The sequence below is a fragment of the Primulina eburnea genome, chromosome 2 (genome assembly GCF_022965805.1).
Source record: "Primulina eburnea isolate SZY01 chromosome 2, ASM2296580v1, whole genome shotgun sequence".
In the NCBI taxonomy this organism is placed as follows: Eukaryota; Viridiplantae; Streptophyta; class Magnoliopsida; order Lamiales; family Gesneriaceae; genus Primulina; species Primulina eburnea.
In genome coordinates this window covers 45,598,637-45,701,136 of record NC_133102.1, presented here as the reverse complement: position 1 = coordinate 45,701,136, position 102,500 = coordinate 45,598,637, and the positions used below count along the sequence as shown (strand labels likewise).

Here is a 102,500-nt window from a genome sequence, read left to right as displayed (position 1 = left end):
ACGAGTAAACTCAAATGCGTATCACATCTAACCTTTAAGCTGCAGCTTCTCAGCCTCAAGTCTTCTTAATGCTGTAGAACTCAATTTGTCTCCACCACATTCTCCGGGGACTAAATCTACTACTTCAATCTGCAGGAGACGTATAACATTTTAGTTTTAACAAGTACATAATAACAAAACATAACTTCTGCGGTTTTGATAAGTTGAACCTTTAGCTGGGAAAGGCCCCTCTCTGCCCTCTTCTTATTAACAGATAGTCCACCAGGAAATGTTTCCTTGCTGTTACCAAGCAGCTTTAATAAGCCGTTGCATGACACATAAAAACAAATTTAACCATGCATGTATATGCCTAATCCGTATCTAAATTAGCATCTAGCTCGAGCAAGATTTATAAGGATCGTATGCCTTCAAGACAAGTCCAAGCTCATTAAGTGGTACGGCATACCCTTAATATTTGGATCATCACAAAGTAAAGCTAAAGAAACAAAATAGAAATGATAGAATTGTCATATTTTTATTCCCGTGAGTAATAAACAGAAAGAACTGTGTGTATATCAAATTGTTGTGAGAAAAAATTAGGACCTGACAATTATAGCCTCCAAATTCTCATCATCGATTGAAGGGCCATAGGGATCAACAATGGGTTCTGCTTGCACAATTATCCCTGGTTTAACTGACTGAAGGGAAAAATTAAGGAAAGAAAATATGCATTATGTTTATCAAAAGTTGACATCTCTGCAGTCTGAATATACAGAAAAATGATACAATAGTGTATTTCATGATTTTTGTGTAAACAACCAAAGTCTGTGCATTCCACATTTATAAAAAGAGAGCCTTCATAAAGTAGAATGCAGCATGCTTTCTAATTAGATTAGATGGTGCATGTTAGTATCTCGACAAACAAAAAGTATATCAAATAGAATGCAAACAACTCAACTCCAGCATCCACTATTATATGCCATCAATCATGCAGCCATGATCATAATGCAGCGAAGGAAATATATTCTTTGCTGGCCTGAGAATAAATAACTCATGTCATGCTGACTATAACCATCTTCTTCACATGTAATGCGTACCTTTATGTAATCCTCAACGTGTTTCATTCTTTGTTCAATTGGCTCTATTAGATTAGCATACTGCAGTCAGTGCTTAAAAACATCACCAGTTTGTCAACTGCTATTGAATAGAAGAACATACATGTGTAGATCAAGAGGAAAATAAAGATCATGATTACCCCATGTGACCGTTTTACATGGCATAGTTAGCTTTCTAAGATGATACATGAACACAAATAAAAACTAGCTTACCGAACCACTATAAATGAGATAAACAAAAAGTGCGCTTCAGTGAAATCAGACTTTTGTTACAACACTTGACTATTTCCCAAAATTCTTCAGCAATGAAATTCATTATCTTTTATCCGCAACACATGCTAAGGTGTCACAACTGTGACTGCACCTCCCAGCAGCATTTAGCTACTGTTAACACACTTACAGCAACAAAGATTTTCTCACCACTTATTGATTACTTTTTTAAAACAAACATAGCGTAGGTTATACTCCAATATTCCACTCATTTGCTTCATTACATTCACATTTAACAGTAAATCATAGCTGGATTCCAAACTTTTTTAACCAACCGATATTTTCTTTTTCTTTATAAAGTTCACGTTCTGGCTCCACACTTTCTAGCCATAAGGACAATTTTCTTTCTAAAATTATAAATCATGTGGCACATTATTAACAATCATTATACATGTCTTGAAAGTTCATTTTCGACTATTTAATTTGCATACCTTACCTTCTTTTTAGCTAGCATAGGACCATCGCAAACACCAACCACGACCCGATCCCTCGCCACCACCGCCGCAGCCTGCAAAACCAAAATTCCGATCATCTTCCGATGATTGAGATATTATTCAACCAACGGGTATGGGATCACGCACCTTCAGGAATTGGCGATGACCGTCGTGTAAGCGGTCGAAGGTTCCGCCTAGAACCACCGATCCATATGAATTTGGAAGTGAAAAGGGTGAATTAGGGCCCAAATTATCGTCTGATATTGCCATTATTTTCCCCTGTAAAGGTGGAGTCTTGGCGCTATTAATTTCAGCTGAAAAGTGGCAATATTGAGAACTAATGAAAGAGGCCGATAATCGGGCCACGTGCATACTTTACTTTTTAAAATAGTTTATATATCTATAACTATTATTAAATTAAACATATAATAAAATAAAAAAATCTTATATAAATTATGATTATAATTTTACACACAAAATATGTATACATAATTTACTAATATATATAATCGATGGATGTAACTGAAATTAACAAATTGAAAATTCAAATTTTTCTCTATTAATCGAGCAGTCTAATTTTATCCATTAAAATCGATTAAACTAAACCGATAACAAATCAGAAATAACCGATTTTATTCTTTTTTTTTTAAAAAATGTATTTTAAATTATTTTTTTGGAAACTCTTCTTCTAATTTTATTGAATTTCCAACCATCGGTCTCTAACATCTAATAAAACAGTCAAAACATCACCAAAAAAAAAACACACACCATATCAGTTTAAAAAAAATAAGAAAAACACACACCATATCAGTTTATCGAATAAGCAGAAATTGAAACAAAAATTTTACATCTCCCTCAATTTCTGAAAAGATACATATAACACTCACAAATAAAACGTAACAAAATCTCGAATCCAACTAAATCGAGAACCGAATCAATTAAAGCGATTTAATTGATATTCTCAGGAAAAAATAATATATCGGACGATTTATCCTCACCGAATTTTCAATTTATTTTGGTTGGGTCGGTTGTTTCGGTTAAATAGATGTTTTGCTCACCCTTAATTATAAGTACTAACATTTAAAATATATATATGAATTCATCCTTTTGCTGAAATAAAATTTTAAAACATCTAAATTCGATGGGATTTCATTAAATTTCATAAATTCCATCTAAAATAATTCGGACTAAAAGGTAATTAAAAATATATTTGGAATTCTTATTTGGTTTGATTTATTTATTTAATTAATTTTTTTGAAGAAGTGGTTTAATTTAATGGGAAACTTTAAATAAATCTCTAAAGGTTGTTTCGAATTAAAGATCCAGTCCGTGTGTCAGACTTTCTTATTTTGGGTTCCTCCCTGTCTGAATTTATTCAAGTATCCGTCCCAATCACCCAAAAAAGTCCAAAATACCTCACAAATATATATTCACCATTTTCCTGCACAAACTTTTCTCTTAGATTTTCTCTTGGCCCAAACCTTTATCGATCAATTACTAATTATGATTATCGAAGAATTATCAACTACTATGTTTGATTCAATGTGATTTATATGTGTATAATGCAATCCAGTAGGGAGCATTAGTAGTTTTTCAATCACATATTTCTTTCCTGATTTATATGTGATAAGACACATATATTTCTCATTCCTTTCATTCATTGTTTGAGTATCAAACCCATGGGAATATATATCATTAAAACTCAACAAATTTCTTTTCGATTGTGGTGAATATAAAGCATCATTGATCAAAAATTTTGTACCATTAGGTAACAAAAATTGTGCTTTACCACATCCTTTAATCAAGTCTACAAGACCTGATATTGTATTCACCGTTGTTTTTGTTGGTTTTAGTTCCAAGAAATATCTTTTATCTCGGAGGATAGTGTGCGTTGTACCACTATCGGGTATGCAAACTTCAGCTTTGCTCATAGCATTTTTCATATTTGAACTTCAAAAAAATATGCAATGAAATAAAATTACTGACAATACATATATAAATATAACACATATCATAATTGTACAATAAAACATTATTATATGAATACATGAAAAACAAATTATTGTACATTTATATTCTACCATTATATTGTTCATTTTCAGAAAAATCATTGAGAAAATCTGCAGCATCAAAATTGTTCATTTCTATCCCACCAACATGTTGATCATTTCCAGAGAAATCATTCATAAAATCACCAGCATCAAAATGAGTTGAATCACTCAAACGGTCACTGCGTTCAGTGAAGTTGGTCTCCTTTTCTTTCCCCTTTAATGATTCTTTATAAAGTTTGCAAAGATGCTCAGGGGCTCGACAAATACGGGACCAATGTCCTGGAGTACTACATCTGAAACAAGAACTTTCATAACTTTTTGAGTGATTCTCATTAACACTTGTATTCTCATTATGCCTTTTCGGTGGATGGTTTGGGACGCTCTTTTGAGATGAGTTATAATTATCTCTATTGTTTTCAAAACCACGGCCTCGACCACGACCACGTCCACGTCCACGTCCACGACCTCGACCTCGACCAAAATCTTGTCTTTGAATTTGATTTTGGTTTCGAGGTTTAAATTCATTTTTACTTACAGCATTTACTTCTGGAAATGCTGTTGATCCAGTGGGTCGGGACTGATGATTTCTCATTAATAGCTCGTTGTTTTTTTCCGCCACAAGAAGACAGGCGATGAGCTCAGAATATCTCGCAAATCCACGTACTCTATATTGTTGCTGTAGAGTAATATTTGATGCATGAAACGTGGAAAATGTTTTTTCAAGCATCTCAGATTCTGTGACCTCATGTCCACAAAATTTTAGCTGCGAGATTATTCGATACATCGCTGAATTATAATCAGTGACTTTTTTAAAATCTTGGAATCTTAACATATTTCATTCATCACGGGCGGTCGGAAGTATAACTTCCCTTATATGTTCAAATCTTTCTTTCAATCCTTTCCACAAAGCCATGTGATTTTTTTCAGTCAGATATTCACATTTTAATCCATTGTCGAGATGTTGACGCAAAAATATCATGGCTCTTGCCTTTTCTTGTGATGTACATATGCCATTTTCTTTAATAGTCTCGCTTAGACCCAATGACTCAAGATGCATTTCTACATCTAGAGTCCATGGCATATAATTCTTTCTCGTGATGTCGAGCGCAACAAATTCGAGCTTTGTTAAATTTGACATGGTGGTACTAAAAAAATTACGATGCATTTTATTAGTTAATAAATATTGCAATACAAAGTAACGGATAAACAACAAGTACAAGTATTTGTAAAAATAAAGAAAACACACAATGAGGATATTCTTCGATAAGTACAAGACTCGTGAGTATGATAACCAAAATAATTAAAAATAACCTTGAGAAAGTCATCTTCTTTTTTTCTTCGAAAAATTTGATGAAGAATAATTTTTAGAGAAGAAGATTAAGTTGGAGTGATTGAATGTGTTTGTGAGATGATATTTATAGGCATAAAAACTAGCCGTTTGTTGCCGTTTATGACCGTTGGTGTACAAAAAAAATAAATGTATGTATTTGTATAATTTTATGGTAATAATATGATGTATATAATATTAGACATGTTTAAATAATTATGTATATCATATCATAATATTATAATGAGTGTCATAATTTATTTTGTTTAAAAATCTTATAGTCTTTTATACTTGTAGTATCCCTTGCCGGGAGTGTGGGATGTCGTCTTAACATCCTCCCAGGATTTATAACAAGTTTATGAAAAATTTATTTTTATTATTTCTAATAATAACATTATATTGTATATTAAATAAATATATAATAAATAAATAACAGTAAAATAAATATTATTACTTTTGTTACATTTTTCTTCTGTTTGGAGCTTGGAAAAGTATCTAGAACTTTTAGAGCTTCGTGCTGATAACGTGTTGTGAAAAAGTAAAAATTTATGGTAAAAAGTAAAAATCCCAAACTCTCAAAATTTACCAAACTACACACTTTATAATATTTTTCTCTGTACTCAATTGTGATTTTCTTCACAAATGAGAGATCTATTTATAGAGTTTCTTTACACATAATCCAAAAATAAAATTCATCATCACCTACATCATCACACACTAATTTTCAATATTTACAACTCTTATTTTCAACATTCAAATATTCAATACACACATTTTAAATTATTTTTCAACAATATTCACCATTTTCTTGCACAAACTTTTCTCTTAGATTTTCTCTTGGCCCAAACCTTTATCGATCAATTTCCTCGAAATTAACTTTGCACATCATTCTAATATATCATACCAACACCCAATCGGAGTCGATTGACGTGAGAATGAGATAAATTCTTATTGTGTTATTGATCTATATTTATCGTACCCCATCTAACAACTGATGATCAACGTTAATGATATTGTGCATCAATGAAAATGATTATATCTCAAGATATACAAATTAAGATTCAATCATGTGTTATTTAACTAGACTGATGTAGAAATGATGTTGGAATTCAATATCAGAATATCAAATTTTAATTGGTTTGTGAGTATCCAACCTCTATTCGATACTTATTGTTAGTTTAAAGTTGTTAGCAAGCTATAAAAGTTGATGGCAAGTAACAAATACTCCCACGCTCATGAATAAACATCTGGAGCGTGAAGTATTTGACTCTGATACCATGTTAAATTGAGACTTGGACATAATTAAACCTCAAAAACTAGTTCAAGAGTGAGGTTTGTCCAAGTCCATATATGCAAACTCTTAGGGGTTTTATCCGATCGATGTAAGACGACTAACAAACTTCTGTCGACCTGATATCACAACATATTCACATTTGTTAGAATTAGCAAATTGTATTATGTATCAGGTGAAGATTGGCAATTCCATCGCCATTTCAGTTTCGTCGAAACATATATTTTTATATCTCCCTCAATTACTCAAACATATCACAGATATTCATATAAATCAGTGTAAAACACCAATATTTTTTTAATTTAATTCGGTTTGGTTTGTTATTGAGATTAAACCGAGATTTTGCCTACCCCTATTATATCATATAATTAGAAACATATTTTTCAATAACTATCTAAAGGACAATACCGTCTTATTGATGCCCATTTTAACATATTTTGCCCTTGTTCATACGATCATTATCATATAGTATTGTTCGAAGATAAAAAAAAATTTATAGTCATTTTTTCTTTCTATTTTAAACTCGTCTATATGCACAAAGCATGCTAAACAATGTTACAAAATCATACATGAGAAGTTTTAAAAATCAAAAAAATAGTATTCCCTTTATGTATTGATATAGGATATTTATTGACTTTTAATGACTTTTGTAGATTTTAAAAATCTAGAGGTATTCAATCAAGACTTTTGCATACTCTATAGAAGTCTTGTGGTATTCAAAATAGGCTTTCATGGAGTTTTAAAAAGTCAAGTGGTATTCAACATTGACTTTTATAAACTCTATAAAAGTCTACAGGTATTCAAATTTTCCATGGACTTTTAATAACTCCATGGAATTCATTGACTTACAAACATTAAAGCATAAGGTACGACTACAAATTGTAAAAAATTGTATTTGGTTCACCCCAAAGATTTGAATGGATTTTTAAAACTTCTAACTCTCTCTCTGTGCTTCACATCACATATCTTCATATCTTCTCTCCTCTCATCTATTTCTATTACTCTCTCAAATTTTCGAAGTGTATCTCTATATATATTTTCATCTTTCTTTTTCAAATTTTCATTTTTTGGCTGATTGTTCATGTAATAATTTTTTATTTTAATAACACGGGAAAATTTTGAATTATAGAATTGATTTGTGATTTTTAATTTATGATTTATACAAATTAATGTAATATTCAATAATAATAAAGATGATCAAAAAAATGTTGTTTAATTCTTAATAATTGAATAGTTTCGTCACAACAATGATTTTTTAAATTCATTTTCGTATTTTTAATTATTATGTAAGCTATGATATTTTTATACAAAATTATATTCACACAATAATAAATAATATTATTTTTACATTTATATTATCAATTTAAAAATAAGATTACATGTTAATCAATTGATGTATTTTAAAAAATTTACAAACATGCATATAAACCCACATATATATATATGTAAGGATTAAACGATTTAACTTTTAAATAAGTAAATTTATTTTTTTAATATAAATATTAAAAATAATTTCAAATTGAATATGTTATATATGTCAATTAATTATTGGTTCAAAGAAATAAATAAAAAATCACATGTTATAGTTAAGTACAAAATTTATAAAATTCTATAAAAAAAAAATCTACAAAAGTTTATAAAAATCTTGCAAAAAAGTCTACATAAATCCACATAAATCTGTTTATAAATATGTGAGATTCCATAAAAGTCAATAAAAATTTATCAAATCCATAAAAGTCTATCATTTAAAAAAGTCATTAAAAATCATCAAAACTCTGAATTGAATACACCCCACTAAGTGTTTGAGTCAGAAAGTCATGAGTTCGATTGTTGGAGGAAGTAAAAGGACTCATTTTTCAGATATAAAGATATTTTATAAATAACAGTGCATTAAAAACTCACGATAAACAAAATCGCAGAGAGAGCCCATTTATCGGAAAAAAAAACCCAAGATCGGGATACTTAGGTCGTTACAATAAAATGAGCAATACATGTGAAGGTCTAAAGTGCAATTATCTAAAACTCATTAATGTGGTCTTCAAGAATCTCCCCCAACCACTTGCTCATATATTCTCTAGTATCAGTACCGGTTGGCAACACAGAGCAGACAAAGGAGAAAGAGAGCAAGAAAACAAAAACTCGAATTAAATTAATGATAATGCCATCAAATTTGTGGAAGGCACCATCAACATCATCATTATAACCCTTGAACAAATCGGATTTGTATCATTTTCCAACTCTCGGAATATTTTTCAATGCATTCATTTCCATTACCAAGCAGTCTATCTCCTTTTCTCCGCCTATCTGTCTCTCCTGCCCATTCCTAACTTTCTTGTGCGTCGTGGTTTGGTCCACACTGTATCTTTGAGGATTTTCTTGCCCATGTAATGTGAAGGATTTCTTGGTTTGATTTGTATTAAAAAAGGAAATATTGTGTTGCGTATCTCCGAGCACGTTCAAGATGAGGCCAGGTGATGAATCATCCGTTGCATTAGCTAACTAAACATATACGTACACAGAACTCATTCATTTTCTTGTTATATATTTTTAACGCTGTTCACTTTTCTTAATAGGTTTTTATTTTTCGCTTTGATAATCTAAAAGGTTCTTCTTTTTTAAGTTTCCTGCACATGAAGAGCTGCTATTTAGTGATGGTGCTCTAAAGAATTGTATTATACAATGGTCTGCAGGCATGAATAAAGAGTAACAGTTTGGATACACGTTCAGTTAATTTTTTGTTGTTGGTAGAAATAGCTGAATTCTAGGCTGGTGATTTGGTTCTTTACGTATTGCATCCAGTGAGCTCGTGGCTATGAGAATCATCTTTTGTTGACGGCATTGAAATTCGGGACTAATCTGAGTAGTTTAAGAGAAGATGCATCTTGGTTTAAGCTAGAAATGTTGTGTGATGGATGTTAATTGCTAAACCATCGTAATTTTTAGGGATGAACTCCTCATCTACTTATAAAATTGTCCTTTTCATGGTTTTTGCAACCTGTAATGGTCTCTGTTCAAACGAGCAGGTCTTCAGAAAAATGAGTCTGATTCATCATCCTCAGGCCCAAGTTTCGATGGAAGTTTCAGGATGCCTGGTAGGAACTCTGCTGTTTACTTTGATCGACTTTTGTGGTTTGTGTGCATTAGGTTGCTCAATCTGCCGTTTTAAACTTAACTGCGAGGAAAGCGAGAAAAGATAACACATCTGCCATTGTTTTATGAATTATGATGGATTTTGCCTATTCATTTTAACACTTCATTGAAAGTCATGTTGTTTATATTTTCGTGTAGATATCTCATTAACTAGAGAACCTGCATTTCTGAACTTCACTCGGTCTTTTGGTTGTTTGCCTTCTTAATTATCGCATATAACAACTATGTGAAAATAATGTGGCTGCAGCGTCTTCTATCCAAACTACATCCAGCCCATCGAGCAAGTTCATCCCCACTTCAAAAAGGGTATACAAAGTACTCAAGGAATACACAACAAAACTTGTAGACCTTAATATCTTCACAAAGTATCTGGAGGATTGGGTGACAGATAATTTACACGGTAAAACAAATCCCAGCAAAAAAAGGTTTAGCACCCTCTTCCCGTTGGATGAGATACGTACGCTTGATTTTGCTTTGGAAGGAGTTTTATTTCAGCAACTAATGCGCATGCCTTGCCCACCTTACTCCTCCAACAACCTCAAAGAAGATGAGTATTCAGCACTTGAAGATTTTCTTCTTACTGCTGCTAAAGGACTTTGGCATGCATTTTGGCATAAGACTAAACCGTTTCCATATTTCGTGTCGTGTCCTTATGATCATGGATCCAAGTTTTACACCGTTGAGAAAGCAATATCGAGGGAAAGACTTAATCGGGTCTGTGGTGCTGCTCTGATGATAAATAATAAGGGAAGTTTTTCTGCTCATTGGGATAATGTAGTAAAGTTCGTGTTGTTCAGACAAGACATTACAAATGGAAAGGAATTTGGATTTTTCCTATTCTGCTTTTTGCGAGGCTCTTTTCTATGCCGTTCATATACTGCTTTCTCGGAGTTTGAGCAAGTCCAATACTGTTAAAAGTAATCATGTTTTTGTATCTGTTTTGGACTCGAAATATGGAGGGATTGTCAAACTCGGCGGTGACCTTCGCAAACTTGAGATAGACTTAAATAACCCTTATCAATCTATAGCAGATTGGATAGTATACCATGCAGAAGTAAGTGTTTCCCCAGTGGACCGAATATGGAACAAGCTTGGGAATGTAAATTGGGCTGATTTGGGAACAATGCAACTACTTTTGGCAATTTTCAACTCCATTATTCAGTGGAATGGGCCTCCAAGAAAGTCGATGGTCTCACTTGCCGGCAACCACAGTCTCCGTTTAGAAAAACGCAGAATGGAGGATTGCACTAACAAAAATGAAAACCCTCCAGCCCCTTATCATATTTATCACAACCATCATAGAGAAATTATCGAATTAGAGCATGAAAGTAATCAGAATTTTGCATCCAGAGGATCACGCTTGAGGCTTAGCCGGAGTGAAATAGTATTACTTGAAGATCACAACCAAGGACTTCAAAGTTTCCAAGTTCAAGAAATTATAGAAGACGGGAATGGATTGTTCTATATCGTTGTTTCTGACGACTGTCCTTCACAGTTGTTGAATTTGTTCATTGGTGTTCATAGCTCTCGTTTGGAGCCATCTTGGGAAGACATGAAACTGTGGTATCAAGTCCAAAGGCAAACTAAAGTGTTGAACATTTTTAAAGAACAGGGTATTTCAAGCAAACATCTACCTGAAATAATAGCAACAGGCAGAATAGTGCATTCTGGCCCATGTGAAAAGCAAAGCCCAAAGGGGCGTTGCGACAATACATGGTGTGGAACACCGATGCTTGTCATGTGTCCGGTTGGGGAGCCGGTTTCTTCTATCATAGCCCATAATGGCCCAATTTCGGCAGAAGAAACTGTACGTTGTTGTCGAGATTGTCTTGCAGCTTTAAGAAGTGCAAGGACCGCAAACATCATGCACGGTGATATTTGTCCGGAGAATATATTGCGTATTCTTGATTACCAAGACTCAAGAAAACAAAGCTTGTTTGTTACAGTTTCATGGGGACATGCCGTGTTGGAGGATAAAGACAGCCCTTCATTAAACTTACAGTTCTCTTCTAGTCATGCACTCCAGCATGGTAAACTTTGCCCCTCATCTGATTTGGAGAGCCTCGTTTACCTTACTTACTTTGTTTCCGGTGGAGCCATGCCACAGCAAGATTCTATAGAATCAGCTCTGAAATGGCGGCAGAAATGCTGGTCAAAACGTATATTTCAGCAGAAGCTAGGCGAGGTTTCACCTCTGTTAAAGGCATTCACAGATTACGTGGATAATCTGTGTGGGACACCATATAAAATCGACTACGATGTTTGGTTGAAGAAACTGAATAGAGTTGTGGATAGCTCGGTTGAGAAGGGGAAAATGGTTGAAAAAGTGCTGAGACTGAAGGATGTTGCAGAGTCTTCAGGAACTTCTGGCGGTGGGAATTCTTTATGATCTGAAATTATTATTAATTTTTCCTCTGTTGATATTTGGTGTTTAGTTTGATCTTGGGATTTGATTGATTCATTTGTTTTGGATATTAGCGTTTGTAGTTTTTAGTTTTGTTGGCTTTATAGAGAATTTGGTCTAGGATATTGAAGACGAATAAATTATTTCACCACTCCGAAGTATGATGTAGAACAAGAAAACATACAAAAGACGTATCAACCTTGGAAACAATGTACAAAAAAAATCCTTCTATTGACAGTATAGCTTCTTTACAAGATTCAATGCTGTACAAACCACAACATTGCCTATTCTCGCTGCAAAGTCATTACATGAAACCAAATCGTACCACTCGATCAAGTACCAGTTGTTCGAAAGATAGACGCACTTGTCCATCATTTATGACCAAGAACCACCGTTATCAACATCTGCTAGCTATAACTCGATCTCAACTCTATCAATCACATCCAACTGTATATCATCACCAAGTCCAATGTCATTTTTGTCAAGTATCACCTCTTGATCCTCCTTCCACAAAGATGGTGATGAAACTGAATCGTTTTTCATGTGAATTGTCTGTTCTTCTGATTCATCACGAAGGGTTATCTTTGCGATGCCAATGGCCTCGGGCCTAGATTTGGATCGGCTAACCAAATAATTTAGCCACAACAAGAGATCAAGAATGTAAGTTTCTGTTTTCTGCCAATCTGCGTGCTGTAGCGTCTCGATTTTCATAACATCGATTGGAGCAGCTGTCCTGCGATTCTGTTCCGAGCTGCATTCAGAATAACCATAAGTTTTTTCCAGTTCAATGGCAAAGGCGCTAGGAATGAACAAAAAAGGGTGAGGGTGCATTCGATGGACACTACTTGACGTCAGATTCAAGACAATCAAAATACTCACCCTGTGTTGGCCCACTCTCCAACCCAACCAAAGCCATGATGAGCTCTATGATACAAAATCAATGAGACATTGTTAAAAACTGTGGTCAAATGGGAAAAACGAGGAAGAACTGTTTTTACAAGGTCTAGAACTTTACTTGGCTGTGTTTGTAGCAGTAGGAACAAGCCAGCTCAACATCTTTTCCATCTCATCTTTGATTTCTGTCACAGTGAGCTGCGGAGAAGATACTAAAGAGTTTAAATACGTATAGAACTTCATTCCAGTCATTATTTTAAGAACTTACCTCCTCCTCGATTTTGAAACACTGTAATTTGGATCGCAAAGAAGCTTTGACATTTGGTGGCAAGCTCTGATACAAAGTGTCCCTGGAGTTTGGAGACATCGAACTCGAACGAGCTACCTGATCATGCAAGACACGAACTAAGAAATGCTGATACAAGAAAAAAGTTGAAAGGAAAAATAACAATTAGTAGCATACAATCGAATCAATTTGGAGAATTATATTAGCATAATGTAACGCAAGTCCAGCATCCCCCAATGTCTGCTGGCTACCACGCGACACATTTTCTGGTCCTCCGCCTTCTACCACTGCTGATCAAAAGAAGACAAGTTCACAAATCACAAGAATAAATGAGAGTCGGAAAAACCATTTAACTTATCTCAAAGTTTCTTCCTTGGGACGCTCGGAAGGGCTAACTTTTATATAAATGTTATGTTGTCCTTGATATAAGGGATTTCAAATTGTTTAACTACTTTTACATAAATCTTAGGTTGTCCCTTGATTTATGGATTTGAAATAAGGGATTTCAAATTCTTTAAATTCAAGTGAATTTCAAATCCACTCCATATCAATATAAACAATTTCAATAGTAATTATAGAGGATTTATGGTTGTCATTTGAAATCAATTCCTCACATCTTTTCCCAAGATCAAATCCTTCGATCTAAGCGCAACCTAGATACTTGTCTCATGCTTCAAGATTGGACTTGTACCTGGATTGCCCAGCGTATTGTTTATCTCATGGTTCAAGAATAGCACAGTATCTACAAGCTGCCCCATAACCTGCCATCAAATAAGAATAACTTGTGGGAAATTTTTAAATTTCTACGCTTAATCTTGGCTCCCTTAAACTGACATTTTTTTCTGAGCTAAGGATCAGGATTAATTACCTCTTCCATTCTTCTGGACCAAAGTGACTTCTTTTTTAAATTTTTCACTAGCTTCTTTTGGCTTTTCAATTCTGCTGCCATAATGGTTAGGTTGTAGTCCCTATCCCCTGTAATGTACATGATAACAGCATAAGTTCAAACTTTTCAAAGTTCTAACCCAACTGTGATTAACGAATGAAAATTATTATAAAAAGTAAAGCTAAAATAAAAGAACATGTACAAGGATTATGCACTGAGGATCAAGGAACCACCTTTTTGTGAAGCATTGTGTTTAAGCTCTTCCAGACGCCTGTGAAGATAATCTTGTTCAAATCTTTCTAATTCATGCTGTTCCTGGTATAGCTCCTGCTGACAAAAGGCAGTGCTTTGTTCAATATTTCCGGTGGCAACTCAAACGAATGACGTATATTCTTATATTGATCGGCAATCAATAATTATCATTACTGGTGACCATAACACCAACAGAGGCAGACTAAATAGGGGAAGAATACAGGCAATTGCTCCTCTCAAATAACAAAAATTTCGAAGTTTATGGTATTTTTTAACAAAACTGACGTCTCACAGACCCAAAAAAAATACATTGAAGCTCACCCCACCTGGACAAAAATCTCAAGTTTGTTCATGGACACCAATTTAGTCTATTGCATGTTATCCGGTCGTGTATCACAAAACACATGAGTGCAAGGGAATAGTCTATGTGAGTAGAATAATTTTTATCCAGTAATCAATTAATGTCAACTTCATAAAGTCTTTCTTTTCAAGATAAAGCAACATAAAAAATCTTCTAAGAACTGTCAGACCCTAACACAAGTTTTGACTTGATTGTTAATTTCTCAAATATCCGTTCATGACCAAGACATGACTGCCAAAGCATTATACTGGGAATATATCAAAGAACGAACACATTCATAAATTGGAATTTTATTCAAATATCATGATTGAATATTAAGAAACTGGGAAGTATGGCAAGTTACAGATCGTAAAAACGAGGATTTTCATACATGGGTGTCCATGAATCCTTGATAATTCTCATGTTGAAGCAATTATGTCCCAAGTGGCTACCTGTGGGATGCTACTTCGGACTTAAAGGTCAAAGAAAAATCACAAGAAACTTAATCGCAACAAAGGGTTGAAATCCAGTGATGCTACTTAGGACTCAAAGGTCAAAGAAAAATCACAAGAAACTTAATCGCAACAAAGGGTTGAAATCCAGTGAACTGGAAGTTGTCATTCCAGATATGATGCAAAAAAAGATAATACTAACGGCTGTAAGTTGAACTGAAGTCATCAGTTGCTGCATCACAGATTCTGCTACTTCTCTCGAGAGCTTCTGGGGATTACGATCGCTACGTCTGAAGAAGTAATTAGCATCCACCCATTAAAAAATTCAAAACTAACGTCTAACATAAAACTGATATGTAGATAAATACAAGATAGGTTACTTCTCAAAGAAGCGGTCCAAATTATGCCACTGTGGATCTTTACATCGATTTCCAAAGCGAACTACTTCTTCCAAGAAAACTTTCAGCTCCTCCCTGTGTAAAAGTAAACTTCAACACGCTCTCTTTTATCAAAGAAGACAAAATTAACAAATAGCACTCATGTTTCTTTATAGCCAACCTCTTGTCTGCGGCAACAATCTTCAAAAGTTTATCCTCGTCTGTTGATATTAATTGTTGAACACTCTCTGCAGGAAGCACCAAGTCTTTTAGTTTTCGTATGCTTCGCTTTGAAAGTGAATGCATAAGGTTTGATCCCTTAACGATCGTATTGGCAACCTCGAATGCCAGGATTGAGAGTTCATTGTTTTTGGTTGATGCTCCAGAAACAAAACCGTGGCTTGAGTTAAAATTGGTCATACTACTTCCTAGTGTGTCTAAAACTTCAACAGCCCTTCCAAGGCCAACACTGCCTGCTCTGCCCAAAAGAGAACTCACTTCTGAAACCTGCGTTTGGTATTGATACCCTTAAAAGAGAGAGAAATATTACAAGATAGGACCATTCTTAAACTAATTTATCCTCTCGTTTCGGAAAATTGCAATTTTTTGCTCGTTTCAGAAAAATTAAAATTGCACTAAAAATCTTGAAGCACGGGAATGGTAAATTTGAATCCTCCTCTTTTAAACACAGTAGTACGATGAACAAACATCATCTTCGCCTGCTTTCTTATGGATAAGCTTAGTAAAAGTAGAATCTTTTGAACAATTCTTTCACTACGTTGGACAAACTAAATGATTAAGATTTATACAAATCATCACACCGGCATACCCATATGGAAGTAGCCAACAAGAAATTTCGACAGGCAGCTTATTTACAGAATTCTAATGTTATACATCAAAACATGCTTGGACCAATCAATTCACGGCAAGCATAGCTCTCATGTACGAAAGCTTTATCGCATAGCGTGGCAATTCAACACTCACGCTCATCACTATAATGGGAAACAAGGTAAGAAAAGCTTAATTTATCAACTCTGATCCAACGCATAGTAACAGAAACCAAAAATAATTATTTACCCTTAATGATCTTGATTGCTGGGATAAACTACTCCTCTTATACTGGGGGATCCCATCATAAAATTCTTCATTACTGACATTTCCATATGTAGCTGACGATTTCTGGGATTCTTTCACTAATATTTGACCCTCCTCCATTGTATTTCGCCGTTTCTGCCTCGGAGAATACAGCTTTTCTTGACCTGTGTTACTGCCTGCGTAAGGATTTTTTGTTGAAGACTGTTTTGAACTCCGCCCTCCCATCTTTACTTCTGTTATTGAAGCAAAACCCAATACAATACTTCATACATTATCACAAAAACCACAGCAAAATATTTCACGAAAACTACAGAAAAACTCAACAGGGGAAAAAATACCTCCCAAAATGATTTTGTTGATCCGCAATGAGAAACGGCAATATTGGGAAGATGGGATTATGAATTTCGCATTTGAAATTTGAGAAAATACCCGGAAACAGACAGCGCCACAAGTCCACACCAAGCCAAGAACTGATTTTTATCTACCAAAAAAAAATTTTCAGCAAATATATATTACAAACACATATTCAAGAATCTTGTGCTGAGGAGGTAAATGAAGAATGGGAAGCCGGAAAGAGGTGGTTGCGTCATCCATGCTACCTACTTGCTTTGACTTGGAACCTTCGAGTCATTATCGTAAGTAATAAAAAAACGTTTGACATGGACAACATTAAACTATTCTCTCTTTTTCACCCTTTCTAACATATTGTATATTAATTTTTCCTTGAAGATATATTGTATGCTAAATTATGTATTTCTAATGATACTTTATCAAAAGTTATAGTTAGTTGTAATGGTGCAATTCAATCTTTTAAATTTATACTCCTTGCAATCAATGAGAATCGAACCCGTGACTTTGGTTTTGATAACAATTGTAGGATCGAGTGTTTATCGTTTTACCAAAAGTTATAGCTGGTGGTAATAATGTAACTCAAATCTTTTAAACCGCACATCAATTCAAGCAACACGGTTTGATCGCTCTACCAAGTAGAGACAATTATCGCACCCCAGTTTTCTTAAAATAAATATGATACATTTATCTTATAACAATATCGAACGAACTATACGAGATTTATGATTTATTTTTCTTAGATTGATGTTTTGTCTCTATACACATCACACATACATGTTTTCAAAATGCTGGGTTTTAAGTAATCCAGTTAAATCATGCAAAAAGATTAAAGAAATTAGAAAATTTATTTAATTTGACATGATTTCGATAGAACATTTATTCCATATGGTCACGATCAACTATAGACCAATCTATTCTAAAAAACAACATCACACATATTAATGGACTTTGTCCAATTTGTGTTACAACCATCAACCGTCTTAAAATCTATCTATCAACTCATAGATTCTTATAGTGTGTTGTAAATTTTTATTATTATACCTAAATTGCCCTTATTATTTTAAACTTTTATCTCCTTTTATAAAGAAGTAACAAATCAATGATTATTTGAGATAAAAACTTCTTTGAGACGGTTTTATGGGTCGTATTTTATGAGACATGTCTCTTATTTGAGTCATCTGTGAAAAATTATTACTTTTTATTGTAAATATCGATAGAGTTTACTCGTCTCACAGATAAAGATTCGTGAGACCGTCTCACAAGAGACCTACTCATTATTTAAAATAATTTGTATCATTTATTACTTTATTTTATTTATTTCTTCTATATAATATTTATTAATAAAATATTATTTTCTAAAATATGTAAAAATGAAAAGATTATGTATCAAAATTGCAAATTTTAGTACAATTGCCCACTAGACTAACCAACCCTTCGGTCTCTCTACACGCTTTTATGCAAACATGAAACAATTTATGTGTGTGTGTGTAATCTTTGAAATGCGACTTCTCTTAGGGAAGAAAATGGATAGAAGAGAGACAAACGAGCGTGGATAACGAAAGATAAAGAGATGGGAGTTTAGGTGATATTTCGGGAAATTTCCGACTTCACTTGGAAAACTGAACCAAATTTCATGAGGTTCGATTCCTTCTCTAGTTTTTCTATGTTCGTTGCTGTTGAATGCTTCTCTGATTATGTTTGAGCGATAAGTTTTTTTGCTTTATTTTATAATTTTTTTCTGTACTTGTATTGAGTTTGTCACAGATAATTTGATTATCTACAGTAGAATGCTGGTCTGATGAATTTTAAAGTTTTGGAGTGTTGTTCTTCGTGTTTTCAAGGATTTAAGCAGAAAGTTTTAGAATTGAAATAAGAATAACCTCCTTAGGAGGCTGCCGTTGCTTTAATTTTTTTGGCGTCATAGGAGTAAGACTCTAGAAGAGAAATAAACCAAATTTGGTAATTTTGACGATGAACTGTATTTGTCATGAGTTTCAACTAATATGCTTGAGATATTTTGTCAAATGAATTATTTTTTATTATATAGTGTGAGTACTCTGGATTTAGCCATCTTGCCCGACGATTTTATCTTAATTTTTTCAAGTTTCACTCTGATTTTTTCTAAATTCTGTCAGGAGACATGGAAACAAGTTGCCACAGTAATTCCATCATGTGGTTTTTCAAAGACAGAGACTTTGATGACAAAAGTATTCGTGAAATGTTCCAGAAGTGCAAGCGCCTTGAGGGTGTTGAAAGGGAAAAAGCCTCAGAAAACTGGGATTACTTGAAAAGTATAGGTATTCAAGAGAGGAAACTTCCTGCCCTTGTTGGAAAGTGCCCCAAAATTCTTACTCTTGACCTGCACGACAGACTCATTCCAGTGATTCAGTGCCTTGTAACATTGGAGACAAAACCAAATGAGGTAGCTTCTGCCATAACAAAATTTCCGCACATACTCTTGCACAGCGTGGAGGAGAAGCTCTGTCCGCTCCTTGCTTTTTTTGAAGCTCTTGGTGCACCTGAGAAGCTACTTGGAAAAATGATATTGTTAAACCCTAGAATAATCAGTTATAGCATCGAATTCAAGTTATCACAGATAGTGGATTTTCTAGCCAGCCTCGGTCTATCCAAAGATGGGATTATTGGTAAAGTTTTGGTCAAACACTCATTTATCATGGGTTACAGTGTTGATAAACGTCTCCGTCCAACTTCGGAATTCTTGAAATCATTAGGCCTTACAGAAACTCACCTCCAAAGGATTGCAATTAATTTCCCGGAGGTTCTGTGTCGGGACGCCAATAAGACTCTTAGACCTAATGTCACATACCTCAAATCATGTGGTTTTAATTCGAGCCAGATAGCAGCATTGGTGGCCGGTTATCCTCCAGTTCTGGTGAAGAGCGCCAGTAATTCTTTAGGACCAAGGATCAATTTCTTGGCGCAGGTGATGGGGAGGCAAATTAGTGAAATTGCTGATTATCCCGAGTTCTTTAGGCACGGTTTGAAGAAGAAATTAGAGTCGAGGCAAAAACTTTTGAAGCAAAAGCACATACATTGTACGTTGAGTGAAATGCTGGACTGTAACCAGAAGAAATTTCTATTGAAATTCGGTTTGGTTGAGCAACTTGGTTAAAGTTGAATTAGCTTTCTTTCTTGTCTGCCAAGGGTTTTTGTTTTTGTATCGTATTATTTGAATTTGAACTTAAATTGAATTTGAATGAAATAGCATCATCGATTCATCGGTACAGAGAGAATGTATTCACTGTCCTAACAGCTAGACATGCATTATCATGTCTGCCTTGTTATTTTGCTGACCAGAGGTGCCGCTGTCTGACTACTTGGAGTAAACAGTTATCCAGTTGTATTCATGGATCCCAGTTTTTGAAAGAGCACATAAGCTTGCTACAAACCAAACATAAGAAAGAGGGGTCGAGGTTCACTGTCATTACTTGAATTAAGGGTCTCTGCTCATAAGGTGAACATTGGCACTCAAGTTATCATGCAAATAATTTGATTACAGCATTGCGACTTCCTTTTGTGTAGATACCCGAAATTCCCAATTTTTTGATTGTAGAGTTTATGGTCGAATTATATAGATATTATTTGGAAGTAATTGACTTCACCAGAAGCATGAAAACAAACTGTAGGGACAAAGTTCATAGTGAGGGCGAGTCAAAACGGGTGGGAAGAGTTGTTAATGAAAACTACATTAAGCAGAAGGATTAAAAATCAACCTGCAAACATGAAGAAAGCAGAAGGAAGGGAAGCATAACTAGTAGATGCAGAATGTCCAGTAGAGATGATGCCACATTTGAGTGATAATTACGTTGCTATTAAGAAAAGGCTTGCAAGAAAGAACACTACCTGAGGCTGAAGAAACAAACGAAGCTTCAAAATGACTCCTCGAGTATCCTGTAATGCCCACAGAAATACTGGAATGGAAACAGGAAGATTGGTCCAAAACAACCCATGCCTGAGCCACCATATAGCAACCATTTGACATCTACAGCATATTACATACCCAAAAGTATTGGGCCTCAGTCAAAACAGCGAAGTGGCTGAATTCAAGAAAGAGATAAGCTAGGAAACCGCAGCCCAGTTCGATCTCCATTTTGGGATTTGAGCAGATCATCATAGAGGCTGAAGCTTAAGAGTCTTTGCTCAGATATTCAGTATCCAACAACCCTTTATTTTCTAAGAGTTGCTTTACTTTATTTTATTTTGTTAATCATTTTTAGCAATCTCATACTTTCTTTTCCAAGTTTGGTGACTTGCTTCTGAATGTTAGCTTATTGTTACTAGCCAGCTTTTCTTTGATGATGTCCGAAACCTTCTCGACTCCACATCTGATTCCTCTACTCTGTCCTGATCATCGTGCATGAAACAAACCAGTGCCTCTGCTTCATCCTCACAAGCAGACTCATGCCACCTCAGTGGCCTTTTAAAGTTCGTTGAATCCAAAATTTTGATACAAATCTCAAGAAATCGATAGATTTGTGTCTGATAATTTCGAGATGTTAGACGTTCGAGGGTGGGGTGATACGGTAACATGCTTTTTTTTAAGAAAATATTTAAAAAAAAAATCCGATATTTATCTTTTTTACTAGCAAGAACTACATGTCTGGCAACATGTGAATATATTATATATAACATATAATAAAAAAAGACAACTTTAAATTTCCATACATTTATAATAGGAATAAAATAAGTAATAATCGAAATTTCAAATAATCTCTGTGTTTTATTTTTTAGATGTATTACATTTCTGATAGTAACTAAATGTCTTATTTTGGATCTTAAGTTTCTTTCGATATAGGTGGATTACTTTTTAAGCTTTACTCTTCAATAATTATCTTTTACTTATTTATATAGATGGATTTAATTTTTAATATTTATTTTAAATGTATAACATTTCTTTCAATATATTTTTTTACATCTAAGAACATCTCCAAGACTGCTGCGCTTTCACCAAAATAGCGCAGCCCCCCTCCTCTGCGCCAAATTTGGCGCATGGGTCTTATTTTTTTTTATTTAATTTTTTGAATTTTTTTATTTGTATTTATTATAAATATTTGTATTAAAAATTATAAATATTATTTAAATTATAATATAATATTTATTTTATTTTTTTAATATTTAAATATTTAATCATAAAAAATAATTGTTGATTTTTAATTTTTTTTATTTATGTTAATTATTAATATTTAAAAACTAATTTGATTTAATGATTTTTAAATAATATAATTTAATAAAAATACAAAAAATTAATATAACAATACAATTAATTAAATTATAAACTTAAATATTATTATTTAAATTTATTAATAATAAAACATTAGTAATAATTTAAAAATATTAAATAAAATATAAAAATTAATATATGTAAAATAAAAAGAATATTTCGAGAATATTTTTTTTTTATGTAAGATTTGAAGTAAATGGATTGAAGATGGATATTGTATTTGGTGCAGAAAACGCACTATTTTAGTGCAAAATTTGCACCAAAATATATTTTGTGGTTGGAGATGGCCTAACGACATGTTAATTTACGCGACTACAAAATCTTGCTTCGATTTTTCCTAATAATTTATTTTAAAATGTTAAGTAAAAATATAAATAAATTGACATAATTTTTAAATGTAGTTAATTTTGTCATCAATGTAATACATTAATTACCAATGTCAATACATTCGAGTGCATCGATCCGATTTTTGTTTCCATATCACTTGCATGTAGTATATGTAGATAGATTAGGAGGACAAATCAAAGAATATTGTCTTCAATAATTGTTCTCTCTTTTTTCAGTTTATTGTATTTTAAACAATTGTTTTATATTAATTAATAGTTAAAACCATCATTCAGAGTCGTCTTAAATAAACGTTTTCTTAATCGTAAACATTACAACTGATGGTAACGGTGCAACTCAGATATTTTGAATTGTACAATAGTATAAGTGTCACGTTTAGATTATTTTACCGAACAAGGATAATTATTACACCACAACAATCTCTCTCCTAATATTTGCATTCATTGCAATAAATAATAATCAAATATACGACTTTGACTATCATGATATCAATTGTTGGATCGAGCGATTGACTTTACCAAAAGTTATATCTGATTATAATGATGCAACTCGAATATTTTAGATCGTACAACTAGGGATGTAAACAATCCAAACCAAACCGAACAGTATCAGGCTTGAGCTTGGCTCGTTTAAGATTAATTCAAGCTCAAGCTTGATTCAAGCTTTTATCATCTGGCTTGAGTTTGGCTCGTTTAAAATTGATAGAGCTCGAGCTCAAACTCGAGCTTTATTCGAGCTTTTATCATCAGGCTAGAATTCGACTTGTCTTGAAATTACTAAACTTGTGAAAAGCTCGAGTTCGACTCGTTAAAAGCTCGTTTATCATTGAGTTATTTTTGTGATGAGATATTTTATTTCATTTTCTTTCTAATATAATTGGTTATGTTATTAATAGAAAAAAAAAATTACTCAACAATTTGAATAGTATTTTTAGCTCTAAATCTCTAATATTATTTATTTTTTTAGTGATCATTTTGTACATATTTGATCTTATTACTCAATTATAATATATATTGAATATTGCACAATGTTTAATTTTTATATCGTCTTTAATATAGTAACCTACTTTTTTTATTTTAAGCAAAAAATAAAATATACATGTTATAACCGGTATTATCAATATATTATTCTCAACTTTGCTCTCGATTTTTATATTCCAACATATTTTAATTTTGATTTCTTGAAATTTAATTAAAAAATGAACAAATTTTGTAATTAATTACACGGGCAACAAGCATTTAATATTTCACATGCAAATTCAACCAACACCATAAAATTAAAGGAAAATACAAAAATGGTGGAGGTGTAGCCTTGCAGTAAAATCAAAAAGCTAACGGGTATTAGAAATTTTGGGCAAAACCTGCCGGGCACTGACCAGTTTTTTTGTCCCGTATAACCCAACCCGTTCGTCCTTCTACACGAATCACTCTGTCTTAATATTATAATCGACCAAAATCACAAAAAATAAACAGATAAGATGGAAAAAAAGAAAAAAAAAACCAAGAAAATTTCCCTAATGTCATGAGATACCATAATCAAGGCCCTCAGGAATTGTTTTCAAGCGGTTCGATTTCGATTTTACCGTCAACCGGAGTCCATTCGCCGGTATAAAAATTGTGGCATGACTTGTTTTCCGAGGGTCGGAAAATTATTCCAACTTTATTTTTCTTACATAAAATCATTTTGTTATATACAATTGTTTCGTTTTTTTATATATAAATTTTTTTTTATCAAAATATCATAATTATGTTGTGTAATATATGCGTTGATACAAAAATCTCGATGAGACAATATTACAAAGTCAATTATGTAAGATATATATTCAATACACTAACTTACAAAAATATTGGTGGTGGCTGGGTTAGCTATTTACTACCATTTAGCAGTATCCCACGTGACTCCTCTTCCATTCATCGAATCATATTGTACCCGCAGTTCCCAAAATTTATTTGTTTATGTCCCCAACAATTACTGTATCTTTGTTGTAAATGATTTTTTTTTTAAAGGAAAACATAAATTATATTAACTTAGCAACAATCAAGTCGTCCTTTAAGGAAAAGGACGTTCTCTGACATAAATGTATTGAAATATCATGATGATATACTTAAATTAACAGTGTATATTGTAAGAAGATTTTATTGATCTTTATACGTGAGTGAGTTCGATAGATTAAATTCATATATAGAATAACAATAATAATATGTCTTTTTATTAATGATGGAGACGAACAAGAGATTTGTTGCACGAAATTGATTTGTATAACGACCTCATATGAGTTTGTATGTTTAGGTAAGAGATATATTTCACAAATTTTGAGATTGTATCATAAAAACGTTTTGATAAAAACTTATGTGAGACGGTCTCATGGTCATATTTTGTGAGACGAATATGTTATTTGGGTCATCCATGAAAAAGTATCACATTTTATGTTAAGAATATTATTTTTTATTGTAAATATCGGTAGGGCTGACTCATCTCACGCAAGGACGGAGCCACCCCAAAGGCTGCGGTGGGCTCTAGCCCAGGGATTTTTGGGCACACTAAAAAATATGGATGGATTAGCGACGGTTTACTACATCCGTAGCTACAATTTTTGAATTTATTAAAAATTTTAGCCCATAGCCCATACTACCAAAAAAAAAAAAACGGATGGATTAGCAACAGTTTTACTAAATCCGTCGCTAAAATTACGACGGTTTTCTTTTAACCGTCGCTATATAGCGACGGTTGTGTAATAACCGTCGCTGATCAGCGACGGTTTAATCAAAACCGTCGCCGATCTAATCGGCGACGGTATTTAGAAAAGCCGTCCTAGTAGGAACGCTTAGTCTCCGTCGCAACTAACATTCAGCCCAGCCTCAAGTTATTTTCTGGCTACGTCCCTGATCTCACAGATAAAGATTCATGAGATCGTCTCACGAGAAAGCTGCTCAAAAACTTTTGTGTTTAAATTTTTACTATTAAAACTACGATCAAAACTTAAAATTGATGCTTTCCTGAAAAAAAAAACCAGTATCAAAGCTCAACAAGAAGTAATAGTTTTTCAATATTTTTAAAGATTTTTTCATATAATTAAATTTTCAAGAAATTTTAAGAAGCTAACCAAACCAAGTACGATAAATTTATGGATCAAGGCAGGATACCAACCCAGCCTTACTGCCGCATATGCAGGCAGCAGGCCATTAATTGTTTACAGTTTCTGAACACATTGTTTTACGGTCAAAGAAACGTATAAAATATGAATCATTAGCATGAGTATTAATAAATCATGTTGATTAATAAAAATTTGTTATATTTTTAAATTATTATTTAGATAAAAATATAATTATATAAAATAAATAATTTGAGAGATAATTTCTAAATTTTTAAAGAGAATTAAATATTATATTTATGACTAAATTATATTAAAAACATTACATGTCTAAATATATATTTTATTTTCGTAAAAATTAATTGGTATCAGAAATTCGGACGACTGAGGACCTAATCTTTTATATAATATATATATTTATATTCAACAAAGATACAATTTCATAAAAGACAAATTATTGGTTTTTTTTTCTTCTGACAAGAGAGATATATATTTTTTAACTATACATATTTAATATTGGGGTATTTTGAAAAATGTGTTTTTTCCTTCCGGATTGTTTCACCCTGTCCGTGTAGACAGTAACTGCACGGGCAATAAATGGCCCAGATCACTCCACATGAGTGATCCGAGCCCACCTCCATGTTAAAAAAAAAAAAAAAATTGAATCGAAAAAATCTGAGCCGTTGGATCGACCTTTGCGGGTACTGCCAGCAGAGGTATGATTGAGTAAACCCTGTTTCACGTAGACAAAGAAAGGACAATATATGAATTGACAGCAATAATATAGATTAAATGGTAATTTTAATAAACCAATTTAACCCATAAAATAGTAAAATACGAACTATTTCATTCATATGTTAGAAAATCATTGCAAATTTCTGTGAGCCAATTAAAATAATACAGATCCTTAATTTTGCTATTTGATATTTTGTTCTCCTGACTGAAATAATTGTTTTTCCAAACAATATTTTTTATAGATTTTTTCTTGTCAAAAGATTTGAGAATTAAACTCCAAAACCTGTAAATGTAATATTGATGTGATCCGGGTAAAATAGATGAGTCGGATCGCGTGCTCCATCGGATCAAATCAATAATGTTGTTCAGGAAAATAAGTAAAATAGATGAATCTGTGAGCTATAGCTTCCACTGTAACCTGCAGACAAGGAGATGAACTCGTGAATGGACGCCGAAGGGATGTCCGGCGTGGCCACTTCGATGCTTATTAAGTCAGCAGGTTGAAGATGAACACAAGCAATATATATGAGAATATATGTGAGTGCTTGAAAGTTCACGAATTCAGGGGTCTTTTAAATGATATGCATACCTGCTATTTACAGGAAAGAAAATCAAGGATTACTTCGATTTGCGTGTACACCTACCACTCATAGCATTTGATGTTGACTTCCTGTCAAGCCACCCTATTTTACCATCGTATCACATCAATAGGATTCTGTTGGGTGCGTTTCTCGAGACAATATCTTATCTTCTGAACCACTTGAGTGTGGCACTATTATCGAGGTGCCCGGGTAGAATGCATCCCGGGAGATTTTCTTTATTGGTTTGTAAACCTTGTAACCAAATATATTTCTTAATCTCAATAATATTGCAAGGTTTGTGATCAAAACAATTAAAAAAAATATTTTAACACCAATTTATTTTAAAAATTATATAAATAATTTTGATATGTTTATATTTATCTTGATAATATCCGTATTCATTAGGGATGTAATCGAGTCGAGCCGAGTCGAACTCTTGAATGTTTGAGCTTGGTTCGTTTATAATCGAGCCGAGCTCGAGCTTTATTTAACGAATATATGCATGGCTCACGAGCTTATTCAAACCTTTATCGAGCCTAAACAAACTTAATAAATATGAATTATACATTTAAATTTTCATTAAATTAATTAAAAAGTAAATTATATATTTAAAGAAAAATATAATATTCTTATTAAAATTTGTAAAAATTTATTATAATAAATAAATTTAATATTATTTCATGAGTAATGTACAAAATCAATAAATCAAATATCAAAACTATTATTTTTTTATATAAAAGATTACTTATGAACTTACCAACGAACATGTTCACGAGCTAATGAGCCGAATACTGTGAAGCTTGAGTTTGATTTATTTATCTTAACGAGCCTCATTAAACGAGCTCAAACAAATTTTTATCAAAACGAGCTTCGAATAGCTAATGAACAGTTTGGTTCGTTCAGTATTATGCATAAAATATCACTAATTGTTAAAATCATATTCAAATTTTTTATTCAAGTCGATTCAAATGTTCATGGATCCGAGAGGTTGGCTGGTATTTTGAGGCTGGGGCACATGCATTCATTCAATCACCATCAGTCACACTATAAATACTCTATACCACACTCTTCCTCAGTTATCTCTTTCGTTTTCAAATTCACTGTCAGATGCTGACTTCATCACTCCGAAGCACACCCCTAAACTTTCCTTCTTCCCACTTTCTTTGACTTTCTTGCGTGGAAGTTGGAGAAAATTCAGATCCCAGGAAAGCGTTTCAACAGACAGAAAAAGACCCACGCGTAAAATTCTTTTTGGAGAAATGGAAGAAGACGGGCAAATACAGAGTGGCGGTAGTTCTGGGAATGAGGAGATTTCTGCGATTCTTGGGGTTCTTCTCATCTCTGCTGGCGCAAGTCACTCTGTTGCTGTACTCGGTATGTGTATGTTCATATTTCATACGTAAAACCAGGCTACTGAGCTGTTTGGTGTATTTTGGGTTGAAGTTTATGTTTTTAGGTGGAAAAATTGTTTTTTTTTGGGGCGACACGTTTTATGAATGGTTACTATTTCAAGTTCAAGTATCTTGGATGATTCTGCAGATGATTCATCTCAACGAGGAATAAAGCCATGTTTTTTTTTAGTATAACTATTACAATTAATTGGAGGTGGGATGGGGTGGGGACTATTTTTTATTAACGTGGCCTCTCCCTCGGGGAGATGTTTATGCCAATCCATCTAAGAGATGGTTGGCACTAAATCCATGTTTTGAATCAGTGAAAAAAGTAACATTATTGGGTTCATGTTCGAAATGTATTTGGAATATTTGTATGTAGAATTTGTTAGTATTTTTACACAGTTAAGAGGACAACCAGTCGACAAATGTGCCGGTTCGGTCCCCACTTGGCTTTACTTGATAAATCGATGTACATAGGTTTGTGTCTGCAATTAATCTTCGGTTGAAATTGGCATTTCATTTATTTATTCTTTAATTAATACAAGATAAGACTTTGATTTGATGTAAGTGCTTATTTAATTCATAGATATTTTTCTTCATGGACTTGGGTACTCCACTTAATGCTGTTTACACTTGCTTAATTTTATGTGGGGTCGATGATGCATTCTTGCTTAGATATTTCCTTGACTAGGTGGTGTCTCTGTTTTGACAAATATCGGGATACAAATAGTATTTAACGCTGCGTGTTGTTTCTTGGACCAGGGGTGAATTTTGAGGAGATTGTTTCTCAATTTTTATTTAAAAACTTTGCAACTTGTTGGATTTGTATGATATACAATATAATTTGAAAATGGTATAATCTTTCTGGATTGTAGTGACAAATATTTATAATAGTTTATGATTCCAATTTTTTGGTGGATTTTTATAATTTTTTCTCAGATTGACTGAATTATAAGTACAACTTCTTTCTTGATTTATAATTACATTTACTGATTTATATGTATGCCTTTGACAATTTATTCACAGACTCGGTTACCTGTAATAGCAATAGTATTCCAAAAATTCAAATCAAGTTATTTGTACGGCAACTTTCAAGTATGCCAGAATTCCTTTCGATGCGTGCTTGAGAAGTTCAGAATGAACATTTCGAACATTTTGAATTTCTTGATATTAGGAACAACAGACGTGGATTAGAAATGTTCAAATATGATGCTGATAAATGGATTAGGGGGTGTAGGAGTTGGTTTCTTTGGCTAATCCTGGATTTGATCTGTTTATTTACCCCTTGTGAATATAACTTTGAGGGATCACGTATGAACTTCGTTGCTAGTAGTTGGTGAGCATTTTTATTGTTATTCTTATCTGTTGAATTTGGTTAATGGAACTGGGAAGTGATGAGAAACTTAGTTATATTGCATTAAAGTAACAGTCTGATGGTAGGGGCTGAATGCAGTGAAATAATTAATTTATTCATATGTTGCAGCTGGTAATGCTGTTTGTTCTTGGGGAAGAGGTGAAGATGGACAGTTAGGGCATGGAGATGCAGATGATCGGTTTTCTCCCACTTACTTGAGTGGATTGGATGGTAAGGAAATTGTGTCTGTGTCTTGTGGAGCTGACCATACAACTGCTTACTCGGAGTCACAAACACAAGTATATAGCTGGGGATGGTATGTCTTCTGTTGAGCAAAATATTCGTGTTTAAAAGATTTTTTTGACTTGAGCAAGAATGCTGTCTTTTAGTTTTTACTTGCAATGGATCTTAGTAGTCAACTATTAATGTTGTTAGCAAGTTTACTTTCACTCGCTGCCCAATCTTTGGTTTCGTGGGAGTTTTGAGACCAAGAATGCTTCTAAATTGTCTTAAATGATTGCATTGGTACTGATTCACTATACAAAATGTAGGGGTGATTTTGGAAGGTTAGGCCATGGAAACTCGAGCGACTTGTTTTCTCCTCAACCAATCAAAGCCTTACAAGGCTTACAGATCAAGCAAATTGCTTGTGGGGACAGCCATTGTTTGGCGGTGACAATGGAAGGCGAGGTTCAGAGGTTGGTTTCCAAGGCCGTGGACTCTGTGCATTTTCACATTCGTATATATTCAATAGCCAGATATATTTTATTTGCTCGAAATTCTTTTGACTTCGATAAGAATCTAAAATTACAGAAAGCTTTATTCATATATGTTTATGAGTTACAATTAACTTCAGAATATTTATTTTTAGTGTCACTTACCTCTATGATATCAAGATGCTCAATTTCCTGTACAGGAGTCGCTTTCGTCCTGGATGAGATGACAAAGTTAGAATTTCTATTACTGATGATAATCTTTTGTATACTCCTTTTGAACAAAATATTTCTTTTACTTTCTAGAAGTTTAGAAGCAAATGCTTGTTCCCACTTTACTCTTCTAAAACTATCAATCTACCAAGTGGGGAATAATCTTTTGGGCAATGGGTTAAAGGTTTGAGTGAGATACAGTCCAAGGCATGGTAAGTCATGTATTAAATTATTCCATGAAACATATGAAAATATTATAAATTATTTAAGGATTGTGATACGATTTGCAAAATTTTTGCCATATGCAATTTGAAGTACTTATCCTACAAAGATTTATTTATTTCTTAGTTTTGGACTTGGATCTTACTTCCGCTCAACTGCAGTTGGGGAAGGAATCAAAATGGTCAACTGGGGCTCGGGAACACAAAGGATTCACTTGTACCCAGGAAGATTGAAGCTTTCCAGGTATTTTCAGTTAAATATTATTATGTATTAACTACAAAATGGAATTGTTTGTTCCTCCTTTGTTGGTCTTCTTAACGAAAAAGGCACCATGATCTTAGGACTCGATGCATATATGTATCTTTTTCGCTTCCTAATATTCCTTTCAAACTATATCTTGGGAAAAACCAAATTAATATATTTAACGTTGCAAACATTTTGATTATTTTATTTAGAGATAAAAGATAACTTTTACGCATTTTGTAGGGAATATCTATTAAAATGGTTGCTGCTGGTGCTGAACATACAGCTGCAGCAACAGAAGATGGTGAGCTTTATGGTTGGGGTTGGGGTCGATACGGTAATTTGGGATTAGGTGATAGAGATGACCGTTTAGTACCAGGGATAGTTTCATCTGTGGAGGTATGTTACTGCTCTTGACTGATGTTGTCATAATTTTTTCATTCTAATATCATAATATCTATGTATGCACATGTTCTCCCAGTTGAAGGCGTAAAGAGTATGAGAATGTGTAAGTTGAGAAAACCGGTTCTTACTAACCTTGACTCTTAATTAGATGTTGCCTTAATGTCTTAGTCCTATTCATGCAAAATGTTAGGAGGACAGAAAAGGGCATACTTTTATCTCCCAGTTTCTGAGTTTTTGCTTCACAAAGAAGGCTATCACTGAAAGGAAGTGAACTAGCAGAGTAAAACTTTTATGATGTACCCAATGTAACTCAACATAGATTTTCAGCTTTGGGAAAGTGAGTGAGCAACTTGTCCATGGAAATAAGGTCTGACATGTAGTTATTTAAGAGTCACTTGCTAATACCTGTATGTATGTTGCAAGGAAGCTTGGAATTATGGCACCGTATATAAAGTTCCTGAAAGTCTTGGAGGCTTGATAATTTGTCCTTCCTAGTAACTTCTTGTAAGAATAAATACTTGACAAACCCATCAGAGTCGTGTGAGGTTCATATGTTGTGCTGATAAAGAAAAGTGCCTGAGACATAATTGCATGCACAAAGAAGTCTCTTTTGCTCATCATTTAAAGGGGGTCTACTGTATTGTTGCTAATCGTGGGTCAAATATCATTTTTAATTCTAAGTTTAATTGACTGTTTTTTCTCTTCCTCTCCCTCACCATTATAGTAGTACCATGTTGCAGGGTGAAAAGATGGTTTTGGTAGCATGTGGATGGCGACATACTATATCAGTCTCCTCTTCTGGTAGTTTGTATACTTATGGATGGAGCAAATATGGACAACTCGGACACGGGGATTTTGAGGATCATTTAATCCCTCATAAGCTGGAATCCTTGGGTGGAAATTGTATTTCTCAAGTAAGTTTTCTCTCTGCCATAATTCAGGAAGCAGAAAACCTTTTTGTTGATTTTTTTTTTTGTTTCGTTCAATCCAATGTAAAATGGAAACAGCCGATGTGGATCCTTGTAGGTTCCTCGCATTTCTTGATCGTCCTGTTAACTTGAAACAAACTGTTTCTTATAGTCTTTTAAAATGGACTCATTCCGACAAAGCTCAAGGAATGTGTAACTACAACTGGTGGATATTTTTTTTATACTCTTGTTTATATGTTTCTCTGGTGGCTGTTATTTTTTCAGATATCGGGAGGTTGGAGACATACGATGGCACTGGCAACAGATGGAAAACTCTATGGTTGGGGTTGGAATAAGGTCGGATATCTAGTTCTTTTTTATGTTGCCAGAACATTATCATGTCATGCCAACTAGCTTCAAAGAACTCTTTGCATTTTTTATTGACTTCTTCGTCTTTTATAATCTATATACCTATAAAAGTGTGGATAAAAGACATTGTTTTCCAATTGTGCAATGACAAAACTAACCTTCTAAGTGCATTTCTTTACATATGTTGATTTATTTATTATTTGAAAACTTATTTAACAAGAAATTAATAATCATTAATGTTGAAAGATCGATATATAGAATTTATGATCCATGCTATAAAATTGTAAAAATAAAGAGTAAAAAAATTCTTTAGGAGATTAAATTAAATATTATGAGTTATATTTTACTATCAATATTAATATTTCATTTGTTTTAATATTATTTTTATGAGTTATTTACAGTGATTTTAAATTGATAATTATTTGTCTTTAGTATGATTCTCTTTTGTAGATTATGATTTATACATTGATAAAATCCATAATTTAGTTGATTTTTAGGTTATTATGCTTTATACGTGGTGTTTGAATATATAATTTTTTAAAAAATTTCTTTCAGTTCATTTTGTTCTACATATTATGTTCATTATAATTTATTATATAACATAAAATCAATTGCTTGAATTTTAATTTGAGAAACAATTTTGAAAGTAAGTTATATAAGTTCTTATAAACCGTCTAATATGATAATAAATTAAGCCCAGATATATAACAAAATGATTCAAATTGATTTTTAGAAATAATTTTTTTTTTAATTTTTATAATATAATTAATATTACGTGCAACGCACGTGCATCATGCTAGTATACCTTAAGTATACATTGACACTCAAATCCATATTGGTTATGTGACTTCACTTTTATAGTATTTGGCTCTAGTTCTCATCTTAATAATAATTAGTAAATCAGAACTTTCATGGTCTTTGGAACTATTTTAAATGTATGGCTATACTTCTCTGCCTCGCAGTTTGGACAACTTGGCGTTGGCGACAATATAGACCATTGCTCACCCATACAAGTCACATTTCCACTTGATCAGGCATATATTAATTTCTTGTTCCTCAATTCCTTCAATATTCACTGGTTCAACTTTTCACCTTGCGATTTTCCTGAACTCTTTCCATAGTGAAGCTTTACTTCAAATTCTCTTTTTATTAACTTTTCCTATTCTACATGATCATTGCAGAAAGTTGAGAAAATCTCATGCGGTTGGAGGCATACCCTCGCTGTCACTGAAAGGCAAAATGTCTTCTCGTGGGGAAGGGGTACTAATGGTCAACTCGGCCATGGCGACTCTATTGACTTGTAATATCATATCATCCACCCTTCTATTAACTTATGTTCCGTTGCTGACATTTTCACAACTTACAAAATGAAATGAATCTTGAAATTCATAGCTACCATATGAAATTTGTAGAAATGTTCCAAAAATTTTAGTGGCCTTAAGTAGAGATGGATCAAGTGGACAACACTTAGAAATCTCAAAAGTCGACGCATCATCAGGTGCCGTATGCGCTTCCTGTTTTGTACCTCATTGTACATTATCTTTTCATCCATTGCATAATCTTGTACTAAACAAAGTTTTTTCGTCAGAAAAATCTTGGGTTTCCCCAACAGAGAGATATGCAGTTGTTCCTGATGAAAATGTAAGTCACATGAATATCTTTCTGGTGTTAAATTACCTGGAACTGCATTGGTCATAAAAGTGTAGAAATCCTATTTCACACTATAACACATGGAAGAAAAATGCACCAACTGGATACGCAATCGAAAATCTTAGAGTTTCTTGGACGATGAAAATAATTTCTGAGGGAGTATTATTCTTGTGCAGGTTCAAGAACAGCAAGCTGGGCTATTTGGGCACAACATAAGTGACGTAAATGTCCCTGCCCACGACGTGAAGAGGATGAAGATATCAGATAACCAAAACTTGTGAATCAAACTCCATCCTTCTTAGTAGATGTAGCAAATGCTGGCTGTTTGTAATAATTAGAGATGGAAGTTATCTGCTAAAAGCTTTATTTTCAGCATGTAATGAATAATCAAGGAAATGTGTTGTCAAGTTGGAATAGATTATGGTGTGAAGTGAAGAGAAATCAATGATGAGCTGTAGTTTTATGCATTGTAAAAATAATCAAATTAGATATGGGTTGGTGTTATTGTAAAATAGTTTTGTATTGAAGACACGAAAACTGCTGAACTACCAACAATCGAAGCAAAGTTGTAAAATGTAAAATTTGACAAATACATGGAGATACGAATGCTCATTGCCGTATTTTTTTGCTATGATCAAGAATTTTTGAATCTACTGGCCAGATTCAGGCTCTCAATTATTGCAAACAGCAGTATCAACTGAACATATTCATTTCCAAGATAATTTAACAGAAGTTGTCTATTCGGAAACTATGCACTGCCAACGGTGCCTAAAAGCAAATTTAACATGCTAGTCCGATGGAGTACCTGATCAAGCTTTGGATAAGAAGAAAGTAAGCATGCCACACTGATCCCATATTTAAAGGGTTCAGATGAAGGGACAGGGAGGTAATAACATTCGGACATTTACATTAGCATTACTGAGCTTCTATCACGCGTTCTCCCACATACATAGCATAAACCAAAGTACCATTTTTGGGAGTAAAAGTAATGATATTGCCTTTTCTTTTTTCTATTTTTGATTCGATTATTCCTTTGTTTTCATTGTTTGGCCAGAGGATAACTGCAGAATACTGAATATATCTCAAATGTAATGCATTTTAATGACTCCTCAAAGAGTAACTCTATTCAAGGGAATCCTAGGTACATGAACTTACAAAACGAAAGAAAACCACCACTGTCAATGCACAGATGCCTCCGAGAAGAATATGAACTGAAGGCCATTTTTTGGCAGATTTCTGCAAAATAACAGACAGAAAGGAGAAAGAAGGTGGTCAGCTTGAATTGTCATTGGCAGAGATTAACAAAATCCAATAGAGAGCTACCATGACAAGCAGAATTAGCACCATTCATAAATCACAAATATTGTTTTGCTCCAGCTGACTCGTTTTGAATTTTGATACATGAAGTAGTTTTCGACAAAATGTAGGAAAACTAAGCATCAGGCGTCTTAGAGTTGATGGAAAAATCTTAATTGCCAAAAGAAAATTTGAATAGCACTTTGGCTTGATGAAGTTCACACCATACCATGAAACGCCAAATGAAACCAGCCCAGATACACAAAAAATAGTGGGAAAATGAAAAGCGAGAGAATGAAGGAACTTTCGCAAATTCAGTAAAGCGGATAGTAGTTGCGTGGGAGTGAGCAGATGAGTGGCCAAGCAAGCGTCCAGCTTCATTCTTCCTCCATTCCTGCGAATTAATTTTGCTAAAATATTGTTTTTTATTTTAAAAAATATTATTTATTATTATAAATATCAACAAAATTGATATCTACCGATAATTTTTGTATTTTTTATTATGTAAAAGATTTTCAAGATGTGATTTCTTATTTTATTTGTGCAAATGTATCCGATTAATTATAAATAAATATTTATTTTTTTAATAATGAAATTTATATTTTACATTTATACCAAAAAAATAATATTTCGGGGTGTCTTTTTTAATATTAAATATCAAAATATTTTAAAAACATAAATATATTATATTTAGATCATGTAAACTATTTTTTTATTATGACGTAATATGTGTTTCCCGTTGACGGATAATTATAAAACAAGAGACCTTCGATGAGTCTATTTGGTAAATGGTTAGCATGATTCTAAGGAAATAGAAAAAAGTAGAAAGTCAATTTTCTATTTCTTTGGTTCGAAGACAGGCAAATGAGTTAACTCATCTGCTAGCTAGAAAATGTTGTTTACATTTAAATACATCTATTTGGTATGAGCCACCATCATTTGTAAATGATCGGTTACTGAACGATGTAATTATGTTACATTGAGTAATGAAAAGCTTGTTCTTGCTCAAAAAAAAAAAAGAAAAAAGTGGAAAAATATTTTTTTAGATGGCTATAAAAATATTGTGCAATAAATTATCTACTTAAAGCAAAATTAATGAAACTAATTTTGGAAAGTAATAGGAATAATTGACTTGGAAAAAAAATTTAATGTCTTCAATGTGACCATCTTATTAAATTTCAATGATTTGAAACAGTCATCTATACTATATTATTAATTGTGAAACCCTTATAATAATTACTTTTGAAGACACCAAAATATTTAATTTTCATAATTACATGTCTTATCCTACTAAAAAACTCATAAAGTCACTCCATATTTTACAGAAAAAAATCTAAACATAACTTCCATTTTAAATCGAAAAATTCTTTTAAATTGAGAATAATTTCGTGTTAACTATTTAGTACTATTTGATCAAATAAAAAATAATAATAACACATACAACACTTATACATATACTACTAGTATATATAAAATGCGAGACATTGATGGGGCAAATCACACCAACATCTCATATAAAAATTCAAATAAATAAAATTTCTCTAGTATAAAATTAATTGTATTTGTTTTAAAAAAAATCAGGTATAAATCCGTGAAAATTAGGTAAGGGTGCATTAGTTTTCTTTCAACACCAGAGTTAAATGTGCTCGATTCCTTAAAAAATAGAAGATATGTTAATTTATTAAAAGTTAATTTTTTTATAAGCTTTACACACGTGTCTCGGTGCAATAAGCCTAGTATGGACTGGATTCACATAACACAATGATGCTACTAAAATCGATGATGCTAACTGGGAGGTCGGATTGTCACTGGGGGAGCTCCGATTAAACCTTCAGAAGATGACCGGGAGCTCAAGTCAGATACCTCGAAACCCAAAAACACAAATAAGAGTGTTAGAGGGGGGACCGGAAGGTTGTTCCGGCGTAGCTTCTGCGACGCTCAAGTCAGAGAATAGAAAACTGAGAGAATAACGTGTGTGCTGAGAGAATGTAAAACGTATGAAAAAATTGAACATAAGAGTCAATGAAACCTGGTATTTATAGGTTAGAGTCCTAGTTTTGGTAGGTTTATATCCTCAGAATATTCGGAAGATTTGGTCAGATATTGCCAGATTTGTTTAGATTTTCATGGGCTTTACCTTTCTGGGCTTTGATTTATGTGGGCTATGCGCTTTAATGTCCGAGTAAGAACTCTCGTAGGTGTGAGCCCACCTGCTAACAGGACCTTGTTGGAGCTCGGCCAAGGCGTCTCCAATCATCACGATATCAACACCAAGGAGGTCGGCTCGGCTTCATGCTGGGAGGTCGGTATAGGAGCTCGGCTGTGGGAGGTCGGCTGACCTCTCCAATTGATGGAACTTCTTATATGGGAGGTCGGCTGGGATGACCTCCCAGGTGATCTCCTGGGTCCTTGGAATGCTGGGCTCTCAACAAGATGGGCTATCGAGAGCGGACCGAGCCCATCCTCCATCCGAGGGTATCACACAAGTTGCACCAAGTCTTCTTAACAAAGCCGATCGACTTGTTTTTGTGATTTAAAATATTTGAATATTATTGTTATATGTGATTTTTGTTAAAAGATAAATATTTGATAAGAAAAATTTCAATAGTTTAAAATTTATTTTCATTAAAGATTAATCATTTTTTTTACCAAGTTTATAATTTTAGTCAACTGAAATTATATAAGTCAGTTTAAATTTATTTCCATTCAAGATTAATACTTTTTTCCAAGTTTATAATTTTAGTCCATTGAAATTATATAGGTCAGTTCGCGGACCAAGGTCAAGAACCGATCCCACCATTGATTTTTTGTAAAAAAATATTAAATTTGGAGGAGAGATTTGTTAATAACATAAAAACTCATGTCAGACTATTTTATAAATCAATTATACAAAATGATATCTGATTCAACCCGATCTTTCTATAAAATATTAATTTTTTTATGTCTAAAATTTATTTTTTATTAGTTATGTTATATCTTAATATTACAACCTTATTCTTATTCTAGAGCTTTAGCCATCTGTCGCACAGACAATTTTCCACGTTCGAATAGTTCAGTAAAAAGACTTGTATCCTCCCCTCCGCCACGTTAATTCCAACCCAATCGTAACAAATTTTTTAGGTAAAATTTGTCGAAGACGGTCTCATTGGTCGTATTTTGTGAGACGGATTTTTTATTTGGTTCATCCATTAAAAAATTTATTTTTTATGCTAAGAATATTACTTTTTATTTTGTATATCGGTATGATTGATCCATCTCACAAATAAAAATTCGTGAGACCGTCTTACAAGAAACCTACTCATTTTGTTATGCTTATATTTCACGTGATATCTTTACACAATTAATAGATGGAACATTATTATAAAATCTAACATTTTATAATTTTGTCGGTCTCCCTAAAATTCAGAATGCGAATTCATATGGAAATATAATATTATGTACTGAAATATATATATATTTATAATATTGTGGGAATATGAAAAATAAAAATACCAAATAAATTGGACAAGAGTCAAAAATAAAATCTTGACTATAAATACCAGGAAATCCATTATACTTATTATTATATTGCATCTTCCCTACGAATATTCAAAATCTCTACGTCCCTTTATCCAATCATGTACGTCCACGTCATCAATACTGACACGTGGGTTTCTTCCGTGCCAACTCTATATAACAGTCTCCTACTGTCATGAAATTTCCATTCCTCGTCTTCCCCACATTCTCACGCAAGAATTGCCCGTGGAATTGACAAATAAGGTGGTGGTGATGGAGGCTAGGGTTTGGGCTTGCGTTTTATTTATCTCGTTGGTGGTGTTTTTGTGCTCGTCTCCGGCGGCGGCGGAGGTGGAGGCGGAGGCCGAAGTGGAGAAAGTTTTGACTCTGGACCACTCGAATTTCTCTGACGTCGTAGCGGGACACGATTTCATCGTCGTAGAGTTCTACGCTCCTTGGTATATCATACGTGTGGATGTGTTTTTGTTTGTGTTTCTTATATTGATCTTGATTATCGTTGTTTATGTGATCGGATCTTGCATCGTTTTTTACTATGTGGAGAAAAGAGGTTAACTTTGTTGTTTTTTTATCGGAAGAAAAAGGAATTCAGCGATAGATCACTTTTCTGTTTGTTTACTGATGATTTATACTTTTTTTTTAAAAATGTTTGTCGTTATTTTGAGTACAAATCTTTTCAGTGAGAGTTCAGTAAAAAATTGTCTGTAAGGGCGCTTGTTCTTTGTAATCTCAAAAGCTAAAGCTGTGTTTAAATATCTTTATCTTCTCTTTATAATAGCAAGGGATCTTTATCTTAATTTTGTTCGAGCAGAAATCATATATACATATTTGATTTTTCAACGTTGGCTGTTGGCATTTTTCGGACTGATGCTTGTGTCTGTGTGCTTTGATTACATGTTCATAATCATTTCCTTTCTTTACTTCTGTAACAGGTGTGGACATTGTAAGGCTCTTGCACCGGAGGTAATTATTTCTGCTGTTGCACTTTTTTTTTTGCCTCCTGTTTTCTATTTTTTATGCTGAATTTTTAGCTAATTTTTATAATGTCTTCTTGTTGATCACCTTTTTTTCAGTATGAAAAAGCAGCATCTGTTTTGAGCAGCCATGAACCACCCATTGTCCTTGCTAAAATCGATGCCAGTGAGGAATCAAATAGGGAATTAGCCACCGAATACCAGATCCAAGGTTTTCCTACCATTAAAATCTTAAGAAATGGTGGGAAAAGCATTCAAGAGTATAAAGGCCCGCGTGAGGCAGATGGCATTGTTGGTTATTTGAAGAAACAAGTTGGTCCTGCATCTGCTGAAATTAATTCAGTGGAAGATGCTGGAAGTCTTATCGATGACAAGAGTGTTTTCATTGTATATACCTTTTCCTTAAAAATATCTTTTTTCTGGGTTTACGATCCAATTCTTATAGTTTGTTAATGTCGTCTACTAGGTCGGGGTGTTTCCCAAATTTTCTGGGGAGGAATTTGAGAATTTCACGGCTTTATCCGAGAAGCTGCGCTCCGATTATGCATTTGGTCATACTCTGTCCTCTAAATTCATTCCGCGGGGTGAATCCGTCAGCAAGCCAACTCTTCGCTTGCTTAAGCCATTTGATGAACTAGTCGTTGATTTCCAGGTAATTCTTATGCTGTAATTCCAGTAAACGATTTTTCGCCGGACTTTCATTAGAGTTCCTCAATGGTGAAATATTCTTTCAATCATGATTTGCAGGATTTTCAAGTTGATGCTATGGAGAAATTCATTGAAGAATCTACCATTCCAATTGTAACTCTCTGGACTAGTGATCCAAAAAGTCACACCTATGTTAGCAAATTCTTCAGCGGTGTCAACGACAAGGTAAAATTCTTTATAGCGGCTTGATAATTGATAAATGCATGAAATTTTTTTCCTCGATGTGGCTGACTTAGAAAAAATCTCCCCATAATTAATACTTGAATGAAATGTGGTATTCATCCAAAGTTATTGTTGTAAGCATCAACGGCGTAATATTGAGTAATATTTTTATCCACACGCTAATTCACTTGTCCTGGAAGCATCTTCTGCTGCTTCAGATCAATTTCTGGACATTATCGAATGTTTTATGTTTACCGAAAAGCGATGTTATTTGCACAGGCCATGCTGTTTGTCAACTTCAGTACAGAGCATGATGCTTTCCACTCAATCTACAAGGATGTTGCTGCCTCGTACAAAGGAAAAGGCATAAGTTTTCTGTTGGGGGACATTGATGCTGGTCAAGGAGCTTTCGAGGTGGTCACTCTTTCCATACACCTTTTGACTCTCCTTTTCTTCTTACATAAGCAGTTAAAGATTAAATGTATTTATCATCATATTCTGGATGGCAGTACTTTGGACTTAAGTTGGAGCACGCACCTTTGCTTATCATACAGAAAGCCAAGGGACAGAAGTATCTCAACACAAACATAAAGCCCGATCAAATTGGGTCATGGGTGAATGATTATGCGGTATTTATTTTGCCTTTTGGTGGTAGCCTATATTGATAGAAATCTGGTTTGGATTGGGGATCTCCACCTCCTCGCATATATATCATTCTTGTTTTTTTCCTTCCAATGCTGACAGAATGGGCTAGTGAAGCCTTTCATCAAATCGGAGCCTATCCCTGAAGTCAATGATGAACCAGTCAAGGTGGTTGTTACCGCCAGTCTAGAGGACATGGTTTTCAATTCTGGAAAGAATGGTTTGTATATGACCTTTTAATTATCGGCATCTAAATTGATTTTCATACCTCTATCGTTTCATACTAGCTCTGCTACTCAGTATTTGGTTTTTAAAAAGAAATTCGAAAAATTTGTCATCTAATTCTGTCATTTGGGTTTGATTCATGAGGAAATACTTCCTCGATAGTTTGAACACTTATCTAATCTCCTGGGAAAATAAAGAATGCCTTTGAGCAATAATGAAGCAATTTTAAGTTGTCGGAAATCATGATCATTTTACGGTTTTAATACAGTTCTGCTCGAGTTTTATGCACCCTGGTGTGGGCACTGCCAGAAGCTGGCGCCAATTTTGGAAGAAGTTGCTATTTCGTTTGAGAAGGATTCTGATGTTCTGATTGCTAAATTAGTAAGATCCCCCCGCCTTCCTGACTTGGTGTAATGGTTGCATGCATTATTTCACCTGACTCGCTGGCAGTCACTTGCCAATATACCATGGGAAAATTGGTGGTTTCAATCAAAGTTTTTTTAAGTTCATTTAGACTCGGTATGAAAAATGTGTTTCACACTTGCTCGTTCTGTAAACACTTCCTACATTTCTCCACCCTTTTAAATGGCAAAGTTAGTTCAACGTCAACTAAAATCGATTCATTTATGGTGTCTCTTCTCAGGATGCGACTGTTAATGATGTCCCAAATGACTCTTTTGAAGTTCGAGGATTCCCTACTATTTACTTCAGATCAGCAAGTGGTAACCTGTCGCAATATGACGGGGATAGAACAAAAGAGGACATAATACAGTTTATTCAAAAGAACAGGGATAAGCCTGCCGGATCAACCTCCACTGAATCAGAGACTATCACATCTGAGTCAACAAAAGAAGCTTCTGTCAAGGATGAGTTATGAGAAGGTACCATTTTGAACTTTAAATTTATGCTTATTCTGTAAACTTGGTGGCTCGTGTTTTGCTTCTGCAGCAAAACCAAAAGCACATAATGTTTTGCTTCTGCAGCAAATTCGTTCCTCATTAAGCAAGCAATGCATTTTCAGTGGAAAAAACATTAAATTTAGTAGTTCTAGACTCCATTTGTTTTGAGAATTTGATTAATTCTGAAGGAAGTTCTTGTATTTGAAATCTTAGGCTATCTCAACGCCATGGTTTGCGAAGACGAGGACTATACCACAGGGGGGCGGACTGATGTCTTTGTTCGGCGGGTTCCTTCTATTTTAAATAAAATGGTTTGAGCTAAGTAGTTGTATTGCTAGTGGAAGTTAGAAGTTAGAACTACGGTGTTCTCTGGTTAACCATAATCTGTAATGGGACATAATTTATCATCAATTTTCTGATTATTCCATCATCAAGAAACTCTATGTATCGTCGAATTTTTATTGGATCTTAAAATAGAAGGCTTATTTTATTGGAAAAAAGGTTTATGTTAACCACTACTCTCGACCAAGATGAAATCCGGGCAGAGGACCATTCAAAAGACAACATAGTTTCACATGGCAAATTTAGTTTCACGTTACTGGGTTAAGTGCTATTCAAAAACCAAGATCTCCATATTCGCCAAAACAGTAGAACGGCAACCAAATAATCCATCTGCAAACAACCTCGACAACTACATTTTGCTGTAGATTATTACCATTCTAGGGAAAAACTCTGTATCCTAGCCACATTACTTATCCTTGCATCTATTAGTTCTCATCGCCTAGTGTCCCTAGCTGCTGCCAATTTATCTCTGCTGCTGATTTTTTGCATCCCGCCTTTTCCCCCATTCATGAACCCTCAAGTGCAACTCCGCAGCAGCAATCAAGAAATGCACACCCTGTTAAGGACTCAGAACGCCCATTATATCTTCAGAGTTTTCAACCGTAAATTATCTGCCCTTTGTAGGAGTCTCCCAGGCCTGCCTCCTTGTATCGAAGTTGCATCAATGCGACCCCTCATCCAATGCACCTTCCCCCTCCCTCGTCAGCTCTGTAGCAGAATGAGTTAATTCGACCATAGTCGAGTCAGCCACGGTCTCCTGCAGCTTAGCTTGCTTCTCAGTTATCTCCTCCTCCTTTTGTATAGTCTCCTGCTGCAATTCATTCACTCGTAATAGCTGACCTGGCGAAAGGTCGCCCAAGTCACCCGTGCTGAGTCCTCGCATCAGTTCTTGGATCCCGGCCTCAAACTGCAGCCCGGACTTGGAGTACAGCAAGTGGAAGGCCATACTGGGCCTCCACCCGCCAATCCATAGGAAAGCATCCTCAAGACTACTACTCCACGAGGGGTTAAACATCGACAGCTCGTCGAGTTTCGCCCATATCGATTTAGCCTTGTAGTAATTGCTCGTAATGCTGGATCACACTTTCGATAACTGGGGTAGGATCCTCTTGTCGTCACTCTCTCTTTCCTGGTGGGTTATTTCTCCCCCGCCCTCGCTGCTCGTACTCTCTCAAGGCGGAGACAAGTTCTTCAAGATGCTGGCTTTGCTCGACGAGCCAACACTCGAAGAACTATTGGAAATTATCGCATTCTTGGGTTATGTTGTTTCTGAGTAAATTCTCCACGTATCCTCAGCTGTTGGTCGGAAATGCAAGGCGGCGAGTGCAGTCTAAAGGTACAGGCAAAAGAACCACTTGGTGGACATACTCCCCTCGAGGAAACCATTCCTCGAGCATTTGCAATAAGCGGCGAGGGATCCATTACTTATGCAATAATATGCACTAAGGTAAGAATGTGGATCACTCGGTTTCTTGAGTTTAATTCATTGCATGCCAGTTTTTCAACAGAAAAGTGGGGTCCGGAGTTACAGGATTTTCTGATATCAAGAAGGTCTAATCATTGTATTATTCAGAACACCGGTGTTCGGTGCTGATACACATTGTAAAATGGATACATACCTTATTATTTTAAAAGGAATTTTCCGATTTTCATATTTAGTATTAATTTCTCTATGGAACGGAAGAAGGGAGGGAGCGTAATCTATCTAAGAGGTCTAGTTTTGCAAAAGATCCAATTGTGAAAATCTCCCTCAATATGCATACTTGCACCGAGAAAAAGTTACGTACAATCAAATTTGGATAACAATTTTTATATAATAAAAATTTTAATACAAAAATTCTATTTATGAAAATCTCCAAAATCTTATAATATAATAACAAAATTTTATAATGTAATTATTTTAAATATGATTATATGATATATTTGTTGTGTTTTTAGTATTATTTTTATTTTGATATCATAGTCATTCACTTGTACTGAGCATATTAATATTATATTATTATTCTTCTGAATATTTGAAGAGATTAAATGCACTTTTTTCCAGGCAGATGGAATGCGTGTAAAGTGAATTTTAAGGATCTAGGATTGTTTCCGGAAAATCTAGGATTTCATATCAAACATGCCTAAATTTATTATACAATTATATTTTTTTTAGTAAAAAAGGTATTATAGTTTTCAAAAAATAAAAGTGGCGTTTAACGAGTAATAGATAAGGGTGCAAACAAAAATCCGAAAATTTAACTTTGATCGAAATTAATTTTATTTAAGTTTGATCTCGATTCGAAATTTGAAATTTTTAAATTTTTTTATTGGAATGCTCTAGATTAAGTTTGGTTCGTTCAAAATATTCGAACATACACGAACTATTTGAATTATTATTAGAAAATAAGTATTGAAATATTTTGAAATTTATTTATTTAATATATGATTATATTATATTAAAAGAATATCAAATTATTATAAAAATTGATAAAAAAATTATATGTTATAGTATTGGATTTAAATTCTCCCATGACAGATCATCGAGGGTGGTGATGTAGTGCAGTGTTCGATGATGAAACTGGTGAATCAGCGCTGATGATATTCAGATGAGAAAAGAAGAGAATAATTATTATTATTGAGGAAAATGAGTGGTCAAGAGGATCCTCCGGCTCCGAAACGGAAGACTGCGGCTCAAAAGCGCCATTCGTCCGCCGTTAAGCCATCGGAGAACGGAATCGCTGCCGATGGGTCCTACCCGAAGTCCACGTCGCCAACACAAGCGTAAGCTCCCCGAATTTGCATTTTTATTTTATTATTTTCTTTGGGTTCTTGTGTTGCATTTGCATTCTGCTTCAAATTTAAGAATTGATATGGATTGTTGAATGTAGAAAGAGTAAAAATTTGGATCTTGAAGGTGGGATTCTTCAGCTCGAGCTCGAACGGGATCACGTGATGACTTAAGAATTTTTTTGATCAAATGATGGTTCTTTCTTTCTTTTTCTTTTTAAGATATCCACGGATGTCCTATTTTGGTTATGCTATACGTGTTTAAATATTTCCCATATAAAAGATACTTCTTGGATTCTCAACTGATTACACGCATATCGAATAAAGTTTAAGCCCGATCCATGCATGTTAAGTTATCCGAAGGCTTGGATTACACGTGGTATATTTCATCCCGAGTTGCAGTTATAGCCTGGGTTATTGATGCAGCTTGGTTTCCGGTTATGGAAGTCGACAGTGTACATGCATGCGAAAATGCCACAGTTTAGTCACTTCTGTGATGTTCGGGGAATTTTGTGAAAAAAAATTTGTAACCCTGCTGTCAAATAGTTGAAAGTTGTCAAATTTAAATAATTTTGAATTTTTTCATGTTTGTGTGTTTTAATGAGTTTCGATCCTTTTTTTCTAAACAAAAACTTTTGTGTGTTTTAATGAGTTTCGATCCTTTTTTCTAAACAAAAACTTACTCTGGTGCAATTTTTTTATTGCGACTCCATTTTCTTTTACTGCTTGGTAGACTGTTGTTTGCTAATACGCTTGTTGATTATGTACATTTATATATGTAGCACTGTTGTTGGGGAAAGGACGGTGAAGAAACTGAGGTTATCTAAGGCACTTACGGTCTCTGAAGGGACCACTGTGTTAGATGCCTGTAAGAGGATGGCGGCGAGGCGTGTCGATGCTGTGCTGCTTACTGATGCTAATGGCCTTCTTTCGGGAATTCTAACTGATAAGGTCCTAATGTAACCAGCTTTGAATTTGTGATTAATCTGTTCACATATTTCCTTAGGTTGGGTTTTAATATGTAATTTGATATCACTGCAATGAAAATATCTTTCTGAAAGAAGGAAAATTATAATGCAATGTCACTGAAGTACCGCAATTTTTTGTCACATAACTAATCATCTTTCCGCGCCTAAAAATTTTAGTGGTATGCTGCATTTTATCGTGACCATGGTTTTTTATATTCTTATGTTAGTCTTTTGTGCATAGGATATTGTGACTAAGGTCATAGGTGATGAGTTGAGGCCAGAGCAGACAATGGTTTCAAAAGTGATGACAAGGAACCCAATATTTGTGAATACAGATACGTTGGCTATTGATGCTCTTCAGAAGATGGTGCAAGGTTGCTTTTTCTTTGCAATTTGTTTAGCTTGCTGGATTCTTCATGCACCCAGCTTGCCTTGGTTGTTGGTAAAAAATCAAAATCAAAATCTGAAGCTTTATGGACAATCTATTTAAACAACTGACATGATGCATAAAGAACTGGCAGCTTTAGCAGAATAATTCTACTGTACTAGAAAGCTGTTTCAGCTGCACAAAGGTTTTATTGTAATATAATAAAGAAGGCAAAAGGCAATCTTGCTCCGCGATGGGAAATCTGTAATTGTATGGGATAAAATATGATGTTTAGACTTATCACAAGATAAAAATGCCTTTCTTAATCACATCGTAATGGTGCTGCCCCACTAACTTGTACATTTGTCTTACATTAAGTCCTCAAATGTCATTGCGTTATTTTCATTTCTTCTAGAACCCAAACCAATTCTTTTTTTTTTCCTAATCTACTCTGTTACATTTCTAACACTATTTGCCAAGTTTTTATTTGTTAGACTTCTTTTATTTTGTCTTTCTAGCTAGATATATGAAAAATGTTATTCTTAGTACATTGCTTTGTCCTTTATTCCTTCAACAGGGAAGTTCCGACACCTTCCTGTTGTTGAGAATGGGGAAGTTATAGCTTTATTAGATATCACAAAATGCCTTTATGATGCCATATCAAGAATGGAGAAGGCTGCAGAGCAGGGAAGCGCCATTGCAGCGGCAATTGAAGGAGTTGAACATCAATTTGGATGTGATTTCTCTGGTTAGTTTATTGGTCCGTATCTAATAGTTGTAAAGTATCGATAATCATGTGGAAGGAAACTAATTATAGTTTACATGTATATCGTTTCTGATATTGGCGCATAGAAAGGTTGACATGGATCTGAAAATATCTGCTTCCATTTATCTCCATTTATTGCAGTGAGTGTTAATCCTTAAAGTGTAATTATGAATTGGTGATCATCAATGAAATAGCGCCTATTCTTTCTGTTGCAGGGTTATGTACTCAATGTAAGAAAATGTTGATAAAGCAAAACTTAGAGTGCTACACTCATTTACCAGTTTTTAGAATACGCTTATGACTATGGCTGAGTATATTTAATACACTAGGAAGAAGCAGTTTGTCTGCTTGGGGTATTTGACTAAGTTATTTAATGGCTAATTAGGTTTATTTATGTGGTAGTTGGCCAATGAACTCTGAATTTGGCATTGAGAAAATTAAGTCCAAGTTGTGAAGTTTGTGGCTGTTGAAACTTAAATTTACTTGGTCAAAGAACATGCACAGGTTCCAACAAACCCTTCCAAAAAAATGGCGACGTCCTTGTTCTAGCCCATTATGAGAGCATTCACAAGTCTATAATCGTCCCAGTGTCACCCAGTTGGGATTTCTATGCAACATTTAAGGTTTTTGTAGAATTTGTTATTGACTGATGGAACAACCTTGTTCCTAGTTATCTGATCTTGTATATGTTAGAGCTGAACTCCTTAACTGAGAGTATGAAATGTTTAAGCCCTTATCTCCCATTTAGAAGATAGTATACCTAATGGAAACGATCCTATGATCATTTCACACTAACTTTTCCAACCATTTTGGTATGGGTTTTGGAAATATAGTCATTTGTACTTCATAATTGTTAGTTTATACTGCATTACTTGATTAATTTTCTTTTTGTCTGTTTCTATCACTACATCTGATGCTTGATCCCAAGATGACAGTTGGTGTTTGAAATAATGTCCATTTAGTTTTGTAAGATCATCTCAAAGAACATTTTCACACATCTTGTTGATTATGTTGCATTACTTGTCTGATATGTTTTTCTATTTCAATACCAACTTGATGTTGACAGAAGTTTCTTTGTTCTTTTCTTTCTTCTACATCTCTATGCCATTAGCTTTTGTAGAAACATTGAAGGAGCTCATGTTCAAGCCTTCTTTATCAACCATCATTTCCGAAAATCATAGGTAGGATGGAACTTGTAGAGCATCCTTTTTTATCTCGTTGGCACTGGGTTTGAAGTTACTCAGTACTAACTTCATAGTATCACTATTCAGGGTTGCAACAGTATCTCCTTCAGATTCTGTTTATGATGCTGCTCAAAGGATGCAGGAATTTCATGTCAATTCTGTTCTTATAATGACAGGAGAAAAAGTTCACGGAATACTAACGTATGCCTTTTTGTGTCACAAATAAAATTTGTTTTGTAACATCGGAGAAACCTGTGGTGTAGATAATAATTGAACTGAGCTTTTTTTTTTTGTCATTTGTCATAGTTACTTTTGGGTGTTTATTGCAGTTCAAGGGACATACTCAAGCGAGTTGTGGCTCAAAATCTCTCGTCGGATCTCACCCTGGTGGAAAAGGTTAAAATCTCATTTTAATAAAGTTTATAATTTAAATAGTGTACTCTTTGTTTCATATCAAGTGACACACACAAGACTATCATAATATGTTACATATAAAGATATCAATGAGAGTAATGTAGAGTTAGTGTGGTCAAGTTTCTTTCCCGCCGGTTCTTCTAGTTTTTCAACTGGTGTCTTGTTTGTTACCCTTTTTAAATTAGTAACCGAAACGCACGATGAACAAAAGACTCATATTCGAACTTCGGTCAATTGATTTACTTTTTGCTTTCCTGAATTTTGTGGTTGAATTATTCTTGGAGCAAGTCCTTGATTGGGGACTCTTCTCATGTCGTCTGATAAAAAGTAACAGTTAATAGTGGAATGTGTTTCTTGAGTGTATGCTACTTCTCTTTCTCAAGGTAATGACCCAGGACCCTGAAAATGCAACTCTGGAGACTACAATTCTTGAAGCCTTGCGTGTAATGCATGATGGGAGATTTTTACATCTTCCAGTGGTGGGCAAAGGTGATCACCTCTTTTCACGACAGTGATGTTATTGCCACCTTTGAGTTTTTAATATTATTTTTCTGGGTCAGATGGAGGTATTGCTGCTTGCTTAGATGTGCTGCAAATAACTCATGCTGCAATTTCTTTGGTAAAGTTCTTCTCTCTGAATTGTGTGGAGTCGTTGCTGTTTCCAGTGCATTTTATACCTTTTTTTTATCAATGCCTTTGGAAAGTTGATATTTATAGTCATCATGAATTTTAGAACTCCTTGAATATGCTTTTATCAATAGTGAGAGTGCAATTTTTAAAATGAGTAGAAACTAGAATTTGTGAACATGATGCTCTCTCAGATTGTGTAGATAATAAAAATTTTATCTTTTATGAAGGCGAACACCGGTTCTGGTGCTGCCAATGACATTGCAAACACAGTGATGCAAAAGTTCTGGGATTCAGCCCTAAGTTTAGAGCCACCAGATGATTATGACACTCACAGGTCTTCCTTTATGGTTTCGATTAAACCCGTTGTATGAATGACCCATAGGAATGACTACTACACTTGTGTGTTTTTCATACAGTGAGACGTCAATGTCTCATTATATGGCATCAGATGGAATAGAACAAGCAAAGCCTAGATACACATCTCTTGGTCTTGGAAATTCATTTTCTTTCAAATTCGAGGATCAACAAGGACATGTACATCGATTGAATTCTGGTGAGTATGACAAACATATGAGTTGGCATTTGAGCTTCAATCTTGACAAAAATATGAAATTCATGCACTTGGATTTGTTGTGCATTGTCTCTTGTTTTAAGAAAGTCTTTCTCTGTTCGGAGATATGAGTTGGCATTTGAGCTCCAATCTTGACAAAAATATAAAATTCAAGCACTTGGATTTGTTGTGCATTGTCTGTTGTTTAAATAAAGTCTTTCTCTGTTCGGATGAGATATTTAATGTCATCTGTTAGCTGTGTAAACCAAAAAATTTGCTTTAAATCAGTTATTTTTAAGTTGGATTGATAATGCTAATAATATCAGTATCAAGTGGCGGTGGTCTGTAAGAGTTTTTTAGATTTCAATTAAATTAGAGAGTAAATGAAATTTAAACGCAGAACCAGGGCTTCTTGTTATAAGCATGAGTTTTAGATGTTCTGTTTGTTCCTACTTTCCGTCCTGTTATTACTTTCTACTGATTCAGGTGCAGATAATTTATATGAGCTTGTTTCTGCTATTATGCAAAGGGTGGGTGTGGATGAATCCTATGATCATGGTGGCCCTCAACTTTTGGTGAGTGCAAATACGTTAAATGATTACCATAATTGTTTTGCTTTAAATAGTTCTCGATGTCTTCTTTTTAAATTCTTTTTTTAGTATGAGGATGATGAAGGCGATAAAGTGTTGCTCACCATGGATGGAGATCTTGTTAATGCTGTTAACTATGCGAGATCAGCCGGACTAAAGGTGCGAGAATGGTACCTTCCCTGGAACATTTTGTAAAGAAATTCGTGGTTTTAAAAACTGAGAATGTATTCATAGTTTGATGATTTTTTGTTTGTTTGTTTGTTTGTTATTTAATCCTTTCAGTTATGCTAAGGTTATACCTCATAGTTGAACCAATCTGAAAATTTCCCAGGTTTTGAAGTTGCATGTGGATTACTCCAATGCAAGCGAGGGGAATCCCTCTTCTCATGCAGAAACTGCACAAAAAGCTGGAGCTATCGCTCTGCGCACCAGCATTTTTGCAGGGGCGATCGTTTTAACTGGTGTTTGCGTGTTGGTCTACCTGAAGCACGCTAAAAGGTGACACTGTACTTGGGATGATTCAGCACTCATGCTAATTGCTTGCCGGGGAAACAAGATTGTGATGTGCCACGGTGTAAATAACAAGTTACAGCAGGCAAAAACTAGTGATTTCGTGTTCCAGAACTGCCATTGTAATAAGCACTTGGCGGCCCAGTAGCTATGGGCTATGATTTCCATGAATTTTGGAATTGGGTAACCAATATTTATTCTAATAGGAGGTAATTTTTTAAGGAAAATTCAATAATCAAGGTTCTAATTATTTCTTAAGTCGTTTAACTTCAGATTTGGATCCTCTGTTGTCTTTGAAAACATAGCACCGATCCTGTGATCTTTTTACAACGAAACTGATTTCCAATTGAAAAATAAAAAACATACGAGTATAAATAACGTCAAATTTCCAATTTTGATGACATTTCATATTTGGGCAATGGCGGGATGTGGACGCTTTTTTTAGAAGTCTAACCACCACCCGATACCTATGAGGCGTCCGGTTTCTGAGTTGGCGACTGTAATAAGCCGAGCGCTTATCACCTCATCAGATCACAAGGTGTCGTCGCAGGCGTGGACTCCCGCTCTGGAGCAAACCCTCCACAGACTCGGTTGCCGGGAATCACTCAGCCCGACGCTAGTGGCAAGGGTCATCGACCCGTTTCTCCTACATCATCATTCTCTTGCGTTCGGATTCTTCAACTGGGCCTCCCAACAACCGGGGTTTTCTCATACCTCCGCCACTTACCGATCAGTCCTCAAGTCCCTCTCCATTTCCCGGCAATTCAATTCAATCGACAAGGTTTTGAAGCAGGTCAGAGTTCAGAAAGTCCCTCTTGAGCCGTCTGTTTATGGCTCGATCATCGCTTCGTTTGTTGCGGGGAAGAAAGTCCACTTGGCATTTACGGTTTTCTGCGAACATGTTCCCGACATTTTGTTGGTGGGACCAGAAATTTGTAACTCACTTCTCGCGGCTTTGGCTTCTGAAGGGAGTATGAAGAGTGCACGAAAAGTGTTTGATGAAATGATTCAGGGAGGTGTTGGATTGTGTACTCTTGGTTTTGGTGTTTTTGTGTGGTGGGTTTCTAGAAAAAATGGATTGGAGGAGGTTTTGAGTTTGTTAGATGAAGTCAGAAAGGTTGATTTTTCAGGGATTAATGGGTCAGTTATTGCATTGTTGGTGGTTCATGGATTGTGCATAGAGTTTAAAGGCAGAGATGCCGTTCTTGCTTTGGAAGAGTTGAGGAAAAGAGAGTGTAAGCCTGATTTTATGGCTTACAGGGTTGCTGCTGAGATGTTGCGTGAGATGGGAAGTGCGGCAGATGTGCATATGGTTTTAAAGAAGAAACGTAAATTAGGAGTGGCTCCAAGGGCTGATGACTACAAAGAATTTATTTTTAGGTTGGTTTCAGAAAGGTTGATCCGTGAAGCAAAGGAATTGGGGGAAGTAATTGTAGATGGGAACTTTCCAATCGAGGATGATGTCCTCAATGTCTTAATAGGATCTGTATCAACTGTCGACCCTCTGTGTGCTGTCTCGTTTTTAAAGTTCATGCTTGAGAAAGGAAGAATGCCAACTTTACTTACCTTGACAAACTTGAGTGAGAATCTTGGTAAGCATGAAAAAGGAGATGAATTGGTTGATATTTTCCAACTCTTGTCGGGAAAAGAGTATTTCACGAGTTTTGAGAGTTACAATATTATGATTTCACTCCTGTGCAAGGCTAGGAGGGTTAAAGAAGCTTATTCGGTTCTGCAGGAGATGAAGAAGAAAGGCTTTTGCCCAGATGTTTCATCTTATAATTTGCTTCTCGAAACGTGCTGCAGGGAGGATCTAGTACGTCCCGCTAAACGCCTATGGGACGAGATGTTTACTAGTGGTTGTGGTGGTAACCTGGAGACTTATAATATTCTTATTCGAAAGTTCTCAGAAATTGGCCAGATTGAAGATGCGTGTCACATGTTCAACCACATGTTTGGAAAAGGGCTGGATCCTGATGCTACATCGTACTTGTTCCTGCTACAAGGCCTTTGCCGGGCAAAAGATCTTGAAAAAGCTCTTGAAGTCTTCAACAAGTCAGTTGAACAGGATGTAACACTCGCAGCTACCCTACTGAATACATTTGTTCTCTGCCTTTGTAGAGAAGGTGATCTATCGACTTGTATAAACACTAAATTTTTGCCATCTTGAAATATGATTGCTTACTAAAAGTTATGTGCTTTTTATGTCATAATTCTGCATTTCCTTTTAATATCGTAAAATTCACCTGCAGGTTTTTGTAATCAAGCGTCAAAGTTACTGTGTGGTCTTTTATGTGATGTGAAATGTATAGAGTCCCATGTGATTTTGCTGACATGCTTGGCCAACCATGGAGAGCCTGCATTGGCATCAGAACACATAAAATGGGTTGCAGATAATTCGCAGGTTTTACTCCACGGTATTCAAACCGAACTATCGGCGTCACTTTCATCTTCATCAAATTCAGATCCAGTCCTATGGTTGTTAAGGGAAATGATAAAAATCTCCAAGGGTGTGCCGAAAAACGAATTGCCACCTGTCAAGATTAACTTTGATTCATATAAAATGATTTGAAATTTTCCTTGGTTGCCGATGACTACCAGACTTGCAACAGGTATATTCGCTCGCATTATTTTGCTCGTATCTTGTGCATTATGTGATTTTCGTTGTAAACCAATGAGATTTTCTCCAATAACCGAATGGATATGATCACAAAAAATCCTAGTTGGATATGAAAATCAGGTGATGGAATGAGGAAGAATGACAGGTTGGGTATTATATATTTTCACCACCACTATCCTACTAATAATGAAGGCGATAATGGTAATCGTCGATCGAAGTGGAGCGAGCAGAAACACATTTGTACAGAGGAAAAAGGGGAAAAAAATTCATTCAAGAAGCGTCTACGAAGCCTATGACCGAAAGGGTGGTTGAGAAGATGGGGAAATCTATGGTCCATGAGAAAAAAAAACTAAAGGATTATTTCCATGGGCTTGTAGGAGGTTTCTTGAGGCATATTTAATTTGGAGCTCTCCAAAGTCAAAAAACAAGAAAAGAGACCATTACTAGGATTGCTACAAAGCAACTGGGAAGGAAGAAGACTTTGAAAAAATCATGGTGGTGGAAACTGCTGCAGCACCACACAGAGGAGCCAGGTTTCATAATAAAACACTGGTTAGAAGAGAGATTGTTTAAAACACGTCCCAAGTCAACGTAAGATGATTTAGCTACAATTCACTTTCTATATGTTTTCTTATCCGTGGAATACTTGCACCAAATTATGCGTAAGAGTGATCATGATTGAAGATGATCTCGTTCAATAAACAATTTGTTCCTGATAATTTGATTTATTGAGGGAGACTATGAAATTATAAGGTTGAGGTTACGGTTGCACGCCCGGCCTCATACTTCGATATTGGTTCAGTATACATATTTTTTTTTTTTTTAAATTCATTCCTTTGCTAAACTGAAACTTGACAATATAAATAACTAAAATCGTCAAACAATAAACATATATGACCAAAATGGTTGTTTTTCCTTTTGAACACATACAACATCCCTCCTAAATGTAGATTTAGGAGTATATATATCATATCAAGACACAAAAAATTAAAGAAATGTTATATAGAGACAAATAGAGGATATATATATATATCATATAACATGGTACTATATTGTCTACGATTTTATCCCCTTTTTTCCTATTAAAAAGAACATGGTTTGAAATACAGCCGGCACCCACAGAGAATATGACCGTAGTCTTTTTTTTTTTTTAATATTGTATGGTAATTTTTACATGTATATTAATTGGATCACAATTCTAACACAACTTGTCACTTTTTTTCATGGTAAAATCTAATGATGTTGTTTGTAGTTTAGTCAATGACAAAAACTTGTGTGAGATAGTCTCACGGATCGTATTTTGTGAGACGAATCTATTTATTTGGGTTATCGATTTAAAATTATTAATTTTTATGCTAAGATTATTACTTTTTATTGTGAATATCGGTAGGATTAACCCGTCTCACAGATAAATATTCGTGAGACCGTCTCACAAGAGACCTACTCTTAATCAAAATGTCATAAGATATCCTTTTTGAATATTACAACAAATTGTTCACATATTTGATTTCACAACAAAGTTTCAGCAAGTCTTATTAAATACGTGTACCTATTTCCTTCTGTTTGTTAGCTTAGTTAGCTTTATGTACACTGAGTTAGTTAAGTTAGTTTAGGAGTCTTTGCCAGCTGTTTACAAGCTGTTTACAACTCATGTATATATTTGTATGATCGATCACTTTCATACAATACAAGAGAGAAGAATTCTCTTCCATTTTCTCTGGTTTTACACTTTATCCGCAATATGGTATCAGAGCAAATTCCTTGCCGCTGTTGTCCAAATTCCTAGATCTGGTGCGAAAGCATCGTTGATTCTTCAATCTTTTACAATCGGAAACTGATCGGTGATCATGCCGCCATCTGATTCGAGTTCCCAATCCAGATCTGTCGTGGATGATCCGCTCACTCCATTTTTCTTACATCATTCCGATAATCCAGGTATTTCACTCGTTTCTCAGCCGCTCACTGGAGAAAACTATGCCTCTTGGAGTCGGGCGATGCGTATAGCACTTTCGGTAAAGAACAAACTAGGATTTATTGATGGATCCATTCCTCAACCAGCTGAAACTGACCTTCCTCTACATGCTGCCTGGTGTCGTAGCAACAATGTTGTGATCGCATGGATTCTCAATTCCGTATCCAAAGAAATCTCAGCTAGCATTCTGTTTTCTGATATAGCGGCTGAAATTTGGAAGGACTTACGTGAGAGATTTCAGCAGAGCAATGGTCCCCGCATCTTTGAGTTACGACGCGCACTCTTCAATCTCACTCAAGATCAGAGTTCGGTTGCTGTATATTTCACAAGGCTAAAGACTCTGTGGGATGAATTGTCAAATTTTCGACCAGCATGTACATGCGGAAAATGCAGCTGTGGTGGGGTGCAATCCCTGGCCTCTTTTCATCATCAAGAGCACATTATGATGTTTTTACTTGGATTGAATGATTCTTTTGCTCAAATCAGAGGTCAATTACTGCTAATGGATCCTCTGCCACCAATTAACAAAATCTTTTCGTTGGTATCTCAAGAAGAACGTCAACGAACAATAAGCCTAACCCCTGCAACTGACTCACCTATGGCTTTTGCTGTGAAATCTCATCCCCCTAAGGTGCCTTCCTATGGTCAGGACCAACAGTCCAAGTTCAAATACAAGAGGCGAGATCGTCCATACTGCACTAAATGTGCGATTCATGGTCATACGGTAGACACATGTTATGAGATTCATGGTTATCCCCCTGGTTTTAAATCTCGGCCACGAATGCGAACTGATAGTCACCCTTATTCTACGCACTCCTCTATGGCCAATGTGAATCTTGTGGGGACTACTTCGGAAGTTGGGACTACTCCTACAGGCCAGTTCTTTCAAACTATTAGCCCTGACCAATATCAGCAATTGATGCAGATGTTTCAGTCTCATCTATCGGTTACCCCCACCAACAACAACACCAACACTACTGCATCTGATGTGAATTACACAACTCACACTGCAGGTATATGTCTTTCGGTTTCCATGCCACCAAATCTATCTTCAGGTCAATTTTGGATCATTGATTCGGGTGCTTCTAGTCATATTTGTCGCAATGCTGCTGTGTTTCAGTCCATGTCTAAGATACATAATGCGACTGTGACATTGCCCAATCAAACCACAATTTCGGTTGATTCCATTGGTGATGTTCGGCTCACTTCCAACGTTACACTTCGTAATGTTCTATATGTGCCTCAATTTAAATTCAACTTGCTCTCTGTAAGTATACTCACCACGACCTCCAACCTGGCGGTGCATTTTTATCATGATCATTTTGTTATTCAGGAAGCCAACTCCGAGAGGATGATTGGCAAGGGTAATCGCATTGGGGATTTGTATATTCTGGACCTGCATCAACTAGGTTCAGCTACTACTTCCTTTGTCAATAAAGCATCTGTACAGCTGTGGCACCAAAGATTTGGGCACCCATCGTTCAAGGTACTGGATTACTTACATGACATACTGCCGTATGATGCATCCAAACCATGCCCTTCCACTACATGTCAAATATGTCCACTTGCAAAACAAAAGAGGTTGCCTTTTGTTTCGAATAATCATGTTTCTTCAAATCCCTTTGATTTGATCCATGGTGATATTTGGGGACCTCTCAATGAACCGTCCTATTCCGGTCATCGATACTTTCTCACATTAGTTGATGATTGTACTAGATTTACATGGATTTTCCTATTGAAGTCAAAATCAGATGTAGCTCATGTCATTCCTCGTTTCTTTGCTATGATTGAGACTCAATTTCAATGCAATATTAAGTGTTTTCGTTCAGATAATGCCAAAGAATTATCCTTTTCTGATTTCTTTAATCAACGTGGAGTTTTACACCAATATTCGTGTGTTGAACGCCCTCAACAAAACTCTGTGGTTGAACAGAAACATCAACATTTACTCAATGTTGCTCGAGCCTTATATTTCTAGTCTCGCATTCCACTCACATTTTGGAACGAGTGTATTCTCACTGCTTGTTATCTCATCAATCGCACTCCGTCGAGTCTGTTACATGGCAAGACACCATTTGAGATGTTACATCATACTGTGGTGGATTACTCCAGGCTCAAAGTTTTTGGTTGCTTGGCATATGCCTCTACCTTACCTGCTGCTCGATCCAAATTCCAGCCTCGAGCACGTTCATGTGTATTTCTTGGGTATCCACCTGGTGTTAAAGGCTACAAGCTATATGATCTTGACAGCAAACACATTTTTCTGTCTAGGGATGTGGTCTTCCATGAAGACTTGTTCCCATTCCATAATCATGCACTTACATCGTCATCGATTGATCCATTTCCGGATATTGTACTCCCTATAGCTCGGCATGAGTCCTCAGTTGCCACTTCTCATCAGGATCATATCCTGGCACCATCCTCATCCTTACCTTTACCTCGTCGTTCCACTCGTCTTCTGAGACAACCATCATATCTCCAAGAATATCACTGCAACCTTCTGAAAGCTCCTGATCTCAACTCGAAGCATGATACACCATATCCACTGTCCAACTTCATCTCGTATGATCAACTAACACCGGCCTACAAAGCCTTTGTCCTTAATGTGTCCTCAGCACCTGAACCAAAATCCTATCATCAAGCTAACAAATACCCAGAATGGCAGCAAGCAATGGTTGATGAATTAGCTGCCTTGGAATGTAATAACACTTGGTCGATTGTGCCTCTTCCAGTTGGCAAACATTCAATTGGTTGCAAATGGGTATATAAGCTTAAACTTCATGCTGATGGCTCGATTGAAAGACATAAAGCTAGGCTTGTTGCCAAAGGATTCAACCAACAGGAAGGGATCGATTTCTTAGACACATTTTCTCCTGTGGCAAAATTAGTCACTGTTAAAGTACTTCTTGCTTTGGCAGCTTCTCAGAATTGGGATTTGGTTCAGTTGGATGTTAGTAATGCATTCTTAAATGGGGATCTATGTGAAGAAGTATATATGGACATTCCACAAGGGTATCGATTTCAGGGGGAGCTGGTCAATTCAAAGAATCATATGGTGTGCAAGCTTCACAAGTCTATATATGGACTACGTCAAGCCTCGAGACAACGGAACTCCAAGTTTTCCCAAGTTGTGCTCCAATTTGGACTGACTCAATCCAAATCTGATTACTCTTTATTCACTAAAGGATCGGGTTCCTCATTTGTAGCTTTATTAGTCTATGTGGATGATATCATCATCACTGGGCCGTCTCCTACGCTCATAGCTTCTCTAAAGCAATTCTTACATTGCCATTTCAAGCTTCGGGATATGGGCTGCCTAAAATATTTCTTAGGTGTTGAAATTGCTCGCTCTTCCACAGGCATTATACTATCTCAACGCAAATATGCTTTGCAACTTCTTGCTGACACAGGTTTTCTGGCCAGCAAGCCAGTAATGACACCCATGGATCCTAAGGCTCGCATGAATTCCACTGATGGTGAACCACTCGAGGATATCACTCAGTACAGGTGCATTGTGGGTCGCTTATTATACCTCACTTTTTCAAGGCCAGATATCTCATTTGCGGTTCACAAACTCAGTCAGTTTATATCCCAACCACGCACACCTCATTTACAAGCTGTCCATCATCTCCTTCGATACATAAAAGGGGCTCCTGGACAGGGGCTTTTCTTCTCAGCAACATCTCTCTTACAGCTGAAAGCATTCTGTGATGCTGATTGGGCTGCATGTGCGGAGTCTAGGAAATCAGTTACTGGTTTCTGTATATTTCTTGGTCATTCCCTTGTATCATGGAAGGCCAAGAAGCAAACAACCGTCTCTCGATCCTCAGTAGAGGCCGAATATCGAGCCCTTGCTACCACAGCAAGTGAGATTGTTTGGATGACTCAATTACTCTTAGATTTCTCTATCCATATGACTGCTCCCGCATCCATTTACTGTGATAATCAGGCTGCGGTGCATATCGCTTCAAATTCAACGTTTCATGAACGCACCAAACACATTGAAATCGATTGTCATTTTGTTAGAGACAAAGTACATGAAGGGATTATCAAACTTTTGCCAATCCGCTCACAACATCAGTTGGCGGACATCTTCACGAAGCCCTTACCCATTGCTCGCTTAGCCCCGCTACTATCCAAGATGGCTATAAAGGATCTTTACAAGCCAACTTGAGGGAGAGTATTAAATACGTGTACCTATTTCCTTCTGTTTGTTAGCTTAGTTAGCTTTATGTACACTGAGTTAGTTAAGTTAGTTTAGGAGTCTTTGCCAGTTGTTTACAACTCATGTATATATATGTATGATCGATCACTTTCATACAATACAAGAGAGAAGAATTCTCTTCCATTTTCTCTGGTTTTACACTTTATCCGCAATAAGTCTCGTTTTTTTTCTTTTTTTTCTAGCGACGAAAAAAAAAGGATTCAATGATCATTCGTTCACGGAAACAGAACCTATAAACTCTCCAAAGAATATTTTATGTACTATCCCGATATTTGCACAAAGGATTCTTGAATACGTAAATTTTTAAAATTATTGGCAATGACAAAAAAAACTAGGAGTAATTGAAGATAGAGACTTATGCAAAATATATATATATATATATAGAGAATTTTGTTTTGCTTGAAGAAAGTGACACAAGGGGAAGGGATAAAGGGGCGTAGGCCTCATTCGTCTCAGCTGTTGGCTCACAACACAATCTTCGACTATCCCAATGGACGGCCTTTGGCATTACTTTGTGTGTGTGTGTGTATATATATATATATAGTCCTCTCCCTGTCTATCTCAATCTATTTCACTAAAATCCTAATTTAATACGTAATATTGGTTTTTAGATAAGAGAGATTTCAATTATTAGTCCCAATTTTGTCACCACTAAAAATGATTAAGGGAGTCATGCTCAAATGTGTGTATGGATTGTGCCAAAGTAGGGCCTAGCTAATAGGGATAATGACGGCCTATTGATCGTTATTTATGTATAAGTATAAAATAAATAAAAATAATTTTTCGTTCAACTGACTTGTTCAATTCTAGGGTTTGGTTTATTAAAATTTCAAATTTTGGTCGCAGTGCACTAACTTTTAATATCGACTATTTTGATCAAATTGCTTATGTGCCATTTTTAATGGACCGAAACTTAAGATTAAACAAGTTGACGAAAAAAACAATTTTCGTAAAATAATTTTATATGTTATGGGAGAAAAAATTCGATCCATTTTTACTCAAATTAAATTTCAAATCGGCTCCTTGACATTATGCATTTTAAAAAATTGTAAAAATAAATAAATAAATAATAATGAGAATTAAAATAAATCTAACTCCATAAAATCCTATATTCCTACTATAAATACAATCTTTCCAACTTCAACTTACGAACCAAACAAAGCCAAAATGGATTCAAGTGCCTCCACCCTCATTCTCACTCCCCCATTGAGCCTCAAAACCATTAATAGAGAAAATGAAGCTCTACTTTTTGACACATCCCTTTCAGAAAAACAACCAAACTTCCCCAGACAATTCCTCTGGCCACATGAAGACTTAGCCTTTGCCTCTCAAGATGAACTCAAAGATCCACCGATAGACCTGAATGGCTACTTCAATCATGATCAAGAATCGGTCGGTTTCATGGCCAAACAAATCAGACAAGCATGTCTGAAACACGGCTTCTTCCAAGTAATCAACCATGGAGTCGACGAGCGTCTGATTCGAGCGACATATGAACATATGGATGCCTTTTTCAAGCTCCCTTTGAGCAGAAAACTCGGTGTGAAGAGAAAGGAAGGTAAATTTTGCGGATACTCGGGTGCTCATGCCGATAGGTATTCGACCAAGTTGCCGTGGAAGGAGACATTCTCTTTTGAATATAAGCATGCAAATGGCCCTGGCTGTGATGTTGTCAGCTATATTAACTTTGCACTGGGAAAAGATTTTGCAGAAGCAGGGTAAGATTTTAGATAAGTTTATATATATAATATATGAGTTTTTGCATGATATATATAGCAATAGATTAATGGATTACAACCTTCTTCTTTTTTTAATCATTTTCTTTCTCAGGTTGGTTTATCAGAAATACTGCGAGGCAATGGAAAACTTGTCCCTCATAATCTTGGAGCTGCTCGCGATTAGTTTAGGGTTAGAAGAAGGGTTTTACTATCGTGATTTTTTCGAAGACGGGAACTCTATAATGAGGGGAAACAACTACCCACCTTGTAAAGAAGCTGGCCTCACCTTCGGCACGGGGCCTCATTCCGATCCAAATTCAATAACAATACTTCATCAAGATCAAGTTGGAGGGCTCGAGATCTTCGCAGACAACAAATGGCAGACCGTCCGGCCAAGGGCCGACGCCTTTGTTGTCAACATCGGCGACACTTTCATGGTAAGCACTTATCCTACTATCGTATCTTGAATTTTATTCAACATGTATAGTATATATGGATCATGCATGTGCTCTATCAGGGGATTAAAAGGTTCATATAAAATATTGGCCCGCTGAAATTGCAATCTCCTTGTCACATACCTATATATATACAGATATATACGTATGTGTAACAATTAAACGAGTATTATTAGATGCTAAAAAACAAAGATGGGACGGGACCATCTACACTTAACTTTTATTACAATATATGATTACAAATTATAATTTTGGAAGGACCAAAGAAAATTAAGCCCACCATATATATATGTACGAATGCTTTAAATATTCTACACCAAACGACATCCCTTTTAGGTATGTACGTGATATGAAAACAACAGACAACAAGCTTATTTCTTTTGATAAACAAGACAGAACATAATCAATAATAGAATATATATATATATATATATATATATATATATATATATATATATATATATATATATATATATATATAAAGTTTCGAAAATAAAACAAAATGGGCTAGCTAGCTAGTTATGTTGAATCATTGGGGGCTTAAGAATATTCAGCCATCCTCTCAAAATGGATCTGTATAGTGCTTTTTGTCCATTCTTTTATCCAAAATGTGTGTATTTTGAAAAGTAAATTTCTTCCACTTTCTTTAAAAATACATTTGAGTCATGTTTCTTACTAAAATTTCTATGACTATGCTTAATTAACCTGCAAGTACACTTGCATATTTTTTTATGCATCGACCATCGACTGTACTCGCACGCATGAGAACACGAACCTGTGCTGATATTTTTGCATGCATGTACCTAAACCAGTTCATATATACACTTTATTCATGTTTTTTTTTGGGTATGTATGTATGTATGTATAGGCCTTATGTAATGGAAGATACAAGAGTTGCCTGCATAGGGCAGTGGTGAACAAAGAGAGAGCGAGAAGATCATTGGTGTTCTTTGTGAACCCTAGAGAGGACAAAATAGTGAGGCCCCCGAAAGATCTGATTCGCAGAGATGAGGCAAGGCAATACCCAGATTTCACAAGCTCGGATTTGAGAGAGTTCACACAAAATCATTATAGGGCGGACACTACTACCCTCCAAAACTTCATCAATTGGCTCCATTCCAACCACAAACATCATCTTTCATGTCAAATAATGCATTTATAAATTTACTTTCCGGAAAATAATCAATTTAGTCTTCTAAATTATCATGTGCTCTGGTGTGACATCCTAAAATATTGACGTGATATTGGAAAATTGATGATGTGTCTAACGACGTATTAGAAAACATGACTACCTCACGACTTTGAAAGATTAGATGACCAAAACAGGAAACAGACAATTCAGAAGACTAAATTGATTATCTTCTCTTTTATTTCGCAATTAGATGACCAAAACAGGAAATAGACGCAATCAGTGGCGGAGCCACATGCGTGGTCCAATTTTTTTTAAAAAAAAATTATATGTAAATTTTGAAATAATATGATATTAGTTCGAGTAGATCAATTTAAAATATTAAAAGATTCTAAAGTTTAAACCCGAACGGAGTCATATTTCTGGTTCCGCCATTAATTACACAACCATGAATTTTCCCTGTAATATTGGTTCAAGTTAAACTTTTGTGACATATTGTTGTTCTACATCGGCATAACTATGTTTTACGAATTATAAACGAGAATTTGGTTGTCGGGATTATTCAATAGGATTAGCAAATACGATAGGTCAATCATCAACTTTCTTGAAAAGATGGCATAATAAATAATAAATCCAAGTATATATATATGCACAAATACGATAAATAAATATAGGCAAAACGACATTAATGTAAATCACATTTATTAGTCCCTCACATCGTTAATTAGGATGAATTTAAGGCACGGATTTTTTTTCAAACAAAATAATTTAATATTGACAAACTATTGATTTATTGGGATAATTTAAAATTTAATTATTTTAAATTCATTTATCTAATCAAATGCTCAAATTCAAAAGTGCTTAAATTTCTTTTATTATATATAAAGTAATATATTAAAATTTCACATTAAATGAAAGAAATACCCACCTTTTCAATTAAACAAATAAACACGAAATAATCAAATTTATATCAACTAAGAAATTGGATCTAACCAATATCAATATTATTTTACCTAAAATAAGGTTTCTATTTCCCATTAAATAATTTATTGCACATTTTAAATCATCGAATATTACTTTATAATAATTCTACCACAAAATTTAATTCAAAATATAGATACATGTATTAAGATATGCCCGATGTTATCTACATAGTGTAGGCAAAATTTGCACCTGATGTGGACATAAAGGAGTAATTATAACAAAGAATTAACCAATTTCACGACATTGAATGACAAATGTCTTGGGATTTTTTTTGCTGTCTTCGTTATCTAAATTCTTCACCAAATTTTGTGCTTCTTCATGCAAAAATTCCCTTTGCTTTGCATCATCATCATCATCATCATCATCATCATCATCATCATCATCATCATCATCATCATCATCGGAATCATGATGAAATTTTATATGTTTGTTTGCACGTATTCTATTATGATCATGTTGTTGGTCAATCCATGATTTTAGTCTATTAAGTTACATCTTTAATAATAATAATAATAATAATAATAATAATAATATTAACCTATCCCTTTTCAGAAGCTCTTTTAATGAAAATCTACTTTTGATTATATATGTTTAACTATTCGCTTCCATCTTTTAATTTTTTATAACTTTTTTTTATGTTTGTGTTAACGTGATGCTATACACATTGACGTTTGCATTTTACTAGCGTTCGCAACTTAGGGATACACATATCTGGTTAGACAAAAGTCATGGAAAGAATTTTATAACTGGTTTTTAGGGTAAAATAAATTGACATATCCCATGTTTCATGGAAATTATAGACATTGTACATTGGAATTTGACTTTTATTTTGTTTATTTTTAAACAATATTAATTTGTTGGTACAGTATTCGAGGGGAGAATTTATGATTGACACATTTTGTCACGTCCGGACACAGGTCCACACAAACACAATTAAACGCTGAGCTCTTGCAATTACTTCATATCGATTGTCGTTAATTCAAGTTGTTATGAAAATCTATTGTAGTCTTTTTTATCGACCAATTCTAAACATATTTTTCTAACTCGTGGGACAGAAGCATATATCACACATTTTACATGACAATCTGAACATGGAAAGGTAGAAATTTGAATAAATAAAATAAATTATTCAAGCCATTTTCAATCAAAGATAATAAATTATATGGAGCTCATGAAAATCAGAGTTATCCAAATTAGTGACCAGAATCCAAAATCTATCACTGTGAATTCATTGAAAGTGCCTCAAGATTCGACAAATTATATTCTACAATCCATGTATATTATATTTATTTAAAAATAAATTAAATTCCTATGCATGAATTATATTCTATAATTCATATTCTTCATATTACCAAGTATTTGTTCCATGCATTCATTCTTATCAGAGTTCTGATACATCGTAAAAATGTGCAAAGAGGAGCAAGATTGTGCACAAACACATGTGATAAAAATGAATCTACTATATTATATACTGTCCTGTATGTATATACTACATTGTATTAAATCAAACATTCTCCGATCCTATGTCATAAAATACGTACAAAATCAAAGCACAAAACTGTTCTTTCATGAAATTTACCAAGGGCCGTCGATGTTGTCTTGTTGAGGCAACGTCGAATTTTGAGAGAAGGACAAGGGAAAAGCAGGATCATTCGACACAAATGGAGGTTGAGAGATCATATTTGTCGAACCATACACACTGTTATTATACGCCACATTTGACTTTGGATCATGTTGTTCCAAACGTTGTTGTTTAGGCACGTTAAGCTTCTCTCCTTCGATCTCCCTATACTTTGTGAGATATAGTTTTAGAGGGTTTACATAATCTTCGAATCCAAGAGTCATGATCGCCCAAAGAATATCGTCCCCGTTAATGGTCTTTCTCTTCTCACGTTGGCATTTCTCGGATGCCTCCCCCGTGACGAAGCTAATGAACTCGGAGACACATTCTTGGACGGTTTCTTTGGCATCCTTGGAGATCTTACCGTTTCCGGGGATTACTTTCTTCATGATGCGGCCTACGTTGGCTATCGGGAGGAATCGGTCCTGTTCTTTGTTATTGTTGTTGTCGTTGCTGATGTTGTTGGTGTCTTTAGGCGATTTGTTGGCATTTGAAACATTGCTACTACTGATATTTGTGGGGAAAGTGGTGATGTTTTGAGTGTTGGAATTTGTCGTTTCTTGGTTGATTCTAAAGGGTCTATTTGGAGGGCTCTCATATTCGTTGTCCCTAGCTCTTTTCATGTCTTTGATTAAAATAAATTCTCCAAGTTTTGGGTTTTTTTTATTACAAGGGTTGAGATAAATGGCATGAGAAGCATGAAAATATGCACAATAATAGCAAGGTATATGGCTTGTATCATTTCTAACAACGAGTCCCCTTGACTCGCTCTCATCCATAAAGGGTATTCAAGTAATTTCACAAGGCGGAGTGATAAAGATAATGGCATTTCTGTACTGTAAGAATGCATTTGGATTTAGAAACCCACAAAACTTTGTCCTTATGTTGTAATAAAAAGAATCTTGTTACTTATTTATTTGCGTTTAAAATTCAAAAAACGCATGTTCTTCAAATATAACTTACAAATACATATAAAGCAACTTAAATTTCAAAGTATGTTACTATGTTTTTGAGTATCACTAAAGGTGTCATATATATTACTAGACTAGGAATGTACACGCGCGATGTACGTAAGTGACTAATAATGAAAAATATAATCACGAGAATTAGATAATGTTTAAAGTCGTTTGAATAACATCATGTTTATAAGTATTTATCAATCTAAACATATCAAAACACAATACATAAAAATACATCATGACAATAAATCATATATATTTACTTATTTATATGATATTTTTCAATCCGCGACATAATACAGCTCTCTTAAATGATAAATCAACAAAAATATTTTTCTATCATTCAAAACGGAAAAAACAATAAAAATAAAATTAACAATATAGTGAATTTTACCAAAAGCTAAACTAAAATTTACTTAAATAGAGTACACGTAGACAATAGATAATGAATCACAAAAATTGACTAAGAAATGTAAATAAATAATTTTTTTACATAAAATTTAGAAAATAAAGAAGAATGTGAATTAATGTCCAAATCTATCTAAGATGGACAATGATTCACAAAAAAAACCCTTAAAAAGACATATAAATTTAATTTGCTAACTTAAATGAACAAGAAAATGTAAAAATAAATAAATTTTTTGGCATAAAATTTAAGAAATAAAGAGGAATGTGTATTAATGTCCAAATTAATTTAAGATGGACAATGAATTACAAAAAAAAAAAAACCTTTAAGATAACCTAATAATTTAATTGACCAACTTAAATGAACAAGAACATATAAAAAAATTCACAATTGAAAGTGGTATATTTATATGTCTCTATCAGTTTTTGGTACTAAACCTGAGGTCACTCAATGGCGCTGATTTAGAATTTATGGCCCGGAATCTCCATGCAAACGAGAGACTAAACGCTAACCAAGTTCAACACAGAATGAGATACCCAAGTTTTAGCTAGCTTTAAATTCCTCCGCGATGTCGCGATATGATGGCCAAACAAAGCAACCAAGACATTGATACATTAAAGCATTTGAGATAACATTTGAATAGATTCAAAATGGGAAGACATGTCTGTATAGAGAATCTCAGTAGTTTTGATTTCTGGAGTGTTTACACTTTGAAGTGTGTGTGTGAATGACTATAATGATCTACTAGTAATACAACATCACAATGAAGCAAAGCTCTAAAAACGAATGCGGAGCACAACTACACTAATTTGCTCGAAAACAATAGGAAAAATACAGATATTACGCATCTATATATGTGTGTCCATACCAAAACAATACCTAAACTCCATGGCTGGCGGCTTATAAGTTCAAAAATTTCACCCCATTTATTTTCTAGTTCTTTTAAGCAATGATATATTGAACCATCTCTGCTTCTTTAGGACGCCACATGGTCTTTTGGGCACACAATAATCCTTCTTTGTCTTTAGAATACGTCATACAAATGTCCCACTGCATGGACTTGAAGATGTTCTCAAGTTCAGTAATGATCTCAACTGTGTCTCGGACTATAATCGTTCCTTTGGGTCTCAAAATCCGATCAACCTCAGCTACCAAGGCCATGAAGTTACATCTGTTGGATCCAAGATGAAGAAAGGTAAGAGGACAGAAAGTGTTTAAATTATATCAATGGAAATATAGAATATGAGACATGCCTCTTTTTGATCTTGGAGAAAAGATGATCTGCATGGAGAAGATCGTACGATCTTGGATAAGTGCTGAATGATTCACACCAATTGTGATAAATTCCAAATAGCCCTCGTTCGTAAATAACTGGTAGTGTATCAGGAGCATCTACAGAGACAACGTTCATGACCCACAAATTCATTTCTTTCATAGCAGCAGCAAATCTGAAAAAGGGTCGTCGATTAGGACATGCCATGGCTAGTTTGAAAAAATGGTCAGCAATGAAACAAATGAGTTTATATGTTTGAAAAGATTACAAGGGGGAGGGAGTGAATTATCATTCCTCGATAAAATGACAAGAAATGGATACTTTAGTTTACCCTCCATAGACGGATCGCATGTCCATGACATTCCTGACAGTAGACCAGTTTATCCCAAGTCCGTCTTCGATATGATTTGCTCACGACACGTTTCCAATGTTCAAAATCTGTAGCAAAGTCTTCTGGAGCCGGTTTTCCATAAACTCCAACTTGTGAACTCAATAACCAGTACGGTGGTTTTTCCACCCTCGCAGGCCATTGTTCCGGCCATTGAGACCCACGGTCGGATGGAGCAACAGGAACTTTGTGCATGCAAGCTTTTAAAGGCACATTCCTGAACATATCAAGATAAACTAAAATCAAACTTGCCATATACAATCCCCAACCACTATTTTGTAATCGCTTCTCCCTGTATCATGTTGTAGGAATAGTATATATAGGTGTTTATAAATAAATATATGAAAATGGACTCTTTGAGCAACTTGGATTAATCATGTTGTAAAGCAAGAAAGATTGCGAAATAGTTGCTACTAAAGCATATTTTGAATACTCTCTTTTGCAAGAATCCTGGGATTTGGGTGTGCCAGAATGGTAATTGAAAGGAAGTCCAGATGGGTTGTAATACTTATCCCACATCGAATTGCGGGAACTGAGTAAAGGGGTTTATAAATATATACAGAGGAGTTTGCTAGTGAAGCACATTTAGTAGTGTATGGGCCCAGAGCTTGACCAGTTTTAAGTTTGCACAGCAATGAATCATTACCAGTTTATGGAGTATTGTAAAATTTTCTAATGATGGTATTGTATCATTTTCGATTTTCAGTAGCAAGCTATATGATTAGAACCTTTCAAGAAGAATTAAGAGCTTCAAACATACCAGGCAGCGTTAGCATCATCAGAGTCTTTACACAGTGGAGGATCATTGGATGGCCTTTGTTCATAACACTCATTTGAAGTAGGCTTCCGATACACTGCAACTCCTACTCCGTTCACTGTATCTTTGGTAATTGAAACTTCTTCCCAGCACATTGCTTTTGTCAATTTCTTCATGGCTGTCAATATCACCATAAAAGTGTACAATATGTAAGAACCAATGTACCATGTAAGTATCAAGGAACAGGAGATAGTAGACTGTACCTTCCCAAATCTCTACATCTTCAGGAAGTTTCTGGTAAATGGGAGTTGCAGACCAAACAAAGAAACCACCAGGCCTTAGCAAACGATTCAGCTCCAAGAGAAGTTTACCACCTAAACATGTAACATGTTAAAGAAAAAACTAATGATAAATACATAGTTATCAAAAAGCTCTTTAATGATCAAAGTAACGATTCTCTTACAAGTTTTAAATCAAATACTTGTGGAATAGTCCGATTTTTTTTAAACTAAAGTAGCAAGAATATATGAAGTACCTTCGATATGCCAAGGGACCCTACAGCGTGCACAGTGGACAATGTCAAAAACTCTCCCCGGGTATGGTAGCCTCTTTGTACCCATAACAGCAGAGATAGCCGGTATTCCTCTTTCAAGTGCAAACTGAACCTGAGCTTCATGCTCGTCTTTTGGAGCCAATGACATGGTCAGAGAATCCCTTTCAAAGAGAAATCCCCCAAAGCTAGCAACTCCACATCCAACATCCAATATGACTCTGGAGTGTTTTCCCCATGCGATATCGGGAACAGACTATACAACAATCAATAATCAAGAATGAGACAACTTCTTTATACTAATTAGCATTTCATCTATCATACAATGACTAATTTTAACAAATTTAACAACTGTCATATTTGAGACAGTAGATGAAGAGGGTAGAATGTCGTTGAATTACCTTTTCACACGGACCGCAGAACACAGTAAACATATGCACAAAGATATATTTAATCATTTAAAAACTTCACAAAACAGACAAAAAAGGGCCATGAATAAAACTAACAATGTAGCAGCCACCAGAGCTCCAAACAAAAGTCAGATCCAGGATACTTTTAGCATCTTACCTGTTGTATAAAGTCGATGTAATGAAGAGCGCCATGCTTGAACTGAGTGCCACCACCTGGGAAGGTCAGGTGTTCACCGCTAACCTTAACCCAATTCTGGTGTCCTTTAATTTCTGCAAGCTTGGTATGAGGAACGTTATGGTACCAAATCTGTCAAACGAAGTAATGAAGAATGATTAAGAATGACCAGAACCTAAACTACAAAATGAGCACAAACTCTTTGCCACTTTACCTTTTCTCGACTAATTGGCCACTCAATAGGGCGTTGGTATCCTTCCGGAAGTGGAACAAGGCAAGTTGGAGGATTTTCGGGGCAGTGTCTTTCCCTGTGTTCATAGTGCTTGGTTGATGGAAGTTTCCTGATGGCTACCAAATTATCGAGGCATGGAATGTAATCCGTCCCGGCAGTTGTGTTGCACAGTTTCCAACTATAACCATTTTGATTCTCAGGCTGAGACAAATTTTGAGCTTCTTTCTCATTCTTTGACTCAGTTGACTGAGTTGAGAATGACCCATTTTGAGTTGCTGATTCATTCAAAAGGTCAGATTGAGCTCCTGATGGAAACACCTCCCTTGGCTTATCCTTCTTCTCAACGGAATCTCGATCAGATTCATCTTTCTTTTCATCATCTTCCTTTTCCTTATCATTGTTCTCACCTGAATTTTCTTCAGAATTTTTCTCATTATCATCAGATTTACTTTCATCAGTCTCTCCTGCTTCAGAGTCTTTATTCTCAGTCCCAGATTCCTTATTTTCTTGATTTTCGTCCCCATTATCCGACTCCTTATTCGATCCATCATCCTTATTATCTTCTCGACCATCTTCTTTGGTTTCTTCGGCAGACCTCTCTTCCGATTTGTCTTCCCGCTTCTCCTCGATCACCTTTTCGCCATCTTTAGGCTGACTGTTATTCGTTTCCTCATTATTTGAACCCCCATCATTGTCGCTTTTAGTTGCATCATCAGGTAAATCACCAGGATTGTCCTCAAACTGCTTCGACTTTCCCGCATCAGTTGCCCCGCTGTCATCACCTGAATTATTACCACCCTCATTGCTAGTATCAATGTTGTTTTCAACATCATTTATCTTCACCTCATTCTTCTCCTCCTTTGAAACATCGGTGTTCTGAACAGGGACGACAGGATGATGATGTCATCATCCATACCCCAACCAAGCAAAGGGCTACAAAAACTACTATTGTGACAGTTGAACAGTAGCCTGATGATGATTTTCGACCATCAACTCTAGAATACTTTCCTAAAGCCATTATTGAACTCGCACTTGTCAATCACCCGGTTTTATTCTACACCTGTATCATAAACAAATTATGAGATCGGATCTCATCTTGTATTTGTAATAATTCCAAGATTAGTTATCACTAGGTGTTTCCAAATAAGGAAAGTATCCTTGCATAAATCAATTCTGAAAAGTTTTGCTAGACGAAATGAAAAAGATTAAAAGCCATCACATGTGATCTGTATAATATTTTTCTATGATTTAAACACATCACCAGGGGCAGATCACGCTTGAGATGGAACATTACCAATCTAAGTGTGAATGGCATAACTCAAATTCTCCATAAAATGAGACTATAACTCCTGACAAAAAGTATGATCTCATTAAAGCAAGTCAGTATATATTGCACCATATTAAGAGACTACATAAAAAAAAAAGAGAGAGCAATACCACATCATCACAAGATCAAATCATCACAAATGTGAGAAAATGAAAAAAGACAAACAAAATAAAATAAAAAACAAAAAGAAAGTTGTTTGGAATCAGACTGCATTTACTTCTACTCTTGCCGCCTAAAGATCCCGTAGCTAAATTACATTTTTCTCCCTTGAGCATCTGAAAATAAAACCAATCTTGTTTGAAGAACAGCTATGAGCTAACTGATCAATACCCCAGATCCCAAACACGCATCACACTTGAATCAATAAATAAATCTGAACACAACACAAAGAACAAGATCTGATGAAAAATCTAACAAACATGAGCCACAAAACAATAACAGATTCAAGATTCACGCAAAGAGGACGAACCCCCAAACGAATCAGCAGCTGGGATTTCAGTTACCTTTCTATTAATCCTCACTATAAATCCAACTCAGCTACAAGAACTTCGATCACAGACCCATTTTCTGCTTACAACACGCACTGCGTGCACTAAGATCAAAGGATTTGGTTTCAAGAAATGTGTGCAATTATTTAAAGTTGGTATCTCTCCGTGTGTATCATTATTACACATGCACACATAAAAGAAATGCGCGAGATGCAGCAAAAAAGGTTGGATCTTTTCGTGGGTTTCCTTATTTCATTCAATATAGCTGTAGATTTTTTTCTTTTCTTTTCTTTTCTACTTTCTTGAGATAATGGAGAAATGGAGAATTAGAGAAAACCACAAGAATGCCGTGAAATTCTCACACAGTGAGAGCGTGTGTATATGTATGCATTTGCTTGGATTAAAGAAATGAGAGGTGATGCAGAGTGATGGCGCAGATGAAGGGGTCAAGTGAAAAAATAAATAATAATAAATCGCAAAATATATTAGATTTTTTCTTTAAATTCGATTATTATTATTTTTTAATAAACGATCGACGAACTCACATAATTATTTTTTGTGCATATTAGGCGACTCTTTAATTTACAAATTTAAATTTTGTTAAAAAAAATTTCTTATAAACTGGGGTTTTAAATGAAATTTTTCTTCCATTTTCATCGTTGGTTAAATACGTCTAAAAAAATAAAAATCATGTTAATATTTTTATTTTTTAATTTTATTTTTAAATTGCATAACTATCTAATAATATTATATTAAAACCATATGGATAATATTTTATTAACTTTATTTGAAAAAAAAAAAGAAGTAAATTTAATGTGAAACAATGCATTAACAATTATTCATTACATTTTTTTATATCTTATTTTGGATTTGAGCAAATATATTTATTTTATTTAAAAAACAGATTTAAGCAAGCTTGAGATGGTTTGAATATGGTCAATATCAATCATTAGACCACACACCTATAAGTTGTGAGATGTGCAAATTAATAAATGCTCTACAAAAATAGAGTTTTCATAATTAATTTGTAACATAAAGTATTGCATGTTATATATACATATCAAAGTTATTTTTGGACTTATAAATTTAAATTTCAAAGAGAACAATATGTGGAAAAATATATGATAAATCTCCAACTTTAAAAAAGAATATGACAACTAATGTCCCACTCGTCTGGGGCAAAAATTTGTGTGAGACGATCTAACGAGTTGTATTTGTGAGACGGATATCTTATTTGGGTCATCCATGAAAAAGTATTACTTTTTATGCTAAGAATATTACTTTTTATTATAAATATTGACAGGTTGATCCGTCTCACAGATAAAGATTCGTGAGATCGTCTCACAAGAGATCTGTTCCTCGTCTGGTGCATCCAACAACGACCAAATTTTGTTCTATTTAGTATTTTATATTAATCAACATTAAATTATAATGACAAAATATTATTATTTATGGATTTATTTGGCTTTTTTTAAATTAAAAAATTATTAGTTTTGTTTTCAAAATTCTTTTTTTGACCACAGATAGGGCTGATCAAAATTTTCCGAAAACCGCCCGCACCGACCATACCGCACCGCTCCGCACCGTTTTATCTCATTTTTTATAAATAACCGCAATAAAAAAAAAAAGGAAACCGCCCTGCCCTCACGGTGCGGTTATAATATTGGACCAAAATTGCACTGCACTGCACCGTCCCTTCATATACAATTTTATTTACCTGGCTAGGGTTATTATTTATAACAGACACAAGATATTCATTATTCAATAGATTTCTCATTTGTGCCGCCGCCTTCCCTCTTCCAACTCTGCTTCAGAAAAAATTTTCTCTTCTTTCTATCTTGTTTCTCTATTTACTACTTCTCTTTATACAAATATTCTTCCACGTGATTTTGTAACCATGAGCAAGAATGAAACTTCAAGCACCCTAGAAGATGAGAATATGTCAAATATGGTTAGTTTATATTTCTGCTTCTAGTTTTTTCATTTAATTGGTTATTTTAAACTTGATTTTGGATATGTGATTTTGTTTTTTAATTTTGTTTCTCCACGTTTCAGATTTTTTAGCAATATTTCAAACAGTAATTTGCACACAAAAATTAAAAATTAAATTTAATGGAATAATATACTTAACCGAAATTTTCTGGGCCTCTTGCGTATAAAATTTGAGTTTGAATATATACTTAACAGGACTCAAATAAGTTTGAGTTTGAAGATATTATTTGTGTGTCAAATAATAGTCAAGAATTTCAACGTGAAATGTATTTTTGGGCCTCTTGCGTGAGGAATTAATTGCAAATATTTTATACTAATTTTCCTACTGAAATTAAAAATATTTCAAACAGAAATTTGCACACAAAAATTAAAGATTAAATTTAATTGAATTTGTATTTTTTTTAACAGGAGGATGCGAGAACTTCGAATGAAATTTCAACTTTGCATGTGAAAATGGTGGATAAGGTAGAAGAAATGTTAAATTTGTTATACAAGTAATATGCAAGCTCAAATTCTCAACAAAGTGGCAAAGATGAAAATACTCAATGCTATAACTATATGCTAGAAAATGAAGAATATGACATAAGTGAGCTACTGGAATCTCAATTTGCTAAGCATTTGGAAAAAGAGCAATGTGTTGAGAGTAAATCTGAATTATCAAGATATCTATTTGATGGGTGTGAAAAGTCAAGCAATGATTTTGATATTTTGAATTGGTGGAAAGTGAACACTCTGAAATATCCTGTTCTTTCTAATATTGCAAGAGACGTGCTAGCTATACCAGTGTCTACCATTGCTTCAGAATCTACTTTTAGCACAAGTGGTCGTGTGATTGATCCATTTAGGAGTTCTTTATCTCCAAAAATGGTAGAGGCTCTTATATGCAGTCAAGATTGGTTACGTGGTACAACTTCTTTAGTTGATCTTCGCACAACAATAGAGGATGATGCCGAATTATATGAAAAACTACAAAAAGGTTAGTACTTTCTGTTTTTATTTATTATTAATTATTGTTTCAAGTGCTTGTTAGTTTTATTAACGTTTTGTTTATTTCTCAGAATTGGAGGGATCGAGTCGTAAAATAGAAGAAGATGATGATTAATTTTAAAGAAGTATTTTCAAAAGGTTAATTTTAATAAGCATTATTGTTTTAATTTTCTTATGCTTATATTTTATTTCTTTAACAGTTGGATACTCTAATTCTATTCTTCTGCAGCTGAATGAGTTTTAAAGCAAAATCATATATTTGCTAGTTCCATATCTAGTGTTTAAAGTTTGAAAGTGACAAATGATGAGGATATTGCAACTACGGATGTGATTTTTGGAAGAAAATATCATGTTCAATTGTTATGATTGTATCGTTAAACAAACCATATGATTAATTGTTTGTGGGTGTTTTTGTTACGTATGAACATATTAGAATTGTTTAACTTTATTTTGTCTCTTGACTGTTATTTTATCTAGTTTTATTTTGTTCATTATTGTTTTATTTAATTCTTTTAAATTTAAATAATTTGAATAATTGTTTTATTTTTTCTATTCTACTAATCATTCACAAAAACACCGCAAACCGACCGCAACCGTTTAAGACTGCTCAAAACCGCGAAACCGATTTTACATATAAAACCGCAATAAAAAAAATAATTTATAACCGAACCGTAAATGGCAATTCGGTTTGAATTTCTTACAAAAAACCGCATAACCGCACCGTGATCACCCCTAACCACAGAAGAAGAAAAAGAATAAAGGTCGACACACAGGCAAGATCTACTGTCCACGTCGATCGACACAGAAATCGGTGCTAGTTACCACCGTCTGACCACCAATTTTTTCGTTTATTATTATAATTTTATAATTTACATGTAAAAAGCGACAGTCTTCCAAATGGCGCAAATCGAGACTACTCGATAAATCGATCAAATTATTTTATTTGATAATTTATTAATTTTAATATTATATTTTTATATTAAATATATATTATTTTTTATCAATAGTAGATTGCAATAATGTTTGAATTGATTATTTAAATATAATTCAAATCAAATATGAATTTAAATTTTTTTATTCGATTCAATTCAATTTGTTTATATAATGATGTATTTTTTTATTCGTAGAGGATAGATTAACCAAAAACTCCTCACCTTTTATGATAAATTATGTTTCTCATACATAAATTGAATTCGATCTCAAAATCCTCCAAGTGCTTTACTCTGTGAGTGAGTCTCATGTGAGACCGTCTCACGGATCTTAATATGTGAGACGGGTCAATCCTATCGATATTCACAATAAAAAATAATACTTTTAGCATAAAAAGTAATACTTTTTCATAGATGATCCAAATAAGAGATCCGTCTTACAAATACGATCCATGAGATCGTCTTACACAAGTTTTGTCTTACTCTGCGAGGGCATTTATCAAATTTGGTTTATTGATTATTTATCATTTATAGTTTTATTTTTCTTTTCTTTTACCTATATATTATATGGACCGCTTAATTATGCAAATCACATTTTAGAAAGCCTCACTTCATAAAATATACAATATTTAATTGTCATATCTAATTATGAACATTATTACAATTTTTTTTATAATTCTCTCATTTTTAACCGTGTTTTCACAATCAGATCGAAAAGATCAGTTCGACCGAAAACCGGTCGAAAAGTGCTAAAAATTTGTTTGATTGGTCACACATTTTATATAAAAAAATCAATTTTAAATTTTTCTTTAAAAAAATTATTTTTGTAGAATTACATACTAGTTGCCATAGTTTCATACATTAGAAAGGAGATAAGTTGGGATTTTTGGGGAAATTTAGGGAGAAGGGAGTGGGACATGAAGTATTTAAAAAAAAAGATTCATAAGTCAATTTACTTAAATGTCTTTGTGTTTTAAGTGTAAATAATCATTAAATTTGATTACATATAATCTGAAAATATTAAAAATTATTTCAATTTATTATTTATTTTTGTTCGTCGATCGACTGGTGGAAGAAAACAATTTCGACCAAGTTTTGATCGACCATTGCTTTGATCTACCAAAAAAATACACAATGGTGGACCATTGCTTTGGTCGACCAATTCTTTGTTTTGATCTATCATTGCTTTGGTCTACCAAAAAAATACACAATGGTCGACCATTGCTTTGGTCTTCAAAGACCAAATGGTAGACCAAAAGCTTTGGTCTTCAAGTCTTCAAAGACAAAAGTTTTTGGTCTACCATGGTAGACCAAAGTTTTGGTCGACCAATTGGCATGTTTTGGTCTACCAAGTCTAACATGATAGACCGAAAGGTAGATTTTTGGTCTACCATGATAGACCAAAGCTTTGGTCTATCATGGTAGACCAAAAGCTTTTGATAGACCAATTCTTTGGTAGACCATGGTAGACCAAAAGCTTTTGGTTTTTGAAGACCAAAGCTTTGGTCGACCAATTCTTTGAATTGGTCGATCAAAAGCTTGGTCAAAGATCAAAGTTGGTCGATCAATTTGGTCGATCGTTGATGGTCGATCATTTTTTATTGTTGAACATTGTATTGATTTTTATAATTATTAGACATTGTAATATGTTTGATAATCATTCAATATTGTATTGATCTTTTAATTATTGGACATTCTATTGATCTTTTTTATTTCGATTTAAGTATTTTAGGTGAAATTTTGTTGTTGGTCAGTTTTTGGGTCGACCATGGTGATTTCTCGGTCGACTCATGTTGATTTTGGGTCGATCAAGGTTGTTTTTGGGTCGACCTTTTTTCTAACACATGAATCCATGATTAAAACAAAAATATGACCGATAATTATTTAATTTTGACGGATAATTACACAATTTTAACATATGAATCACATAATTTCACAAGCATGTTCTATAATGTTACATATTATGACATATGAGTCATAATTTCTCAACTATGTTACATACGTTTTGACATATGAGCCACAATTTCACAATTATGTTATATGTTTTAACATATGAATCACAATTTCACAACTATGTTACATGTTTTAGCATATGAATCGGTGTTTTAACATATGAATCAGAATTTCACAACTATGTTACATGTTTTAACATATGAATCATAATTTCACAAATTTCAAAATTATGTTATATGTTTTAACATATGAATCACAATTTCACAACTATGTTCCATGTTTTAACATATGAATCACAATTTCATTTATGTTACATGTTTGAATATATAAATCACAATTACATAATCACAAGTATAGTATGTTCTATAATGTAATATGTTTTAACTTATTATGTTACATGTTTTGACATATAAATCTTTTAACAACTATGTTACTATTTTAACATATGAATCACAATTTCAATTGAATTACATGTTTTAACATAAAAATCACAATTATATGTTATCATAATTTCAATTGAATTACATGTTTTAACATAAAAATCACAATTACATGTTTTAACATATGGATCATAATTTGACAACTATTATGCATATTTTAACACGTGAATCACAATTTCATTACATAATATTACATGCTTTAATATATGAAACACATATTTAACTTGAGTCGACAAATTAGCATTTATGTACCAATTTGGACCAACACCTTGGTCGACCAAGAAGAAATTGGTGTTGGCCGACCAAGAAGAAACTTCTTCTTGGTCGACCAAACGGTGGTCCTTTGGTCTACCAAGAAGAGGTGTTGGCCGACCAAGAAGAAACTTCTTCTTTGTCGACCAACACTAATTTTTTCTTGGTCGACCAAAGTGTTGGTCTACTAAGGTATTGGTCTACCAAGAAGAAATTTCTTCTTGGTCGACCAAGAAAATTCTTCTTGGTCGACTAATTTTTCTGGGTGGAAAGATAGATGGCTCGTAAATTTTAATCGGAGAATATGTGTGTCGATCGAGAAGAAAGAGAAGAAGACAAATAATTGATTAATTTAAAAATTTAATTACGACTAATAAAATAATGAAGAGTGAACTCCTCGTTTCTTGAAAAAAAAAAAAGTGAGAGTCCTATGTTTTAAATAAATTCTTTCTCACTCCTACTTTTTTTATTGTCCCGGATGGGCAGATCTTGCTTCATTTTGAATCCCAGGTAATTTGCCAGTACGCATGCGTTCGAATGTAGACGATTGTTGAGGAAATCAAGGCCTGCATTTTCATATTTCGCATTCGGATTTTTTTTTTCTTTTGGCGTTTTTGTTCTTGGAAGGATGCAGCTCGTGATGTGTTTGTTCGGAATTTATATTCATACTGTCGTTTTCAGCTCATTATTGGCTGTAATTTGAATTAGATTGTGTGGAGTAATTTTTTTCCCGTGATAATAATTATGGTGATTTGCTTCTCTTGGCAATTGCCATTCAAATGTGGAAATTTCCCAGTAGTTTTTTTTTAAAAAAAAATTCTGATCGATTTGTGTACGTTTCGCGTTTCAATTTGATGAGAGAGAGCCTGTTTTAGTTTATCGCCATTGCAATTTGATGAGGGGAACGGAAACAATTGCTTGCTGACTCTAATTGCGATGTGCACCTGAATTTTCCACTCCCTCGAAATCTTCTTTTATGCTTATTTCTCGAAGTAATGTTGATACACTCGAGCTTTTCAACATTCAGCTTCCATAACTCGAAGAATCCTACATTTCTAGTATTGATATCTCGTGAACGGCCATCGCTGGTCTACATGCTCAATTTGCTGCAGAACGGTGCCATTAGGCCTTGATTCTGTGGATTTTTTTCCATAAAGAGATGAAGGGGGGACAGTTGGGTAGATTTTGGGGGAGGCAGTTTTCATTTATTGTAGCTGCACTTGTTTTCACCACCATGTTTTTTTGGTGTTGGGAGAGTAATCCAATCCTTCTGGGCCTGTTATCAGCACCACATACATCAGGTATTTACAGTTCAAAAACCTTTTGGTAGAATTTGTGACCCACCGAAGCAGCATTTTGCAATCTATGTCCCAGTTGATTGCATTTGCAAGTAGCTACTGAATTATATGGTACTTTTCTATGTATTGAACCCCTCTTCTTGGTTAAAAAAATTCGTAGAGTCCAGTATGTGATGAAACATTTTGTGGTTATTTAGATGTGTGTTGCCTGTTTTAGAGAAGGACGAGGGGGCGTAGCTTAACACAGAGATACTTTATGGTAGCAATCTCGTGACTTTCTATCATTGTGGCACTGTCACATATTGTGTGAAAACTGACATGGTCTATACAATTATCATTATTTCTTGGTAAGAATCTTGATTGTGAATCTGTTGTATTTCTCAGCATTAATCAAGCAGCTACATTTCGTGCCTTTTCAAATCGAACACTGTTGGGGTAGAACTACCTTCGGTTTTCGGTTCGCCTTTTCTTTATTTTAATTTTTTCTAAATCACAGATCTTTTTGTGGATGATGCTGCTGATTCTTCAAAGTTGTTGAATTCCAAGGAACTGCTGACGGAGGAAGATTCATATTCACAGGTAGTAGAAACCACAGAATATGACAAGACTACAGAAAGATCTGAAAGAAAATATGAGAACAAGGTGACCTCTTCTTTTGAGAAGCAAGGTAGGCCGTCTTGTTTTCCGCCTCTCAATTTATATTTTTCTCACTTTCTTTAGAGATTATTCTACGTGAAGGAAGTGAATGTTGGTACTGAAAGCTGCAAGATTTGAAATGTTTTCTGGTGGGGGCACAATTTTCTTATGTCTGATATGAAAAAAAAATTATTTAATTGCGAAGGAGAGAAGGCATAAAGACACAAGTTAAAAAAAAAGCAACAAAAGGAAAGCCTAGTGACACCAATTACATCGATGAAAATAATGTAATAATATTATTCAGAGTTAGATTGGATCCCAGAAAATTTGAAAATCCCCGCGGGTCCAGGTGCCCTAACCTGTTTTGATCATGCATGATGAGGAGAATTGGATATAATATGACTGTTAGACTCTTTTATGAATTTACTGCCGAAGTTGTATTACAGATTTTGTGTATTTGAGTTTTATTTGAGAATTTCAACTCTAGTACATGCTAGTTTGATTTAATAACTGCTGAGTTTTATCTATCACGATTCCTTTATTTGTTATGATGTTTTTCTCATGTCACAATTATAAACAGACGCCATTAAAAACTTCTTAGTACAAATGACTTTGTTAGAAACCAGAGTTCGAATGTATTCCTTGATTTCTAACAGATGTCAAGTATTGTGCTTATTATCTTTTGCTTTTTCATTCCACAGATTGTAATTATGCTAAAGGAAGATGGATCGCAGACAGTCGGAGACCTCCGTATTCTGGGTTTGGATGTAAGCAGTGGCTATCAGATATGTGGGCATGTAGATTAACACAACAAACTGATTTTTCTTATGAAGGTTATCGTTGGCAACCCGAAAAATGTGAAATGCATGAATTTCAAGGTGCTCAATTTTTGAGAAGGTAAGTTCTGTCTTTTGAATATTATTATTCCTAAAAATTTATCAATTTTGCTGCTTTTTATTTGGCAATGATAGGTTTTTGTGCCACTTAAAAATTAAGCTTCTGCCACAATGCTAAGAGTTTAAAGAAGTACCCCCATATTAGTCTTTATATTTACATACTTTTATGCTATGAATTATCTCACATACCTTACTGAACATGTTCATCAATATCGTTGGATCATTGGATTGCCAGAGAAAAAAGAGGAAAGGAAAAAGGTTTCCCAGATACCGAAGAAGAGAAATGAAACTCATCAAATATTTAATGACCAAACAAATAATAGCTATTCTGAAGCTGTATCAGCTAAATATAACAACATAGACTGTTATTTGTATCAATGAATTTAACATAACTAATTTTCAGAATGCAGGACAAAACTGTTGCATTTATAGGAGATTCGTTGGGTCGACAACAATTTCAATCTCTTATGTGTATGGTCACTGGTGGCGAGGAGAAGCCAGAAGTCGAAAATGTGGGATGGAAATATGGCCTTGTCAAACCACCTGGGGCCATTCGTCCTGATGGATGGGCTTATCGATTTACTGATACCAATTCCACTATTCTATATACTGGTCAGCAAGCCTCTGTGAAATTGAGCCAATTAACGCCACTGATCCAGCCACTGAATTTGCCATGCATTTTGGATCGTCCTCCTGCATTTTTGAGCCGATTTCTCAATCACTTTGATGTTGTTATCCTTAACACAGGTCATCATTGGAACCGGGGGAAGTTCAGGGCAAACAGGTGGTTGATGCATGCAAAAGGAAGGCCTGTCACAGATAGGAAACTTGCAGAAATGGGGAATGCAAAGAATTATGCAATACAAAGTATTGTCAGATGGCTTGATTCAAACATTCACTTGCGTCCACAGCTCAAAGGTTTTTTCCGAACAATATCACCCAGACATTTTTTAGATGGGGATTGGAACACAGGAGGTCACTGTTGAACAAAATCAAGTGATCCCGTTATCGAGGATGCCGTTGAAGGTACAAAGGTAAAGATTTTGGATATTACTGCGATTTCTCTGCTGAGAGATGAGGGTCACATATCTCGATACAGTATGAAAGCATCGGTAGGTATCAATGACTGCTTGCATTGGTGCCTTCCCGGAATTCCTGATACATGGAATGAACCGCTTTATGCACAGCTGTAGGATCTGTTTCATTTCTGAGGATGGCCTTACGTCATCAAATGAAAGAAATTTTTTATAGCATGTATCTATGCAATTCTCAATCACCCTCTTCCACATCAGATAGCTTGTGCTCGGGATTTTTTTTGGCACACGAATCTTTGAGATGTGATGGCAGTTCAATTGAATATGATCGCCAAGAAGATGGTGCCAGAATATGTGCAAAATTGTGCAAACAGATAGTTCTAGACAACTGTATTCAACTAGCATAGTTTTGATTGTTGATAACATTGGTTGGCAGCAGGAAATGTACGAGCAGCTGATTTTGAGTGATGCACATTTTTTTTAGCATAATTATGCATTGTTTTTAATTGAACTAATTTGTTTAAAAAATTAGGAACCTTCAAGAAAGTTAGTAAAGATCATTATTGTTATTTGATGATGTCTGAGTTGATTGGGTGAGTTGGGTGGACAATCTATCAAGCAGATATGTATATTTTTGTGTGAATATTTTTGACCCGATGAGATGAGCTCCGGTGGTCCGGTCTGCACTATTAATACTCTTGACCGAGTAGGATAAGTTTGGTGGCCTGACATGGCTTGTATTGTAAGTACTCTGGACCGGGTAGGATGAGCTCAGGTTACCTGACCTAGCCTGTGAGTACTCTGGACTGGGTAGAATGAGTTTGGGTGGCCTGACCTAGCCTGTACTTTGAGTAATCTTTACCGGGTAGGATGAGATCAGGTCAGATGATATGCACACGCTCAACAAAAAATGTCAGTGGGCGCCGATAGAGTTTCCGGCGTGGTGACTCAGACGCTCGAGTTAGTATATGGCACACTAAGTAGAGAGAGTTTATTTAATGCAGTAGAATGCAATATCTAATGTCCCAAATAAATGAGCACAAACGAGTATTTATAGTGGAGAAGATGACCTCGATTGCAGCGTGTGGACAATGTTCCTATAATTAGATATCTACTCATGCTCTGTCATCTAACAGTAGGCATAGAGACCCATATTGTATCTGGTTTTGTCATGTACATTGATCTGGTCTTATATGAGTCCACAATGGTTTGATATGCTTCGCGAATTGCCGTATGCTCGATGTGTTTAAACATGTTATTCTTTCTTTACTCGGGTTCACTTCTACCCGGTCTCCTCTTGGCTTCCTGAGACTAACTCTAGATTGTTCATGTTTTGGTTTTCCATTCTTGCCCGATCTATAGATAACCCGTGCTCTTTCTAGGACATCACCACCATTATTATTTTTGGAAACAGAAAGTTAAATATTTAATACTTTTTTTTAAAAACAAATATTTAATACTTATGAATTATTGGAAAATAGGATAATTATCAAAACCATAAATTATTCCTTCATAAAACTGCAGCATTATTTTCCCAAAAGTTGAAGTAAATATAGTTGTACGTTAATGATTTGGCCTTTTACAGAAATAAATTCAGACATTGGAAAGAACAAAAGATGCTTTCTTCTTCTTCTTCTTTCAAGTGTCCAATTTCAAAATTTCATAGTCATGAATTTTTCCACTCAATTCTCAAGATTTATTTATTTTTTTAAAAAAAAGGTAAAATCTAAAATGACATATGTTATGTGAACATTTATTGCCAATAATTCCATGCTATAAAAATTTATGGCTATCCACATACAAACTCTAGTGCATGCACGTGAACTATCTATCAATCAAACAAAAATTGTAGTGAGTTGTAATATTGGGCCATCGACAAACTCCAGCCAGTAATTTCTTTAATCGTAAAGCTGTGAAACAAAAACAAAAATTAATTTCATTTCAAGTAAACGTGCCTCGATCTACCAGAAACTTCGAATATATTGGTTCCTAAGAATTAATTTATATATTTTTTTCAATATATTCGAAATATCTTTTATGACAATTCAGTACTCTATAATGCCACAAAAATATTAATTAAAAAAATCTCTAACACTTGGCCAAAGTTGAAAGCATATAAACTTTATCTATCGCTAGCAAAATCAAGAAGTTGCCAAAAAAATAGGGAGAGAAAAACGAGTTTCTTCGATGAAGAAACAAGGTTGTGAGATTGAAGCTATAGGCATAAACTACACAATCTACACACACGAAAAACAAATCAAACACCCTCAAAATGTTCAAGATCAAGAATTACATGAACTTCCTCGTAAAAATATAGAACAAAAGTCAAGCCCAGAAATCAAAAGAGTCCTCAAAGATGTCAACTTGAGAGCAAAGCCTTGGGAGATTCTTGCCATTGTTGGGCCAAGTGGTGCTGGGAAATCCTCATTACTCGAAATTCTTGCGGGGAAGATTCACGCCACAATCTGCATCGATATACATCAATCGACAGCCACTCGAAAAGTCCCGATTCATGAAAGTTTCCGGCTATGTTACACAGAAGGACACATTGTTCCCACTCCTGACCGTCGAAGAAACTCTCCGTTTCAGCGCAAAATTCCGGTTGCGGCTCCCTGATCATGAACTGAACTCGAGAGTCAAGTCACTATTGCAAGAACTCGGCCTGGATCATGTTGCTGGAGCACGAGTGGGCGATGACAGGGTTCGTGGGATATCTGGCGGGGAAAAAAGGCGAGTCTCGATCGGTGTTGAAGTGATACATGATCCAAAAGTGCTGATTCTTGATGAACCAACATCAGGGCTTGACAGCATATCAGCACTTCAGATAATCGACATGTTGAAATCCATGGCGGAAACTCGGGGGAGGACTATAATCTTGAGCATTCATCAACCTGGATTCAGGATAGTGAAGCTGTTTAATTCGATACTGTTGCTGGCAAATGGATCGGTCTTGCATCATGGATCAGTGGATCTGTTGTCACTCAATCTGAGTCTGATGGGATTAGAAATTCCACTTCATGTCAATGTGATCGAATTCGCCATCGAATCCATTGAAACAATGAAGCAGAATCAGGAGCCATCACCCATACAGCAGCATTCAAACAAGGGAGTAGTTGAAGAAGGGAGGAAGAAAACAGGACGTTCCACTCTCCAGCAGCTCTTTCAACAATCCAGGGTGATAGATGAGGAATGCATTGATGTAACTGGATTCGATTTTTATCACGGTTTCGCTAATTCTAGAATTCGGGAAACCCTGATTCTAACTCACAGATTCTGGAAGAACATTTACAGAACAAAAGAGCTTTTCGCCTGCAGAACCATCCAGATGCTTGTGTCTGGGATTGTTCTAGGATCAATATTTTACAACGTCAAAGATGATTTATTCGGCGCAGAAGAAAGAATCGGGCTATTCGCATTCATCCTGACATTTTTACTGTCAAACACAACGGAAGCCTTGCCAATCTTCTTGCAAGAAAAGGAGATTCTAACCAAAGAAACCTCAAGTGGAAGCTATAGAGTTTCATCATATGCAATAGCAAATGGCCTTGTTTACTTGCCATTTTTGCTGATTTTAGCAATCTTATTCGCCATACCGGTATACTGGCTAGTAGGATTAAACCACAGTTTCATGGCTTTCATGCATTTCTTGCTGCTAATCTGGTTGATTCTCTACACAGCCAATTCCGTAGTGGTCTGTTTCAGTGCATTGGTCTCGAATTTCATAATCGGAAACTCCGTAATCCAAGCAGTCATGGGATCATTCTTCTTGTTTTCAGGATACTTCATATCCAAGGAAGGGATACCAGATTACTGGATTTTCATGCATTACATTTCATTGTTTAAGTATCCATTCGAAGGGTTCTTGATCAATGAGTTCTCCAATTCGAAAAAGTGCTTGGATTCGATGTTCGGAGCGTGTGTGATCACCGATGAAGTTGTTCTTAAAGAAGAAGGATTTGGGAATGAGCAAAGTAGATGGAGGAATTATGTGATTATGGTTGGTTTTATTTTGGTATATAGGTTTATTTCTTACTTTATTTTGAGGTGTAAATGCTCTGGGGCTGGGATCAGAGGTTTTTTCTTCTGAACATCCTTTCTCCTCTCAAAATCTTTGATGATTTGCCTTTTTTCCTTGGGTGTGCGGGTGAATTTGTGAATGGTGTTTAATACATGATGAAGTTCTTAAATGTTCAAAAAATGTTTATTAACTATAGAATGTACAATAATTTGATTTAATCGGTTACAATAATGAGTTTTAATGTTAAAAGGATTGTGAGAGAAAGAAATATGTTGTTATAATAAATACGTGACACTGGACACCACGATTTTTTATGAGTTGATGAGTGTTATAACAACCCATCATTGCGGATGCTCTAAAGGCTGACACTTGTCAAATTAAAGGATATACACTCCAAAATACATTTATTAACATTATGCTCATCAAATTTATGGTGGCTATTGTATAATGGATTCTTTAGCAGAAGGTTTTTTGGTGAGTGAACTAATTGATTCAGATATTTAATTCCAAATATGAAATATGAACCATAGAAAATGTCGTTTATATTTGTGTGTTAAGTTCATCAGAGAAACCCATGAATTTTTTTTTTCAAAAATTAAAATCGATTACGACGTTTAATTCAAATATTTTAAATTATACGACGGTCAAAAATCATATCATTAAGCTCCAACGATGCAATAAATATATCAAACACTTGGCTTGACTTTTCATCACCTCTAATTAATACATCATGATTTCAGAACATAATACGTTGGATAAGTCTGTTGGTCTAATGTTTCATATTATGATATGGCGGGAGAATAGAATATGTCGATTTTCAAGTACGATTAATTTTAGAAAACTGGTATATCAATTAACCATTTTATTGGATATTTTTAGGAAGCTAATATGAGAAAATCATAAAATTATTTTATTATGAATTCCATTTGGTAATTAGGATAAGACAATATGTGGCGATGGAGAGTCGAGAGGTCACATGCAATGGGTAAAAGGGAGATATTTGTTAAAAAAAGGTTGTCTAGTTTTTTGCCACATACGTACGTATAGACTGACCCTAAAGGACAAACTATTTTCACGGACTTCTCTTTTCACCACCACACCACACCCCTACCATTCTTTATTCTACCCTAACTACCCTCACTAAAAACCATTATTAAATCATATGTATATATATATATATATGTATGTATATATATATATATATGTATGTATCTGTGAGAATTATCCTTTCTTTTTTTTTTCTTTTGAGTAAATATCTTGTGAGACGGTCTCACAGATCAACCCTACTGATATTAACAATAAAAGGTAATACTCTTAGCATAAAAAGTAATATTTTTCATGGATAACCCAAATAAGATATGTGTCTCACAAAATACGACCGTGAGACCGTCTCACACAAGTTTTTATCTTATTTTTTTCATAGTTTTCTTTTTTGGGTTTACAAAAATACTCATTCTAATAGTTATAAAAGGGTAAATTGTAATTTATCAACTGATACCAAATTCAAGGCAAAAACTTGTGTGAGACGGTCTCACAGGTCGTATTTGTGAGACAGAACTCTTATTTGGGTCATCCATGAAAAAATATTGCTTTTTATGCTAAGAGTATTACTTTTTATTGTGAATATGGGTAGAGTTGACCCGTCTCACAGAGTAAGATCCATGAGACGGTCTCACATGAGACTCACACCAAATTCAATAAATCAAATTAAAAACATTAGTATTTATTAATTACTATTTCATATCCAACTCAAATATTTTAATATAAACACGTGAGTTTCATCGAATTCAATCTCATCCATCCAAATAAACGGCCCCGAAAACTTTAGAACATGTAACATTTACGTTGCCACGTTTCAAAGGTCGATGATAAGTCGATATCAACAAGTGAGATCGGGTCCCGATAGTGATATCGAATGAATCTTTTATTTGGTGGAGAGTTAAAGAAGGAGATTTTTTTGTATATAGTATGTCGTTTTGCGGATGATATTTCAATCAAAGACTATAAAATATCAATCATTTTGACATAATTTTTCTTTTATTAAAAATTATAGCCACACATTTTTTTATGAAAATAAAGATTTATTTTGTCCTTGTGCAAACCCGTGACGCTTCTCCCGTGAACTTTTCTCTCATTTTGCACTACCCATTTCTGTGGCTGATAATTGTTTTCAACTTTTCAGTGTTTAATAATAATTTTTATATATATCCATAAATAAAACTTATTTTACTTTTAAAATTCAATAATTGTCAGATTTATTTTCCACCACCCTTTATATATATAAAGAATTGCTATATGATAAAATATTTATTAAAGTTACGCAACAAGCAGTGAATCGATAAGACAAAAATTTATGTGAGATGGTTTTACGACTCGTATTTGTGAGACAGATCTCTTATTTGGGTCATCTATGAAAAAATATTACTTTTTATGCTAAGAGTATTACTTTTAGGCAAAAACTTGTGTGAGATGGTCTCAATGGTTGTATTTGTGAGATCTTATTTGGATCATCCATGAAAAAATATTATTTTTTTATGCTAAAAGTATTACTTTTTATTGTGAATATATGTAGGATTGACACATCTCACAGATAAAGATTCGTGAAACCGTCTCACAAGAGACCTACTCTACTTTTTATTTTGAATATCGGTAGGGTTGACCCGTCTCACAGATTAGGATCTGTGAGACGGTCTCACATGAGACTCACTCATCAGATAAACTAACCAAGGATCAGTGAGACAGGTCTCATATGAGACTCACTCATCAGATAAACTAACCAAATACGAACCATATTCATCCGTAACTAATATGTTCACATGTAGATACCGTGCAACACCATAAATTCGTCGTTTTTCCATATTTCTTTCGATTTTATGTAGTAAAAACAAGGCACTCACGAATGCGAATTTTATAACGAATGTGAATTCTATGTCATATCGTATGAATTTCACCGAGTATATTTTGAATTTGTATATCCACACAACACCAATTCTCCACAAAATGTGTGGACCTCATGCCGAAGAATGGTGTGGCATATCATCTTCCCCAAAGGAACATGATAGTGTTAAATATTAAACCTTAAGCTCAAATTTTATTTTTTATGGGACACACAGTTAAAAAGTAGATTATCTTGAAGTCAAATCCGATTTGGAGCTATTTGAGCTCGATTTGTTTAGTTCAAAGTAACCTGGATCACCATCGTCGAGAGATAAGTGCAATAGTCTTTTCCATCGTCGACAGATGCACGTAAAAATCAAATAGTGTCACGAATAAACAAATTTTTCAGCGCACATAAGTGCAATAGTTTAACCCCCCAAAAAAAAAACCCTCAATCTTAAGTCATCAAATTCCCCCACATAGACATTTCAACGAACATTTAACTTACCATCAAGAGAGGACTTAATTTCCCCGCTATTTCTTCACAGAAAATAAATAATCAACAATGTAGTACATAATTAACATAAATTAGATTCCATAAACAGTAATCAGTACCTCCCTGGATCAGATACCTAGAGCGCAGAGATTCAGCTTCTCGCGTTTGTCTCCTTCCTGTATTTTCTTCTTTTTCCAGCTGAATTTTCGAAATTTGAAGTCAAGAGGGCGTATAGAAAATAGGGTCGTCAGTATGATTCAGAAAATAAAAGGAGCCCATTAATCTATCGGGCTATTAATTGAGCCCATTAACTAATTGGGCTGTGGAGTTGGATCACCATGCAATCGCTTCTTATTTAAGAATTTGTTTTCTTCCCCCTCTCATTTCTATAATTTTTTTCGACTGGACGCTGATGTCAAAACCGATGTAGAACCTAATGTCGGTATTGCACTTATATGCACAATATCACATTAACATTCTCAATAAAAAGTAATAAAATTTCCAAAAACCGAGAGATGGAGAACTGAGAATAAATTTTGATAACATAAATGAATCAAAATCGAGAAAGTACGAAACATTAGAAAATTGCAATTTTCCTTTAAATTCAAATAATAATCTCACAAAAAATATCACTTAAAATATATCAAGTCGCTCATGTGAATAAAAAAAATCTCCCACAATTTATGAACATGAATTAATTATTATTATTATTTTATTTGTCTCGTAGCTTGGGTTTGTTTTCCACAAGGCCACATTTTGTAAACCAATTGGTTAAGATTTGGCTATGGGTTGCTTTCGAGGTATTTGATAATGTTTCGTATAACTCATGACATGTACGAATGGGGCCAATATGAAAAGGAGTTCTATATTGTCCTTACATGTTTTCTATTATATCATATAATTGTGCTTCATCTCGTATTTATGTATATAAAGATAACGTTGATAAATATTTTAAATTGAAAATAGGTTTGACTAAAGAAAGTAACTTACAATTGGGTTTGCAATAAATATTTATTGCACAGGTACTTTGTCCAAGAAAGTAATACCCAAAAGATAACCTGAAATTTCCCATAGATTAGTTGTGAGTTTCCATATAATCCAAATTTTCATCAAATGTTTTTATTTTAAAAGATTTTATATGTTTGTTCAGCGTATGCAATTGATTTGAGTGGTTATACTTTAACCAAAGATTCAAATTTGAAATGAAGATTAATAATACATGATTATACAGGAGCATGCAATTAACATGCCAATCAATATTACATGCAAATATTCAACTCCCAAGTGTTGCGTAAATTGTAACCAAGGGAGGTGTTCAGAGTCGAAAAGAGCTATCAGTTGTCGCATGGTGGCATCGAGCTAGGAGGAGTGGTAGGTAGGGAGGTGAGCAACGAAGTGCGGTAAGCGAGGAAGGGAGCCAAGAGGTGTGCTAAGGGCCGGGGTGTTGGATGAGTTGAGAAGTCTAGCTAGCTTTAGGATGCCAAGCCCCCGGCCAAGGAGGCGTATGAGTTGTATGCGTTTGGTCCCTACCAAGTATATGTGATCCCATCCGGCTCGATACGCTGGACAATACTTGACCATAGCTACGTGGGTTTATCCGGGCTCATGGTGATCCCATAATGCTGTCAATAAGCTCCTGTATTCGAGTAGTTTTCAGCACATACGAAGGAACATTTATGTGCTAAAATGAAAAGCAATCGTGCTTACTTATTATGCTCAATCAAATTATTTGTTTTTCCATTCATGTGGACGTGGATGAATATTTATATGCTAGCAAACTGTTACATCTCGAACCTGCAAAAACACCACTGCTTTAAACACGTCCAATTTGTGAGAAGACCCCAAACTAAAAATCATCGAAATAAAATAAATCGAGTCCTAACGAATCGCCAAAAGTGAGATATTTGATCATAGAAAACGAATCTCTCTTCGACAAAAAAACAAAATAAAAAACTCGATTTTTCGACAAAATTAGGAAGGTAAAAAAAATGGAAAAAGGAATTCACAAAATCATGTTTCTCTGATTTTGGCTTACAAATTCATATGATTATCTTTATAAAAAAAAATTATTCCCCTTTGCACATGGTGTACAGTGGGGCACCCCCAAAACATTGGTTTTTGTCCTGATTCAAATTCAACTATAGAATTTGGTGCATTCAAACTTCAAAACCAAACAATTAGTGCCTCTTAGGTAAGTCAGTTTGACTGGCAAATGTAGGCCAATAAATAGTAGCTCCCTTTTGTAATTATGCTCTATTATTCATTAATTCTAATCCATTGGGATACTGCTGAAAACAACTCCCTAAATTTATGCTCATTTTGTTGTATTATCTTTTGGTTTTTCCTTCACTCCCTCCACCAAGATTTTTGCATCAAAATACCCTCCCTCCTAAGGTAGGTCGGTCATAGGTTTCAAAAGAATTACAAACTAGATCCAAAATACTAGAAATTTTTCCCACAAATCAACTCTTTATGTCCTATTTAGGACTAAAGATCCCGAATTTCGGATAAGAGTCAAAAATCGGACATTTTTTAAAATAAAAATACAAATAAAATTATGGAAAAGGGCTGTCCCTGTTCCATTGGGTCAAGCCTGCATGTGTTCTTGTCAGTTTAAAACTGCAAATTTATGAACAAAAGTTGCTATTAAAACGCCCCACCTTTCATCCACTAAGCAATCATACATAAATATTTATCCCTTTGCCATATCTTCTTGTTCTTTTATATATGTTATGTCACCAAATTTCCCACAATCACATTTTCTATTTGTATCATCAGCAGTTCAGCACTGTTGAATCTTGATGCATTTCATCTATCTTTTATCAAGTTTTTTTTTTCAAATTTTGAAATTTCATCTTTCTTTTATGGTTTCTTGATTTTTGGATGAAGGGTGGTGCAGAAATGGCAGTTCCTCCTTTATTTACATGCCCCATAAGTCTAGACTTGTTCAGAGATCCTGTCACTCTCTGCACCGGACTAACATACGACAGGTATCATATTGAGAAATGGCTCGCCGGGGGGAACTTGACATGCCCCGTTACAATGCAAAAGCTCGACGACCTTTCGATTGTGCCTAATCGCACACTTCGCCATTTGATCAACCAGTGGCTCCAATCCAGCACCCAAAACCAGCAAGAATGTGTCGAGCTTACTGATGCCAATCCTTCTTTTGATTCGATGAAGCAAGTTATTGAGTCAGATGAATCCACATTGGACAACAGGCTACAAGTGCTGGAAAAGATCGAGTCTTTGTTCCAAGAACAGCCCTTCAGCAATTCTTGCCTGATCAGATTAGATTTCTTTGGGTTACTATTTGAACTTGCTTTAAGAAATGCCAAGACCTTGCATATTCAAGAAAGTTTGGTTCTTGTTGAAAAATCACTGCTTTGTGCCCTGAAATTGATGTCTTTTAGTGAGGTAGAAGGTCTCAACATGCTGAAAAAAGACTCCAATTTTGAAGGGTTCATTCATTTATTCGAGCAAGGGAGCTCTTGCATCAAGAAAAGCTTATGCCTAGTAGTGGAGGCAATTTCATCAACACCAGAGACTCGAGTCCTCTGCGAAAAGATCGGTAAATCGACCAAGATTTCGAAAGGAATCGTCCATCTCATCCATCACAAGTCCGAGGAAGTAGAAGCTGGGATCAGGGCAATGTCAGCACTATCTAACCTCGAACCAAACCGCGGAAATCTAGTACGAGAAGGTGCGGTTCAAGCGCTGATATCCTACATATCGAACCTCGACAAGCACGAGAAGAACTTAGCATCAATCACAATGTCAACAATCGAAAGACTTTTATCAGTGGACACTGCAAAAGAGGTTGTGCTAAACCATCCGTCCGGCGTCGAATCGCTGGTGAAGATGGTTTTCAGAGTGTCGAACCACGAAGGAAGCGAAAGCGCGGTGAATTCGCTCCTGATTATATGTTGCGAGTCAAGATTTGGTCGGGAGAAAGCCATTGTTAATGGGGTTTTAACTCAGTTGCTGCTGCTTCTGCAGAGCCAGTGCAGTGGGAGGACTAAGACCAAGGCCAGGATGTTGTTGAAGTTGTTTAGATCCATGTGGAGTGAAGACTCTAGTAATCCGTTGTAGTATGTAGCCTTGTATTCGTTAATATTTTCTTTTTTTCTATTTGTATATGATTATTGTAAATTTAAAATCTTTTTTTTTTCCACATTTTGATGTTTTAGTTTGACATAGACCATCGTTTACGAGCATAGTTTTTTCGATTTATATCGTTTATGTTATTTTTTCTTGGTAATATTTGATTTAGATATCTCCGGTAATGCGAGATCGATTCTTCGGTGGAGCATATGAAATATTGTGTGGGTATGCTCTGAGGTCGGTGTTTGTGGTCCTCTCCGTCAAGTCTCTTCTATTCATGCATATTTTTCGATTTATTATCTCGACTGGATCAACGAGTCTCATATAGAAGGTTTTCCATTATGAAAAAAAAAATTCAAATGGAATTTGAAATGGACAAAAGTGCATTAAAAACAAAACTGAAATCTGTAACTACTATGCATTAAATATAATTTGGTTAAAATTGAATGCCATTGTTTTCTTCGAATAACAATGTGTTTTCCCCTAAAATACCTTAGAAGTTACAAAAGTTTACGACAAATAAAATATCGTATTTAAAACATATAATTATAAATTAAGTGGATTTATTTAATCGAGTGGGAAACTATCCTAAATCAGGCTGATTTATATTAAATTTTCTGAAATATATATTAAATTCTATATAATTAATTAAGTGGATTTATGTTCGATATGTGATGTTAAGGTGTTGCATTTTTAAATCTAGAAATTTTATGTAAAATATGTTATTCTAAAACATATTAAATATATTTTATTCTATTTATTTTGAAAATTTGTTAGGCCAATCTAAAATACCATTATTATTTATATTGCCTTTTAAAAATAAATAAATAAAATCAAGCTCATGTTCATCTTATACTCGTGATGCTTTCGGCCTAAAAGTTATACCATGATCATAAAATGTTGGCTTTATAACTAATTTTTGGACGGAGAATTCAGTACCCAAACACCAAAAAAACATATTATTTTCTCATTATATATATCACGGGAAAATAAGGAAAAAGGGAGTCACGCTTGAGTTTATTAAGAAAAAGGGAGTGAATATAATTTACTTTTTTATCCTTTGTTTAACATTTTTTTAAAAACTAATTTTTTCATTAGTGTATTTTAATTTTATATATAATAAAATTTATAATTTAATTAAATAAAAAAACTCACTCGATTCAATTTTTCTATCTTTTCCGACTCAATTTTAAATTTTATTTCATTTTTTATCTTCATAAAAAATATTTTTCTTCTTAATTTTTCATCCTCTCATTTTTTGGCTAACAATTAACCACGAACAACAAATTCAAAAAAAAAAAAAACCATATATTAAAAAAAAAATATTTTGAGATATAAAATTTATTGGATCTCATCAGTGTTCATGACTCAAGAGTGAAAAGATTCACCCTGAATCGTGAAAGCAAAAGATGTATCACGACCCACGACTTCATGACCCTGGGTCGCGAAGCACAAAGCTTCACGACCCATGGGTCGTGAAGCACTTGTGCTTCACAGTGAAGCACAAGTGCTGCTTCACGACCCAACACTTTGTTGGGTCGTGAAGCAGTGCTTCACAGTGAAGCACAAGTGTGTGCTTCACGTGAAGCACAAGTCTTCATGGGTCGTGAAGCACTTGTGCTTCACAGTGAAGCACAAGTGCTTCACGACCCAACTTTGGGTCGTGAAGCACAAGACCCAGTGTTGTGGGCTTCACGACCCAGGGTCGTGAGTTCACGACCCCGAGAGTCGTGACGTGAAGATTTCACGATACATGGCTCGTGACACGATCCATTAATTTTAAATTTTTATAATTAATGATCTTTGTTTTGTTTTAAATTTATATAACTAATAATCTTTTTGTTTCTTATATGTTTACTTTCCTGCTAAATTTGGAAGAAATCAATTTTTTGAATGTAAGTTAATTTTAGGATCAAGATACGTTGAGATCTGTAAGAAGCTTGTGTCATTTTTAAATGAGAAAGAGATAGAATATTTGGTGTAGTACACTCAATTTGGTAATTTAATTTTATGTGCTAAGATTATAACAATTTCAATCAAAACTGACCCGAGACACAAAATTGGGTCGAGATTATACTCGACCCACGCGACCCACCAAAGTAGGGTCGCGTGGGTCGAGATTATATATATATATATAAATATATAATCTCGACCCACGCGACCCACCCCACCAAAGTTGGGTCGCGTGGGTAGAGATGGGTATATATATATATATATATATATATATATATATATATATATATATATATATATATATATATATAAATTTGCTAAAAATTTTAGTATAATTATAAAATTTGTTAATGTTTACATACAATAAACATTAATTTAATTTCATATGCTTTGACATACATTCATTACATTAAAGTGAATATGTAATGAAATTTGTTATGATTATTTTTAGTTTTATTATTATAAAATTTGTTAAGAATTTTAGTAGAATTATAAAATTTGTTAATGTTTATATACAATAAACATTAATTTCATTATTCATATGCTTCGATATACATTCATTAAAGTGAATATGTAATGAAATTTGTTATGAATTTTTTTAGTTCTATTATTATAAAATTTGTTATGAATTTTAGTGGAATTATAAAATTTGTTAAGATTTTTAGTCGAGTATAAATTCAACCCACATTGTTAAAATAAGAGATACATTCTTCTACTTGTTATGAATTTTTTAACTAACATACTTAAATTAACATATAAATAATGTTTACACAAATAAATTTTTTTATACATATTTACATTCTAATCATATATAAAGTGAATTATATATTATAAAATGATCAAAACTCAAAAATATTAAAAATTTCTACCCACTCGACCCATCTCAACCCAAACTCGACCCAAACCCTAAACCCTAAACAAAACCCTAAACCAAACCTCTAACATTATCACTCGACCAACTCTTTTTATTTTTTTATTTAAAAAACGTAAAAAATAAAAAAAAAATTAAAAGAAAGGGTCGAGCACTCTTCATTTTTTTATTTAAAAAAAATTGAAAAATTAGAAGTACTCTTCATTTTTTTTATTTTTTTTAAAAATTTATTTAAAAAATAGAAGTAGAAGAGTGGGTCGCGTGGGTCGTGCTCTTCGCGACCCACTCTTCCATTTTTTATTTTTTTTAAAAAAAATATAATAAATTAGAAGTAGAAGAGTGGCCCACTTTTCATTTTTTTTAACGAGCTAATTAATGATCTTATCTAACTAACCTATTCAACTCCCTTTTCTCGATTTAAAAAAGTCAAAATCCCTTTTATTTAATTAAATTTTAAATGAATCGTATATTTTTTATTGACCCTATATATCACAATATAATATTAAAAAATTAATTAAAAATCATTAGATATATACTCGTTCCAAAAGGGACAAATGTCGTATCTTTCCATTTAAACACGATATTTTCTTTCCTTTTTTAACTTTTCTCATGCAATAAACTCTCTATATATCACTGAAGTCCCAAGTTTGAGATTAGATTTCGGGTTTAAGACACATGGTTAGGGGTCTAAAAATAATTATATTTTTTTTTCATTTTTCCATAATATTTGCTCTTGCCTCTCCTAAATTTTTTACCTTTTTTTCTCCAAATATCTATTTTCTGGTTACGTCCCGATAACATATATCTCAGTTAGCAAACAAAATAGAGGGAGAAAAATTATTACAAAAAAAAAAGAAGCAAGAATTTTGGAAATTAGAAAGCTGTAAAGTGAAGATAGGATTGCTGTTTTAATTAGGAATAATGGTGCCGGGATTCTTGAATAAAGTGACCACACTTTTGGTGGATCGGTCAAATTTATAGAGCTCCCTATAACTTCCTCATTTTCGGCTATTTTGCCTCCCACCAAATCTTATACTAAATTGTAATAATTAAAAATTATAATTACTAAATTTAAAATGTATTCCAAAGTTATTATTATTATTATTACCTTTGATGTTGTTGTATCTATCATATTACTAATTAATAGTATTAATATATTATAGAAGAATATATTTGAGATAAAATAAATATATATATAAGGACGATTTGATTTTTAAATACACCGATAAGATCTTAACATGAAAGACCAATTTTGATAACACAGGGGACCAAATTTGATATCTAGTAGTTGTTCTTACCAGCCCTGTCGGGTACACCGGCCATGTTGAATATTTCGATATATGGAGCCAAACCTGTATTGATGCAAATTTAATAAGGAAAAATTAGTTTACTGAATTTGGTTGGATAAATTAAATATAAACATTTTTTCTTGTATTCTCCCACTGAACAAAAATGTATAAGCTTAGATTGAGTTATTCTGACAGATTCAAAGCACGAATGTTTGTATCGAAGAGTGTTACATTGAAAGTGGCGATGATCTATTAGCAGTAAAAAGCCGCTGGGACCGATACGGTATAAGCATGGCAAAACTAGCCAAGAGAGGAGTTTCAGGCACGACTCCAATGTGATCAGGTGTTGGGATAGGTAGCGACGTTTTAGTGGAAGATATGAGTGTTAGAGATTCAGCAGCAGGGGTGAGGATCAAAACTGATAGGGGGAGAGGAGGATGCGTATGGAATATCACTATTTGAAACATAAAAATGGAGAGAGTTAAGGTACAGATACGGTTTAGCAGAGGTGTCAATGACCATCCGATGAAAAATGGGACCCCGAGAGGCTTTGCCAGAAGTGAGAGGGATCACTGTAAATGATGTGGTTAGTTTGGGCTCAAGAAAAGCTACCCTACTGGAGGGTAGCCAAAGGACGTCGTTCACTGATATTTGCATGAAAAATGTCAGCATACTTGGATTGTTTCCATCAAGGAAATGGAGTTGTGAATTTGTTCGGGTTTTAGAAAAGGGGTCACCCCGATGCCAAGTTTGGAGTTGCGAAAAAACGGCTCCTCATCTCGGTGTTCATAGTGTTGAGTATTTTATTTTTTGTTGCATCAAATTTACTAGTAAATGGTATATGATTATGACCGTAGAGAGGGTAAATCGATTTGCGGCAGAGTTGGTATCTTATACATTTGTACGGAGAATATATTTTTGGTGATTTTACAGACGAAATCTTGCATATGAGAGCGGATCTGGAGCTACGCCGGTATCATTTATAACCATGTTTCTTGGATTCATATTCTTTCTCCATCAACTCATTCGCAAAAGTAACGCAAAACCACACGAAATTCGAGCATGAATGATCAAGAATCAAGAATGATATTTATTCAACTGAAAAGTAGACACGTTGTGCAGAAAAAGGTACTCGGACTTTATATTTGATCACCATTTCCAGAGCACATTTGAACCACACTTGTATTTATCCTTCCCTTCACACTCCAACTCTAAATCATCTGATAGAAATGGTACTTTCTGCGTTAAACAAACCAAGGGATTAGAAAATTCCCGGACCTATATTCAACATAGGACTACATAATCATGCAACTAGATCAAACCTTTTGCTAATTAGCAAGATCTTGGCAGCCAGTAAAGTTCTCAGGGAATTTGCAATGTTCCGAATTGGACAGTGTATGCTCGCGCAAAATTAGCCCAACTGGTAGCCAGCCTCTTCTTGTCATTCAACTCCTAAATCCATCAACAAGTTTTTCAGTATAATATCTATGTGTTGCAGTGTTTTGAATCCCATTTCTTGATAAGTTACACGTGAAAATTCTTGTTTTTAATGATCTTTCCACTAACCTTGTTGGCCTTGCTCTTCTCCAAATGCTCCTCAATTACTCCTGCATTGGTGGAGGAGGTGGAGATACCGGCGGAAAAAATTACGGCACCAAGGCCAAGAATGGCCGCTCTTCTACTGGAGATCAGACTCCGGTACTCTTACCTTTTGGGCTCTGATCACAGGCAATTTTCGAGCCCGGGTTACGATGGCGGGCTAAGAGTTGGACTAGGAGTTCATCTCAGCCCCTGAGATGGCATGGTTGCATGCCAAAATACTAGCGTTCATGGTTGCCATTTCTGCAAAAATCGGCACAATTAGTTTGGAGCAGTCTTCTCTTTTCTATTATAGGGAGCTTTTGGCTTGTGGGCAGTGTTGAATGGTGGCAGCAAGGATTAGGTAAGACATCGGATACAACCATTGACAAATTTTGCTAATTTTGTGACGAAATTTAATCTCAGCACTCGTTCTCGTTACAGAAACTACAATTTTGGTATAATATATTTGTCTTTTTACGATTTTGAACATCGTACTATCTAATTTCTAAATTATGTTATTGATTTTGTGAATTCATTTGGTTCTTATCATAGAAATTTATTTCATTTTCAGTAAATAGTTTTACAAATTAATGAATAACAATAATTCGAATTATACATAGTAGTTTAATGAATAACTTAGCTATTATCAATAAATTTTGTAAATTCTGCAATATAATACAAGAATCAATATTATATCTTTACCCTTTTAATTTATAAATTAGATTTTTAATTTCGACATAATCTAATGTCCGGGTGCTTTGTACGTGTGTTGCACGCGTTTATTACTAAATTTTGATTACTAACATAAAGCGAGTGCAACATTAGTACGAAGCGCGTGTGAAGTGCGTTTATTACTAATGTTGTACGAAGCACTTTGCACGCGCTTCATACTAATGTTGCACTCGCTTTATATATGTTAGTAATCAAAATGCAAGAATCTATTCTTTCATATCTCCACAAGGATAATTTCTTTTCAAGTATATAGCAGCAAACTAAATCAGGCAAGAATAAGCTTGCCGTTTGGGTACACTCTCAGACAAAACAAATCAAACACGCTTTCATAGAAACACAATTTGGAAAACTAAAGCTGCACTTTATTCTCAATTTCCAACCCCCAAAAGTCAATGAATTGATGATCTTTCCTATCCACAGATCTGTCAAGATTAAGAATCAATATTATATCTTTCAACCATATTCTAATGTTCAAGTGCAACGCACCCGCTTTTAATTTAGACATGATCTAATGTTCACGTGCAACACTGGCGTTTTGTACGTGT

General features: G+C 34.5%; 15 protein-coding genes, 1 long non-coding RNA gene and 2 pseudogenes across 32 annotated transcripts in view; 11 read left to right on the top strand and 7 right to left on the bottom strand.

The window, feature by feature from the left end:
- On the bottom strand, positions 1-2,170 carry LOC140824806 (phosphopantetheine adenylyltransferase-like). The gene is made up of 6 exons (XM_073186353.1): positions 1,946-2,170; positions 1,801-1,872; positions 1,077-1,136; positions 583-677; positions 210-279; positions 1-129 (listed from the first exon to the last, which is right to left on the bottom strand). The coding sequence occupies exons 1-6, from the start codon at positions 2,168-2,170 to the stop codon at positions 28-30; spliced, it is 624 nt and encodes a 207-aa protein (XP_073042454.1). The 3' UTR covers positions 1-27.
- A 6,373-nt stretch (positions 2,171-8,543) lies between these two features.
- LOC140823679 (uncharacterized) lies at positions 8,544-12,258 on the top strand. Its single transcript, XM_073185145.1, has 3 exons — positions 8,544-8,938; positions 9,491-9,559; positions 9,865-12,258. The coding sequence occupies exons 1-3, from the start codon at positions 8,929-8,931 to the stop codon at positions 10,530-10,532; spliced, it is 747 nt and encodes a 248-aa protein (XP_073041246.1). The 5' UTR covers positions 8,544-8,928; the 3' UTR covers positions 10,533-12,258.
- Positions 10,741-12,006, top strand: LOC140824373 (uncharacterized). Its single transcript, XM_073185967.1, has one exon. The coding sequence runs from the start codon at positions 10,741-10,743 to the stop codon at positions 12,004-12,006; it is 1,266 nt and encodes a 421-aa protein (XP_073042068.1).
- Positions 12,234-17,230, bottom strand: LOC140823678 (protein PSK SIMULATOR 1-like). 5 transcript variants are annotated; one of them, XM_073185139.1, is made up of 13 exons: positions 16,942-17,228; positions 16,586-16,836; positions 15,690-16,015; positions 15,512-15,604; positions 15,334-15,421; positions 14,321-14,414; positions 14,070-14,176; positions 13,893-13,962; positions 13,379-13,491; positions 13,184-13,300; positions 13,037-13,113; positions 12,901-12,945; positions 12,234-12,772 (listed from the first exon to the last, which is right to left on the bottom strand). In XM_073185139.1, the coding sequence occupies exons 2-13, from the start codon at positions 16,826-16,828 to the stop codon at positions 12,433-12,435; spliced, it is 1,713 nt and encodes a 570-aa protein (XP_073041240.1). In that variant the 5' UTR covers positions 16,829-16,836; positions 16,942-17,228; the 3' UTR covers positions 12,234-12,432. The 5 variants fall into 5 exon arrangements, with proteins under 5 accessions (XP_073041240.1, XP_073041244.1, XP_073041241.1 ...); XM_073185143.1 differs by having other exon boundaries at positions 13,379-13,488; XM_073185140.1 differs by having other exon boundaries at positions 17,033-17,228.
- A 1,206-nt stretch (positions 17,231-18,436) lies between these two features.
- LOC140823677 (transcription termination factor MTERF6, chloroplastic/mitochondrial) lies at positions 18,437-20,177 on the top strand. Its single transcript, XM_073185138.1, has 2 exons — positions 18,437-18,592; positions 19,090-20,177. Exon 2 carries the CDS (start codon positions 19,095-19,097, stop codon positions 20,085-20,087), a length of 993 nt encoding a protein of 330 aa, XP_073041239.1. The 5' UTR covers positions 18,437-18,592; positions 19,090-19,094; the 3' UTR covers positions 20,088-20,177.
- Positions 20,178-28,025: 7,848 nt separating this feature from the next.
- LOC140823676 (ultraviolet-B receptor UVR8-like) lies at positions 28,026-34,903 on the top strand. Of its 2 annotated transcripts, none has more exons than XM_073185136.1 (12): positions 28,026-28,322; positions 29,826-30,012; positions 30,248-30,394; positions 31,006-31,087; positions 31,331-31,486; positions 32,233-32,406; positions 32,686-32,757; positions 33,732-33,803; positions 33,951-34,069; positions 34,182-34,267; positions 34,358-34,410; positions 34,596-34,903. In XM_073185136.1, the coding sequence occupies exons 1-12, from the start codon at positions 28,208-28,210 to the stop codon at positions 34,698-34,700; spliced, it is 1,368 nt and encodes a 455-aa protein (XP_073041237.1). In that variant the 5' UTR covers positions 28,026-28,207; the 3' UTR covers positions 34,701-34,903. The 2 variants fall into 2 exon arrangements, with proteins under 2 accessions (XP_073041237.1, XP_073041238.1); XM_073185137.1 differs by lacking the exon at positions 28,026-28,322 and adding an exon at positions 28,795-28,819.
- Positions 34,904-39,387: 4,484 nt separating this feature from the next.
- Positions 39,388-43,269, top strand: LOC140823675 (protein disulfide-isomerase-like). Its single transcript, XM_073185135.1, has 11 exons — positions 39,388-39,668; positions 40,161-40,191; positions 40,302-40,589; positions 40,669-40,854; positions 40,950-41,075; positions 41,352-41,486; positions 41,582-41,701; positions 41,817-41,934; positions 42,208-42,320; positions 42,583-42,820; positions 43,052-43,269. Exons 1-10 carry the CDS (start codon positions 39,484-39,486, stop codon positions 42,814-42,816), a joined length of 1,536 nt encoding a protein of 511 aa, XP_073041236.1. The 5' UTR covers positions 39,388-39,483; the 3' UTR covers positions 42,817-42,820; positions 43,052-43,269.
- Positions 43,270-43,411: 142 nt separating this feature from the next.
- Positions 43,412-44,602, bottom strand: LOC140824372 (protein DELAY OF GERMINATION 1-like; annotated as a pseudogene).
- A 1,068-nt stretch (positions 44,603-45,670) lies between these two features.
- On the top strand, positions 45,671-52,167 carry LOC140823674 (CBS domain-containing protein CBSCBSPB3-like). Of its 3 annotated transcripts, none has more exons than XM_073185134.1 (14): positions 45,671-45,943; positions 46,732-46,900; positions 47,159-47,291; positions 47,862-48,032; positions 49,162-49,231; positions 49,322-49,435; positions 49,564-49,630; positions 50,032-50,137; positions 50,209-50,267; positions 50,506-50,612; positions 50,695-50,831; positions 51,315-51,403; positions 51,488-51,588; positions 51,750-52,167. In XM_073185134.1, exons 1-14 carry the CDS (start codon positions 45,807-45,809, stop codon positions 51,754-51,756), a joined length of 1,467 nt encoding a protein of 488 aa, XP_073041235.1. In that variant the 5' UTR covers positions 45,671-45,806; the 3' UTR covers positions 51,757-52,167. The 3 variants fall into 3 exon arrangements, with proteins under 3 accessions (XP_073041235.1, XP_073041233.1, XP_073041232.1); XM_073185132.1 differs by having other exon boundaries at positions 49,171-49,231; positions 51,488-51,577; positions 51,750-52,165; XM_073185131.1 differs by having other exon boundaries at positions 45,672-45,943; positions 51,488-51,577; positions 51,750-52,164.
- Positions 52,168-52,320: 153 nt separating this feature from the next.
- Positions 52,321-55,328, top strand: LOC140823673 (pentatricopeptide repeat-containing protein At5g14080). Of its 3 annotated transcripts, none has more exons than XM_073185129.1 (3): positions 52,321-54,054; positions 54,181-54,540; positions 54,669-55,328. In XM_073185129.1, the coding sequence occupies exons 1-2, from the start codon at positions 52,398-52,400 to the stop codon at positions 54,498-54,500; spliced, it is 1,977 nt and encodes a 658-aa protein (XP_073041230.1). In that variant the 5' UTR covers positions 52,321-52,397; the 3' UTR covers positions 54,501-54,540; positions 54,669-55,328. The 3 variants fall into 3 exon arrangements, with proteins under 3 accessions (XP_073041230.1, XP_073041231.1, XP_073041229.1); XM_073185130.1 differs by having other exon boundaries at positions 54,652-55,328; XM_073185128.1 differs by having other exon boundaries at positions 54,181-55,328.
- A 6,550-nt stretch (positions 55,329-61,878) lies between these two features.
- LOC140824805 (gibberellin 20 oxidase 2-like) lies at positions 61,879-64,262 on the top strand. Its single transcript, XM_073186351.1, has 3 exons — positions 61,879-62,463; positions 62,576-62,900; positions 63,787-64,262. Exons 1-3 carry the CDS (start codon positions 61,913-61,915, stop codon positions 64,078-64,080), a joined length of 1,170 nt encoding a protein of 389 aa, XP_073042452.1. The 5' UTR covers positions 61,879-61,912; the 3' UTR covers positions 64,081-64,262.
- A 2,160-nt stretch (positions 64,263-66,422) lies between these two features.
- Positions 66,423-67,275, bottom strand: LOC140824804 (uncharacterized). The gene has a single exon (XM_073186350.1). It carries the CDS (start codon positions 67,273-67,275, stop codon positions 66,607-66,609), a length of 669 nt encoding a protein of 222 aa, XP_073042451.1. The 3' UTR covers positions 66,423-66,606.
- A 1,384-nt stretch (positions 67,276-68,659) lies between these two features.
- Positions 68,660-74,069, bottom strand: LOC140823672 (probable methyltransferase PMT26). Its single transcript, XM_073185127.1, is given in 12 exon segments — positions 68,660-69,188; positions 69,271-69,465; positions 69,622-69,689; positions 69,691-69,895; positions 70,439-70,613; positions 70,699-70,809; positions 70,971-71,241; positions 71,553-71,702; positions 71,785-72,693; positions 72,695-72,862; positions 73,097-73,151; positions 73,633-74,069. Coding segments are annotated over 10 exon segments (2,439 nt in total). The 5' UTR covers positions 72,821-72,862; positions 73,097-73,151; positions 73,633-74,069; the 3' UTR covers positions 68,660-68,959.
- Positions 74,070-80,655: 6,586 nt separating this feature from the next.
- On the top strand, positions 80,656-84,510 carry LOC140823671 (protein trichome birefringence-like 14). The gene is made up of 4 exons (XM_073185125.1): positions 80,656-81,471; positions 81,965-82,135; positions 82,806-83,001; positions 83,404-84,510. Exons 1-4 carry the CDS (start codon positions 81,330-81,332, stop codon positions 83,984-83,986), a joined length of 1,092 nt encoding a protein of 363 aa, XP_073041226.1. The 5' UTR covers positions 80,656-81,329; the 3' UTR covers positions 83,987-84,510.
- Positions 84,511-86,141: 1,631 nt separating this feature from the next.
- On the top strand, positions 86,142-88,161 carry LOC140823670 (ABC transporter G family member 5-like). Its single transcript, XM_073185124.1, is given in 2 exon segments — positions 86,142-86,479; positions 86,481-88,161. Coding segments are annotated over 2 exon segments (1,899 nt in total). The 5' UTR covers positions 86,142-86,221; the 3' UTR covers positions 88,122-88,161.
- A 5,872-nt stretch (positions 88,162-94,033) lies between these two features.
- Positions 94,034-95,649, top strand: LOC140824803 (U-box domain-containing protein 26-like). The gene has a single exon (XM_073186349.1). The coding sequence runs from the start codon at positions 94,309-94,311 to the stop codon at positions 95,515-95,517; it is 1,209 nt and encodes a 402-aa protein (XP_073042450.1). The 5' UTR covers positions 94,034-94,308; the 3' UTR covers positions 95,518-95,649.
- Positions 95,650-100,525: 4,876 nt separating this feature from the next.
- Positions 100,526-101,482, bottom strand: LOC140823668 (photosystem I reaction center subunit N, chloroplastic-like; annotated as a pseudogene).
- Positions 101,483-102,451: 969 nt separating this feature from the next.
- The window catches only part of LOC140823669 (uncharacterized), a 7,630-nt gene continuing 7,581 nt past the window's right edge, over positions 102,452-102,500 (bottom strand). For all 8 annotated transcript variants that reach the window (XR_012116254.1, XR_012116258.1, XR_012116253.1 and 5 more), the window contains one exon: positions 102,452-102,500. This exon is cut by the window's right edge. This is a non-coding gene — a long non-coding RNA (uncharacterized lncRNA).

Excerpts from the sequence above, each read along its gene's own strand:
- LOC140823671 (XM_073185125.1), top strand. The coding sequence starts at position 81,330 with ATGAAGGGGGGACAGTTGGGTAGATTTTGGGGGAGGCAGTTTTCATTT. Across the intron at positions 82,136-82,805 it reads CTCTTCTTTTGAGAAGCAAG|ATTGTAATTATGCTAAAGGA; the intron begins GTAGGCCGTCTT and ends TTCATTCCACAG. Across the intron at positions 83,002-83,403 it reads GGTGCTCAATTTTTGAGAAG|AATGCAGGACAAAACTGTTG; the intron begins GTAAGTTCTGTC and ends ACTAATTTTCAG.
- LOC140824803 (XM_073186349.1), top strand. The coding sequence starts at position 94,309 with ATGAAGGGTGGTGCAGAAATGGCAGTTCCTCCTTTATTTACATGCCCC.
- LOC140823675 (XM_073185135.1), top strand. The coding sequence starts at position 39,484 with ATGGAGGCTAGGGTTTGGGCTTGCGTTTTATTTATCTCGTTGGTGGTG. Across the intron at positions 41,935-42,207 it reads TTTCAATTCTGGAAAGAATG|TTCTGCTCGAGTTTTATGCA; the intron begins GTTTGTATATGA and ends GTTTTAATACAG. Across the intron at positions 42,321-42,582 it reads ATGTTCTGATTGCTAAATTA|GATGCGACTGTTAATGATGT; the intron begins GTAAGATCCCCC and ends GTCTCTTCTCAG.
- LOC140824804 (XM_073186350.1), bottom strand. The coding sequence starts at position 67,275 with ATGAAAAGAGCTAGGGACAACGAATATGAGAGCCCTCCAAATAGACCC.
- LOC140823678 (XM_073185139.1), bottom strand. The coding sequence starts at position 16,828 with ATGGGAGGGCGGAGTTCAAAACAGTCTTCAACAAAAAATCCTTACGCA. Across the intron at positions 14,415-15,333 it reads CTTCAGTTCAACTTACAGCC|GAGCTATACCAGGAACAGCA; the intron begins GTTAGTATTATC and ends TTTTGTCAGCAG. Across the intron at positions 13,963-14,069 it reads GGTCCAGAAGAATGGAAGAG|GTTATGGGGCAGCTTGTAGA; the intron begins GTAATTAATCCT and ends ATTTGATGGCAG.
- LOC140823673 (XM_073185129.1), top strand. The coding sequence starts at position 52,398 with ATGAGGCGTCCGGTTTCTGAGTTGGCGACTGTAATAAGCCGAGCGCTT. Across the intron at positions 54,055-54,180 it reads TCTCTGCCTTTGTAGAGAAG|GTTTTTGTAATCAAGCGTCA; the intron begins GTGATCTATCGA and ends ATTCACCTGCAG.
- LOC140824806 (XM_073186353.1), bottom strand. The coding sequence starts at position 2,170 with ATGCACGTGGCCCGATTATCGGCCTCTTTCATTAGTTCTCAATATTGC. Across the intron at positions 1,873-1,945 it reads GTCATCGCCAATTCCTGAAG|GCTGCGGCGGTGGTGGCGAG; the intron begins GTGCGTGATCCC and ends TTGGTTTTGCAG. Across the intron at positions 130-209 it reads GGGGCCTTTCCCAGCTAAAG|ATTGAAGTAGTAGATTTAGT; the intron begins GTTCAACTTATC and ends CGTCTCCTGCAG.
- LOC140823677 (XM_073185138.1), top strand. The coding sequence starts at position 19,095 with ATGGAAACAAGTTGCCACAGTAATTCCATCATGTGGTTTTTCAAAGAC.
- LOC140823674 (XM_073185131.1), top strand. The coding sequence starts at position 45,807 with ATGAGTGGTCAAGAGGATCCTCCGGCTCCGAAACGGAAGACTGCGGCT. Across the intron at positions 45,944-46,731 it reads TCCACGTCGCCAACACAAGC|CACTGTTGTTGGGGAAAGGA; the intron begins GTAAGCTCCCCG and ends TTATATATGTAG. Across the intron at positions 51,404-51,487 it reads ATGGTGGCCCTCAACTTTTG|TATGAGGATGATGAAGGCGA; the intron begins GTGAGTGCAAAT and ends TTCTTTTTTTAG.
- LOC140823679 (XM_073185145.1), top strand. Across the intron at positions 9,560-9,864 it reads TGGAAGTTTCAGGATGCCTG|CGTCTTCTATCCAAACTACA; the intron begins GTAGGAACTCTG and ends ATGTGGCTGCAG.
- LOC140824373 (XM_073185967.1), top strand. The coding sequence starts at position 10,741 with ATGCAACTACTTTTGGCAATTTTCAACTCCATTATTCAGTGGAATGGG.
- LOC140824805 (XM_073186351.1), top strand. The coding sequence starts at position 61,913 with ATGGATTCAAGTGCCTCCACCCTCATTCTCACTCCCCCATTGAGCCTC. Across the intron at positions 62,464-62,575 it reads AAAGATTTTGCAGAAGCAGG|GTTGGTTTATCAGAAATACT; the intron begins GTAAGATTTTAG and ends TTTCTTTCTCAG. Across the intron at positions 62,901-63,786 it reads ACATCGGCGACACTTTCATG|GCCTTATGTAATGGAAGATA; the intron begins GTAAGCACTTAT and ends ATGTATGTATAG.
- LOC140823676 (XM_073185136.1), top strand. The coding sequence starts at position 28,208 with ATGGAAGAAGACGGGCAAATACAGAGTGGCGGTAGTTCTGGGAATGAG. Across the intron at positions 31,088-31,330 it reads GGAAGATTGAAGCTTTCCAG|GGAATATCTATTAAAATGGT; the intron begins GTATTTTCAGTT and ends CGCATTTTGTAG. Across the intron at positions 33,804-33,950 it reads TCACATTTCCACTTGATCAG|AAAGTTGAGAAAATCTCATG; the intron begins GCATATATTAAT and ends TGATCATTGCAG.